The sequence below is a fragment of the Vidua macroura genome, chromosome 4 (genome assembly GCF_024509145.1).
Source record: "Vidua macroura isolate BioBank_ID:100142 chromosome 4, ASM2450914v1, whole genome shotgun sequence".
NCBI lineage: Eukaryota > Metazoa > Chordata > Aves > Passeriformes > Viduidae > Vidua > Vidua macroura.
The window spans coordinates 41795813-41939991 of NC_071574.1; the positions used below are offsets into that span (position 1 = coordinate 41795813).

General features: G+C 40.8%; 5 protein-coding genes across 11 annotated transcripts; 2 read left to right on the forward strand and 3 right to left on the reverse strand.

The window, feature by feature from the left end:
- Positions 1–9761: 9761 nt before the first annotated feature.
- CASP3 (caspase 3) lies at positions 9762–21669 on the reverse strand. Of its 2 annotated transcripts, XM_053976382.1 has the most exons (8): positions 21562–21669; positions 17300–17436; positions 16127–16219; positions 15124–15248; positions 14497–14625; positions 12783–12958; positions 12170–12287; positions 9762–11159 (listed from the first exon to the last, which is right to left on the reverse strand). In XM_053976382.1, exons 3-8 carry the CDS (start codon positions 16198–16200, stop codon positions 10933–10935), a joined length of 849 nt encoding a protein of 282 aa, XP_053832357.1. In that variant the 5' UTR covers positions 16201–16219; positions 17300–17436; positions 21562–21669; the 3' UTR covers positions 9762–10932. The 2 variants fall into 2 exon arrangements, with proteins under 2 accessions (XP_053832357.1, XP_053832358.1); XM_053976383.1 differs by lacking the exon at positions 15124–15248.
- A 64-nt stretch (positions 21670–21733) lies between these two features.
- On the forward strand, positions 21734–37280 carry PRIMPOL (primase and DNA directed polymerase). Of its 4 annotated transcripts, none has more exons than XM_053975338.1 (14): positions 21734–22055; positions 24120–24190; positions 25373–25557; positions 26593–26684; positions 27623–27764; positions 29222–29369; positions 30629–30913; positions 32122–32284; positions 33467–33561; positions 33974–34060; positions 34147–34255; positions 35423–35505; positions 35584–35630; positions 36602–37280. In XM_053975338.1, exons 2-14 carry the CDS (start codon positions 24172–24174, stop codon positions 36905–36907), a joined length of 1761 nt encoding a protein of 586 aa, XP_053831313.1. In that variant the 5' UTR covers positions 21734–22055; positions 24120–24171; the 3' UTR covers positions 36908–37280. The 4 variants fall into 4 exon arrangements, with proteins under 4 accessions (XP_053831313.1, XP_053831314.1, XP_053831312.1 ...); XM_053975339.1 differs by having other exon boundaries at positions 21734–22002; XM_053975337.1 differs by having other exon boundaries at positions 21734–21947.
- A 78-nt stretch (positions 37281–37358) lies between these two features.
- On the reverse strand, positions 37359–48626 carry CENPU (centromere protein U). Of its 2 annotated transcripts, none has more exons than XM_053975343.1 (12): positions 48548–48626; positions 48353–48421; positions 46864–46981; positions 45343–45472; positions 44948–45038; positions 43784–43856; positions 42647–42764; positions 42187–42265; positions 41099–41146; positions 39723–39784; positions 38368–38524; positions 37359–37699 (listed from the first exon to the last, which is right to left on the reverse strand). In XM_053975343.1, the coding sequence occupies exons 2-12, from the start codon at positions 48401–48403 to the stop codon at positions 37562–37564; spliced, it is 1065 nt and encodes a 354-aa protein (XP_053831318.1). In that variant the 5' UTR covers positions 48404–48421; positions 48548–48626; the 3' UTR covers positions 37359–37561. The 2 variants fall into 2 exon arrangements, with proteins under 2 accessions (XP_053831318.1, XP_053831317.1); XM_053975342.1 differs by having other exon boundaries at positions 48353–48424.
- A 1413-nt stretch (positions 48627–50039) lies between these two features.
- On the reverse strand, positions 50040–87856 carry ACSL1 (acyl-CoA synthetase long chain family member 1). The gene is made up of 21 exons (XM_053976087.1): positions 87818–87856; positions 78714–78941; positions 72677–72791; positions 72248–72312; positions 70917–71018; positions 67255–67354; positions 66909–67087; positions 64108–64140; positions 63879–63930; positions 63015–63088; positions 62172–62249; positions 59707–59841; positions 57967–58101; positions 57133–57228; positions 56044–56116; positions 55303–55391; positions 52834–52950; positions 52331–52474; positions 52016–52117; positions 51843–51914; positions 50040–51643 (listed from the first exon to the last, which is right to left on the reverse strand). Exons 2-21 carry the CDS (start codon positions 78906–78908, stop codon positions 51503–51505), a joined length of 2097 nt encoding a protein of 698 aa, XP_053832062.1. The 5' UTR covers positions 78909–78941; positions 87818–87856; the 3' UTR covers positions 50040–51502.
- A 52142-nt stretch (positions 87857–139998) lies between these two features.
- HELT (helt bHLH transcription factor) lies at positions 139999–141553 on the forward strand. Of its 2 annotated transcripts, none has more exons than XM_053976378.1 (4): positions 139999–140025; positions 140406–140510; positions 140657–140753; positions 140877–141553. In XM_053976378.1, the coding sequence occupies exons 1-4, from the start codon at positions 139999–140001 to the stop codon at positions 141371–141373; spliced, it is 726 nt and encodes a 241-aa protein (XP_053832353.1). In that variant the 3' UTR covers positions 141374–141553. The 2 variants fall into 2 exon arrangements, with proteins under 2 accessions (XP_053832353.1, XP_053832354.1); XM_053976379.1 differs by having other exon boundaries at positions 140880–141553.
- The last annotated feature ends 2626 nt before the right edge of the window (positions 141554–144179 follow it).

Sequence of the window (144179 nt, forward strand, 5' to 3'; positions counted from 1 at the left end):
TCCGAGACATGGAGCAAAATCAGCCTGGAAATGGGCGGTACCTGCAATGCTGTTGACTTTTGCCTGCAATCAGTGTTTGGAGTGTTTTGCAATATTTTTCAAGATGGCAAAACAAATGACCCTCTGTTTTAGAAAGGAGGTAAATGGTGAACTCCACTACAGATGCCTTATCTCTTGCAGTTATGGAGGGGTCAGGACACAGTTGAAAAAGGAAGCCTGAAGTAGAGGAAGCTTGCCTCTGTGTTTTTACACTTTTTCACCTCTTATCTTTGGATTGGTTGCATTTTGCTCCAGTCTTTTGCAGGGCCCTTGCCCAGAAACATCTCGTTGCTCAGTGCCACATCTGCACATACATCCATGCTGGAATCTCGTTTCCCAGCTTAAGTGTGATACCACCATGGATTTTTTTCCTCTTGCTATCATGATTCAACTGCAGGTGTGAGTCCAAGGGACACAGCTTAGAGCTCAAATCCAGAGTAAGGCCAATGAGTGGACTGGCTCCCAGTGAATCTCCCCAAAGCTTCATACTTGTAACCTAAATGCAAGACAGTGGCAAGTTTAGTGGGGTAATTATCAGTCCTGTGAAATGTAGATTCTTTTTAAATCACCTCCCTCGTTAAAATGAAGGAATAGTGGAAGGTCACAATATCTTTGCACTGCTTTCATTCTGCTCAGCTGCACACAGGTTTCAACACCCTGTTAATCTCAGGCACCATAAACGCCTGTGATCCGTGCAAGAACAAACCACTCTCAGCAGCTGTCTCTCACCTTCTCCCCGGTGAAGAAACATGCACAGGAGTCCTTTGCCACAGCCACAGGCACCCAAAAAACCCTGATAAGACCTCACCCCTTCATATGTGTGGCATGAAAGGAACATAAACAGGAAGCAAAAGCCACAGGAAATTTGACAACTGAAGTTTCTCTGTTCATAGTGTTTGGGTTTTTTCCTAGTTCTATTGCTATGTCTTATGTCAGTAAAGAGTGTTTGCTTTCTTACTCTGTTCAGACTTTGGGTAAGAAACATATCCAAGGTAATACCCCTTTAGATTATGGATTGCTCTTTTTTCTGCCTCCTGTGGTGTTACAACCTGGTAATACCAAGCTCTGAAGATTCACACCAGGGGTTGCTGAAACTGAGCCATAGGGACACAGCTTCAGCCAGAACTTGGAGAGACTGTATCAATGGGAATACTGTATTGATTTAAATGGGTTTTAGAGCTTGGCACCTGTGAATGTTGCTGCTGTCACTTGTGCATGCACTCAGTGTCGGTAATCAGAGAGCCTTCAGTTGCAGTACTTGCTTCAGTCACTAGAACAAGGCTGAGAACTACTACTTTGTTTTAATGGAGGAAAAAGGCATGTGCTTTGTAGCATCTCTCAGAGCACTCCTTTTAATCCTTCACAACACCTCTTTTTCTGCTTCTCTCAGCAAAATTCTCCATTCTGTGAATTTAATAGATGAGTTGTTTTACTCCCAAATACTCCCAACTTTCAGCAGTGAATGAAGAACACTCCATGCTTTTCTCCTCCTTTTATCTTGACTTGCTTCTCCTCAAGGATTTCTTTTCACGGACACAAACTTCATCCCATCCCGTGTGCTGCTGATCCATTATCCTGTCAAACTGAAACCCAGGCTGTACTTAGAGGCAGGACAGAGTGAAATCTGAAGCTTCCAGGTCAGTCCGTCCTAAATAATCTCCTTCTCTATTGGTCTGCCTGCACTGTGAGCTGGCAGGGAAACAGCACAGGGAGACCTCAACACCTTTCCGAAGGTGGAAGCAGCGTGTGATGGACACCAGCAGAACTCACCTTCCCTATACACTTGCCTGCAGAGGATCCATGACCCGGCGTTTGCAGGGCATCCTCACAGCTACAGCTCTTGCTCAAGAGCTCCACATCTTGGCTGCCGCCGGTGCTTTGCTGGACCTCCCGCAGATGGTTTTCCCACGGACAGCTCCCTGGAGGTGGCTGCAGTGGTGGTTTTCCCAGCCCACCACTGGTCATTGCTCTATTCCTCTTGCATCTCTCTGCTGTTTCATTGTTCTCTTCCAAACATGGCTTTTTGACACAGCTTGCTTGTCTGTTTTCAAGGCCTTTCCTGGACCCCATGCCCACCAACGCCATCCTTGCCCCACTCCTCCACTTTCTTCCCAGCTGCCACTCCCATTTGGATGATGCTCTAGAGCAGAATCCTGCAAATCTCCTGGCATCTCTCCAGTTTCCTTAAAATTCCTCTATACTAACTTTAGAAAAACCCACAGCAGGTCTCTTTCTACACTGCCTGGCATCATTTCCTTGCCTCCTTTTCTGCCCTGCTGGTCCTGCCTACTGTTTCCTTTGCTTTGTGAAGTCACAGAATCACAGAATCATTTAGGGTGGAACAGACTTTTAAGATAATCAAGTCCAATTCTTGACTGATTACCATATTGTAGATCAACTAGATCACAGCACTAAACACCATGTTCAATCTTATCTCAAACATCTCCAGTGATGATGACTCCAAAGTTGAGGAGTTTGAGTTGGATGACTCCAAAGTTTGAGGTTGCAAAGTTTGGGCCTTTCCAGGGATCTTTCCTGGAGCATTCCTCAACTCTTTGAAACAGTACAGGTTTAGCAGCCACTGCTGCTCAAACTCATGGCTGATAGAATCAGCTGCTCCTGGGTACATTTTGTGCCCATCTCACAGGGCTGGGCATGACTCTCAGCTAGAGCAGGTGCCTCAAGCTGCTGGTCACTCACAGCTTGCACTTCTCCTTCCCTACCTCCTTTCCCCTCTCTTTCTGCCAAGTGCCATTAAATGCTTCCATCTGAACACAATTAGCATTGATGGTTTACCTGGAGGTTTTTACTTCCAATATTTAGGATATTCCCTTACTTTTGGGTTATGCTGGTTTAGTCTTTTTTATTGCAGGTTATTGTGTTTTAACTCTGAAGTAAGCCTGTCTCATGCCTGGACTGGGATACATCTCAGTGACTGTCCTCCCTCCTTCTTAATTTTCTCTGCTCCCTGGCCTGTTCCCCCTTGTCCCTCACCCCCAGTTTTGTAAGCCAGGCTGCTTCCTCTTTCCCCTCTCCCTGGGACCATTCTTTGAGTATTTTTTTAGCACTTCCCTTTTCCAGACTTGCTGTGCAGCCATAGATGACAGAGGTACAGCATCTTTAGCAGACACTGGTGTAACCCTCTGCTTCCAACTGCCTGTGGCAGCACATTTTAATCTCAGCAGCAACTGCACAAACTATAATCAGCTCTCTGATTACATTCCTGAGATCAACATCCAAGTTAAAAGTCTCCTCCCTCCCAGAGGTTTCCAGAGCTGCTGGTCAGTAGTTCAAGGCTGCAGTCAGAGGTGCCACCTTCTGACCTCCTGATCAGGTCTCCCACCTCACTGCTGCCCTTCTTGCTTCCCCTGCCTTCCCCCTGCCTCTCACAGTGGTACCTTTGGGAAAAGCTGATGAAAATATGCCTGTGTTGACGTGGCCCAGAGGGTAAAGCCTGCATTCCATATTCCCCGGCTCATCCAGCCTGGGTCTGGCCCTGAGGGGACACAGCCCTTGCAGCACCCAGCTGGTGACACGGATTCCATTGCTTGCCCTGCTGCTGTCCCTCCCTGCTGCTCAGGCTGCTGTTCTGTCATCACCACAGAGCCAGGTCACTTTGAGCAGCTAAGGCACCTGCTGTTCTTGAACTGATTTCAGCATGACCCAAACTCTCACTCTTCTTTTGTGACTTACTTAGAAAAGTCAGTGCCACCCTTTGGGCTTCCCTAGAGAAATCTAGGGTCACCGAGCCCTGTGCACCACTGGCCCTTAGAAGTGTGTGGCAAGCACATTTCTCTCTGTGCACCTCAATAAAAAATCCTGAGAGAGAGAGAAATGTGCTTGCCACAGAGGTGGTCTACAGGGAAGCCCCATTAGAGCAGGGTGCTGGCCAGGGAGGCTTATACATCACATGCAGGCATAAAATATGGGAACTAGTGAAAGGGGTGGAAGAATCTGGTTTTCATTTTGCCTTTGGATGTGGATTGGTCACCCCAGTGGAGGGAAGGCTCTGGGATGACCTTACTACAGCCATTTAATATCTGAGGGGTTCTAAAAAAGTTGAAGAGGGACTTTTTGCAAGGGCATGTAGTGACAGGACAAGGGAAAATGGCTTCAAACAGAAAGAGGATAAATTTAGATTAGATAATAGGAAGAAATTCCCTATTGTCCAGAGAAATTGTGGATGTGCCATCCCTGGAAGTGTTCAAGGCCAGGTTGGATGGGCTTTGAGCAATGTAGTCTGGTGGAAGCTGTCCAGGCCTGTGGCAGGGAGTGTTGAAACTAGATGGTCTCTAAGGTCCCTTCCTACCCAAAACATTCCGTCAGTCTGCGCTTTCACCCAGCAGCATTTCAGCAAGCAGAAACTACCAAACATAAGGCCGAGCTCCTGTTGTGCTGCTGGAGACTCAGTAAAGCTGGATCCTTCTTCTGATGCTTCTCCCATCTTCCATAGATCTCAGGAGACAATTTTATCACAATAGTATGTGCATTCTTATATAGAACCCATCCTGGGAAAGGTTAACCAAGAATTATGGACTCCTGCCTTTAAATGTCAAGCCTGAAGAGCAGAGAGATCAAAGCCCACTTGGGGTTTTTTATTGGCTTCCTGAGGTCTTAATAACAGGCAGGCTGAATGAAGAAAGCAACACCTGTGGGGTCACCAGTCTTACCAGCAGTCTGGGCAATGGGACCACATGTCAGGTGGGGAAGCCACAGTCTCCTGAGTGCATGTCCAGGCTCAGGATCTTCTGCAGCCACAGCATCCCCATCACCTGAAGGTCATCCCTCATCCAGAAAGCTCATAGCCTCAGCCCAGGTGAGGTGGCAGTGTGCTGGGCACAGGGAGCCAGCTGAGGATGAGGAGGCAAAGAAGAGTGAAGAGGCTCATCAGGAAAAGCACTCTATGCAGAGAAGGTTCCTCCTGCCTTCAACCAGCCTTTTTGCATTGCATCATGCAGGAGAGGTATGGGCTGTGCATTTGAGGAAGTGGCTTTTAGCTGAATGGAATAAAAGGGAACACAAAATGTTCTGTGTTCAGAAATAGAAAGAGGAAATGCTTGTGTCTGTTAAGAAGGATCTTGCAAATTTAAATCACCCTGTTAGTGTTTACTATTAATCATGTTTTTATGCAGATGTTGGTAAATTGCACAGTGATGGCTCTTTCCACTACTCTTTGTAAAGGTCTTGTGGTTAAATAAATAGAACCAATATTTTTTAATGGTCATGAAGTACTGTGGTTGGTACATCTTTGCATCAGATACTCTCAAACCACTCAGACACTATTACTACTGCTTTATGCATATTCTGGAAAACCTGTTACTGGTCATCCTTCAGAGGTAATGAAATGGATTTGCATGGTACCTTTTTGTATACAATTTGAAACCAGGAGAACCTATTAGATCATCTAGGTTGGTCTTTTAACACTCCATCCTATGGAATTTCATCAGGTAAGTCTGTGTAAAGCTCACCATGTTCAACTAGACAGAAATATTCTGGTCTTGTGCTCAGCAGCAAAGGCAGAGCATCATTGCCGGTCCTTTGACAGTGGGGGCAGCACTGTGAGCTATGTAACCTGGTGCCAAATCTTGCCTGCAAACACTAAGCAAAATCACTTTTGGAAAATGACTACTGAGCATCTTGTTTTCTTTTGAGAAACTTTAATTGCGCAACTGTCTTCGTGACAGAACATCTCGGTCTCTAGGAAGAAAAGAACATTGCTTCATTTGTTAGGAGAAGACAGGTCCTAATTTTTTGGTTTGTGATTATGCAGGAAAATCTGAACTTCAGAATTTGATTTGAAGACATAAAATTAAAATTAAGAGCTTACAAGGTTTTGTTCTCTCTGTTTCCACTAATTGACTGTCATGATGCAGGCAAAGCAAGCTATTGCACCAGTTTTGTTTGAAGACCATCACCACAGAAATAGCAGAAACCTGTTTTGGGGGAGTGCTGTGGATTTTTGAATTAAATGCAACAGGACTATCAGTGGTATGACAGGTATCTGCAGGGAGACATGCTCCATAGTTGGAAGTATTCTCTGTGTAAGACTAGGGCAGCAAAGACAACCCTTTTTGCCTCAAAATCAGCCAATTCTTGTTTACTCTGATATGCAATAAGACAGTGTGGCTTTCTTGGGAAGCAGCAATACGATGGTCTCCCATGCTTTGGGATGCAAGTCCCAGGATGTAATAAACACACGAGCTGACAGCAAACAACCAGTGACAGCTGTGAAAGCATTGCTTCATTCAGTAGGCCTTTGGATTTCATTTTGCATGACTCATTAATGTGAGCTTTGGAGATTATTGTGCTATCTGCAGTGACACCCGGTGGTGATGAAGCAGTAGTTTACCTCTGATCCTGGTCCCTCAGAAAGCCAGAGTTCTGTGATTGTTCTGCTGTCTGCAATTAAGAGCAGGAGGAAATATACAGCTAAAAGGTTGTTTTTCCTGGTAATGAGTACCATTACCAGTATAGAATATGAGGTGACAAGTCTTAATTTAGCTGGTATTATTCATACTGCTAGTATTTCTAATCACTAGATGTGATTTCATATGCATACTGCCTGGCTTTAACAAAAACTAACTAATACTATAGTTAGAAATATGAATTGCATATGATTGTATATAATCCAGTCAATGTACAGTAAAACAGTTTAAAATTTAAGGAGAAACCATATAATCTTCCAAGAGCAATGCATCATGCATAAAAGGAAACCCAGTACATGTTAATAACCATATCATCATAGAAGCAAAGAATGATTTGTGTGGGAAGGGACCTTTAAAGGCCATCTAGTCCACCCCTCCTGCAGTAAGCAGGGATACCTTCCACTAGACCAGGTTGCTCAGATCCTGTCCAACCCGATCTTCAGCATTTCCAGGGATGGGGCATTTACTGGGCAACCTGTTCCTGTGTTTCACCACCCTTATAATAAAAGAACTTCTTCCTCAAATGTGGTTTGAATCTACCCTCTTTTAGTTTAAAACCATAATCCCTTGTTCTATTGTAACAGGCCCTGCTAAAAACTGTCCCTAGCCCTCTTTAGTACAGAAAACTGTCCCCTAGCCCTGATATGCTGCCCCCTAAGGTCTCCCTGGAGCCATCTCTTCCCTAGACTGAGCAACCCCAAATTTGTATTTTGAGTAAGTTTCATAGGTTTTCTTATGGAGCAGAGTACTAAAAGCGTGGATTTTGTTCTCAAGGAAAGACTGTTTCCATGGGGCTTACCATCATTAGTGTCTGACTTGCCTTTTTTTCTTTTAACAAACTCTTTTAATATTTGAAATGGGTACTCTCAGAGACTGTTATAGGAAGAAGGCAAAATAAGGATTTGCTTAGCCAAAAGGGAATATTTGACCTGCTGTAAACCAGATAGCATGACTTGACTCCCCAGTTTCAGCCTGAGTCTTTATTTTCTTCCTCCTTCCATTGCTTAACATTTAAAGTGTTTATTCAAAAAAGAAATTGGTGCTGGTTTTGTTGGTTTGGTTTTTTGTTTGTTTTGTTTTACTAGAAAACAGTAAAAATTCTTAGGTATCTCATATGCCATCTTTTTTAACTTCCTAATTGATTTTTGAAAAGTTTGTGGTTCTGTTGGCTTTTCAAGTCAGCAAAATGCATCAGACTTCTTAAAAGCCTTCTGGACATGATTTAAATGGACTTAATGATCCAGGTAGTCACAGACCTTCAGGTGAAAACAGTTGTTTGCTTTCCAGCTCAGCTTGGAAACTGCAGCCACACTTGGCATGAAAAATCTCCCTCCTGGAAGTGATGAACTGTTCCCACCTGGGTAGTATATCCACTTTCATGGAGGTGTTTTCACCCAGCCTTTCGCCTGACTTGGCTTGGCAAGGAGGTAGTGAGCTAATGAGCTCACAGATAATTAGGAAAATGTGATCCAGTAAAAAGGTTGAATTTGAGTAGGAGGCAGTGAGAGGAAAGATTATTACAAACAGAGTATTTAGGAAAGACATGAGAAAAATAGGAGAGACAAGTAAGACTTGACAAAAAAGGATGTTATCACCTTTCCCTCTGCCTTCTTCAACAGGATCTGTCTCTGTGAGCAAGTCCTACAGACTGGAACACCATCCCTCAGTTAGAAGTATCTACATGCCTCCTTGGCATTGTGAAGGAATCTACTGACTTGGAGTAAAATGTGGCTCCAAGTGGCTGAAGGGACTTGATGGGAATACCTCATTTCCTAAGTCCTACCTCTAATAAATGATTGGTACTTTGAGTATAGAAATTCAACAGAAAATAAACTCCCTTGCTTTCCAACCAGTCCTCAGAGATCAGAGGAGCTGGATGGGGCTAGGTTTAATTTCTGATTATAACGAATTCAGCACTCTAAGTCTGGCTGTGTTCAGTAAGATCTCAGATGTACAATGTGGGCTACACTCTAAGCCTGGTCTCATTCACGACCACATGTTAACAAATAGTGCAGTTCACTGGAGCAACAGGCAATCTAACAGATTCTTGTTAGATTGCCAGTGATAAATTCACTAGACCTACATAATCTGAGAGTATAGCACTATGCACAAGTTTCCAGGCATACTCTGGTGCAGGTGTAAATCTTACCAGAGATGTCACTGCTTTAGGGAGGAGACAGGAACAAGCCCATCACCTTGTTTCCATAGTGGTCACATTCTCATCCTCTGCCATGGAAGATTTCAAATACTTTTTGGAGAAGTGAAAGTGAGACTGTAGTCAAGTATCCTGTTACTATCATCATGAACAGTGGGGTGGTGCAGCCACTTTATATATAAAAGAGGGATATGGAGAGAGTTACAGAAACTCCAAAGACTGTGGGTCATGCCCAGGGTAGAACATGTAGTATCACACCCTCTTCCATCTGGCCAGTTGCAGAGCTAAGGTAAGATTAATGAGAACCCCTCACCCCCCATCACCAGGCCATCATGCCCACTGTAATCCCTCCAGGATCTATTTCATGGCATACCTCAGGAAATCCCTTCACCACATATGCCACAGTGTATCTCAAGGCTGCAGGCCTCATTTCTCCAACTGGCTACTCATTGTAGCCTAGCTTTGGTTTTGTTTTGCTCTATTTTAAGGACCATTGGAAAAGCTGTACAGTAATTTTCCTTTAAAGGACCAAGAGGAATTAAGACCAGAACTTATTAAATCTAAGGGAAGAGCAAACTCTGTGACAGGAGTTTTTCATAGCAAAATAACTAAAAACTCAAGGAACATCCCAATGCCCCATTACTCTGAAGCAGATAAAGAGAAGTCCTGTCAGTCATTTACAACATATAACCTTGCAAATGCTTGTTGTAATTCACAACCTACAAGAAGAAGAGGCCTATTTAATTTTTCAACAGGAGCATGGACAAGAATCTGCCCAGAAGTGAAATTTCAAGGAGTTAAAATAGACCTACCCTCTCTCACAGAACATTTCTAAGAGAGAGAGACAGGATTGCTCCTATCCAGCAGGCAGTCATCAGGGAACTCATCTACAATGTTTGAAATTGCCTCCTTTGCATCCCTTTTGAACCTGCATTTCCCATGTCTCAGTCACTACTCTACTACCTGGCTATACAATGGCATACAATATTTTAAAGTGGATTCTTTTCAATTGCAGGTGGTAAGGCTGATGGGGGAGGAAAAATGGCAATAGTAATTTGAGGTAAAAAGGAGAGAATTAAAGTTAAAATTAATCTGCAAAAGCTATCAGATCCTAAACAAATAACACACATAGAAAAGCATGATACAATCCAGGAAACAGTATTTAATTTAAAAAAACAAGTACAAAATGCCTCTGGAAGTGAACATCAATTTGCCAAAATTGTTTTTGCTACACAATTTTAAGAGTTGCAAGTCTTGTTTTGCAAGCACCTATAATAATTTCATATTCTGTCTTCCACCAATCTTAAAAAGACTGCTACAAGTTGAAATATCAGCAAAAATGTTTTGCAATTTTGTAGAAGTCTGACTCAGAAAATTCAGAGTCAAGAGATATAAATTTACTATTTGGTAACACATGGAATTAGCATTATGAAGTGAAATTTCTCCAGTACCACAAACCTAAGTTTTCACAGAGATTTCATGTGGCATGCACAGAGCCAACCCATTCTTATTTACGGCTGAAAAGAGGAAAGCAGACTGTTAAGAATGCAGACTTCCTTTTGCACTGGGTTTTATAGCCTCAAATATGCCCCAACAGCTCCACCCTTAGGGAGTTGCAGAAAAAGACATTTTGGAAGACTGGTCCCTTGGGCACTCAGCTTCAAGGTCAGAATACAAAATTTATTTTGAAACAGCTACCTTGTTGATATGATTGTTTTATCAAATATTCCATACACAAAGTTAGTAAATTATCACGAATTATCAGGAAAAAATGACTGTACTCAAAACATGCTTCGTAACTGTATGCAAAAATATGAAATGGCTATTTTCCACAGTTTATGCCCAAAAGTGTAAAAAGAGTTTAGGTTAATTTATAACCTAAACTTTAAGAACTTGAGTTAAGAAGAAATGTGAGACAACACTACTATCATATTACCATCAATGACATTCTGAATTTTCTTTGTAAGATATGAAACCAAAGATATTTACAAGAACTGTTTCTTTTCTCTACCCCTTCAGCAAAGTGAAATGTAGCACCAAATAGCTCCAATAAACAATCTGATCTTTCTTCAGTCTCCCCTTCCTAATTTTTTGCAATACTTAGAGCACTGCTTTCAAATCTGCTTCAGCTACTCAGCTTTGCATTTCTACACAGCCATACTATGTTTTACCTCTAACAACAGACACATATCTAACTTTGAGACACTTCATTGTGCCACACACAGTAGTGAACAGTTATTCAGATTTAAAAGTGGTATTTTGAACTAATATTGCATATAAAATGCAGATAAAAACATGAACTGAAAAATTATTTTAGGAAGGGAAATAAAATTCTTTGGTGAGCATAGAGACAATACATGGAATCTGTTTCTTTGCATTAAAATCCTGTCGAGTTGAGTAGGACTCATACTCTGCCACTCTGCGATTGACACGCGTTAAAATCTGCATGAGTTCAAGTTTCCTTGCGTGCTCCTTCAGCATTTTACACAGTGACTGAATAAACCATGAGCCTTCAGCTGAATTCCTCCAAGAGTAATAGCCTGTGGAAGACAGCAATGTCAAAGTGATCAGATGGAGCAGCCTTTGATACAGGACAGGTTAGCAATTAGGAGAACAGTGCATTGTTTCCAATAGCAATCAATGTTTTAAAATAACAACTCAAAAGCACCAACCAACAACATGTACATTATATAATCTCCACAAATGCCAATTCAAAATTTTTCATCTTTTATAATCTAAGAAAACCTTAAGAGGAAGAAAATCAAATGTCAGGAACATGATTTTCTGCTGCAGGAATCTTAGTCATTAATCACTTACTAATTTTCATGGGGTACACAAATACAAAGAAATGGTGACAGTATAGATGGAAAATGGGTTTATGTGTTTCACAAATATGTGCAGAATTAAAGACTGAACCCACTTCTCCTAAGTGGAAATATGACTAATCAAGGGCTCTGCCGCTATCAATTTTGCTTAAGGATGCAATGCAATATAGTCAATAGACAAATAATATGCTGGTACTTATCATCCACTTCTGCGTATCTGATTGTTTTGTTCTCTCAGAATAGTATCTTTTCCTCTTGCTGTAAATTATTTGCACAACTCAAATTAACTGAATTTCCAGCAGATGAACATTTGAGGGTTTGCTAGTGAGAAGGATATATTCAGGGTTTGGTAGGGGTTTCATAGGAACTGAGAATACCAACTACTTCCACAAGAAATCAAGTCAAATTTTAAAAAAGTGATTGAGGGAAGTAAATATTTATTTCCACAAAAGAGTGTATTGGGTCTGGCTGAGCAGAAAGACTGTATTTGGTCTGGCTGAGCAGGAGTTCATAACACCCCAGCGCTTTGGCTACTGCTGAGCAGTGCTGCCTCCCTAACAAGGGACTGGGACAGGGCAAGATCCTGTGAGGGGACACAACTATGACAGCTGGTGCAAACTGACCAAAGGGACATTCCATACAAGTGACAGCACCCACTGACTGGGTCCAACTCCAAGTTGTAATTTATAGCATGAGTACAGGCTGACATGGATACAGTTCCTCACCTGGAGCTGTAGAATAGGCATACAGGAAGTCTGCCTCTACAGGTATTTTCTGACACATTGTTTCTTCTGATCCACTGTCTGTCTCAATACCAGAATCTAATTCTGTCCCTCTACAAGCCTATTTGGTAGAAAGAAGAATGGAAAATAATATTAAAATAGAAAAGTAAAGGCAGTGATCATTAAAAAAAAATTGATATTTTGTGTTTTAAAAATTATAACATCAGGATTAAAAAACTGCAAAAATCACAAGAATTTATGTGTCACATTTCCATTCAACAGACTCAGAAAAAAAGTAGTAACATTTGTTTAAATCAACTACACAGTTTGGGTAAGATAGATATTCATTCAAAAGTGCACTCAGAAACTCATTAAAATATTACCTAAGATTTTATTTAATACATGGAATTAATGCAACATCAGTTGTTATAAATAAAGCCTACCTAAAAGGGAAAATTGTGCCACTTTAGATCTGAAGAGAATCTTACTCTGAAAGCAATTACATTCAAATCTATTTTAGATTATCTATTTGGATTAACTTTTTGCACTAATAATTAGTGGGCAATGGTATTTCTTTTTAAAACTATCTGATGATCATTGTTCAGCTGTACATTACCTGAATGAAAAAGAGCTTGGGTTTTCCTGCTAAACTTCTGCACCTGTCACCTCTGAAAAGGCTTGTTAGTACTTTCAGTTCAAGAGGCCCATCTGTACCATAGATCAATCCTTCGTCGCCATGGCTTAGCAACACGCAAACAAAGCTGCTTCTCTTGCTGTGATCTTCTTCAGAAACTTGAAAGAAAAACGAGCATTATCTTAACTTCCTGTACTCTCTAAAAATTTGGAACATTTGATCCTTCCTAGGTCACAGAAGTCTTTAAGAACTAATTTGAATGTTTAGAAGCCTCCAAAGTTTTCACTTCTGAACACAAGAAGCCTGCCCACTTTACTTCAGGAGGTAGGGCACAGGAAACCCCAAATTAAGGGCCAACCCTACCCATTGCAAGACACAGCCACAGAGCTAGGCCAGGAATACTGTAAGGGGACAAAAAGGGTATTCCCACAGTGTCTCAAAGTTGGAATGATACACCTCATTCATGCAATAATGGTCAGTCTCGTGATCTGGGATTGGACTGATGGAATACCCTGGGTTTTGTGAAAGAATGGATGACTTGTTCAAATTTATGAAAAAAATACAAACAAGGTTAAAAGAAAGGATCCAAAAGAAATTACGAGTGGTAACTCAAAAAGATGCAAGAGTTTGTAGATGAAAAATAATAACAGTCCCTAAATCTGAAGTCTTACTGTTTCGTGCTTAACAAAATACTAAATTTCTGTTCTGGAAGAAATTAATTGTTTCAACTTTACTCAAGTGATGTACACTCAGGCATTTCTACAATTTATGGACAAGCATTGCATTTAGAAGAGTCACATTTTCAGCTATTGTCAATAGACCAGCTGCAACAATACTAATGAATTAACCATGTCTGGGAACATTTTCTGGCATAAATATTAACTGGCACTAAAGAGCTACATCTATGTTAGCAAACACTTTCATTAAAACAAACAAACAAACAAATCCCAAACAAAACCAAACACAAAAACCAAGACCAGGATTGCTGCAGGCTAACCGCTGTTGGGAATAACCACTTTCACTGTTTAAGTATGACCTGGAACAGTCTGGGAGAGCACTACTGGGCATGAGGCCCAGTCACAGCAGAGAACCTTCCAACAGTTAACTAGAATGGCCTGTGTTCCAGGGCTACTGATACCTCCAGGCACCATTTAATGTACAGGTCAAGATGTAGCCAAGTCCAAAGAAAACAGGACTGACCCGGTAGTATAAAGTTCTCACTTGAAAGCAGGGTGTTTTGTTTCACAAGTTAAACAAAACTTGAGTTGATTATCCAAAAGAAAATTCAGTCCACACACCTGCACTTCTGGTTCTTCAGTCAGAACCTCTCTTTGGGCCACACCACTAAGCACAAAACCCCTCTACCCAATCTAGCAGTTTTCTTTCCAACTCACAGAGCTTCAGTGATCCCAGGGTCAGAATATAAATCAGTCTGCATTTAAGTTTCAGCCTTTTTTCCATCCTTCTTTAGAAGATGAGAAAGGATATGGAGACAACAGTCATGGCACAAAAGATGGAGAGACAGCTAAGATGAATAAACATAGAAACTATGATGTACATGTCATCCTTAGCAATAAATCACCACAAAGTGTGAAACATCATCTAAAAGAACCCAGAAAGAAGAGATGTGAGGGCTAGAGATGTATTTGGAAACAGTGGTTGACTTAATGCACACATGCAACATATAATAACTTACCATTTTTCAATAGTTTAAAAATGCCCTCACATGAAAGATCATTGTTGATCTTTATTTTATATCCCAACTTCATAAAAACTTCTCTGACACTTGCAGCATCTGCATCTGTACCTGAACGGGGCGACATCCCTATACACAAGAGAAATGTGTTATTGTTTTATATTATATAGATGGCATGGTCTGATTGAACCAAATTATTTTTCTTGTTTATAGCTGTACCAGTCTGAAATACTCCAGTATTCCAGATCCACTGTTGCAGAGATAACACTGCATTGTTACATGGGCACACCATCTCCACCCTCTGTACCTGTATTGTAGATTTATCTGCATCTTATTTTTATATCTACTTATCTATTTAAGGACATAAGAAGAATTTCATTTGAAAATAGAAATCATGACTAAAAGGTAAGACAGACTTAGACTGCTGATCAGTTTTCCTCCTCATTACTGCTACACCCTAATGTATTCCCTCTATGCATATTTGGAAGAATGGACTGAAATGAATCACACTCATGACTTAATTTTAGAGTGCAATCAAAACTGGTCTGCATATTTAATTTTGAAGAGTAACACACAGCATGAATTTATCTAAATTAAGGAAAAAGGTCAAAAACTTGTGAGTGGTACCGGTACATCTATGGAAATTCTTATTGTTTATTATTACACATTCCCCCATCTCTGGATAATCCATTCTGTAAATGTAGTCTGGCAGAATTCCAGAGTCCATAGACTTGCTAGCAGGTAGGTTCTTTCTGTATAGAAACCAGACAAAATTTAGGCGTTAATTTCTGATCTCTTTTTACAAAATAATGACAACAATAGACCATTTTAGCAAGCCAAATGAAAATGGTAAGGTTGCATTTGTAGTAATCTTCAATGAAACTTGCAAAAAAATTGAAATTAAAAGAATCAAGGAAGAACTGTGTTTAAAACTGTAATGCCTCTGCACAGAAGAACATGAAAACTATGAAAACTTAGTTTAAGGATGCCAATTACTCTAGCAACAAGAAATCAGTTTGACTCTTTTACTATAATCTTTTGAAATCTATGTACCTGGAGGAAAGGTTAGCTCTGAGAAAGCAAATCTGTTCTGAATTCTAAACAGAAGTTATTATAATTGAATTTCCACAAGAAAACATTCAAAACCTAAAAAGATATGGCAGATGTGTGCTCCTTTTCTGCTTAAGCAATAGCCACCAGCATAGTGGCTACATCTGGATGAAGACATCTGGGGAGACAGCCAACACAATAGCTAAGAGCTGTAAGTCTTTTTCAACATCTAAGGGCTAGCTGAGCATGCACCATCCCAAACTATGGCTCATATGCAAGTATGACTGTAAGTCACTTGTCTTACTCCACATACAGCAGGTTGCACAGCAGGATCTCCCCTTGAGCAGGGATGCCTCTCTCAGTTACTCCTTGAGGCTGAGAGATCTTTTGCCACAACAGCTTCTTGCAAGGTAATTGATAGCATGCTAAACTTTAAAATATTAGCTCAGTGATATTAAGGGCTAAACTTTAAAATCTTAGCTCAGTGATATTAAGGATTGATTGTGCACATATAATCTCTTAGACATAAACTGCTGACTAGACTTAAATTGAAGACTTAAACCTAAAGTACCTCACTTACCCTTTAAAACCTGGAATAGATTTTGCATCTGCCAGATCTTTCCCCAGATGTGGTCCATCTCCTATGTCTGTCATTATTGCTTTCAATTATCAGCTTGAAAATGCAAGAAAATAGAAGTATTATGACAGTTCACAGAACTACTTTAGCCTAGGATATTAGTAGGCAAAAAAAGCTTTCTGAGTAATCTCTACACATATTTTATATTTGAAAGAAGAACATTAATTATTACTTTCTAAAAGGACTCTGGGAAAAAGTCTGCAGATCCCTATGACCAAATCATTCAAAAAACCTACAAAAATCAAGGTAAGAGAGAAACAAATTAAAAAATAATCTTTCAAATATTGCAATGTCCCCACACGCACAAGAAATGAAGAACCAAAATCAATACAAGTTATTAAATATGTGCAAAGACTAACATAGATTAGAAATCAGGTCATAGTAGTTTGAGAAATGAGTAATTTCTCTGCATTCAATTTCAAATGAATCATCACTGCATCCCATTCTAACTGGTGTATATGAAGGCAACTACAATAGCAGTGAAATAAAACCACAACAATACAACTTAAATCAGTTGATGAAATTAACCCTATGCTGTGGGCTATTTACTTTTATGAGAACACAAACCAATAAATTATAATGGCTACCAAATCAGAAATAGATTTAAAAGCATTAAGCCTCCTCCTTGGTTACTTTGTGTATACTCATGTAACATTCTACCAAAAGTTACCTTAAACTTAAGTTTCTGAAAACTATTCAGAAAATTATGCACCATAAATTTAAACCACCAGGTAGAACAAAGTAATAAATGCTTAGAAGTGCCAAGACTTCAAGAAGGTCAAACAAGTCACTACAAGGCAAGAATTTTGCAAAAACTTACTTTAGCAGATATATTTATGGTAAATAAGAAAGTATAAGTAACCAGACCAAGTAGCAAGATTTGCTGGCCAGACATGATGAAGATTCTTATTTAAGGCTTAAGTTCTTTGGGGCAAACTTATATTTGCCATCTTACATCATGATATTATTATCATATTAAGTCTCAGCTTTGTATCTGTACTCTTGTTAGTACAACACAAACACCCATTTTTGTGGCAACAATTACTGATACATCAGAAGCACTAATTTGGTTACATATAACCTTCTTAACTTATTTCTAGGAAGACATTTACTTACAGTTTTAGTGGCTTCAAAAGATCTTCAGTTTTACTCTGAATATTATTTCAGAGCACTGATGTAATTAAATCTTATTCTTCACCAAATTATTCCAAACTTGACAACTGTATTATGTAAGGCAGCAAACAGGAAATTTTCTGAAAATCAAATCACCAAAGTATTAAATAAGCTTAGTATTTTAGAAATAAAATGTCTAAAATACATTTTATCATTTTACTTTAGAAATTTACTTTAAAGACAGTATCATAAGGTAGGAACTAAATCTACAATGCTGAATTTGACTGCCTAGCATCTTGATCTGGATTCATTCATCCAAACTTCAAAGTCTAATTCATTAAAACTACTCTGTGGGAAGAAAAAGGCAAGCAACTCCAAAGCGCAATTCAAATACCTATGACCTGTGGCATGACAGTGATCCAAACCTATGCCCTAGGGAGCAGGGAACATTAGCACTGCTAGCAAAGTCTAGTCTACAGTGACAGCTAGTGTGTGCACCCAGCTCTAACTGAAGAGCAGAGCTTCTGATCCCCAGCAATTGGAAAGAACAGCTTTCATTGACAAGGATGCACTAAGTTCTGCTCCAGCACAGCCCAGCTTCAAGAGTTTCTATGACTTTTTCAACCATCCCTACTACAATATGTTGTGATGCACTAAATAGTAATTTAGTCCTTGGGTTTGGTTCTCAGCTTTCCTGAGCTCTCAGCCTGAGCAAAATTTGTAGGAAAACATCCAAGCAGACTGACTGACCATTCTGATGCCACTCATACTCTTCCTTCTCCTGGAGAAGAACTAGGTGCACAAGCACAACCCAAACCCTTCAGTGTGGCTGGGATTAATAAGAGAGACAGGGAAATGGTTAACTTCCTTCATCTGCTCTTTGTCTCTCAACAGTAATAAACAGCCACACCAGATAAAAAAGCACAACATCATGTGCCAAGTCTATTTAATCAAAACCAACTAGCAGGTGCACTGACAGCAGTGTAGCCATGTCAGCACAGAAATCAACTTCTGCTAAACCCCAGGTGCTCATCCCAGCTGCTTGGCACTGTGAAGTTCTGCAGTGCCTGTGCTGCAAGTCCATGACGGGGAGAGTGTAAACTAGTAAATATGTGCCTCCATAAGCTGTGGCCAGCTCCTGTTTATCAGATGAGCCACCTTTCTCTTCAAGAGCTACTTGAAGAAAGACTCAGCCAAAGTACAGGGAAAGCTAATACTCTCTGGCCAACAGATGAACCCTTGGAATCTCGAGGGAGGGTAAGTGGCTTATTAGGCTCTCCCGGGCTCACATCAGGTGTGCTCCAACCAAACTGCTGAACAGCAGCAACCTTAACTAAGCAAACTGCAGACCCTGCAAGCACTGAATGCTTCTTACAATGTAAATGTTAAGGCAGGATGCAAACACTAAGAGAGATCTTCAACATTTCAGTGACCTTAAAATAAGACTTATCTCCTTGACCCTTTAGCAATCTTAAATTTTAAAGCTGTAAAACTGCTGTTCTTGATCCAGCACCAAAGAAACAATGAAATTGGAAGAAGTAGCTAGCAAAACCTACAATTCCAACAAACTATATTAGTTTCTTTCTGAAAAATTTAAAACACAACTTGCAATACTGTATCATAAAAATACTTCTTACTAAGGTCTCTGCAAGCCTAGTTCACAGCCTACAGTTACAATTGTTCAATGAAGTGTTAGAGCTTCCTGCACTCTACTTCATCATAACTGGAGCTTGTCTGAGAGACTTTACAGAAGCTATAGGGATTATCTAGAAAAACTGGTTATAACACGTTAAGTATTTGAAATGCGTGTGGTTTGTCTTCAGAACAGAATCTGTCACTCACTTTTAATATCCATCAATTCCTGAGCACCCTCAGGCACCAGGTCACCTGCACTTCTTTAAAGAACAAAAGACACCCACAAAGAGATATCTCTTTTGTTGCTAGGCACTCAAATGCTGTTTGAACCAGCAGGGTATTTTGTGCTCTAAAGCAGGGTCACAGCAATGCTCTCTGGAGGATGCTGCTGATTCTAACAGGCCACTAAGAATTGCCTCATCTTGCTTTAGGTAATGTAGTGATGCCATGCATTTCCCTGTGGAGGATGATCTCATCCTGGTGGGGGGAGGTGTGGGGGGAAGAAATCATAGCAATGCTTTAAAAATTTATTACAAATTTTTATTCTGCTCTATGCTATTATTTTCTCTGAAAGCTTAGGTAAAATGAGGTTTCCACTGTAAGGAAATATAAACAACAAGTTCTTAAAAAAAGCAACAGCATTTTTATAATCTAGCAAAATATATTCTGTAGATTTTAGGAAGCTTATTTTATAATAGTGTGTCTGAAAAAAAATACAATTAAAAAAAAAAAAACATGAGACAGAGACAGCAAATACAAAGGTGATGCTACAACGATCTTTACTAAGTAGTAAGAAAAAGTGGCTCAAAAAGGTTCAAAGCTGTGCTCTGCAATCTACCAAAAAATGACCAATGTGTCTGTACAGCAATAAGAGCAAAAATATTTTTTCTCTACATAAATGCAGTTATTCCAATGCTTTTCTTTTGATAGGAAAACAATAAATAAAACAACTTTTTACTCCATTCCAGCCTGGATTTCCTTATTCTACCTGGACCTAATGAAAATAAATTCACATCATCGTGTGTCACCACTGCCATAAGAACCACCAGGTTTTTCTTATTAAAGCAATATTTATTTGAAATGAGAACCAACAACAGAAATGAATGGTATAGTGATAAAAATAATACCAAAGTTTCTGAGATGGGAGAAAGCAAATAACTAAACTGTCTTTAGTTACCAACTAGATCCTAAAATATGCAAACCACAGGAGACAACACATGTTCAGTATATATCTGTTGCTACAAAGCAACTAAAACACATGTTCAAAACAGACATCAGCAATGTAAAACATCTTCTTAAGGACAGGAAAAGGGCAGTTTTCCACATCACATGACTGCAAGAGAAAGTGTCAAGCATTCAGAGACGGGTGTTTTTTGTACATGAACATATACAAGACATATCATGATTCTAATGCAGATATGCAAATTAAAAATTTTCCCCTCTACAACGTATAATGCTAAACAATAATTATCTGACTAATAAGAGAAGGAAGATATAGAAGCAGACTATATGAAAAAACGAAAGACATTTGAAATATAGCATTACATTTTCTGTGACACCCTACTAAATACTGCTACCACAGACAGAAGCAGGCCCATACTGAGACAGCTCTTCCCATTGCTTCTGGTCTGGATGTAGTTGCTGGAAAGCCCTAACACCGGGCCAGCATTCTGATCTTCCAAACCAAACAGACTTTTAGGTACTCAGCATGAAACTGTAAAATCAGCTGAAATTACTCCAAATGTAGAAGGGGCCTTGGAGTTATTAATTCACCTGTAGCTATTAATCACATCACCACTGCTATAAGCAACAGCCATATCAGGCTCCTTAACATGAAGGGCACGGTGTGTTAGTTAGAAACCTACCACCTGGCAAGCAGATACCTGAAGGAGACGGTAAACCCGAGTCACAGGGTAAAAGACGATAGATGGCCAGCCCTATCCTTCAGCCCAGCAGGGAACAGACAGCACACAACACACGTCGAGCAGGGCGTGTTGCACGCTATCAAAAGTTAGCCACAGTGCCTGCCAGGACCCCAAGCATGCTTTTTGTCAGTACAGACGAGGTTTAACACGCTTTGTTTCGGAAGATCCAAATACAGCTTCTGACCCCGTGTTTCCGGTTAATGGTCTACAGAGGGGTCACCAGAGAACAGCCCAGAATTACACCGCCTTTTTTTTCCCCCTTCTCTTTGCCTTCTGTTTTGACAGCTTCTCCACAAAGACAGGCTGAAAGGGAACAAACTAGCTACCTTAAGCTTCTGGAAAGCTGATACCCGAGGCCCCGCGCTCTGCCTCGGGGCAGGGGGAAGCGGCAGGAGCCGGGATGGCACCGCGGGCGCTCTCTGCCGCCTGGCCCGCGGCCAAGGCCGGGGCTGATCCGCCCCCACCACCGAGCGACCGCCGGGCCTGTGGGGCCGGGAGCCCCGCGGGCAGCCGGGGGAGCGGCGCTCTCAGCCAGGCCCGCCCCGGGCGAAACGCAGCTCCCCGCAGCCGACTTCCTCCGGGAGAAATGCTGGCGGCCACGCGGACCTGGAGAGCCACAGCCTGGTCCACCCCCCCCACTTTGTTCAGCTCCGCCGCCGCACGCGCATCCCGGCGCCGCCGCATCCCGGCACCACTGCCACTCACCGGCTTCACCGCCTGCTCGCTGCGCTCCGACCTGCGTTTTCCCCGAGCCTGGCTTAGCTGCGCGCTGCTCAGCGCGGAGAAAGCCGTGCCGGCGCCCGGCCCGCCTGGCGCCCCGCCGGCCCCGCCCCGCGCAGGGCGGGCAGCGCGCACCAATGGCGGCGGGGAGCGGGCGCCGGCGGTGAGTCGGTGCCGGCGGGAGCGGCGCGGGCGAGGCGGGCTCGGCCGTGCGGGTCCTCCCGGCGCGGAGGGAGACGTGCGAGGCCGGGCTGAGGAGGCACGGGGTGGCTGCTCTGCTCTCTTCTCCTCTCCTGGCAGAGCTCGCTGGGCCGGGCCCTATGGCGGAACACTGAGCCACCGCGCCCTGCGGGCTCTGAACGCTGAGCCGGGTACGGCTGTCCTTGCTGCTCTTGGGTGTGGATGATGTAACCCAGACCTTGTCAGGTTTGCTCTGTTGCTTCAGTTCCTCTGCCTGCTGAAACAAATGTGCCGTTCTGGTACGTTTACACTATGTTGGTGCGGCCTCATATTAAATGCTATGTGCAGTTTTGGGCGCCCTGAGGATGATGAAGGGCTTTGAGGGGAAGCCGTACGAGGGGCAGCTGAGGTCTCTTGGTCTGTTCAGCCTGGAGAAGGGGAGGCTGAGGGGAGACCTCATTGTGGTCAACGTCCTTGTGAGGGGAAGGGGAGGGGCAGGCACTGATCCTTCTCTGTGGTGATCACTGACAGGACCCGAGGGAATGGCCTTAAGCTGTGTTATGGGAGGTTGAGGTTGGGTATTAGGAAAAGGTTCTTCACCCACAGGGTGATTGGGCACTGGAACAGGCTCCCAGGGAAGTGGTCACAGCACCAAGCCTGACAGAGTTCAAGGAGCATTTGGACAACATTCTTAGGTACATGATGTGACTCTTGGAGGTGCTCATGTGCAGGGCCGGGAGTTGGATTAGAGATGATCCTTCCAACTCAAAATATCCTGTGATATGTGGTTTGTAAAGGAAATGGCAATCTAGAGTAATCTGTGGGGACAATTACTAAATGAGCAGCCCCCCTCTTGACCTCAGTGAGCGAGATGCCCATGGGTGAGCTGGCCTGTACCATGGCAGGACCCTCCCTTGGCCGGGGTTTTCACCCATCTGCATGGTGACTGTCCCTGGCTGCCCACAGACCTGCCTTGCATAACAGCACTCAGACGCTGAGAACTGATTTTTGGCTTCATCGTCAACTTTCAGGTCAGTTAGTTTCATATTTGTACATCGACCTTCAGTAGCAGAAGTCAGATAACATTGGAAGCTATGTATTCCAGCTTCTCATAACAGGTACTAACCTACTTTTTCAGGTCTTATCACTCAGGTCTGACGTACTGAGTTTTGCACTTGCAATCTTAATTTGAGGAACAGGTTGTCCAGAGGAGTTGTGGCGTCTCCCCCACTGGAGATACTCAGGAACTGACTGGACACAATCCTGTGCCATGTGCTCTAGGATGACCCTGCTTGAGCAGGGAGGTTGGACCAGGTGACCCACTGTGGTCCCTTCCAACCTGAGCCATCCTGTGATTCCATAATTGTAGAGGCCACATCCTCTATTAGGAGGGCAAGATGAACATTTGTTATTGGGAAGATGAGTAGTGTTTGTTAATATGCCACTCATCAGCTGAATGTAAGGATACCTAAGCTAATTTTCACTAACATTAAGGAATTTAATATGTTCTTCTAATTGGTAGCTAGGAGAAAATCTCATGGATTTATTTGTGTCAAGGACCATGAATTCTGCCATAGAACTATGTTGCATGGTACACACCAGCCAGGAAGTAGCAGTTGATTTGCATGTCTCAGCTTCAGTTGTCAGCAGGTGTGGGTAATTTGTTTTGTTGTTACCATGAGAAGTAAAGGGAGAAGTAGTCTTCCATAAAATAGAGAAAATGAAATAGCAAGTTCTTTAAGTTATTGCTCAGGAGACATTTTTCCAGGCTCTCCATGCAGTCATCCTGCTGAGTCAATAACACTGAAGTCCAAACATGTTGGTGACAAGATTTCTTTCAGTCAAGTCAAACAAAAATAAGTACTGCCCTTACTTCTGGTGGGATATAAGAGAGGAAGATGAAGTGAGAATTTCCCATTGAACTCAGAAGGCTGGTCTGTAGGTGTTAATTGTATGTGCTGTAAATAGATGTGTTGTGTTATAGTTCACACAGGAATTGAAATTGCATTGAAAAGACTTGACATGTTGGATGCTTGAGAGACTGAGTGTTTGGACTGCAAAAATCATGATAGTTTCAGTTTAAAGTAAGGGTCATCACCCTTCTCTCAGGTTCAGGTATCCTCCCAGCTGTGTTTCTGCAAAAATACTGCCTGATATAACTAGAAAGTTTAAAATTAATAAAGAATTATGGGGCTTCTCCTTTGCTTTCCTTTTTTAATGGTCACCTTTGGGAAAATGCTGATGTAGGGATGTCTTCTGCACCCAGTTAATTTACAGCCAGCAGCACCAAAATGAAACTGAAAGTTTTGTTAGCACTTCTGAGAAATGCTGATTGCTATCTATAATCTAACTTTCCATTCCAGAGAAGAAACTAAGAGCATAAAAAAGGAGTGAAGAAAATGCACAGGTCAGAAGATGGACAAGGGGGATAGAGGTAATATGTTTGACCCCTGTTAGAGAAAAAACATTCTGTTACTTAGACTTGATGCAGGCACTGACTATCAAGACATTGGCAAGCTTAGAACAGTGGGCAGAAATTTAACTGTCCAGGAAGTTTTGCTTTGTGGAAAACTTGGAGGGGGAAATAAGAGGATCTAAAATTTGGGCTTCAGGGTTCCACAAGAATATTTAAATATTTACATTTGCCTTGTGGATCCAGCTTGTTAAAGGTTTGAATACTTTTGAGTACACTCAGTTTCATTTTTATCTTTCACTGCACCCCAGGAGCTGCTAGGAGAACCAAGTGGTTATGCTGGGCAGAACAAGATTCCCCTTTATGTTTGTTACGTCTTGCCTCTCTTCCTCTGTTTCACAGTTTCCTGGCAGTGCTTTTTACTGATTTGCAGGTGTTCCACTTACAGATAATTGTACATATGTGTGTTTATGCTTTACTACATTACTCTGCAGCTTTTGGATTACTTTATGGGACTAGAAGCTTAAAGGTTGCAAGATAGCAAGAGTTACTACATGGTTCTATTTCTTGAAAAGAGATAAGATTGCTGTTTTAAGGTTGTGAAAAATACATGAGCTTTTAAAGCAGGTGAAAGTATGAGTAATCAATAGCAAAGGTCAGCATGGAGAATGGAGCTCTCATTTTGGATTTCAGTTCTTTTACTTCAAGATACAGAACTCAGAGCTAAAGTCACTGAAGTCTTCTCTGAACTCAAATACTGTACTACCCTTACAAATTAATTATTTCATTTGTCTCCCCAACCATAAAGGAAAAATATTTTTTTACTCTTAGTATTTTTTACTCCTTACTAACATTATGTGCCTAGTCAACAGTTTGTATACTTTCTAAAGTGTGTAATACCATTCTGTAGACAAAAATGAGAATTCCTAGGCCTTCTTTCACTGTCTTTATTCTGTTGTGTTTATCTTTGATAGTGTTAATATGAAGCTCTTGTACTTCCAAAACAGTGTGGAGACATTTAATATTAAAATGAGTATCATAGCAAGGTTAGGTGTTGATTTGGAACATTGGCTACTCCCAGTTAATTAATAAATTACATTCAACAAAACCAGAATCAAAAGCAGCAAGGAGTACAGGATGTATTAAATTAAAATTGCCTTGCAAATGGATTGATACTGATTTGACTATCTGTAATTGCTTTAGGAGAAATGAAGAGAAAATGGCAAGAAAGACTGAAGAAGGTGGAAGAACTAGCATCTCACTATGAAAGAAATCCTCTTCCTACAGTTTATAGACCAAGACTGTCCAAACCCTCTATGCCACCCTCTGTTTGGAAAATATTTTCTCGACAGGCTGAAGCTTTTTCTTATGTAAAAACCTGCAAAGAGGTATATTACGTGTTAAGCGAATGTCTCTACTCTTTATATACTTTCAAGATTGAACATAATTTAAAAGTGCTGTTGGGAAGTGAAGTCTTTATCAGTTTACAAGATCTTTTTCTTCCAATCCTGAAAGAGCAAGTTGTTTTTTTTTTTGTCTTTGTAGATCATGTTGCACTGGAGGTATCTCTAAGAAGTACTAGTTCTGTTCTAACATACAAGTTGATAGGTGGTGATAACTTTGAACAGTAAAAGTGCTTTTTGGGAACATTGTAGTGATAAATTTGTTCCTTTTCAAGATGAACAAGCTGTCAGGGTGGGCAGGAGAATGGGAAGGTAGTGAGAACTGAGTAGGAAGAAAGAGGAGGAAAAAAATGAGAAAGAAAAAGAGATAAAGAAGAGGCAGAGACTAAACAAAAACAATACAACTTTCCAGTAGCATCTGAGTAGCAAGTTCAGATGATTAGAAGTGATTAGCCAAATAACTATTGTGTGAAAGGTATCCTCTGTTTTCAGTTTAACACTTTTCAAAATGAATGCTATTTTTAAAGAAAGTATTGTGTTTTTCTCCGTACCTGTTTCAGGTAAATACCTGACAGCCTGTTTTCCAAAATGGGTTCTCACTGGCTTGGCAGTAGTTTTTTTCTATTTTAATCTCAGATTTCGATTTTTGGATCTAAACAACATAATGTCTGAATAGTATTTGCCTATAAAGCTTATACTGCCATCATGTCCATGAGGCTGCTCCTTTCAGGACATTGTTCTCCCTTTAGATGCACTTGATATTGATCAGAAAAAACCAAGAGTTTAAAGACAAAACACTTTACATTACTGCACAGCAAAGAAGAGCTTCAAAGTTTTACCTGTGTAACTGAAATCAGAATGATGTTCTAAATTAAAACTAGATGCTATTGAGTGTGGAAAAGGATCTGTTTATAGTTCTCTAGTATTTACTAACTAGATGTCAAATAGGAACTTAGGAAGATCTAAACTGGTTTTTTGAATAAAACTAACATAAAGCATTCAATGTTTTTATTTAAAAAGGATGTTCATGTGTTTGCTTTGGAAAAGAACACACAGACTGGACAGAGGTTTTACCTTGTGACAACATATGAACAGCTTTGGTTTTATTACACGTGAGTATTTGAGAAGGTGCCCTGTACGTTAGTAAAAGGTAGTGGTATACTGGATATCCTACCTAGTAAGAGCTATCACTGGATAGGTATTCCCAGAAGCCATCTGCTGCTCTGAGTAGCACAGAGCTGTAATGGGTTACCTGAGGTTTCATCTTGGCAATGGGAAACATCTTCACGAGGACAAAACAATATATTCTATAGTGGGTTTCAACTTTCTTTTGAGTAGCAGTTTGCTACTATTTCCTGTGAATTAAGTACTCTGTCTATTGAACTGAAATTTATTAACAGAAGATTTGCTTTTGCTGTCAGCTTTCCTCAGGGGATCATACCAACACATGACAAAAAAATACTTCTCTGACTAGTCATACACCAGTTTCAGTGGGCGTTAATGCAGATGTCTGGAAACTGATTTATGGGTTTGCATTTGCATGATGTAGTTCCAAGTATTGACAATTCAGTCACGTACTGAACTTTTTCTCCCATTTGTTTCTTTTACAATAAAACATTTGGCTATGAAGTGAAAGAAACCTGAGTCAATTTTTATACTTAAAGCCTGATCTTTTCCTGAAACTGACATTGAGATTATTTTTCGATTTAGTTAGAAAAAACTCCATATAATCTCTTTGTTTTGCTAAAGACATATGAGTGATAACTGAAGTTTTTTACTGTAGTTTTCATAGTTCCTTGAATTCTCAACATTTCTATATGTATTGTAAGACTGGGGGTGGTGTGGAGAGGAGAGTACTCTACAAAATTAAAGTCTAGGCCAGACAATCTTTGCTAATACTTGATGCTGATGTTAGTTACAAATTTTTCCAAGCATTATAGGGCTACTACATTTTTTAAATATGGATAGTTGATTGCAGAAGAAAATATGTGGGATCCTTGTTTGCAACTGATAAGCATGTTTATCGTGATTTGTTTTTGTTTCTCCTTAGCCAAGGTTGCAAAACAAGTCTTATGCATTGCTATGAAGTAATTCCTGAAAAAGATGCTTGCAAACTTTATTTTGATTTGGAGTTTTACAAACCAGCAAATCCTGATGCAGATGGCAAGACTATGGTCATGAAGTTAATTGAGGTAAACTGGAGCAAAGTCATGCTGTGGATGAATATGAATTTGTTGTTAATTTAATATGAAACCAAAGTATTTACCACCTTATATAGATTATCCTATAGTAAAATTAAAAGAATTGCAGACCCAGTGATTATTTTTAATTAAGTAAAAGTGCTATTTTAATTAAAGCAAGGGTTTAGTCTAAGCGAGACAAAAAACTTAATTCAAAGACAAAAAGAATGATGGCTGTTGGACTGTTTTTATTCATGGCAGGTTTACTGACATGGTAGGTTTACTTTTGAAGGTTGTGTTATGTGCTCTGCCACTTCAAAGCTGTAAAACTGAAGGAATGTTCAGGTACTCTTTAAAGTAGCATCAATAAAAGTTCTATTCATATATTCCTCAGTTCATTCCCTTTGCCCAGTGGTGCGGTTGTGTATCAAAGCTTAGCTGAATCTCTCCTGAAAGTTTCTTTAGATGACAGTTCATTATAATTTAGTTAAATGATGATGTAGAGAGCATCATGTGACTGCATTTACCAATTTGGCACCTACAATTAAATACCTTTACTAATTATCCATTTTATTAAATAGTGCAGTTTCCATTTTATTGCATTTTTTTTGTAAATGAGCTCTCTGCAAGTTCAATATGGCATTCATACATTTTTAGAAGAATATCTTCTGTTTTAATAAGATCTCATAGTGAGTGGATGTCTGTTTGTGAGACTTCTGTCACCTACATGTCTCTAGCTAGAAGTGAACAAAAGTAAAAGATTATTGAGGTAATTCCTTCATAAAGAACCCTTAATTGATACAGAATCTGGAGGGGTTTATCCATTGTGGATCAACTCTGAAATGTAGAGATTCCTCAGGTTAAGAAGAGGATTTTGGTTTTGCTGGGTGGGGGATCTGAGCTGCTAAAACCCAAAGCTTCCAGATCATTAGGTTCTGAGTCCCAGTCCTAAACATGAGTAATCACTAGCTTGGTTTATGAAAGGTTTTTTTTAGAGCTAATTTAGAGTGAAATCTGTTTTCTGCTTAGTTATTGTTCATTGGGCTGTACCAATGAATTAGCTAAATCATAACAGTGGATTTGCTCACCAGTCCTTTATATCATGACAGCCTCCATCTTCCACTCCTGGTGAATCTGCATTGCAAACATTGTCATTGTGAGTGGGAACTGCTTTGTGGTGGAAAAAAACCTGCAGGGTAAAGCCTCCTAACCAGACTTTGACCTGAGAAACTGAAGTCTTCTCAGTTTATCACTGTTAGTTAAGTGTTTAGTGACTTGCATATTTAAGGAAATAAAGTCTAAGTCAAACTTGGTTAAAATGTTATATGGGTTAGTTTGAATTAAATTGTTTTTTTCCTCATTTTGAGCATACAAATAATCTTGAGAAAAATTTAGAATCTGAATTTGTGTTAGGTTTTATAGATAAAACTACTAGAGTAAAACAACATAATTAATGTGCATAATTTCAGCTTGTCAGCCAAAAATTAAAAGAATTTTATGATGTAAATTGTTCATCAGAAGATGTCTTGAACTTGGATTCTAGTACTGATGAAAAATTTAGTCGGCACTTAATATTTCTACCCCAAAAGACTGTATTTAAGGATAACACTCATATTGGTAAGTGTGTTCTTTTCTCTTACACCTAGAAATAAAAGGTGAGGTTTTGACTTTATACAGTGCCATCTCTCATATGAGTATTTATTTTAATGGAATTATATGTGAAAACAAATATGTATTCCCAGCATACACATAATTACTATTTCATTAAGCCTCATTTTTTCTCATCTTCTACTTTCTTTTCCTATAATTAGCATGTGTGTTTGCAAAAATGTAATTTTTCATGCCTGTATGTTTTATTTACAAAAATTGTGATTTCTATGAAACTGGCAAGTCTATGACTTCTTAATTTTCAGATTCATGTCACTCTTAACAATTAAAGCTGCTGGTTTTTGCTTGAAATGCAGTTAATTTCTGCTCCAGCACATTGTCAGAAAGGCAGGACAAAGATGATTTCAAGCCACCTGTGCATAAACATGCTTAAAAGAAAGCTGAAAGCAATTTAAATTGCAACTCCAACACAGAGAATTGCCAGTTTAGGGTTGTCTTGACTCATTTGTGTGCCCCAGTAGTCCTGTAATGAATTATGAAGATGATGATTTTGATGCTTGATATGCTGAGTCATTCCACTGATATGTAGCATGGGAGGAACAGTATTTCATATTCATTCATGTTCCCTGTGGAAGCTTCATCCAACAAGTGCAGAATCATCCTTGCCAGTATTCCTTCCACTTCATAGTTTTTTCCCCACAATACAATGTGCTGGATTTATTCTCTTCTTTTGCTTTATCCCTAGAACTAATTTGGCCATGGTTTTTATTTGTCTGTCTTTGGTTACTATCTAGCAGAGCCTGGAGGTAAAATGGGAGTTGAATTACAATACTGGGAGTTTGAGAAGTCATTACAAAATACTTTTGTAAAAGTAATTTGTTGTTTGAGTAAGCTTTGGTCAAGCTCTTACATCAGTAAATACACCATGAAGCTGCAAGTAAACATTTCAAGTAGTGAGGGGGACAATCACAACCTTTTTAGAATCCTAAATCTGAGCTTGTTAGTATTTGGGGTTGTTTTTTCTTTTAAAGACATCTAGTACAAATTCTTGCAAGGCATTAGTTTCTCAGTCACTGGCCAGAACCATTTTATACACTGGGCTGGTTAAAATATTTCTTTTTAAAAATCCAGAAGGGCTAAAAAGACCCTGAACTTCAACCACTTCCATCTTGGCTGTTTTGAAAAATATTTGCACAGAAACTCTGTACGTTCTTTCTTGACTCATAAATGACGTCACCTGCTTCTGGCCTTTTTTGGTTGTTTTTAAGGTAACTTTGTGAGAACCATTTTGCAGCCTGCCATAAGATTAATGGAGAGTAGGGCTGTTGTGATTCCAACAGAAGAAGCAGGGAATGTTTTCCAGTGTTCTGCAGGAGCTGGATTAGATGGTTCTCTTACAAACCTCACAGCTGTTGAAGATGATTCTAAAGATGGGCCAGCCATTGCTCATGAAACAAAGACTATGGAAATGCCACACCAGGGAGAAAATCTGGATTTTTCCTTCCTAATAGTAAAGGATAAAGAAGGCAACAAGCAGCTTTTTGTGGATCTAGGTAAGTATAAGTGTTTTTAAATCCCTTTAGGATGCAACAAAGGTTAACAATGAAATGTTCCTTAATCTTCATTTGCTGTTGTCCCTATGGTCAGACATTAAATACATGCTGGAACTGTCATCATGAGTGCTATACTTTAAAGAACCTTAGCTTCATGGTCTATGGAACTTCTTATATTACCACATTTAATTATTTTGTTCTGAAGTTTAAGATAATTCTTTCCACACAAGACTATTTTTTTTCTGCCCTTAAGGCTTTAGTGCTCCCATTTGGATTGAAAGAGGATAGCATATATTGTATTTTTGTTATTTCAGTTGAATTAGAAGCTACTTAATAAAGGAACAAGTCTTACAGGCATGGCTTTCTGTATTCTTCTACATGTATGAATTGAGCCTTCTTTCCCTGTTTAGAATGGCTGCTGTTAGCTTTCAGTGATGGAATAATAGAAATTTTGGGTTGGGCACTTCATGGCCCAGCTGGGCATAGCCTGCTCATGGTATTAAAATGTTATAAATCTCCAGGAGCACAACACCCACTGTCGAACTAGAGTTTGAAAGTTCCACCCTTCTTTGACTCCGTATCTGTGTTTTTTTTTTTTTAAATGAGGCTGCAGTGACAGAAAGCTTTGTGTTCTTCTTGTATGAGCTCCTTAAGTGCTTTTCTCTTCATGAAAGTCAAATGCAACCTGCAAATAAAACTCACTTTCTCAATCAATTATTAGATAGATTTTGCAATGTTAAGATACCTGATCATTGTTTTGTTGTTTTGAGATTGGAATTAAGCTTTCCTGATACATACCTCAGAAAAGTTATGAAGCAATCCACAGAAAACAGAAAGTTTGATAAAGTTCTTTCTGGTTAAAATAATTGTGCAGCTTTTTGGGCTCAGTTGTATTTCACAAAGTTATTGTGAAAGAACCAATTTCTTGTCCTGAAGGGAAACCTCCAACAATTATGTCAGAATGATTAAAAAGCCTTTGTAGAGGTGTTGAGCATTTGTCTTAATTATTCTGTAACATAAAAGTGTACACGTGTGCATGATCTTGCTTTGTTGCATTTCTTCTGTGGGCTGTGAGCCAGTTAGTAACAGTTTTTGTCCATTCATTATACTCTTAGCTGGGCCTAAGGAAAATTGTTTAATTTACAAGTGCTCAGTATCTTAACTCCTAGCCAGCATTGCCCTGTTAAGAAATACCTGTTTTCCTCTAGGAGTTTATACAAAGAATAGAAATTTCCGGATGTATAAGTCATCAAAAGCAGGAAAAAATGTGATTCTGAAGATAGCAGAGGATAATAAGTTTGTCCCCAACTGTGAAAAGGATGTTTCCTTGGAAGAAGCATATTTTCTTTCCTCTTTAATCTGCAACGTTGGGTAATTACTTAATTCCGGTCAAAAGTACAGTATTTTTAAATATCTATTTTAATGATATTTCTCCTGTAGCAGTTCATAACTATTCTGAATAAGCAATTATTCATTCAACATTGTCACAGTGTAATTTAGGAGTTCCTAGTAGAATTTCTTTTGAAGAAAAAAATTTCTTGGTAGTCTTGTTCTTTTGTTAAACCTGCCTTCAAATGTGTTACAGCCTCTGAATTGTGCCTCATTTCTCTATACGAACTCAAAATGCCAAAACATAACCATTATTAAGTTTGGTCAGATTCTGTGTAGTTCTGGATTTCTAGTCAGTTAAATACAAGAAGTCTGAATATTTTTCAAAGTAGGATAAGAAATACAAAGAGTTTCTGTCCATGTTTTCTTGCATACCAGATTTCCCATTTGATACAGACCCCTCTGTAGGCTGGGTACTTGTACAGACAATAATCATGTTTTCGATATCTAATCTAAACCTCTGATATTACATACCTTATCTTAAGAAGATCCTAATCATTGCTGTAGCAAAAAGGTTAAAATAGTATTAATATGTTTATTGAAAACATATTTTTGTTCTGACTTCAGGTTTTATATCCTGAAATGTTCATTATCCTGAACTGATACCAGTAAACCACACAGTGTATTCAGATCATAGGCATCAGCTGAATCCACCATAAATATGGATGAAAAATTCTGCTGTGTTGAATTTAGACTTCTTTTATCATCTGGCTTCCAGTTAGCAATATGGCAAGGAAAAGCAGATCATTGTAGAGAGAAAAAAAGAAAATGAAACCTTCCAAAGGGTATATTTGCAGAAATACTACATCTAGAGCACATCCTGCTGTAGGAGTGTGGAGGACCAGCAGTTGTTAAATGGGTGGGTCCTGTGACTTTGGCCAGGAACCAAATGTTGCTGTTGGGGAGGAGGAACCCCTGTCCTGTGGTGGGAATCAGGGAAACTGCCAAAGCCAGAAGGGAAAGTGCTCCAGGAACAGGGAAAGGTGCACAGCGAATCACAGGCTGGTCAAGGTTGGCAGGGACTCCTGGAGGTCTCCTGGCCCACCCCTGGGCCCAGGGCTGTGTCATGTTGTGCCACCCTGTGGGATGTTACAGGGAGTTATATTGTACTGTGTTATGCTGTAAGAATCATGTTCTTTTCTTTGTATTCTCCCCTTTCTTTAGAGCGAATGATGACATAAAAGTTCTGTCATCTGGCTTTTCAGAGGAGAGAAAAATGTCTGCTTTTTTAAACAGTAAAACTACCAGAAGCATCAGAGGTACCTCAAACCTTTTCTACTGCATAGGAAAAAAAATATTCTTAATTTAGATGTTCTGTGACTTGTACACCTGGTAATTTCTAGGAGGGCCCTTCGTCAGCTGCCTTTCTGCAGGAGGCAGAGTACATCTGCACTGAAGGATGCTCTGCAGCACCTGAATGCCACTGACCCTCCCCTCCTGTATCCACAGCTGTCTCGCTTTATCCCAGCTCCCTCTGCACCTTGGGGGTGGGGTGGCACTGTAAAGATCTACAAGAAAGTAAGAGTGGCTTTATCCCTGATTTTATTTAAGAGTGTGATGTGATTCCTGTCCATTTTCTGCCTATGGTCTATATAAAGTGTAAGTGTTACAGTGGCATATTACAGTGGCAAACCCTCTAACAGTGTGTGCTTGTGGCCTTTGGTTTAACAGATCCCATGGAAGGTTACCAGGGTTCGCCATACCCAGAAATTGATAATTTTGTTCATTCTTTGGTTAATAAAGATGGACTACAAGGAGGTAAAGAGACCACCTTACTATTTACAAATGAGTCTTCTGCAGCACTATTTCAAAAGAATTTAAATAATTAATTATTTTTTCCTCAGGGATACGACAATGGAGTTACTTCTCTCTCAAAGAACTACTTATTTATGATATTTCTGGTTACCGTTGGTGTGAAAACATCGGAAGAGCTCACAAAAGTAACAATATAATGTATGTTCTTTAACTATTCAGTTTGAAACAGCTTTAGTTATTTTCCTGTTCAACTGTTATTCTCTAGAAATGCTGAAAAAGCTCTTATGAATACAATCAGCAACTGTTACAATTTTTTGCTGCCTTGCTGTGTGGGGATACAATGTTTTAATTACAAAAGACTGCCTACAAAACCAAAGAAACTATTTATCCCCTCCTCAAGTTTACTTTGTGATAACTGGACTTTTATGTCTAATAATTGTATGAAGTAATCTTCATGGTATTTAAAATATGGGCCCAAAGATGCTAACATAGAAGTCAGAGTATGTTAAAGCTATTAAACAATACTATGTTTTGATACCTCCCAGTAGGAAGCTGAAAAATAAGAAAGCAAGCAGACTGCTTTTAAATTAATTTACAGTGCTTCCTAAATTACATTCTTATGTTATTAAAATGACTCTGTCATTTTAATAATTGAGAATTGCTAGTTTAGAATGGTAATTCCTGCCACATGAATCAAGATGAGTTTTGCTAGTGACTCTACAAGGACTCAAACTTCCTATAGTTTTAGCAAAATAAATGATGGAAAGTCAATTTTTTAGATTATATTAGAATTACAGTATATAATTAGTATAAATATTTTAACTTTAAAATAATTTTATATAACATTCAAAAATCACTGAAACATAGGAATATGTTTCTGTGAAACAAGGATATTCACAAAACCCCACAGCTGGATGAACTTGTTGTTTCTCAAGTGAATTGCTTGAAGTTTGGTGCTTCTAAAGCACAGTTGAAAAAGCTGGGTGGCCTAATCAGTTGACAGAAAATAGTGATTTTATGTGGCTTTTATAATGAAATTATCTGTAACAGCAGCAGCAACAAAATCTTATCTTAAAGTCCCGTATGATAATCTTAATTTGATTACTTTCTCTTCCAAGCTTAATGTAATAAAATTGACTAAATTTCACTTTCAGATGTTAGTCTTAAAAATTTATTTCTTTAAACTTAAGAAGCCTGAAGTTTACTCAAAATTGTACAAAAAAAGTATGTAGTAAGTATGCCAAGAGTATGAAAGCAATGTCCATAGCTGAGGACAAACAAAACCTGTTCATTTAGAGTTTCCTACCATATGAATTCACTTCATTTATGTACTGTTACTAAAAAACTAAATAATTTCATTCTTAGGATTCTTGTAGATCTAAAGAATGAAGTCTGGTATCAAAAGTGTCATGATCCTGTCTGCAGAGAACAAAACTTCAAATCACAAAGTATGTAGCCTGTGATCTCAGATATACTTAATAGGTTTTGGAATGTTAACTTTAATTAATGTCTTATATTTGATTTAGGTTTTCCACTGCCACCTGGGATATGCCTCCTATCTCTTTTCAAAGAGGTACGTTTTTGTCCTATTGAGATGCTCAAATTCTTGTGAGGCCCTGGAAGTCCATGGATATTCCCACTAACATCCCAGTCTGCTGGGAGAATGCCACACACTGTTACATTGCTATAGACGTCCTCAGGGCAGCTGTGCTGGTGTGGTAGTTCCATATATTAATTTTTAAGTTCTCCAGCAATGCTAAATTACTGGAATTGTCTAACTTCACCTGGAACTAAAGACTTTCTGTTTTGATGTGAACAGCAGTTCCCAATGTCTAAGCCACAAGGCCGCTCCAGGTGCAGAACAGAAAAACTGCCCTAGTTTAGCTCTGCTGTCTATGCAAAGTAAAACAGAACTGGTTCTGGAACTCTTGAGTCAGTCAGAGTCAAATCTAAGTCAGTGACCCTCATTTCTGAATTTCATTTATCTCCATTTTACTGTGCTAAAGCAGCATGCTTCCCCAAACAGGCAGAATATTTAAACTGACCTGATACTGCACCTAGACTCTACGCCGTGAACATACAAGTTTTTCCAGTGCTTAGGCAATAAGAATTGGTATTTTTTCAACTTTTAAATTTAACTGTACAGCTTTAAATATCATACAGCAGAACGGCACGTTAAGCTCTACTCAAGCAGCTCATCAATAGCTGTTAGTTTTCAGAAAGTGTAATTTAACTGTATTTTCAGGTTCTGACAGTATATTTGAACAGACACTTAAGTTAGTCTTAACCTTGTATTATTTTATGAAGCTGTATTCAACAGGCTACTTGTAGGGTGCTAGAAAAACAGTGGATTTTTACTCCTATTAAAACAGGCTTCTAGAGGTTAATGTGACTATATATGAATATGCTGGAAAATCTTGTAGTGTTTGGCCAGCTTTCTGCAGTGTCCATTCTGTGTGACAGCACAAACTTCAAACTTGCAGAACAGCTGAAGGTGTCAAGAGTATTTGCATATGGAGTAAGTGGTGTTCTTGTTTCTCAAAGGAAGAAGAGTCCACACTAATGGATGACAGGGGGCACACTGAAGGAAAAGTAAATCCACATTCTGATGTGTCAGACTTGTCAAAAAGCTCAGTATCTCCAGAGAACAGCTGGTCTCAAAATTTCCTGTTGTCAGACAGTGAGTGGGAAAACACAAGTGACGATGCCTGTTTCCTAGAAGCTGCTGAAGATGTGGAACTAGCTGAAGCTGCAGATGACAGTCTGAATTATGCCATGGAAGAAATCACAGATGAAGTTCTTTTGGAAGCTCTAAGGAAAGAAGACCCCTACACTAAAGAAAGCAGCTAAGCACAGGCCTGGCTAGCAGTGAATGACACTTGTGTGTCGCATGCTGATGTGAAAGTTCCTGCAGGGTGGTTCACAAGCACCACCACAAACTGTAAGACAAAGAATGGAGTGCCTGGATGAACCTCAACAGGCATGAGGAAATCATGGAAGATTACATGGGGGCTGAAGAGAACTGGACTAAAAATCTCCTTATGAATGCTGCTCCAAGCTTAGCACTTTTAATGCTCTTTGCGGTACAGTTTCTATTTTATTAGTTGTATGTCCAAGTTTTATTGAGAAGCTAACAATTTATGGACTTCTTATTTCCATAAATGAGATGAAATAATTTATTTCAAATAGAAATTTAATAAAAATATTTCTTTATTCATTTTTGTTCAACCAGAGTCTGTGTTCTCTTTATGAATATATTCCTCTCAAGATTACATTAATAGGAAAAGATTAACACCCAGCATTGTTCAGAGTAAGGAAAAGTTTTATTAACTGTGATCACTATTTCCTTTCATTGATATTGGACTGTAAAAAGATACAATATCTAAGTTGCTGACTTCTTTTAAACACTGAAACAAAATAGAGTAACAATGATTAAACAAGCTTTAAGCACTGACAATTCTAATAACTGTCCCTACTGAATGTCTGAAAGTCTTAAAAAGACACTTAATTTTTCTTTGATTCCTGTTCTTTTTGTACAGCCAGAGCCTCTTCCAGTTTCATATTGATACTCTCAAAGTGCCTTTCTGCTCCTAGAATTCTCCGAGACTCCACCAGAAGAGCAGGGAGGCTTGAAGTTCCATACTGTTGATAAGGAAATAAAATTACAAGGCAACATTTTTAACTTTTGGAAATATAACTTACATATCAGTATTTATTTTTCCTCTGAAGTGGAGCAACATGACCTTTAAAAGTGAACAACAGCCAAAATTAGAGTGTCTTCTGAAATGTGAGGATTTCCCTTACACAAGGCAGGTGTGTAAGCCTTGTCCACAGAAAATACCATGGCAGGTCCTGGGTATAACAGGAACAGGTTCTAAAGCTACATGAGAAGTTACTCTGGTCATGACATACCAGCACTGTTCTCAGCATTAAATATCTTACACGGAAGTGCCAGAGCTTCTCCTGCTTTTGAACAATAACAACGCAAACAATTAATTACTTCTGTCCCACTGTTAGTATTCAATTTCTATAAAAAAGTTACAACTAAGGACAACTGTTTCATTTCTCTGTCTTTTGAATCCCTGGATACTGAGATCAAGGCAGCAGAATCTTCTCTGAAATACTCCACTTCTAATATGCAACCAAAAGAACAAGAGAGATACTACAGTAAAGTTCAGCAGTGATTCTCAAGCTGCTTCCACAAAGACAATTAACAAAATACTGCTACTTAAGAGATGTTAATAAATAAATTCCAAAAATTAAAATAAAAACACTTAGAAAACCAAAACACATGCAGAATATGTACTTACTACTACTTTTTCTTTTGGGTTTTCTTCTCTATAATCCAAACAGTCTTGCTGTAGCTCCTTTAAATCAGTAATTAATTCAATTGTTTGCCTCAAGGAAGATTTCCTTTCCTGTAACTCAGCATATTCTCTTTGTAATTGTGTCAGTTGTGGTTCAGCTCTGAAAAAGATCAAGACTTTGATGCTTACATCTGCATATTTATTGCATGAATAACTATGACCCTATTTCCTCTGAAAGAATTCTTAAAAGGTTGGTCAGAAATACAAATCATAGGTTACTATGGAATAGTGCTTAGGTAGAACAAGCACAGTACTTAAACAGGGGCATGAGTCCAAATCCACCAAAAAGACCCAAACCTCTCTTTTGCATCTGACAATGTAGCCACTCTTTCTTAAGCATTTAGGTTTTTGAAGTGTAGTTTCTTAAATACAAAGTATTCTGCTTCTGCGCACCCCTGCCTGCAAAGCTCAGTTGTTCATGATCTACAAACTACCTACACCTCTGCTAAATAAACTGGAGTGCTTGATCCATTAAAGTAGCACTCTAAAACTGAGTAACAGTGATTTTCATAAACAGGGTTGCAGGAAAAAAATTATCAAAGGATTAAAACACAACACATAAAAATGTGAAGACAGTTTTCAGGGTCTTCAAATAGTTCTCTGAGAAAAGTTTGTCCATAGTAGTACAAAGAAAAACACCTCTCATGGCCATAGAGAAAAGGTTTTTACCCTGTTTTTGTGGACCCAAGCCCATGGTTCCCTACAATGTTACCTTACAGGGTAAGTTACAGGGTATGTTAAATGCAGCTTCAGTATAAAGCTTGTCACTACCAACCCAAGGGATCTGGGGAAGTCTAATGGTTCTTCCAACCACATAATTCCTGTGTTGGGTATCTAAATGACACTTAAGATTAATGCCAAGTTAGAGAAGGGGAATTGTGTGGCCACACGAGAAGGAAATAAACCACATACTAAGAGCAACCCCTGGCCACATGCAGAGGTGAAATACGATCTCCCACCTCAAAACCAAAGAAGTCCTCTGAATTACCTTTGTAATTTATGATCTAGCACCTTTGCAAATTCAAATCCTAACACTGGTGTTCTTCCTATGAACATATGTTGTGAAACACCCTCCCAGTATCTAGTTAGCTAAGAGAACTTGCAAGAATCACTGTCTAGACAACTGAAATATGTAAAGCAGAGGTTATCACGAGCTTTTGTAAAAACAAAAAGCAGGACAGTGGTAATTTCATCAAAATAAAAGGAGAAAACAAAAAAAGTTACTTTCCCTTCTGAGTTATAAAATACCAGACTCTTTAACTTCTTCAGGCTATTACTGTGCATCGTTAGAAACACACCCAATTAGCTCTTCTCTGACTTGCACCAGTTGCTGCCTTTTCTTTCTGATGTTTGTTATTGCCTGAAACAAACAGTGAGCAAAGTCTGTAAAGCAGTTTCTAAAACTTCAAAGGCAAACAACTCAAATTTCACTGCCTTTTATTTCTCTGAGGTTTTACACTGGTTGTCATTGTGCAAGATTCTAAGATACCAGACCTGATAAACTGCCATATGTTACATCTATATTTGAAACAATTTAAAGCTGTTTAAAATGTCAAACTCTAATCTCCATCCAAAATTTTTCTTAAGAAACACTGGATTTACAAGCATACAAAAGGAGTTTGTGACTTTTTAATTTCAAACATTATGAACTCTAGGAGATTTTAGGTTTAAAAATGAAAAATAACATGAATGTATGTTCAGGATGACTGCCATAACCAAGTAAGCTTTCTTTAATATAACATACAATTAAAAAAAAACCAACACTCGAAATTCATCACAAATTTAAATTTAGCAACTAAAAATTTAATTTTAAACAAATGTCTAAGAAGCCAACTAAGGATAAATCTGAGTGGATGTCAATGCTAGGTGTGTATTAAGACTTTCATTTTACATGCAGAGCAGTTTACCATATCACCCCAAGTCAACAAGACTTTAGCATATTAATTGCTACTTCCCAGGATAAGCTTTATGTTGACTATTTGTTAAAGCTATTTTGACATTGAAAATTTTGCAGATGTTAATTTGGGCAGAAATCCAGAGAGTGCCTAAGCTGCTCTTAAATCTCTCTTCTGTAGGGCATTCACCTCTCCCTGTTAAAACCACTGCAATGTTTTTGTGCCCTTACACTAGTGCCTCCTTCTGTCAACATTCCCATTGCATAGTCAGCAAATTCCTACTTGCTATAAATGAAGAGAGGAACTGTCTTCCTCTGAACAAAAACTCTGCATCTATTTAGGGAATGCAGCTGCCTGAGTCTTCCCTTCTTTAAATTAAGCAATCCCATTTCTATCCTCACAGGTTGCTATCTTTGCTGCTCTCCTAGATTTTATATTCATTTATGTTTCTTTAAGGTTAGTTCATTATTTAACTGGCTCTCCAGAGGCCTCACTCATTAAAAAAAAAATATACCAAAAAGTCAAAAGAGTAACTGATATGCATAGATCTTACCATCCTAATGTGCACTCCTTTTTACACAATATAGCAGTTTGCAATCCACAACATTTACTCAGATCTTTTCCAAACAACTTTGTGTGGTTCCCTAACCTCTGTTTGTGCAGTTGAGTCTGAGTACAGTACACCTTTCTGTAAATTATTTTGTCTCTTCCAGTCAAGTTCTCGCCATTTCAATGCCACAACGGTATGCTCTACAATCTAGTGATAGGTATGTATTTACCTTAGCATTTTTTTTCTTCATATTCTTTAATTCCTGGACTCCTGCTATCTACAGAAAAGAAGAATTACAGGTTGACAGGTTGAGCTCATCACTAGCCTCCTAAAACATGGTTGCAAGAATTACTTTGGAATAACATAAAAAGTTGGGGTTTTATTTTTTTAAAAAAACAACCCTGGTTCAAAGGGACATCACTGGTTGTGTACTGATTCTTTCCTCTCTCCTCATGCCAGAGGAAAACTATTGCACAAAAGGAGTTAGTGCAAATAATACTCCTTGTACCAATTCCTATACCTACCTTAATTTTTCTATATCTTTATACAGATGTATAAATCTGGTAATTCCAACACTTATTACTTCTAATGAACCACTCATAACTGTAGCTTTAGTACTTAGCCATTGTACTTGGCACAACTCCTGCAAAGTTCTGAGTTCATTTTACTCATTATAATCACCTTAATCTTTCCAGCCAATAAATCACAGGATGGCTCAGGTTGGAAGGGACCACAGTGGGTCTTCTGGTCCAACCTCCCTGCTCAAGCAGGGTTATCCTAGAGCACATGGCACAGGATTGTGTCCAGATGGTTCTTGAATATCTTACACTTACAGTTATGTTCAAAATGTTAATTAAAAAAGGATGATTTCCCCTGGAATATGTTAGAGGCCTTCCTAAGAAGTCACTGAGACAGCAGAAAAATTAAATCCACCTTTTAAAACTCTAGTCAATGAGCTTTGAAAACAGTGTTTGACATAGCTGTATGCTCATTTAAATTATGCAGCTCACCAGTTTTACTACATAATGATTTAAATATGACCAACATTTCAGGATTATTGGATGCTTCCCTATTCTCAAAAGGTGACAATTTGGCAAAGTACTTGCATGACCCCAGTGCTGCGTCTAGAGGCAATTCTTGTGAAAGCCTGCACAGAGGCAGCCAATCATAACCTGCACACAACAAATTGTATTTTCACATTACTTATACTAACAAAAGACTGGAAACTTTTGCAGCTTGTAAAATGAACGTGTAAAGGGCAATATAAAACCATAGGTATTTTGACCACAAAACTGATTTTATCTCTGGTGTACTTACAAGATCAGTGATTTGATCCTTGAAAGCAGAAGAAAAGTCACTGATAGCCTTTCTGCAAATGTTTGATTCTATGCTTTGTCTGGAGAAGTCAGAGGGACAAAACATATTTGGTTTAATAAAGGGGAAATCTCATCCAAAACCCCTCCTTTGAGTAACAAATAAAGCCCAGAGTTAAGCAGCTAGACAAATGCAGTTCTTTCATATACTAGCAATAGCTTAATTTCTAGCTTGAAAAATACCAGCTGAGATGTGCTGTTGTTGTTTGGAAAAATATCAAATCCCTGGAGACCATGTCAAGTTCACATGTTAAGGAACATTTGTATCACAGATACTTAATAATCATTAACATCAGAATGTAACTATGAAATACTGATTCCCTAAAGGAGAGACCATTAGCAAAAGCACAGATATTTCTTTTTAAAACTTTGAATATCCAGTCATGGAAAAGCAGAATATTTACCTGTAATTTTCTGCTATCTTCTCAACTTCGGCCAGAACAATATCCAGTTCTGTAATATCTCTAAGAGATCTCTTCAGCTCTTTGGGACACCAAACCTGTACAGAATGTGGGCTATCCACTGGAAGAACAGAATGAACATAAGCATTGCACAATTCTGGTACATGTTGTAAAACAATAGAAAAACTCTTGTGCCCATCATCAAAACAACCATCTAAAAGTTATGAGTATTTTAATGTGAAATTTGAGAAGAGGAATATTCTAATTATTTCATCTGTCTTTGCCTGAGTAACTTTGATAGATTTGCCTGGGAACAGCTTAGAACTGGGATGATCAATTATATGTAACTTAATTCTTATTCTTTACTGATTCAGGCAAGCCAAGGAACACATCAGTAAACTAAGTAATAAACTACATAGTGTAATGTAGACTTGCTTTTTTTGTGTTAAAAAACTATTAGCCTGAATTTTTGCCTTGCATTACTCAAAGAATCATGAGCTTTTATATTTATATACATTTTTTTATTAATATAATATATGTTTCAAAAACCCACTATACACAAATACATTTCTTTAAACTTTGCAATAGCATTATAAACCAATTCCACGGAAAGTTAAACCATGTTTCTTCACAAACTCCCCAGTGTAAATCCAATACTAAAACATCATGGGGTTCTGTTCAAAGGAAGCAAGATGACACAAGGGACAGTTTCTTCCTACTGAAAAATGCCACTGTCTTGGAGCTCCCTGTCTCAAGGGTCTTTACACCGACAGCTGCGCCTGTGCTGCAGTCACGGGCACTCCAAGTTCAGCCCCACAGCTGCTGCTCCAGGCTTCCAGACCAAGGGATGTACTGACACCTCCTACAGCTTCATAGCCATAGCTCCAGGCTTCCCTCCAAAGGAAACCAGGCTGACTTAGAGGTGTAATGCACATCTATGCTTTACCCCTTCAGGAGAGGAATAGGCAAGTCTAGGGATGCAAACCATGAGGATCAAACAGGGGTCTATACCAAAACTGAAATTAAAACTTCCCATTTCTAGAAGCACTCTGTTGCTACATTCCAGAAATGAAAACTATTGAAAAATTTCGATCTTTAATGAAGAAAAGCTATATGGGAGTTCTGAAAAGTGTACTTTACCAGAAGGATCTGATGTGCTCTCATCTGAAGGCTGCTCCTTTTCTGCCTGGAATTGAGTAGTATTCGGAGTTTTCTGTAAGATGAAAAGCACATTAATTTCCAGAATAAACCCTAGGTTTACTCATCTAAACTCCTGAGAGATGACAATTAGGCAGAATTCAGAAAGCATTTCCTGACTGAATCATCAGCAACATTTCCTTTGGCCTGTTCCATCAGTCCCAGCCCAGTGGTCACCCTGCTGTGGGACAGTGGGTACCTGACTGCGCTGGCCACCGATCTGTCAGCCACTGGCCAGGCAGCAGGGCTGCAGACATCCTAAGAAGCTTAAGGACCTTTGGTTCAGCACAGTCATTGACCAGGATTAACAATTCTCTGACCAACAGTGCCTGCTCACCCTCCTTTTCACCCACATTCTGACCCAATCCTTTCTCTACTTCGACTACTTTGTGACACCACAACAGCACTTGTACAAAAGTGCTGCATGCATTCAGCCTACTGATGAAAGACTAACACTCTGTACTGAGTGTACAATTTCAATAAATTTCAATACATAAAAAACTCTTGTTCCAACTACTGCACAGCTTCTTTTATCATAGGTTACTTTCTTGAGCCTGCAGACAGTTGATTCCTGCTGTATGTCTGGCAGCTAAGTGGGCCAAAAGCATTTTACACTAATTGTGGCATAAGTGTTCAAAAACACTCATTCAAGACTGAATGGCTTTTAATTCTAACACATATTCAAAATTAATTTTATCAATATTCTTTTTCCCATAAACTCATTTTGCTTCAATATCAAACAAGTACAAAGGATTCATGTTCCATCTAGTATGCCATTCCTTGAGAACATATATTCCAGGAACAAGGAAGATAACTGAAAAAAGGAAAGAATATACTCCCAAATGAGCCAGAGACTCCTGTAGCAAGAGGCTACAGGATCCAGGAACACCTGGTTGTTATATTCCTTGTTGACGTGATGATTTGTAGCTTTAAGAATTTCACTTGGCCACCTCACTGGAATACTCTGAGGACTGATTATTTTGGATACAATTAAGTACTGAGAAACAAATGGAAGGTCTTTCTCTCCCCCCATCCTCTAATGCAGGCATGGTATGAAGTGAATTAAAATTAAATTGACTGATAATAATCATGAAACTTTTTCGATACCACAGTCTCCTCAAGGGGTTCCTCTCCAGCACCAGCTGTGTTGAATTTCTGAACATCACCATTGGAGGGCTTTGAGTAACGTGTTTTTTTACTGGGAAAAGAAAAACATACACTAGTACCCTCTGAGGAAGGATGATCTTCAACCATATATACAAAACCTTGTGTTTTGGGAAACATTTTGTACAGCTATGTCTCATACGAGTACTATTAAAGCTCTTGCTTGAATTAAATAGCAAGACAATTTCGGATTTAAACAAAATTTGAGTTAACATATGTGAAATATACCAAAATTTTAATTAAAATATTTTAAAACTATTTTTCTTTGTTACATACAATTTAAGTAGAACACCTTCCCCTTTAAATCTAAAAATCTAAAGATTAAGTTGAATGCTCACAATTTTTTTTTTTTCCCACCAGACCGTCTGTCTGTATTTTGCCTTTGTGGTGCTGAAACACGACTGAGTGCCTCGTTTTGTGAATGTTCCTCTCCATAAGCATCCACAGCAGTACTGTGCAAAGGGTGATCTATAAAGAACAAAAAATAAACTGTATGAACACTGCTCCCATCTTTTAACACAAAGAGCACTGCCACCCATTGAGCATTTAGTTAGAATATTTGTGGTTTGCTAACTAATAAAATGCAAGCTCTTGTTACAAGTATTATTTGAGGATTATGAAAAAATATATAGTGAAAGGTTTTATAGTTTCTGTAGCCATCTGCCTGCTATTTCTTTACAAACCCAAACCACAGGTAGCTCGGCATGTACACATGGCATAGAGCAAGCAAAATACTTGGTACAGTTTATTTCAAGTCTCTCTTTGCTATGGCACATGTAAACATTTTACACATTCAAACAACTACTTTCTTTTTTTTTAATATAGATTTCAAGCTACTTTAGTGAATGTTATGAGAAGGCAATCACTGCTTCTACAGAATATTTGTAAACGTAGAATTCTTGAAGGTAGCTACCAAAACAGGTTAGAACTCTGAAAAATTTAGGTTTTAGCATGCCTTCCACAGTATAAATTTCTTTTTCAAGCACACTGAAACAAAACTTTTGTGTTAGTTTACATTTGTGTCAGTGGGCATCCTTTTTACAGTCTAAACACACACCACAGAAATAAGGAAAAAGTTTTTCATTTTGCAGCCTAGCTGTACAAACAACTTTTTGCTAAATTGTTTTTATACCTCATTGTCAATGCTGTTGCTAAGCCACATTTATATTTCCATAGTTTTCTCAGAGTAATAACTACTACAGTTGAGAAATAGCTCTTAACATTTTCTCTACAGCTTCTAATTATACACTGGTTTTCAAAACTAAAAAAAACCAGATAGATACAACAGAGGACTCCACACAGAGAAGCATTTATGCCATCTAAATTGATTCTCTTCCTGGGTATTGAGGCCTCATTACACAATTCCAATATAAAGCATGGAAGTAATTTTAATCCTTCACCAAAAAATGTATGGTTATACGTTATTTTTAAAAGTAACATCTGAAAGTGGCAGAAAAACACCCCTGCAAATGTCCAAGTCTGCTACCATGAATACTCTTACAATAGCAAAAATGTCACTCCATAATTTGTTCAATTTAAGAAGTTAAGATACTGAACTTTGGTTTTTAACTGTAAGTTCTTACACACTGCAATATTATGATGTATGAAATTCTACCATTCAGACCATAAAGGTGGCATAGCCAGTATTTTCCACTGACTTTTATTTGCACATACTACAGCATTATTCCTGTTACTTCCTAAATTACAGAAAATAACACGAAATCCCATCTGTCTCTCCTCTCCATTACTTTCTCTTGCAAAGAACCAAAACCTTTTCCTAAGTAAGCACCTCAAGTATTTTGTCCATGTGGTTGGTTTGTGAAAATCATACATTAAATGACATTCAAGATAATACTAACCAAAGGAATCATCAAGTTCCTCAAGTTGATTTGTTTCTGCTACCTTCAATATCCTTGAAACATCTGGTTCCTCAAGCGGAAGTGATTTCCACCGAAGACTGGAGTCAGCTTTGTGCTCCTGGATGGGTATGAAATTAACAGCCAGTTTACCCAGCTCTTTGAATGTACAACAGGTTAAATGTGACAATAAATGTCAAGAATATTTGGCTGGGACCATATTGACTCCTAAGCTATGACATCAGGATTTGAAGTATATTTTTGTCTCAGGCTATGAGATTTTTTCCCCTAAAAGACGTGATGGTATAAAATGTTTCTGTTCTGCTATTTGATATGGTATTCTACTGCAAGCTTTGTCTTATTTCATAAAAGTGTACAAGCTTACAAATCTTAAAACACTCTAATACCTAGTTTCTATGATCTGTAGTCTTTTCCTTTTCAGGCATTAAAATATTTGTTCTTTCATCTCTATATCACACAAATTTCTACCCTTGTCCAATTTAATTACTTTCATCTTAAGAAACTGAAAAGCTATAGAGTAACTTCTTATAAAAAAAATGGAATTTATAAATCAAGGATTACAGAGACAATTCTGTAAAGCAGAAGGGTAAAGGAGAATGACACTAGTTTATGAAACAGTTGTGAGCCATTCACAAAATGCACAAGTGACTTTCCTCTCTAATTTCTGTGTATACCTGTAGGGTAAATTATAACCAGAAAAGACTGACCTCTGGAGCTTTTTTTATTTTACCAGTGCTTAGCAGTGCCCCAGCATTTCTATTATAGTATCAAATACCAACTATTTCCCCTATAAATCTTCTTTTATGAGATTGCTTTTAAACTTTTGCCCGTTTGAAAGTCAATGGTCCATTTTGTGCTACTCCTAAAAGGAAAAAAGAAAACTCCACATCAGTACCTCAAGCCTGCCCAGCAGGGACTGCACAGCAGTTCACAGTGCACAGCAAACTCTGCATTAACCCCTGTGCATCCACCTCCAGAGACAATGCCCTGACTGCACAGTAACACAACACAGAACCACAGAATATCCTGCACTGGAAGGGACCCACAAGACCTTGCACAGGATACCCCAAGAGTCACACTCTTACTCTTGTGCTTGAGAGTACTGTCCAAACAGTCCTTGAATTCTGTCAGGCTTGGTGCTGTGACCACTTCCCTGGGGAGCCTGGTCCAGTGCCCAACTACCCGCTGCGTGAAGAACTTCTAATATCCAACCTCAACCTTTGAGGCCACCCCATGTGGTCCCCTCACTGGTCACCAGAGAGAAGAGATCAATGTCTGCCCCTGCAATCCCCTCGGTGAGGAAGGTGAGACCACGATGAGGTCTCCCCTCAGGCTCCAGCTGAACAGACCAAGTGACCTCAGCCACTCCTCACACGGCTTCCCCTCAAGGCCCTTCACCTTGCCCTCCTTTAACACTCTACAAAACCAAAACACTGACTGTTTGAATTCTGCCCTACGTAGCGAAACTTACCTCTAGCTTATAGCTGGTATTATTCTTCTTTATTTTCTTCTTTGAGGACATTTCACTATTCAGTATATGCTGCTGAATACAAAACCGAGGATGAAGTTAGTGACAAATTGTCCCCGATACAACTCCGCTTTCTCCGTGTCGGTACTTGGAGAGAACGGGAAATCTTTGTTATTCAAGCTGTTATGCTCAGCTCACCTCAAAAGCGGTAAAGCGCCGCTCCCGCCGGCCCGGCCGCTCAGGCCAGCCGCCCGCCGCCTTTGGAACCGCGCGCGCCGCCGGCGGGAGGAAGGGGAGGCGCGGGGAGAAGCGGCCAGGCCGGAAGGGGAAGCGGGACAGCGCCGCCACAACACCGCTACCGGGAGCCCTTTCACTGTTCCCAGGAGTTCACCTAACCACCACGCTCCTCCGTAGTTTTCTGTTAATGACTCTGATTAAATACAAAAAACAAACCACAAGAACTTCCCTGTTTTTTCCCCTCTCCCTTTCCCTAAACTGACGCTGCGCATCTGGAAAAGCAAGCGAAAGAGATCGCTTCTGCAAAGATAAAAGCGAAAGCTACGGTCACAAACAGTTAAGAAATTAATTTACACAGCATAAAAGAAAAAAACAAAGTAGGCTTTAGCTTGAAAACTTAAAATTCCATCTGTGGCAATTAAATTGTTAAGAGGAGATACAGCAATTTGTCAAGCCCTGTCATTTGGAAGGACTGCCACACTGGCGGTGGTGACACTGACACCTACACGCACCCTTGTGGTTTTAGCCAGACAAATAAGCTAAAACAGTGAAATAGACACTTCAGGCTTAAGAGGTGGTAAACTCTCTTTAGCCTTCTATTTTGCTGGCTATAGCACCTAGCCCCATAAGCCACAAATAATACAGTACAAATTTGGTTCTGTAGTGATAGATGGCTTTCCAGAAAGGTTTCTTCAATAGAATGCTGTTAAGAACATAAACCTTGGATCCAGTTCTCATCCATCTCTCAGCTATCTCCAGTTGGAGATGTGTGGTGACACTTCCCTGCCTTTCCAAGCAGCATGCACACAGATTTGAGTATGTTACTGAGTAAGTGACAAATTTGGTTTAGGTTTCCTTCACTATGGAAGAAATGTGTAAAGGAACATACAAAATTACTTAAGAGGAGAAACTCTACAGTGAATAGGATCAGAAGTTTGCTTAGCATCTTGCACTGACATCTATATTCACATGGAGCTTTAAATAGTGTCCAGGTGGTGGTGCTTCCTCTCCCCTGGTCTGGTAACTCCATACCTGAAAACTCTCAAACCATACCCCTGATTTAAGCTAAATGCATGGTGTGAGGGCAGGAATAAGGAAACCCACTACAACCCAGGCACAGTTTCAGAAAACTCCACTTTTCACTGAAGTCATTTGAGGTGATGGTAAGAACACAACTGCCAAGAAAAAGACAAAAATAGAAGTAAAGATTTGCTTGTTTAGTAATGTACTGAAGGAGAAAATTACATACAACAGCATCCTTTTCTTACAAATATTGGCCAACACCTTAAACATAAAAAGTCACTTTCCAAAAGCAAAAGTGTAAACAACCAGCCTTTATACTGTATTTAGTATGTCTGTAGCAGTGGAGTTTTACAGCTTGTCAGTTAGAATATTACACCTGGGCTTGCTAGTCAGCAGCATTTTTCCTTGATAAACAAACACATCACAGCACTGAAATGCAGAAATATTTATTTTGGTTTCCTTCATTGGTTTTGAAAATTGTTTTGGTTTTATAAAACATAGAAATAGCCAACACTAAGCAAACATTTGAATTTCAATGTAAAACTACTGCTCTAACAGTTGACTTTGATTTGTGTACCTGAATTGTATACACATATGAAATTATGCTACAGAGTAGTGCATTACAATCACACAAATCTTAGTGCAAACCTTGTTGTGCTTGTATTTTACATATATCCATGTTTTCAAAAAACAGCAATGAATGTTAATGCAAAACCAACTCTGTTAAGGATAACAAAAAAACTTATGCTGTAATAAGGCTTATTTCTGCTGATTTTTCAAACAAAAGATAACTAGTTATTATTTTGCAATTTATCTGGGAATTAGGTTCTTATCCCTGAACAAATATCTATCCTGGGCCAACACACAGTTCTGTTGGCATGTATAAATCATTCCAATTGCTGCAAAGCATCAGGCAAAAACATTCTACCTGACCTATTTTGCTATTCAGTGAGGAGCACTCAGTGGCTCATACATACAGCACAAAAAACAGGTTATGTCAGAAGCTCTTCCACTTACAGAGGGCCTGGCACATTTTTATAAAACACATTTTAAATACAAGTTCATTACAGGGAAACAAGTGTCTGGTACAGGTGCAATGTTTACCCTGACTGTTAGCATAGCCCATCCTTCTGATTTGGTTTTTAGGTCTCTAGTGTTCTTGCCAGAGTTGGGATCTGCTCATTTGCAGGGCTGGCACCACTCCAGGATCATGCTAATGTAGCAGAGGCTACACTTGCTGAATGAACTGCATCCACACAGTGCAGAACCACCATATGCAGACTCTGAGGAACTTCTACTCAGTCTTCTTTGTATGGAGTTATAAAAGTACATCCCATAATTGGCTGCAGATGTAGAGGGGAGATACAGCTCAGATGCCTTGTCTCAGTTAATACTAGGACCAACAAAAGATGTGATACCAGCCATGCAAACTGTAAGGGTTTGGGTTTTTTGGTAGCTGGGTTTTTTTGAACAGCTTAAGTAATTTTTCTGAGGATGCAAGATACTTAGAGGCATTTTCAAAGCTGCCAAATCCTTTGTGGAATTGACAACTGCAAAACACACTGCAGACAGCAAACATGCTGGCAATAAAACCTTAGCTCCTTGGTGAAGGTGAGTCCCATTTTTGACCAAGGAAATATTAAATAACTTACATATAGTTACCATTTATAGTTAAGGCTCTTTTTGGAAATTGTAGGTCACCATAAAAACAGTATGCAACACAACTTGACAGTAAGGCAGTGTTCCATTTCTTCAATGTTCCTATGGCAAGTACCCATTTTTGTACAAGTTAATGATTGCACAGTTTCCTTCCCTATTTTTGCTGTAGTCAAAATACAGATATGAAGGCTAACAGTAGACAGACGTGTGCTACTCTCCTCATTCCATTCGCAGTTACATTTTGGCATTAGCATAGAGTTCATCTATCTGTGACTGGAAGTATTTTCGCAGCTCTGGTCTCTTTGCCTTCAGTGTGGGTGTCAACAGGCCATTTTCAATAGAAAACATTTCCGTGTGCAGGACAATGTCCTTCACCTGGAAAATAAAAAGTTACTAGCCAAGCTGTATTCCTTGAAATACACAAGACTATTAAAAACTTGCCCAGACATCTTAAAAAAGCCTGTCACTTGAAAAGTTTTCTAGACACAAATTAAAAGCAGTTTTTGGAGAATCAGATCATATTGGTGTTGAGAAGTTTAAAGAACTAGGTATTTGGTTCTCATAAGCATCATACCTGTTCAAATGACTTCAAACCAGATTCTTTCCCAATTCTCACCATGTCCTCCAGAATGTATTTTTTTACATCCTGTGGATACAGAAATATGTTGTATAGCTTCATGCTTCCATAAGCAGCAACTTGTAAAAGTAGATGCAGAACAGCTAACTGTTCAGTTAGATATGGCTTACCTTGTTTCTGCATAGCTCTTGATAGGAGCCTTCAAATCCTTTTTTCTTGGCCCAGCTGAGCAGAGTTTCAGGATCAGGTACCACAACACCTACTAAGAAAGCCTAAAAAAAAAAAAGAGAAAAGCTTGACAAAAATTCCTAAGTCAACTATGTAACTGCTGGAATCCAATCAGAACCGAAATGCATAATGATAATAATTTACAATAAAAATTTAAATTTCAGTCCCAAAGTTTGGGGTGAGGGGAAGGAAGAAAGGAAGACTTTTCTGCAGTTGCCTCTTGCACTAATTTTTAAAATTACCTGAAAAATGCTTACCTGCAAGCTCTCTCCATGGACAAACACCTGTGCAACAGCTTCACATCTCAGATACACATTCTCTATTTTCTCTGGTGCTATGTACTCTCCCTGAGCTAGTTTAAATATGTGTTTTTTCCGGTCAATGATCTTCAATGTACCATTCTGTTGACAAAAATAACTTTCACTCAGAGGCAGCACTTCAAGTGAAAAACCAATCTACACACCTTAGGCATGCCACACTGGCACAGTAAAACTGTGCTAGAGCCAGAGAACTGTCAAACTAGATTAGATGGATACATAACCTATTTTCTTCTAACACTAAACTGGGAAAAGCCTCAGCACTGGCACTGTCAATAACTTTTTAGGCCCAGGCACACAGATTCAGTTACAACAATGATTATCCACAAATTCTTGTCTTTCACCAAACTAATTCTGTTCAATACCAAATGTTTTCTAATCTATTTATTAAATTTCTGCCAGTAACTATAAAAGTATCATTCCAGCTATGTAAGTTAACTTACTGGTAGCCATTTCCCAATATCTCCTGTGTGAAGCCAGCCATCTTTGTCCAGAGCCTCCGCTGTTTTTTCTGGATCTTTCAAATAGCCACGAAACACATTTACTCCTTTAATACAAACCTGAAAAGAGCCATTTGTTAATATATGCTACAATGAAGGAAAGTTAGCAATCACTACTATCAACAAATGCTTTCTCCAATGGTTCTTAATGCCCATTAAAAAGGCAAGAGAAAGTTTGTGTTTGTACAGGAACTTCTGCTCATGGGTTTTGGAGACCTAACTTTTTCCATTGGCATGAAATAGAATAAGAAGCAATTGGAAGGATTTAATATCTTCCAGTCTAGCAGTAGTGCTCCTACCCACTATTTGAATAACTGGAACCTATCAGAAGAAATTTGGTTTTATTTGTTTATGTGAAAAAATTCTGCTAGATCCAGTAATCTATCTCTCAGCCTGGCAACATGTTCATTTCAGCTTTGGTAAACAGGAGGGGCACTGTGCTAGAACTAGTGGAGGAAAAAAAAAACAGTTGTGTATCAAGCAAATGGTACATTTGTTGTCCAAAAATTAGGTTAGAATGAATTACTAATGTAGTTCAGCAATCAATTCTTGAAAAGCTTTCAGTGCCTACCCAGCATGCTGGTGAACTACAATACAATGAACATAAGATGTTGTCAATAGGAGGGAGATCAGAGTGTTAGTGAGGGTTCTGATGATGTCATGGAGACAGTACCAAACTAAAGTCATATTTCATAAAGCAAGTCATTTCTGTTCTAAAATAGACTTTACCTGGAAGGATACAAATAAAAGAGAACTCTACATGTTCCAGTCAAGTCAAAGACTGACCCATCAAATATTTATTTTTCACAGCTCCTAAGATCACAGGAAGGCAGTAGGTCACAGCTTTTCCCAGTAGAGACAGCCAACCATTTATCTGTATCCTGCTAGCTGGCACTGAGACCTCATCTGCATATGCTCATATATAATTCTATTGACAGATTTATTCTTCTTGACTGGCAGAAGTGAAAATCAAGGCTGACAGAGCAGAGAATATTGCAAACTTACTCTCAGAGAAGGGGACTAGAAATATTTAACCCAGATGAAAAGCAGAAAATAAGGAAGAATATTTATTTTAGGCAAATGGATAAGAAGAGCCAATTCAATAGCCATGGGCTTTGAGTTCTGTGAAGGAAGTTACAATACTTTTTTGTGTATTTAGAATAGTTTATACTGAGGAAGTTAGGCCTGAAAGACAAAGATGGCACCCGATATATTAAGGGGCTACCGTTTTTATTCAAGTCCAAAGTAACTCCTAATGCAGCAAACTCACATTAAATGAAAGCAAAACACTTTCAGGAGATTGTTTTTTAACTATTTAACTATTTCTCATTAGAAAATATGAGGTTAGCTCCTCTAGCAAACCAAGCTCTAAGATCATACTGAAAGTGAAGCAAAACTTGCTGATGAAGACTAAATATGGAGTCATATGCAAGACAGAAGAATTTTGACACTGTTCTTCACTTGCAAGCAGTTTCCCACCACCAAGACCAACTAAATCTTTAAGTACTTCTGGGAGTTAAAGCTCAATGATTTGTTTCCAGTCTCATACAAATCACAACCAAAACAGATAAATACTATAAATCCTTTACAGCCTTTACAAATCAGTTACTTGCTTAAGCTACTTTTAATTTCTCATTCCCCCAGCTGCCCCCACAGCCTCTTGAAAGCATATAAAAGACACCACAGTTAATCTGCTTTCAAGGCTTGGGGAAAATAAATTACTACATGAACATCTGTTCAAAGTATACACAAAGTTAAATCTGTATACACTTTGAAAAATTATTTTAAAAGACAGCATATAGCATCACATATAAAGCTGAGTCCTCAAAATGCAATTTGTAAAACATACATGTTCAATTTGTGCGGACTGCATAAAAAACGTTCAGAAAAATGTGCAGGCAGGCACCACAAATCATCAGCAACCTTCATGGCACTTGATCTCCATTTCTCAGAAGTTCCTAGCCACTTTAAATTACCTCATCTCACACATCACAAGCTGGGTAACTGGTTATATGCATCAGCTGTTCTCTGGCCCTTGGCAGTAGGGAGGGAGGGAAGCCCTCTGCCAGCATTCTGCTGAAGGGCAGCAGCAGTATGAGGTGGCCACACTTCCCAGCTGTTCCACAGCTGGAAGATGTTGCCTTGGTCATACAGCCTTATGTATGGTCATAAAACCATCTGTTAACCTGTGGGATAACATTACTATGCAAGCTTTCTACTCCCCTCCCATATATTATTTCCTGATTTGCTTCTGTGAATCATTAACTGGTATGGCATGCAGGCATCTTAGATTTTAGGAAGCAGGCCATGTTTAGCACTTTTACTGAACTCAGTTATTTCAGAAACAAAAAAAAAAAAAAAAAATTCCAGAATTTCCCAAGAGGCTCTTATTGCCTTTCTGAACTTACTTACCTCACCCTCTCCTTTGGAAGCCAAGTAATTCATTTCTTGTACATCAACAAGCTTGATGGCATTGCATGGCATTGGTGCTCCAACATGACCTATTAAATAGAGTAACACTTCAATAGCCTGATGCTTTTTAGTCAGATTCTGAAAAAAATTAGCTGCTTACATACTGAAGAAAGATGGAAAACTGATTTCTGGTAGCTTAAATATGCCAGGACTGAAACATTAAATTCTCAAATATCCCTAAGAATGTTACAAGCTGAACTATGTATTGAAGCTTGACTTTTCTTACAATCAGGATCCTCACTCTTCAGACATATTTAAGTAGCAGAAGTCCCACTATAGTTTCCATTAGTAATATTATTTCAGTTGGGGAGCTAGAGATGTAACAGCTCAGGGAAGTGCAAACTCTTAATTCCAAACACCAAAAAATGCCATTTGCATTTCCAGTACTGCCTTTATACACAGAAGATGTGTTTGATAGAAACTACAAGGGTTAATACTATGACCTTCCTTCTCCTAAAGCTACTTCAACTTACAAGAACAAATCCTATTAGAAGTTTGAATTACTGAACATTCATAGCTATTTAGGGGTAGAAATGTCAAGGGATCTCTTCAAAACTTTATTTCACTTGACCAATATTATCCTTCGTGATAGGTGTTACTGAAGATTAAATAAATTGGTCAGGGACCTCTAAAAGTTTCAGTAATTGTAAAATTTAACAGACAGATAGCTGAGCATCATACCTGCAGTCCAGTCACCAGGCAATGACAGAGAACATCCAGCTGTGCATTCAGTCTGTCCATAACCTTCATAGAACTAGAAGTGAAATCAAAATATCATCTAAGACCATTACTTTTCAACACCAAGTTTCTTCATTAAAATGCAATTAATATTTTGCTTCTTTTCTTCTAATTGTCTAAATTTGAGTGCACCAAAACCCTCAGCACCATCTAGAAAACCCCTGAAATATTAATGCACAATTTCAAGTGCTAATATTCCACCTTCAGTTCCAATATTTACTCAAAAGTTTTGCTCAGTTTCACCTGACACCTGTTTAGATTAAAACAGAAAACAGCCGAGGAAGTAAGAAAGAAATTACAAACCATAACACTTGCAGTGACTTCATTCACATAATTTAAAAATAGGTTTGTCTGAGACAGCCAGAAATGTAATCCCTATATCTCATGACAGCTCTGTGATTGCTATACACATGACAGGCTTCCCTTTTCTATGCAAAATGCATTGTTACACCAGTACACCACTGAAAAACTTCAGGAAATTATGGGAGTTTGATATTTTAGATTATTTTTGCTTTCTATCCTTGAAATTTATTTAATTTCAACACATTTGTTGTATTCTATACCATTGCTGTTCAAATTTTACCTCCAAAAGCATATACTTTGAAGAGGCTCTGAAGATAAATGCAATGTGTGCAATTTGATTCACCCCAGCCTCATCTTCAAAACAGCAATAGTACAATAATACCACATTGATTATCAGATTTTCTACAGTAGTTACAAATACTTCTGTAAGCAAGGCAAACTCCAGAAAATTAAATAAAGTAGGTAATTTATTGCTTACTGCAGCCCATGGGAAAAAAAAAAAATCTTTCCTCTAAGACAGGTCAGTTGGTTACTTCAGTTAAAAAACTTGGGATGAATACAGAAATTTCAGGGGACTGAGAGAAACTCAGGAACAGAGCATGCACTTGTATAGTCTCCAAGAATACTTGAAAGAGCTATCCATATCATCAGACTGCTAGAAAAGCTCTAACAAAGCTGGAGCCAGGTGTTAAAATATTTAGGGTTTAGGACTAAGGCCAGGCAACTCACCTGACAGCCAAGAGCTGTTCTCAAGAATGTCAGTACACTTGCAGACACAGGTGCTGCTCCTGTAATCATCAGCTTTACTCTTCCTCCCAGACTTGCCTACAACAAACACAAGATACTGTGGACACCAAAAGCATTTTAGAAATGTTTCCAGAGTCATCTTCTCGACACCCTTAGCCACTCTTCACCTACAGTGCCACCCACAAGTGTAAGAGAGTAAAAGTTTAGTCTCCTATTGCAAGCTGTTTTTCTTGCAGTGTTTCTAGTCTCATTAATGGCTGGAAGATATGGAATCTCAAACATACAGTATCTGTACATGGTGTCACTGCAATGCAGACTCTGCAAAAAAGAGCTTAAACCATGGCCTTACAGTGATGGCTTTATATTTAACTGCCTTGTATCAGTTTCTCATACATCCTGAATGATATAAAAAGCAGCAACATAGGCATGTTGTACAGCCAAGGTTAAGGCCACAACAAGTGAGTGCCAGATATAACAGCAGGCATGACCTACTAGTAACCAACAGGGAGAAGACAGTGGGGGCTACAGGTGGCACTGTGTCATACTTAGCATTCGTCCTTCAGAAGGACAATGTTTGCTTTCAAAGTGGTAAGAGAGAAGCACCAGACTGTTTCAGAGTGACTTCTGTAATACAGTTAGCTGATACTATGACAACTAAGGGAATTGAAAAAATGAGGTTGAAAATAAAAAGACAGCTCTGATTTTTACTCTGAGTAGCCAGGTAGTCTTAACTCAGTGAAGAAGCCATAGCAGATTATAACTATTTGTATGAAATCCAACAATTGCAAAGTTTAACTTAGAGGCTTTCAAGCATACCTGTATTTTACGGAAGATAACTTTATCCCAGAAACTGTTATTTCTAACTATACCACTTCTGAGTTCTGCTTCTTTCCTCTTGGAAGCAAAGTCCAGCAGCCACCTCTTTAAAGAAGTATCTGCCTGCCCAAAAATCTATTAAGAAAGATGAACTAGGGTTAGAATCCTCATACACTACCATTCCCTTTTTCTTACATATCCATGCACAGAGACTCAAAGTGAAAACCAAATAAATGAAAACAACTTTTATTGATAGGCATCTTAATTCTAATAAAAAATATTTGCGCATTTTTATTTTGACCTCAGTTCAAGAGTTGAAATCAGCACTTAACAAATTCTTAATATCCATTAAACTGTGTGATATTGTTTCAATGCATAATTTCTTAATTAAAATATATGAATGAAAATGGATGGTTTACTTCTCTATTTTAGTATCATCAAAATTCAAATTGAGCATAATCCTCAGCATTTTCTGAAAAAAACCCTATCATAATACATAATGTAACACAGGGTGTTGTGAGGAGATGCAGGTCACTTCAGAAACACCAAATAGAGATCTATCTTGCACATACAAATTTGTACTTTCGACCGCTTTTCAAAGGCTCCTTCTAGTTGTTCTTAGGAAGCCAGAGAGCAGACTCAACAGTAACCCACACATTAGTATATTCATTTGGAAAGAGGAAGACTCAGCATTATGACTGAAAGCATGCAGACTGCAGCATTATGCCCCCCTGCCACACCAATTCCCCAGCTTGCTGGCTTCACATGTTAGATTACTGCAAGGGTGGGTGAGGCTGAAACGGTGGAAGCCCCAAGGCAACAGACTAAAGCAGCAAGAGGAAATTATGAGAACAAAGTCCCAAGCTTTTTGATTCTCAAATTCCAGTAGAGAATGTGTGAGCAGAATAAGGAGCAACATTCTAAGTACTAAAAGCTGGTCTCGGGTTTTCCTCCCCTCCAAATGGATTCCAGTTGCACTATTTATTCCTGAGCCAAACAGAACCTTGTGTTACTTGGTGTTTCTCTAGCCTCATGATCAGAGAAATTTCCTGGCTAAGACAGCATAGACAGCTCTGCCATTTCTTTAGCAGTCATAGGATTTATTATATCCTTTAGCTCCCCTGGCTGTATCCTAAAAGGAGTCAGTCACCCATATACAAAAAGCCAATTAAAATCTGAAGCTCAGGAAAGAATCTACTTTCAAATTCCCATCTCAGTTAACTGTGAGCAGGCAAGCAGCATACACAGGAGAGTGGGGCTACAGACATATTCTCTCCAGCACTCCCAACTGGCTGGTTGACAGTTCTCCCAGCTAGAACACACTCTGGCTGCCATGTAGGAAATTTGTGTGTCCATGCAAACATAGGCAAACACCTGACCTTGCTTTGCAAATTCCACTCCATGAGTCAGATGCTAAAAGTGTGGCATGTGGATGCCAAGGCTCATTTTCGTGTTGTAGGCTAGACTTAAATAACTTGCTCAGAGCAAAACACTAAGTCACTAATCAAGATAGAGAGAATCAAGTCCCCTAGTCAGACTTTTCAACACTAGTATTTGTTGCCTGAAAGTGTTTTAATGCAACCAGTACTATTCCCTGCACTTTCAGCTCTCTTCTAGAAAGAGATGCACACATTTGTTAGCATGCCAATTTAATATCCCAGGCAGAGTAGTTATTCCTACTCTGGCAGCACAAACTTTACGGAGTCTCTTAAAAACCAGTACTCGTGCCTGTAGACTTACCTTGTCAAACATTCTGTTCAACAGTCTTGGTACTACAGGAAATACTGTTGGCTGCAATGTTTTTAGGTCATCCATGAGTAGTCTGATATCCCCTTGAAAGAATCCTATCCGGGCTCCATGGCACAGAACCACACACTGTTAGAAGAAAGTAAACACTCTGAAAACACAGGAGGTACAATGTGTTCCAGCTCTGTATGTATGACAGTCCTGTGCAGCAGAGATCAACCTTAAATCCTCTCAACTTCTGGACTAGTTTTGCAGCATTCTCACACTCTAAGATGGCACTAGAAAGACCAAGTAGCAAGACACATCTGGTGTACACAAATCACACTTTCAAGCTTAGCACAAAACTCTATCCAAAAAGGGTAGTTGGTCAAATAAAGTAATGTCAGTGACTCAAGAGTTAGGAAACAACTGAAAAAGAGAACTTCTCTATTTGAAATACTTAGCAAGCTTATTTAAAAATATTAGACTTGTTTGTCCCCTGCTTTATGCCTAGAAACTCTGCATTTATAGTCAGCAGATGCTATTTACTAGGCCAGTGAGGATTTCTGCCTACTTGCTACTTCATTTCCAGTCCTTGCACTCTGGTTTTCCTTCTCATTTCACAGGATTGATGTGAGCAGAGGACTTGGTTCTTAGGTGATCAAGATGCTCTTCAGAAGATTCTAGCAGAGCCAGAGCTTATTTCTGCATCACTTCAGACCTAGACAAAGGTAGGCAGACTTAATCCTGTTGTGTTCTATATTTTCTGACTAGAAGCTAGACGACTATAAGCTTCACCACCTACCTTACACCCCTTACTCTCTTTTCCTTTTTTTTTTACTGTTTAACATCTCTCCTCTCCCTTGTGTTTATACCTACCTGATTTTATTTCTTCTGCTTCCTCTGTAACATCTGCTCATTGATTCCCTACTAGCTATCCTCTTATTTACTGCATGAGACATGCTAAAGAGTCACTTTGCCCCTCCACCTATATTTTGCCACCATCTGCTAAAAGCAGTAAATATATCAGTCCATATGGACTGAGCAGTAACTGCCTTTACTAAGTGGGAACATATTTGTCAAGTCAAATTCATTGACCCTCTAACTTCCATATGATGTCAAAACCAAGGAAACATCAACTTTAAAACAGAACTGTGAAGACTGGTTCTCACAGAGCCTGTGTTCATATCTATCCCAAATAGCAAGGAATCTTTTCTCTTTTTTACCAATAATGTCTTGGTTAATTTCCTTATGCAGCTATACCACCTATTTTGTACAGGCCTCAACCAGCAGAGGAATACTGCAATCCAAACACTCTTTCCATTTTTTCATTTTAAATGAAAGTTCCTATCCTGTTCCTACTGCATAATCAAGAGCAGAGCTGTTAGCTACAGAACTTGTATGTTCTGGTGCAAGACAGGAATAAAACAGACACTGAGGTATAACTGATATCAAGGTGACCAGGAAGAAAAAGTGTTGAATGTCCAGAGGCACCTGTAGACCTCAGTTATGTACTATTCCAAATCTCTGTAACATATATATATATATAGGCACACAGAGACTTCTATACACACACAAAAAACCACACATCTGAATATATACATTTTTGCATATATACACACACACAGACTTTCAGTAGAAAACTTAGGATTCCTAATGGAAGTCACACAACAATTTCTGGCTTCATATGCATCTTCATGCTTGCATGGATACTCCCTCTCTAAACCTTTAACATATGTACTTGCAGTCTTACCTGAGGAAGAGGTGTTAATTCACCTTCAGTAACTGCAGTAATTAATACATGAACTTCTTACATACTGTAGAGCACAATGGAATTGCATCCATTCAATAATGCATAGCACCCAAAATGGGCCCAGAGGTCTTCAAGATTGCCAGCATTAAGACAACTGCAGCTCTTTCATTCTCAAAAATTAAGCCTCAGATTTTGCTATATGGTAAAACAAGTGATCCAAGAGAACTTCAAAGTTTTGTCATTGAAATGGCTTTAAAAGCCACTTCCACTTCCTGGAAGAAAATTCCCTGGAAACAAAGTTCCTGCCTCTTTATTGAAATTTCCTGGGAGCAATGGTGAGTTTAACTTAAATTTAGTTTTGTGTAAACAAACAGGATGCCTCCTTATAAAATAAATTTTTGAAGTTTGCAGACTAAAGAATGGCATGGATTTTTAATAATGCACTAATTATACTGGAGGGAATTTCTAGGCAGTAGTACATGTTCTAAGGGATTGCCTCATGTTCTAGAAAACCAGAGCTAGCTCTAAGGTTAATGTTTATATTTTGGCATGAAAACCAATTGTCTAGTGCTCACTACATACTGTTTATAGGACACTGCTTTCCTGAACCTTACTTCAAGCTTTCAGACACATTTACAAGAGTCAAGAAGGAAAAGCATATTTCACCAAATGCATTCTGTAAGAAATTAAGCTTCTCAATAATTTAGTACAACAAACAGATGCTTACCTCAACAATTCTCTCAAACATATGAGCCAGGGGCAGGAATGATATCAGAACATCATCAGAAGAAGGCATAAATGATTTCTGGAAGTGTTAGCAAAAAGTTTAATTCTCATTGAGTCTCTATTTTGCCTAAGTTAAACACAACAGTAAAATCTAGCATCTAAACTCTAGAGCACAGCTCCTGCTTTAGTTTTGTTTGTAATGGAGCTGCATTGTCTTTTTTTCATTGAAAAGACTACAGCAATGACTTTCTAGCATGAGTAAAGACAAACAGCAGAAACAATCTTTTAGAGTTGAGTACAGTGACCAGATTATTACAATTTATTCCTCTTTAGAATCTTACGAGTGATAAATTCTGATAGAAACCACAGAGTTCCATTACATATATTTGGAGGGTAGGAGGACAATAGAGGTTAAAATACTATTGGTTTGAAAAAATCTTTCATCTTAGATTAGGAAGTTTGTTTATCCAATTTACCCTAAGGTTAATATCAAAAGTACTTTACATGAGCTAATTGTGAGACCAATGCTTAATCTAGAAACAGTACTCCTTGCACTAATGAGAAACACTATAAGCCCATGGCACAATGTAATGTACATTCACATCAGGATCATTATGTCACTTTGGCTACATCAGAACAGATTGGTAATCTGCCAGGTTTTTGACCCTGACAGAATAACCAGTAAACACTGATTTCTGAGTAGTAGGCACAGAGTGCTGTCAAGTTACATTTTCACTTGGATCTTACTAAAGCTTAAGACCAAAGTTAGAGATTTAAGTGTTTGTTTTACTCATGAGATAATTTCCCTTCAAGAAAGTCCACAATGTTTATCTTTTCAGTTTACCTCTGTAGTTTTCACAAAAGCTGAAGTATTGCTGACTATGTTTTGATGAGTGATCATAGCTCCTTTAGGGTTTCCTGAGGAAGAAGGACATCAGGATTCAACAGTGAAATTCAGATCCTTAAAGTTAAGGTAGCAGTGGCAAAACTAATGTGATAGTATTCTTTGATATTAATACATTTCTTTGTGTATCAATTAAACAAAACACTGTCAAGAACAGCTGGTAACAGTTTAGTAATCAGTTTATGATGAAGTCTTATAACTTTTTAAGGAGCCTAAAGTTTTAAGAAATCATCATGTTTTTGGATATGTTTCTCATTCAAAGTTCAACTCTTCTGTGAAGATGCAGCAACCAAACCCAGATTAATTTCTGTTCTCACATGTGTTTTAAAAATATAGCTGGTTGCTTTATTCTTTCCTTATGCTCCATGCCAGTGGGTATGAACTTCACAAATGTCAAGTGAGTGACATCTAGACAGTCTGTTTTGGTCTTACAGCAAGGTTGCTTAGACCTATGGAACAATTCTGCTGATAAAGTACAAAAAAAAAAAACAACTATGGAAGAATTGATAGTCTGAAGTTTGATGCAGAGCCCTTATTATTATGCAAATACAAATTCATTATTTATTTCCAAGCCCAAAAACATAACACTTCCACCCTCCAATACTGCAACTCCGTATTAATAAAAGGGAAAAAAAAATTTAAATTCCAAGGGAACTTTACTGTAACACTACCCCAGCTACTACTTGCCAAAAAGGTGCAGCAGCAGGGGGAAATCTTGGGGGGGGGGGGGGAACAATAGGAGGGCTTCTGAATTAACTTTGCACGTACAGAATAATAAATTCTACATAATGTAATGAGGTGTACCTGTTGTTCCACTGGTGAAACAGATGACTGCTAGATCTTCTGGCTTTGGAGGCTATGAGAGTTAAGAAAGTATTAGTATGGTTAAGACAGCAAGGGAAAATATTTTCCTGGACAAAACATCAGGGTACTAGTGTTATTTCTGAGCTATGGGAGATAGGGAGATTTGCTAGTTTGATCTAAAGAATGCTAACCAGCTTCACATTGTCATTTGAACCAATTTCACACTTACCATAGGTTTTTGCCTGTGTGCTCTTCCTAGCTCCTACAGAAAGAAGAGAGAAAAAGTGTAGACGTAAGCATGTAGCTTTCTTGTTTTAAATTTATCAAACATTACTAAATACCATAATAGTTCATTATTTAGACTCTGTTAAGGCATTTTAACTTGTTTAAATGCCCAGTGCAGCAATCCCTGCCCATGGCTGGAGGGTGGATGGAAACCAGATGATCTTTAAGGGTCCTTCCAACCCAAAGCATTCTGTGATTCTCTGGCTAATGTAAGAGTAACAAAAGCCTTAAAACACATTTAAAAAATACATAGAATAACTACCATGCTCTACAAATACAAAAGTGATAATTTTTCTTGAACTCACAGGGATTTTCTCCAGTTAATAAACTAGAAGTCACTCCCTAGGGAAGCTCTAGGTTATGATAAGACAACAGACAATCCTATACCTCATGCAGAAGATGTGCCACCAACAATTATGGGTTAAATGAAGGAAGATTCATCTCAGCAAGCACCTCCAAGGAAAACTGAGTTTCACTGCTGGTTTGAATTCCTATACAGGAGAAACTCTCATCCGTCTTCCTCCTTAGTTACTCAGACCTGACCACTAATGTTAGCGTTCTTTAGGCAGAAGGGAAAGGATACAAAAACAATCCTTTAACCACCAAGAATATTGTGAGTAAGAGGAAATACTTGCAAGCCAATGTTCAGTATCTATAACTTTAAAGTTTCAAATCAAGACTTACTATTGCAATGCCTACTTAAAACTAGAAACAATACTAGCTTAAGGGCTTATGCAAGTTAAAGAGGACCTTCTGTTAAGTGTATCTTTGGAAGAACCCTTTGAGGACAGACATCAACTTCACCACTGCCTTTACATTCCAAGTACACAATAATAGCATATGCATTCCTTTGAGCCCTAGACTTCTTTAGTATTATGTACCTCTTAGATTTACCCAAGAAGGTTTAGGACAAAGGGAATGTCTGGAAATACAGTTAGCATTCCCATACCTGTAGGCTTGCCTTTTTGAAAGGGTGCATTATGCAAAGATTCACCACTATGGCAACACAGCTCTCTGCTCAAAACAGCACCTCCACTTCATGTACCACTACAAGCTCAGTACCTCCCTACAACCTGCTTTGAGTAAAATCTGGGATTTACTGAATATACAGCTGAAGTCTCCAGACACTTGTTTTGGTCTCTTAAAACAAAACTCCACCATCTCTTCCTGTTAAAGAGCCATTTATTCACAGTTACTCAGCTACAAGTAACCACATGGTAGATATAGATATTGGGCATCAGAAACTAAGCTGATGGCTTCTAGGGCATACACAGAGGAACAGTTCATGTAACCCATGCACAGCTAAGCGGTAAGCTCAAGCCAGAACTCCAGAAAACAACTACTCAATGCTAGAAGCAGTAATTCTAGTCTAATCTAAACTCCTAAACAGCTCATAGTTACCTTTCAGGACCCACTATAAATCTATATCCCCTTAAAAAAAACAAGTGACAAAACTTTCCTGTTCACTGAAGAACTACTACAATTATTTAAGTTGGCCTCTAACTTCTTGTCAGCGATTGAAACAAAAGGCTCTTGGAACACCTATTACTTAACACTTGATGTTTGCATTAATGAAATAAAAGCTATATAGTACTACTGAACATCACTTCTTAAGCATACAAACATCTTTTGTAAAACAGCAACATTTACCCTCAGTTTTGTTTTTCCATAGCTAGAAGATCCAGTGGAAAGCATCTTCCTCTGTCAAAAACTGCACTTCAACTCAAGGAAAGAATCTCATTTTAGTCTAACAACTTACAGTTGGGCCACTCTTTTTCCAAGCTTAACCCAACCCTTTGGCCAGTGAACTGTAAGCCATTTAACTCTAGCCCTACTTCATATTTTTAGCCCCATTTTAAGCCCTGGCACTCTTACTGAGGCCAGCTTGCCAGTCCATCTTCTTGTGAAAGAAGGTGTGCTGACATTTTTGTATCTTTACCAGAAGGTGGCCCTGTTAACATAGCTGTCGTAACTGCTATGAAAACAAGTTCAGTGAAATGAGGCATTTCACACCAGTTACTGACATCTGCACAAGACAAGCACATTTATCTGGAGAGACTCAAAGTCTAGCAAGCCAAGCCTTCATCAGAACTACAGCTGGAACCAGACTAAACCTTATTTCATAATCTCAGAGCAAAGATGCACTTTCATGCAATTTGATCCTGGAAGAGGGTTCTCCAAATGAGTGAAGTTATGAAATAAACTTGCATAAGAGATCTATGCAGACAAAAACTACAAGCAAAACCAAGACTTGACATCAGGTGGTTAATTAAAATGATTTCTACTTCCAAAGCCTGAAAGCTCATTCCCCTGTATCACCATAATTCTTATCCTCTAAGAAGCTGACTGACATTTTCCTTCTCCACCAGAAAGCATCTTGTAGTGTACAGGGAAAAGTGCCATTCTTTGCAAGACCAAAACCTACACAGGCTCCTCTTGAAATAAGAATTTCTGAAATATTAGTCACAGTATATAATTATCACATTATGCTTCACATGGGCAAGCCTTAACACTCAGATCTAGTGTTCAGTCCTGAACTATGTCAATAAGCTTTCATTCTGTCATCTTGGCATAGCCACTTTTAAACTTTGAGCATTGTGAAATCCCATTAGCAAGTTGTTTTCCTCCCATTTTTGTTTTTGTATTTTTGTGTAAACTTCAATCCAAGAGATAGTTAAGGATTTTGAAACTAATCCATGGCGAGTAAACGCGATTAAAGCAGTTAAGCAGGTTAAGCATTCTTACCTCTATTTCTCTCATGCTGAAGATTTCTACACCACACTTTTTACCACGTTCCACAAGATCCGTACCAAAAGAATCCATGATAACAATGGTGTTGAGTATTGGAGTTTCTCCCTTTTCCACACTGGTTAGCAGAAGTTTGGCCTTGTCAGGTTTGTCACAGAAAACCAATGACAAGTCAGCTGATGAAAAAGAACTGTATTATCAACATGACAAGTTGAGTTTAGACTAGATCCATATATACTTCAGTATGTTGCAATGGAAGGCTTTTCTGAAGAAGGCTACAGTTCTGCCCTCACTCAGCTCTATCACCATATATTCAATTGCTGAGCTACTGAAAGTGTCCTACCTTTGTTCACAATGTATGTAATAGCTTCAGCTCCCAGTGTATCATACAGTGGCACCACCACCATGGAGAATGCATAGCATGCCTGTTCAATGATTACCCACTGCACAAAGAGAAGAGATAAAAATCACTACGTTTTGCTTATTGCAACAGACCTCCAAGAAAGATTCATTTTTAAGATCTAACAAGGAAACTAATAGGACACAGCTCACATGGACAAGTCTTTCTAAAAACTGGCAGCTTGTATTGTTTTTGCACTTTGAAGACCTACTTGATTTTTATCTGTGGAAGGAAGAAAAAAATCCCCAAATAATAAAGAGCTATAGGAAAGACTCCAATATAAATCAACCCAATCCCTATAAGTAGTATTAAGTACTTTTGAAAAAAGCAGTTAACATTAACTGTCGCCTTAGTTTACCTACTAACAGAAAGGCTTTGAGCAAGAGTACATTATTTTTTATTAGTTTTATGTTATTGAGGTAAGCAAAGGTTTCAACTTTCCTTATTACCATGAATCAGTGAAGGACTCACTTATGTCTTGACCACATGTTACATTTATATACACATACTATTTTTACCCCTACATTATGTGCATCTCATTTGATGGTCAGACATGCAACACATGCAATTAAAGTAAAAGTCCTGTGGAGAGTCAGCCCCAGAAAGTTTCTCAGCATTTCTCAACACTAACCATTCTTCTTTATAGGAATCAAATATGAACACTTCTATTAAAAAATGCAATTACATCCCTGCAAGCTGCAGTAAGAAGGATATACCCTCTAACAAGTATAGTACTCAATAAACACAATGAATGTCGCAGCCTTACGATGTGTTGAGTTATGCTTTACAGCCAGCCTATTTTCATCCCAAGTACCATCAAGGTAAGACAGTAATACAATTCTTTTTTTTCTGATAGTAACTCCTGGGTGCAGTTTGTAACCAACCAGCTACACCAAAATACAGAATAACATGCAACTTCTCAAATAGGAACCTCCAGACATACGAAGAGGCGAGTGGAACTAGAACATTTCTAATTTTCCCATCAAAGACTGACAAAAATTCTCAGTACCTTTAGTCAGTCCCAATGACAGGAACAAAACAGCATGCATCTTTAAAACTTACCAGAACTTACAATTCAACAAGACTTGCACTAACAGGGGTGTTTCTTTCCCCTCCCTCAAACTGTTACACTTTCCAGGGCTTTTCAGGACTAGCAGTTACCTCATCCCCACATGATGACAAGTTTAAACATGACTCAGCTGATTATTCCATAAAATATCTAATAGAGACTAAGTTGCCAAAGCTCAGTTTCACAAACTGTTTATTAGGGGCCAGTTTCCCAAAGTATTCTATTGATTCAGACAGCCTTAAACAGGAAATTCTTCTGACAGCATTCATGCAATGGGCAAGTTGTACACCTCTTGTCCAAAAAGACTTCTTCTAAAACTAGTACAAAGCCAGCTAACAGGTAACTAGACTTTCATGAAGGCATTACACATATTGGTAAGTCTAAGCAGGCACATTTATAATAGCCATGAAAGGGTCCACTTGCTAAACAGCATTCTCCAGGAATGTAACAAGGGTGCAGCTGTGCTGCTGTTCAGCACCCAGAAGTTTAGAAGTTATTTTAATAGGGTGGGGGGGGGTCTACTACAAAGACTTCAGAAGCTGCACCCAGCAATAAAAGCTTCCTGTTCCAGCCTCCCCAACAACTCTTGCACATCATTTTCAATGGTACAACCAGCCATCTTTATTTTCTGGGCTACCAAGACACTTTTTTCCATTCTGCGTCTAAAATTATGAGTAAATGTAAATATCAAACCATGACACTCGAATCCTCTCAAAGCACAAGCAAGCAACTAGTACTAAATATAGACAGTCAGACTTTTCAGCTTCTTTTCTGACACAGTTCTGATCTTCTATTAGGGAAAGCCATACTTAATTGTTGTATTTTCTCTCAATCCAAAACAAAAACCTTCCAATTTCCAGAAGAGATGACTGTTTTCCAGGAACTCAAAGAAAGTAATGCTTTTATTTACAAATCCAAGTTTTGGTTTTGCTAGGATTTTCCCCATCAGGGGATTTCCCCAGCAGTTGTTCCCTGAAATAACAAATGTGAATAATTTCACACAAAAAAAAATTTCACATATTCTTCTGTCTGGATTAGTAATTATGACTGGGATGTCACAACATCCATCCAGTAGTTTTGAGCAGGGAAAACCCCAGATTCAAAATTGCTGGTTTAAACAAATCTTTTCAGCTCATTCCTGACCCAGCTCCAAGCAATACAACTTAAGCATTTTATCTGTGTGATCCAAGAGCAAAACTCCATGCTCTCCTTCCAAAATTCACTAACCCAGCAGAGACCTTGCACATATAGATCTATAAAGAAACAATTCAAATTGGCACAACAGAAAAATCTCTCTCCCTTTTTTACTTCCAGTTCATCATGTTGTATGCACAGGAAGCTAAACTGTAGAATCTGTAGCTCCATGTCATTTAACAGCTTCCTAACTGAATATATTCCAGCCTTCTTTATTACAGAAATAAATCTACAGCTATTAGAAATAGAAATTCATCAGGAAAACCCAAAAGCTTGGGAGTTTCTTAGTGTGTAGGCTGAGAGAGAAATAAGGAAGCCAGTCACTGGTCATACAGCTTGCATTTTAGTGACAACAAGAGACCAAGACACTGATAGACCTTCTAACCCTGTCAGAACTGTGAATGTCCTATGATAATGGTAAGCACAAATGGGAGTGTTTAATCAAGAGGAACAGCATCCTTTTGATAAAGGGTAACAAGCAGTCCCCTGTCTTAATATAGGTTTACACTGAACTAGCTCAAACTACTAAACACAAACCTAGGTTAGAGAAATTCAGTCCTATTAAACAGATTTAATAACAAGTCTAGACAATATATACTTACTGATTATTTCATAATGTTTTTAGAAAGGGCAATCTAGAACCACTTTACGGGTTAAAATGGATAGGCACTATCAACCTGAATATCCCCATAGTTGTCTCCGGTGATTTTTAATTGTGCCCCTTTCAGTCTTTCTTTCTACCCATTTTTATTAAATTTCCAATTTTTGCCTTCAGCAGCACTTTTCCCCTCCCAGAATCTTTCTGCCCAGGGCCTCTGGAAGAAACAGAATTATCACCTTAACACATTTTTGTCTAAATATTTAATCACTAAGTGTTCCTTGGTGTTTTAAAAGTTTAAACACCTCCTTGTGACTTCCTGAGACTTTCAACTATCTAGGTTCTCCAGTGTTACTTTTTAAGAGAAACCAATAGTGTTTACATTCACTAAGAACTATATTCACTTCCTATTAAACAAGCCACCTCTATAACATGGAAACAAGATAATTAGTTAAGTTCTTCTGAACTCCCTGATTTTTTTTTCTGCTCTCAAGCCTTCTGCATTTAGCTCTAAGAAAAAAAAAAAAAACAACCAAAACACAACAATATATGACATTAACCATTGTGTCAACTACCAGTTTTGGTTCTTAGCTAAAAGGTGCCATGTCTATGGGTCTGTCCGTCCTTAGGCTTTTTCTGACACCAGATGGGCTCTCAGTAGGGAAGTACACTGCCAAGAGATAAAGGAGTAGGCCATTTTAGTAATGGCCAGACCACAAACACACAAAATGTTAGTTTAATTACCTCAGGTCTGTTTTGTGAAAAGATTCCTATATACTGAACATGGGACGGTTTGAAGCCTCGGTGGAGTAATGCAGAACCCACATACTCAGCTCTGTCTGAAACCTGGAGGGACAAAAAAGAGGGAGAACAAAAAAAATAAGAGCAAGCTCATAATTGCTAACTCTCCTCAACAAGTATTAATTGGTATAAATGTGAGAGAAGTTTTTTAGGCTATTTTGGATGCCCTCTGTGACTCTGATAACCTAAACACTGCAGTGCCATTACATGGCACTGATTGTAATTATTACACTCGCACTCAATATGCAGCAGAAGAAACACTTGATCCAGTCAGACATGAAAGTATTAAGTATAAGTTTAGAAGTTCAGCACACAAACACAGAAAATGCTGTTTTTCTGTATCTGTGTTAAACCCAAGAAGTGACCCTGGAACGATTAAACATAATATTTCTGTTTAATCACAGGCATTACATACACCCTCCTTTTACTTCATTCAGTGCCTTTGGGCATAGCATTTCTCCCTTCAAAAAGCAAGAGAACAAGGAGGCAAAACCTGCTTAGTTCTATTAACCAAGCTTGGGAAGGCAATTTTCTAAATTCTTTCTATATAGCACATGACTCGAAACCATGTTAGTCACATGACCCCAAAAGCAAAGCTTTAATAAAAGAGGTTGCACCTAACAAACTTGCAGCAAAGTCACCTTGGGAAAAAAAGTGAGGTCTGTTACACACAGAAGGTGTTTAATGACCTTAACAGTATGCAATAGGCAAGGTTTATGCAAATTTGAAGACCAACTGATTAAATCAGGAACAACCTAAGTGTGCACAGCTGTTAATGGAGATCTGAATACAGATATTTTCAGGGATCAAGAAGCAGCATGCTGCTAGTTAGAAGCAGATCTGCTAGCACCCTATACAACCATCATTCAGACTATGGAGAAAAGGTGTCAGGATGCCCAAACAACACTCAGACAGAACTTCTCCTAGTGTAAAGATGTGCCTCTTGGAAGCAAGCACAGTCTGAGCCCCTGAACATTACTTCAAAGCTGCTGCACCTAAGTTCTAAACAATTCAGCATTGAGATGCCAAGATAACAATTTTGTTTCAGATTTTTTTGGGGTTCACGAAACAAGTGTGGGAGGTGCTCTTTTTTCTCTCCCTTGCACATATTTAAGGCTGTTCCTTTAAAACACTGTAATAGGAACTAGAACCTTTCTGCAATATTCTGCCACTACTTTAAAACAAATAATTAAAATTTGTTATATCACATTACTGTATGTTGTATCAATGGCCTCAGCAAGCAAAAGCAAGTCTAGCACTAAGAGACTACTTACCTCTTTATAGGAGATCCATTCATATGGCTGGTTTGGTTTTCTAACACCAAGACATGGACCATTATCTAGAAAAAAAAAAGTTACTCAAAATTCACCCCAAACTCCTCTGTCCTGACACCACTCTTGGTATTAAGCCTCTAGATTTACAGCAGACACTTTCAGATGACAAATGGGGTTTTTTCAGAGGTGCAGGGAAGGAAGCTGAGAAAGGACAGAGGCAATAAAGTAGGTTTAGGCCAAGGAATACAGCACTGAATTTATTCACAGAACTGTTTCACAAAATAACAGTTTAATTTGTCCTCAAGAAAATTCACATCCAATACATTCAGCATATTGCCAGACAGCTCCCTATGCCCAGCTGCATTTCAAAAGAGTTCAAATATGTAGTTCTTGACATAATTAAAATATTATCTTTAATTTCAGACTTACTTGATACTTGTAAACCCCTTTGGAAAATATCATAAACTGTTCTCACATCATCATAGTAGTATGACAACAGTTCATCGCTGCTGAGAAGAGAGGACCTTCGAGCATGCTCACTGCCCTAAGAAAAGCAATTGGAAAGGTTAGACACCCTTGTTGGCTGTAAATGAATGGGAATTGCTTGAAGGAATATTCTTCTTTAAAGAACTTGAGAACTATGCAAGGTTTTCTGGGATATTGTTTCAAGAATCAAACTGCTCCCTACATTACCAAAAATCTGCCAGGCAAAATCTTATTCCTCAGCTACCTATGATAGCACATAACAAATGAGAATAGTAAAGACTAGCAAGGGGCATTTTGTCAAAAACACTTTCTTAAGAAATATTTTACTCTATTGGTGCAATATAGACCATAATTAATTTCATCAAGCTTTCTAAATACAACCTCAGAGCTGTCTAGACAGAATACTAATATATCCCAATATATTTTTCTAATTAAGATTACAGAACACAATCACACTTCAGTATGTGGTTTCAAACCCTAAATGATTTTAAGCATGGTCACCAACAGCCTGAACAAGTGTTCTCATTAGCAAAATATTCTGTTCCAGATAGAGTCCTTTAATCCAATTAAAAGCTACATCTTACAAAAAAGGGTTTCTTCCTGATTTATTTAAATGCAGTCAAGACAATACTATCTTGAAAGTTAAAATCACCATTTTTTAGCTGTTGAGCACTTAGATAAGCTAAAATTGGAAGTCAATACAAGAATTTAGTAGTCCAGACTTAACACTGCCTTCTTCAGAGTGACCAATTAAATAATCTCATTTTATAGAGAGCAATCAAGTTTCACAAACTACAATTATGCAATTACTATTAGGCCACAGTTGTTAATTAGTCCTGTTATGATGATAGACACCTACAAGCAAGTTCTTATCAGGAACAGCCCAGCTGGTTAAACAGAGTCTTGACTAAACACTGTGTAAGATTTTCTCTATCAGCATAATCAATTTCTGGCTCTTTCAGAAACTCAAGCCCTAGACAATTCAGGCACAGATTTAGTTAGTCTATCATCCACAACTAAAATATGTTCATATATAGTTATAGGTTCTTCTCCTATTGTCTAAGTATCCTGGAAGACCAGACATCCCCTGTTCATGTATAAGCTACATAAATACAGGTTTATGTACAGGTGTCATATTACACATGTCTATAGAAATCAGCTAGCACATAAAAGGCACAGAGAGGAAAATATATTTTTACACTAAAACAAGCCTAACTTGTTTTAGCAAAACAGTATGAGTAATGCAGTGCTTGCCACTCCTTTGACAGTAAGCAGAAACGTACACTGTGAACATGACCCAGAACAAGTTAATGAGTGGCTTACCTCTAAAACTTCATAACATCAGAAATTCAGGAGTATACTTGCTCTCAGACCAACATCTACTCTACAGGAAATTAACAGATCACTAGTACATGTCTCTGCCTGGAAAGAACAGCAAGACTGCTTGCTTTATTTCACTGGGTTCTCAGATCTTGGGTAATCAAGGTAATCTTACAGATTTTCCCAGTGTTGCCACTCTGGAGCTAATCTAAGAAAGATCACACAATGTAGTTTGTTACCATGGCCACAGGTAACATCAACAAGTGCAATGTATCACATGTACCATATCTGATGTGCTATAATTCCTACATCAGGTGAAATACAATAGCCTAAGCCATTCCTCATCAAGAGTCAAGAAGTATTTGTTTCTCCTCATGTGGACTACTACTGTTTTGTTTACATGCCCTATTACACAGCACCACAAAAGCAATTTTTTCAGGGCCTGAGGCACTAACCAAATTTGAAGATGAGTTACCAGACAGTACACTGCTTAGATACAAGACTGACAGCACTGTCCTTCTGAAAAAAAAGAGAAACTGTAACAGACTGCTGTTGAAAATTTCCCATTGGTTCTTATAGGTTTTTGGTAAGGGGAAACAAACAACTTTCAGTTTTGCTTACTTTGTTCTTTTTCCTATAGTAAAGTAGAATTAACTGGATTTTCAACAGTCTTAGAATAAAAGTTTCTCTGAAAAACACCCAGCTCCTTGTGTGAAGGCCATAAGGACTTCAACATTATTGATGCAGTGAAATACTCCCAGACATGTTGAAGGTCAAACCAGGAGCATAATGCAAGGTCTAAACTTACTCATCTACTATCATCTACATTTTGCTTGAAAGCAGCAAGAACTGCTATTTTAAGACCTAGTCCAAATGGTCCTTTATCCAGAATGTTTGTGCAATATGAGGGAAAGTTCTGTTTGCAGCAAGCTTGTTTAAAAATCATTGGTCATTACCACCAGGTATCTGAATCCCAGGACTGGAATGTTTGACTGACTTCACACCAGGTTAGTTGAATGGCATCTAATAGATCTGTCCAGTAAAAGGACAAGCAGTCAAAAAGGTTGTCAGTTTTTAATAAGTGTTCTTATTAAAAGCAGCCAGGCAATAAAATCTGATTAATTCGAGAACAAATTCTAGTTTCTTGTGTAAAGCAGCTCTTGCGGCAGCTCAGGGACTTGCAGGAAATTAACCTACTGCACATCAAGTGCTAGTCATTAAGTAAAACCTTGGCACTGGTTAAAAATAGCAGCCTCTGAAGGAAACAGATTTATTCCACAACAGAGCATATATTACTCTATCAAGGCCTACTCAGGTTATATAAAGTAACTGCTTTTGTCCAAGCCATGAGTTTGGTTCTTGTTGACACAGGTTTCTTAGGATTAGCAGTAATGTCAAAACATACTGTAGACTCCACCATGCCTCAGAGACAAGAGAAATTTCCCTTTACCTGAGGGGGAGATTATACTAGCAAGTGGTGCTTAGGTCACCAACATACTTATTCTGAGCAGCAAGTAGTATAAACCAGGGTTTTCAAACCAGCCATATAAGTTTAAGCACGCTACTCCCTAAGTAAGCATACAGCACCTAGAACTGATCATTCATAGGGAGATAAGCACATGTGTAATCAAGTGATTCTTGAAAGACAAGGCTCAATAGAATTCTGGTAATCTATCAGAAGAATGTAAGAAGACTTTAAAAGTTGTCATGAGCTGAATACTTCTCTCCATATTCAAATATCTTTTCTTAAGGGAACAAAAAAGCCAGTCAAATCCAGTCTTACTTCTAGAAAATACTGACATTTTAATATTTATATCTATCCTATTCTTCTGTATAGTGTAAGCTGGGGCAAATAGAAGTTTTTAAAGCAAGATTTAATATATTTGACTGCCATACACCTGCACACAAAATCAGCAGCCAAAGTCATTCAGCTGTTAGTCATCAGTGGAAAGAATGCAATCTACAGGCAGACAGATCCAGATGTGGATGACATCCCTGGAAGTGTTCAAAGCCAGGCTGACAGGGGCTCTGGGCAACCTTTTTGCTCATCCAGGGATTGTTAAAATGGGTCATGGGATGCTGGCCTCAAAACTTTTTAGAGATGGGAAGTGACCTGGAACAACAATAAATGGATCTTCTTTCTCCCACATGAAGTTATAAAGATATGGTATCAGAACATGTAGAAACCCTACTCCAGTCAATGACCTCACTCATTCCCTTGGCATCTAACAAAGTTAAGTCACAAATAAGAATTATGTAGAAGCTTATTTCTAGTTCAAATTTCTTTCTGTAAATGAACAGGTAGACTAGATAGTAAAATAGTAGCAAAGAGGCATTGCTTTCTGCCATTTCTCTTTTGGAGCAGCCACTCAGGCCTTTTAAAATTGTTCAGGAAGAAAAAAATGTTTAGACATAATTTCAGATCAGTATTTGATTTTTTTCCCTGTAGAAGTGACAACCCATCTTAACATATATATATAAGAAAATGGATGATATGAAGTTAAATTTTAAGCAAAATGTAGTGAGAACCTGAATCCTGAGCACTGTAATAAAGTCACTGTTATAGGAGTAGCAATTCCAACAGCACTTAACTTGATTCAAAACATACATTCTCATTTGATTACCATTTTAAACATTATTAATAGTTCAGATACAACCCTTAATGAAAACAAAACTGGACAGATCTTACACATTTCAAGATGTTCTCTAAGTTTGAGCTCTTATCACTAAAACATGCTAACACACTCCGGTGTTTTTCATTTAAGTCTTAGTAGTATTTAGTCCATTAAAACATTTTCTAAAGAGGCAGTGAAAAATAATACTGTTATACCTATCTTGCTCTGATCAGAGAGCCAATTAGTGTAATTGGATCAATGATGCATTAAGTAGCTTAGTGAAGTCTCATACCACCAAACAATGATTTCAATCTCAGAATCCAGCAATGACAAGTAATTTAACTTGAAGTAGAGGCAGTGAACTGAGACTGCTGTCAAGAGTCTCAAGCAAACAAGCATTTGTCATGGGATTATGGACAGCTAAAAGCTACTGTTTTACCATCTTAAAATGCAATGTCCCCCAAAAATCTGCTGAAGTTTACAATGCCTAATGAGGCACTCCACAGCTGGAAAACTAGCACTGCTAGCTCATTCCAGCAGCCAAGATGTGCTGGTTTACAAGACTATTCTACCTGTTGTCTACACATCTGCTGAAAGACTTGGAAAAGCTCACCAAGAAGTGACATCTAACTTCTAGACCGTTACTCTACATGTTGCTTGAACATAGGCTTTTTTTAGCAATTATCACATTGCGACTGCATTTTTTGTTTCCCTTTTGCATACTTCTAGAAGCAGGCCACTATTTGCTACAGTAACACGATGTGTCCATAAACTTGCTGTATGCTCCACTGAAATTATTAGGAAATAAACTGTGAATGGAGGGGCCAACTAATATGTCATTCTTCAATCTCAACAGTATGAAACATTGAAAAAAGTGCCCAATTTGAAGTAATGACAGGAGTTTGCTGGAGTTCATGAAGCTGACCTACTGTAAGTTTCAAACTCTGCCACGTTAGATTTACATCAGTTTGTAGTCACATCTGCTCTTAAGCACAAGAGTCATGTTAATTCATTTGATACAGGACAACTAGATGCAGTCTGTCAATGCAAAAGAATGTAGTGTAAAGGGAGACTTCAGTTCCAAGTGTATGTGTATATATATATATATATATATATAAACCTACAGTAGTAGTCTCTGACTATCATCAGTAAGGCAAGAAGCTGTCAGCTTTACAATTCTACACTTTGTATCTCCCTTAAAGATCACAACCTTCCAGAATTCCCCTTACTTCAAAAGAAGAAAACACCTTGTCTATCCTGAAGAAAGAGAACACTCTTGAAAGAATAAGTATTTGATGCTGTAGTGAGCAAGAGAATCAATAAAACCACAACCCCCAAAAAACACCAGCCTTGCAATCTGTTGTCTATATTTGCTCACAAAGCAACAGTTTCTCCCACTCAGACTCTTTTTCTATTTGACTTCACTTTTTAAAAGCCATCACCTAAAAGTAACTCTGCTTCTAAAAAGTGTAAGACAAAAGCTAAGCTAACATCCAGAGTTTAGCAGGTGGCTGGTTTAATTTCAACTTACTCTATGGCTGGGATCTCTTGGCAGACTAATATCTCTTTCCACAGATCATCTGAGGACAATTAGTACCCTCCTCATGCTTGTAACACAATATAAAGTCTCATGTGTCAGCTATTATACACTAAAAATAAAAGAAGAGTTATTAGCCTAATCAGTATATACACCAGTATACATACTCTGACCCCAAGACCTAATTTAATAGGTCATCATGTGCCCAGGAATTGAAAACTACACTGTGCCAATTCTAATATGAACAAGTTTTGTCACTAGTGAGATCAGAAGCTCAGTAGTCTCAGAAGAGTCGTCTTCTCCTGTGATAGTTATCTCCTCAGGCCTCAAGTTGATTTTCAAATTCAGAAAGCCGAAATAATGACTTCAAGCCACATTTCAGAAATGTATTCTCCCCACACTACAGGTTTAGAAACACCCTAATGTAAATCAAGTGTTTGGTCTCTCTCAACACTTCATTCAGGGTTCAAATTTCAGTGAACTACAGCATCCATCAAGTGGCACTTACCTCTATTTCCACAGACTGCATTGCTAAATCACATGGTGGTTTTATTGCTTTTGGTCTTGTTGCATACCAGTAGGTAGTGAGAGCTGCAAAAGCACCGAAGCCCATCAGCGTATTTGTCGGAAGGGTGCGCACATACTGTCTGACATCCCCAAGTTCTGGCATTCGTAGGTATCTGAACAACTCATGTGCTTGCATTGCAGTTCAGTGCAGTTGTTCTAATGCTGGAATCTGTTGGTATGAAAAAAAGTTGCACAAAAAAATCTGAAATCCGCTTTTGATTCACTGTTGCTGCAGGGCAGCGATGTATGCTTTGTCCTACTGTCAAAATAACTCCATCTGCCACTAGACAGGCAATATCTTTAGATATCTGTGCTGCAATTAAGTAAGCAAGCAATTATTAGTTCATACTCTAGAAAAATAGGTGGAGCTGAGAAGAGGGAATTTCTTCAGGGTTTTAGTATTGCTTTCAACAGAGACTGCACTCAAATTTTTTTTAAAAAAAGACTTTTTGTTAAAGGAGAGAATTTCACAAAAGTAAAATAGGTATTTGTAGAGTAGGTGTACTGTAAGATTGTTTAAACAGTTAGTCATCAAGGAGGGAAGTCTGGGAATGAAGGGCAGGGACATACGTTATCTCGCCTGCATGTAACAGAGTGTATTCCAATCCTATAGGAGTACAGCAGGAGCACATTTTTTCCTTTCCTAAGTCCAGTAAAATAAACTCTTTTCTACTCTCCCTTCAGACACGCACAGAAAGGTCAGTACAGCAAGCTGCTTTCAAAGCCAATATCCTCCCATAGCTCCTCCATGGTACTTAGCAAATTTCCTATTTCTCCCAGCACCAGGCCAGTAATTTCTCTCTGGTCATGAGGCAGACTAAAGCAGTGGCAAATGAGGCCCACGGCAGCAGCACGCAGCAATATAATCAAGCACAGGAAGCACATTTGATTTGTCACGTTCGCACAGAAGAAGAGCTGGAAGAGGCTGCTCCCTGCCAGCACTCACTGACACGGATATTCCACAGCAAGAACCAGCTGCAGAAAAAAAAAAAAAAAGGGATTGCAGTCAGCTCAGCTGGTGCTCTCCTCTACAGCCAAGGTCTCCCGGGACGTCTGTCACATGCCAAACCCCCGGCCGATGCCCACTGGGGGAGAGGTGAGCGGGAGCAGCCGGCCCGCGCGGGGCCAATGGCAGCCGGCAGCGCTCACCCCACCGCGCTCAAGGGCGCCCGCGGGCCCCGACACCGGCACGGCCGCCCGACACCCAGCGACGGCTGGCAACGCCGTCCCGCTTGCTTGAAGAACAAAGATGTATTCAGTTAGGTAATTTAGGTCCTAGCCATTTCCTACAGACAATAGAATTAAACAAAGGTCCTAGAGAATGTCAAAGGAGGTAGCTAACAGCTACAATCATACTGTACATCATGCTACCGCTGCAGGATGGCAACATATGAGACTCAAACCCAAACGTGCAGAATTACATTTGTAAGTTTTAAGATCAACTATACCCAGTTAACATTTCATATTTCTACAGGAAAATCTTAGTTTACAGTCTGACCTTGAAACCCTTACTGCTGCAATCAGTTATTCAACCAAACAACAGAAACGTGGTCTAGTTCACAAAACATCTAACCAGTATTTGGACAAGACTTGCTAGAGACAGCAAAATAGTAATAAAATTAGTTCAAAGGGCCCATGCTTTCACAATGCTAACAGGACATGGTGAAGCAAGGTCATGAATGGGGGCAGTCAGGATGGAGTCAAGTTCCATCTCTGGAACAGTCCTAGACCATAGAGTAATCCCAAGCCAGCAGGCACTGCTCTCTCTCCCCCACACTTTTCTGCCATAGCCTTAGGGCACAGGGCTGCATCAGCCGGACAGGCAGTGCAGGGCCACTACAGAAATGCCTTTTTGTTATTTGCACAGTGATATACAGCAAACTATAATCAAAATCCACAACACATCAGGCTGTAGCAATAGAAGGTAGAGATGAACTGAATATATAAACAAGCTCTTCATCTTCCTTTTTGGAAAAAGGAATCAGTCATTGACTTAACAGTTACAATCACCATGTGGTTGCTTTTTATGTACCTAATCATGTTCATTAGCATTGCAGGTGTGAAAACTACTTCTTAAGTATTACTATACACAGCTGAACAGTAAGAATAAAAAAACTTCATACACCAACAAGGAAGTCTGGACTTAAAAGTTAATTTCACATTTATCATAGACACCATCTTATGAAACTAGACACGAGGGTCTATGATGCAGCTAATGGCCAAGAGCAAGCATAGCTCTTTCCTCAAGCTCCACAAGGAGCACCTTTGACTTTTGAAATTGCTTTCCTGTCTGCATTAGTCATGAAGTGTCCTGCACACACACCATGATTTAGGAATGCAATGTAATTTAAGTTACTCAAAAGGCTGTGATGACTTTACAGGTAACAAGAACTGAAGTAAACATCATTTAATTCACACAAGAGTCCCATTATAGTCAAGGATCGGCTATGATTTCAGCCTAGGCGAAGAGAAGAAATGAACACCTCTGCTTTTAATTTCCTTGACCAGTTGTTTCTAGGGAAGCCTGCAATATAAAACTTTTCTTGAGCAGTTATACCACAAGTTATCAGGTACACAATGATAAAACTTTTTGCTGCTTATGTTTATATTGAGATAATATCTTATTATACCTTCTGCCTCATCCACAAAAAGACTAAGCAATTCCAAACTTTAACACTATCTGTTAAGTCATATGAGCTCTTGTCTTCTGCATTTAGGGCAAAGCCAAGTGTAACCAAGACAATAAATTCGCATTCTTAACATATGCATCCAAATACACCCCATCAAGAAAAGAGACTTCAATGCCTTCCAGCCTTCAAGTCATCTCAGTATTTAGTTGGCTCATGTTCCAATATCAGACATCCTGGGTTTTTATCATGACCAAGAAGAATGGTTTAGAGCCTTCACACTGAGATAAAGATCTTCACAGTGGAGCTTACATCTAGCTTTCAGTTGTTTTCCTCAAGGAAGGGCCCAGCTAAGTTTGCTCACTCAAGACAAGTAAAAAAAAGCCATGCTCTCTTCACAAATTCTAGTCCTGCAATTCCTTCTTACCAAGCAGGATCTGGAACACAAGGGACAGACTCAAACAGTGTGAGACACAGCTGAAGACCAAAAGGAAGGATATGCCAAATGAAAAGTACCAGTCTGTAATACTCAGATTGCTACATGTAGGGGGGGAAAGAGCAGAATTGACATTTGAGGTCAAAAGCACTTTTTTCCTCAATGCAATCAGTAGACCTTGGTCTTTTTTTCTAAAAGACCGGAGGGAAAGCAGTTTGGGTAACGAGGTAAAACTGATTCAGAGACAACTATCTGTCTTGACCACCTCCAGAGAAACAGTTCCCCCAGTGCAGCCCAAAAAGGTATCCCTCTGAACTCATCGTATCAATTTAGCTAAGGAGTTCCGTAAGTTTCAGACAAAGCCAGCTCTCTCTGCTCACACACACACCCACCCACCCTGCAGCACCCAAGACTCATTCTTTACAGCACAGCCAGTATCTCAAGGCAATGACCCAAGTTGGCAGGGCTCTGCCGTTCTTTGCTGCTCCTACTCTGGGCGTACAATGGTCTATTTACAGAGGGCAGCAGCCTGCCTATTGTCTATCCATAGCCAGACATCGTTCGAGTGCAACGGAAGAGAACAGGAGAGCAGCCACCAGCTTCTGTTTTGCAAAGAAAACAACCCCAAGAACCAATGGCCTTTCTTTCTCTCTGTTCTAGTATTTAGATAAACAACACACTAGCACTGCCATAAAAGCAGGTCCATCACATGGTGTAAAAGAACCGACTGTATTATTTCTACAGCCTCTTGCAAGGAGAAGAAATCTACAGGAGAAGTCGCCTCTTATAATGAACAATATAGCACTAAGATGTTTTCACTATGATATGCTGAAACGGGGAACCAGCCACCCACATACCTTGGAGTTGTCCTGACAGCTACCTGCCACTGCAGTCTGTTTTTTTCTTACTCTTACGGGTTACACTGCACAGCTCCCACGGATCTAATTTTTTCCTTAAGCCTTTCTCCACTCAGCCTTTGAAAGAGCAAGTGCAGAATCATGTCCTAGGCCCTTTATTATGTATAAAAAACAGGTAGAACAAATAGGTTTGGCTATTAACCTGAGAAATCCTTTTGTCTGAATAGGATATATAATCCTAATCTCACAGTGCATTGACAGTCACCTTAAATTTGAGTCAGTCCAACCTGTCCTAGGTAGCATGCTTGCACAACCCTTTCCACACCAGTCAGACAGTCACAAGGGAGGTGATCTGGCAAACACCATCTTTCTATATTATTCGTGATGCTAGTTCTCAACTAGATCAACTCTCATCTCAATGACCAGATTGCCATTAACTCCCAGAAGGAAACACAACAGCACAGCTGGGGAAGAGGGTGGACTAATGTAATACTACACAATAATCACAAAACTGTAAACACTGCTTACAAGTCCTCACAGGATTTTCTGCCTGTCCTGCAGTCAGAGGGGAATCTGACTGAGGTCTTGCAAACACCTGTAACATAGCCAAACTAACCAGCAAACAAACCATAACCACCTTCAAGACACAGCAAAGGAGCTTTGGTATTTGAGACCTAAAGGAGAAATCCCAGTTTAAGCTCTGTAAAACAAATAGGACAGCAAGATGCCTACTGTGGTGCAACCTGTCAGGTCATATATGAGAAGTCATATATGACTCCTCCGCCAGAGAAGATTTGTCTGAACAAACTAAATACATTGAACTGTCTAATCCACTACTATGACCTCCTCACCACCACCTCTGCCTCACCCCTTGACCCCGCCCCAACTTAAAAAAAGAAAAAACAAGAACAAAATCTTACCCAAAAATCAGCTAGCTCACCAGCCAACCATGAGAGCTATAAACCTTCCTTTTAAAGCAGTAAATATTTACCTTCCTGCAAGAGTGAAGAGGAAAGAACTAGAGAACTGTTAATAAGGGACACATCCCAGGCAGGAGGAACCACCAGGTCCTTAATATTCACACCTCACATCCAATTCCTCTCCAGCTCCCTAAGTCAGGCTCTCAGCAGGGCATCATGCACTGGGGTATAAGTTGCCTCTACTGGTTCAGCTTCTGTTCCTGTGTTTGGGACAAGGCAGAACTGGAGGGAAACAACCTACAAGCTGGATTCAGACCCATAAGTTAGGACACAGTCACTCCATAAAGTGCAACCAAAGTTAAAGCTTCTGCCACAACCTTTAAGGAGCACTAGATCTGAAACTGGTGTGTCATGGTTTTGTTCACATCAAGGAAAGTCACAGGCCTGTCCTCCGACATTTGGCATTAGTCCCCTTGCAAGCAAGTAGAACTCCACCTGGATTCTTGCCTCTCAGTGATGTCCAGTAAGTAATTTCAGTGCACACTGGTGAGGTCACTGGAGTTTATTCAAGTTCAGGAGTTGAAACACGTGACAAGAATCTGCTCAATGCCTTTTGTGCAATTATAGTCCTCCAACAACATTTGGTAACCCTGTATAAAGGAAAACCAACACTTACTGATAAAACCTTTCAGAGAATGATTGAGAATGATTCAGAGTTCAGAATCATTCAGAGAATGATTTAAGTTATCTTTAATCCATGCCTACACATACACAACATGGCACTAAGCAGTCTTACTGGTTTCTCATCTCCAAAAACCACACAAGATGCCTGCAAATATTTCTTTTTCAGCTTACACTGCTATCCATTAGAATTGCATCCCTGCAACTCTGATTTGCAAATACATCATGGCACTACTCTGTCAATCTAGTGTCATTCCAAACGCCATTTAGATGAAAACCACGCTACAGAACCAAACTGCTTTTTTGCGGTATCATCTACTCAGCTTGAGTAGATCATACTAACTTATTCATTCTACTCCTCCCAGGAAAAGGCTACTATTCACAAAGCCCAGTATGCAATATCAAGCTAACACATGGTTTAAGTGTTCACTTGAGACTCTGTGAGAAGGAGTTTCTCGCTCATACTTCTGATACCTGAACTCTTGCAGAAAGCAACCTGGGTCAGGCACACTAAGCCCCATTGCACTGCACTAGATAGGGTTTACATCCAGTAGGCTGTTACAGAAAAAATAACCCTTAACACACTGAGACTGGAAGATCAGTAAGTACTTATGAGAAGCAACAGGTTCACTGAGTGACCTCCCAACACCAGCAGCCCAAAAAATAGTATGGCTAACAGAACAATCTTCTGACCACAGGCATTAAAGTATGCCTGCATCTACTCCGAGTCAGTGATAGTAAGCATTTTCTTCTTCTTGCTTTCCTAGGAAACAAATTCAATCTTACCAAGCTATTATTTCAGTCTGACTGCAGAAGTCAAATTTCCAAAACATGGCACATGCAGTATCAAACTAAAAAGCTTGAGTTCTGGGTTCAAGAACAGTAATTCATAAAACAAGGGAGAAATCCTCTTCTGGAAATAGGACATTGTGCACTTCTGCTATAGCACTTAAATGGCTAAATTACAAAAGCAAAATCCATTTTTCCTCTACATCTCTATAAAATCATGCAAGCTGTTTTCAATCAGTTTTGAGCAAACTACCAGTATTACTAAGATTCAAATCCTAACCAAAAAAAGTATTTTACTATCATAGAATGGTTTGGTTTGAAAAAGACCTTAAAGATTATCTAGCTTCAAACTCCCTGCCAGGGGTAGGGAATCATATTTTACCCTGCGTAGATGAGTAACTCTCAACATGAAAGGCAGCAAGAGAGCAGAAGCCTTATGCTATCAAGTATCCTTGTTTCAGGAGTCAGGTGGGATCTGCGGAAATGCAAGCCCCACATCCGCAGGCAGGGTTCAGCCTACAGGCTGTAAAGGTCAACACTGTACAGCGGAGCTTCCCTGAGCCACGCAGCATTGTAAACTCCTCCACAAAACCATTCACCAATGAATAAACCATCACCCCTCTTACTTGTAAAGATTTCTAGGGAGTTACCACTGGTTATATTTACCATAGTGAAATATTTAACGTATCTGAACTTTTAATTTAGCATAGCAGGAAAGCAGGATATGGCAGGCAGTCTCTTCAAAAGACTGACAGAAGCCAAATTTATCAAGCAATGTATCCCTTGGGCCAGAACACCTCTTGTCTCTGCTGCACATTCAAAAAATTTCATGCCATTAGTTTTCTTCAGTCTACCTCATTATATCAACCATATTATCAAGAAAAGCAAAACACAAAAATCTATTATTACCTTCTGTTGTTCACATTAGTAAAAGTGGTGTTTTCTTGGAAGAATAAGAAAGAGAAAAGGAACCTTTTACTCTGCCCCACTGGAGAGCAACACACACAAAACAGGTAAGGTACAACCCACCTCTGCCTCCTCCCAAAAACCTCATGAAGTATTCCTTTCTAGTGAAGCAAGGAGATCGGAGAACCAGCCACACAGACTTTGCTCAAAAAACAGGCAAGTCACTTAACCACAAAAATACTTCAAAGTTGTCTTACCATCCACTATAAATTGCTGGTTTTGTTTGTTCTACCAATATAAACCTTGTACTCATCCTTGAAGCAAAAGGCTACTTAGGGGTTTCCTTCTCTAAACCTGAAGACTTGCTTGCAACCTCACATCAGCCAAGTTGTAGAAAACAACACCTACCAAATTTAGAAGCTACCTTTGCAAATTCATCGTACTCATGTAATCCTCAGACTAGGCTAAGGCTGTTTGCTTAAGACCTTGAATTGATAACACTACACACAACAACTACTTATAATGACAAGCTTTAGATTTTTTCCATCAGCCATCTTTCAAATGTTTCCCCATCCCAATACAAGCAAGCTACATACCCTTAAACTTTAAAAAGGCAGTAACAGCAAGAGTCCATGAGGAACTCTATGTATCAGTTTTTGCATTATTAATACTGCTATTGTTGCAAGAGGAAGAGAAAGGTATTTTTCAGTAAACTCAATGCCCTCTTATATTCAATTTCTTGATGCAAGAAATCTGATCCAAATCCTGGGGCTGTGAAATCTCAGCTTGTGAGTTTGAGAGCATGTTCCAAAGCAAAAAGGCAATAATAAACTTTCCTGACCAGGCTCAGGAGAGTGCATGATTCCCTGTAAAGCAATGCAGATGGAAAAGGAAATCTATTAACACCACATGGATGAGGTCTGTTCTTTCCTATCACAGAACCTCACCATCATATCTCAGATGCTAACCCAAGTGAGGCATATGTTTAGATTACATAGCCCAAGAGGGTGTCCCTAATACTCCAGACAGCTAACAGCCATGCCGTTTAGAAATTCAGAAGGCTTCAAGTGTTGTAATTCCTGTTCAACAGGAACAAGAAATGTATGCATCCTAGAACAAAAGTGTCGGGTAACCAGGTTAAATCTCTGTGCTGTAGCACTGCAAGTCCTACCTAGCAGCAGAGGAGGCCTGCAAAGTCAAAGCCACTCAACCTTCCATTTTAGGCCAGTTTGGCTCACGCTGCATTTCCATACGCACTCTAAGCTGCTTCAAAGGAAGGAAAAAAAAAGCTGCATCAAGTACATGCTGCATTCACGCCTGAAAGAACAACCTACTTGAAGGCAAAGTCCGGCAGCGAAACGAACGTGAAGCCCCGGGCTCAGCAGGCAGCACCGCGCTGCCCAGCCCGCTACCTGCTGCTCGGCCCGGCCGAGCCGCTCGCCCGCGCCAGGCCGAGCCGAGCCGGGCTGGAGGGCAGCGCCGGCGCCGAACAATGCCCGGCCAGCCCGAGCTGCCGCAGCGCCGGGGGGAGGCCGGACACAGACAGCCACGCTTTCCTGAAGGCTTTTGTGCGAGGGGAAGCCGAGCCGGCTCCGGGGGACGCTGATCCCACTGCGGGCCGGGAAGGAAAGCCCCGCGGCCCCGCGAGAACAGCCTACAGGGACCGGCGGCAGGATGGGACGGGTCCGGCCGGCCCCGCGGTGACAGCGGCCGCGCAGACCACCCCAGCCCCGCGGCGGCCGCTCCGGCAGGCCCAGCCAGCTCCCTCGGTGGCGAGTTCCTGACGGTCCCCGGCCCCGACGGCAGCAGTACCCCCGAACCCCGCTCACCTCCCGGCAGCAGCAGCGACCACGGCTGTGCGCGTCTCCTCGGCGCCGCCCTATTTAAGCCGAGCACGGCGGGAGCGGCGTGTGCCGAGCCCGCCTCCGCCGCCTCCGCCGCCTCCGCCTCCTCCTCCGCCCGCCCGCGCCGCCCGGCGGGGGCTGCGGCTCGGCCTTCTCCGTGTCCGTCTCCCGTCCTTCCCCCTTCCCTTGCCCCTGCCCACAGTAACTCACACAAACCCGCGGGGAAATGTTGTACTGCGCGGGCACAAATGACAGGGATGCACAGGGAGCTGCGAGGAGCACTGGCACTACTGCCACTTAACACCTTAAAGGTCTGAGGTGCCAGCTTGCAAAGCAAGGGCTTTCCTACGGCTTCCGAAAGGACATCTGCAGCCGGTATAAATATGCTAAAAGGACATATGTTGGCGACCTTGTTGCAATTCCTTGCTTACCTCTGCCAAACTTTTTTTTGTGAGGTGCTGTGAATTTGAGGGGCATATTGAGGCAGCTGGGGCTTTATCAGGACCCTGATAGTTATCACAGAATCAAAGAGTGGTTTGGTTTGGAAGGAACCTTAACAATCGTCTAGTTCCAATGCTTCTGCCATGGGCAGGGCCACCTTTCACTAAACCAGGCTGCACAAAGCCTCATCCACCTTGGCCTTGAACATTTCCAGAGACATAGAATCTACAGCTTTGCCAGGCAACATGTTCTCATGTCTCATAACTCTCATAGCAAAGAATTTCTTGTTCAGATCTAATCTAAACCCACCCTCTTTCATTTTAAAAGCCATAACCTCTTTTCCTATCACTAAATGCTCGAGTAAAAATTCCCTCTCCAGCTGTCCTGCAGACCCCTTCAGATCTTGGAAGGCTGCTGTACTGTTTCTCCAGAGACTTCTCTAGGCTAAACAACCCCAGCTCCTTCAGCCTGTCTTCACAGGAGAGGTGCTCCTGATCATCATGGCCCTCCTCTGGACCTGCTTGAGGATGTTCATGTCCATCATGTGCTTGGGACCCCAGAGCTGGATGTAGTATTCCACATGGTCTCTCATGAGAGCAGTGCAGCGACAGAATCCTGTCCCATGCCCTGCTGGCCACACTCCTTTTGATGCAGCCCAGGACACCTTTGGTTTTCTAGGCTGCAAGTGTGCATTTGCTGGCCCATGTCCAGCCTCTCATCCACCAACACCCCCAAGTCCATCTCCCCAGGGCTACACCTCTGTTCTCTGCCCAGCCTGTATTCATGCTTGGGATCACCCCAACCCAGGTGTAGGACTTTATACTTGGCCTCGTTGAGCTCTATGAGGTTTATGGCTCCACCTCTCAAGTCTGTCCAGGCCCCTCTGGATGGCAATTAAGTTACCTCAACTGGTTTTGGTTTGGCTATGTGCTGCATCAGTCCATTAGACATGTAAATCATCAACTCACATGTCAAAGTCCCACTATGTTGCACATTCTGTATTGCCATAATTTCCCAATGTTTCCTGGGTATTATTTATTTTAAGTGTGTGTAGGGGTGTTAAGGCTGTACACTTTCATATATATATACACACACACACACATATAAAGTACTCTATAAATTACTGGAGGTACTTTTATTTTACATAAAGGCAAGTACTGTCTCCTAATGCTTCAGTTTATACCAGAGTATACCAGGAAAAGGACTTCCCGCAGAAGAGCATTTTAAGAAAGGAAGGAGCCTATATTCACTTCTTAGCACGAAGGAGGAGGGCAATTGTGAAGCTGCCGATAGTCCCCACGTAACTGCACTTGGTTCATGCTATGGAGTGACTCAGAAATTCAAAATAAATTCCTTTCTCAGGAAAGGAAGTGAAAGCACATAATCCAGGAGTGCATCTCTCACTGACTGCTGCTGCTAATGGGCACAGAGTCTCTAGCATCACACTAAAGCTACTTGAGTAAAGCCCTAGAGCAGAAGCAGCATGGACATCAGCTGCTCTGCCATGGGTAGGCTGTCCTGCTTCCCTCCTATTGCACCACACTTCATGTTCATTTATGTTGTGGCCTGAATAGCTGCTAGTGAAGTCTAGGGTAAGGAATTCAAAAGGGCCTTTGCATGGTATCTACAGATGTTTTATTTAGCTGCCCGGTAAGATGTTCAGGTCTAAGGCACACACACACACACACACGGAGGGTCCAAGTTTCTCTCTTGAGGGACCCTGGGGGTGACCCTGGTCTCGGGTAGTACAAGGATAAGAGCCAATCAAGGAACAGGGAGGGAGTGGCCCAGGGACATGGGAACAGACATAGGAACAGGGGAAGGAGCCAATGGGGTCTTAACAGCTTTTTGAGGGAAGCTTCTTGTGTCTCTCTAAACCAGGGGATGCCCCCCAGGGTCTCCACAACTCCCCCTTTCCATATTATTAAGAAAGCTTCTCTGAAGCATCAACTGAATCAACACAAAATGACAAAAACAATTAAAAGTGCTCATAAGACAATTTTACATCAGATATACCAAATAAGTGACATCCATAAGGAGATTCTGGCTTTCTTGTTTAAAGGGAGTTCTCTGTATTCTAGTCTGTGTCTATAGCCTCTTATCCTTTCATCAAGAAGGGTTTGCCTCCATCTTTCCCTGCAAAATAGGTATTTACGCACTACCAAGGTCCTCCCCTAGCCCCAAGTTTTCCCTTCTTGAGGCTTAGCATCACCTCATATGAGAAAAACTCCAGTCCCTTTACCATATCCATGGCCATTCCCTGGACTCTTTCCAGTATGTCCATGTTTATTTTGTATGGAGGAGACCAGAGTGGACACAGTGCTCCAGCTGTGGCCTCTCCAGGGCTGAGTAGAGGGGGATGATCATCTCTGCTTCACTGCACGTGGGGATGGACCACTCTTGAGCTTGGAGAGAGTGATCCTAAGAAAATCAATCAATTTTATTGGACCCCTCCTCTCTCCAGGATCATGATGTTGACACAATGTTAACAGACATTAATAATTATCCCATAAAGAGATTAACCAAAAAAAGGATTTCCATTTCAGCATGTGAACATTATAGAATTTTCAGCTTGGTATTTTCTTTTCCCTGTAATATTGTTATCAGAGTAATGTTCTTATATATATGTACTGGTTGTCACTGATGTTTTATTTTTATTTAATTATGGTCTTTTTATTTTTCTTTACAGGGTATGCACATCACTCTACTGAATGGGCTAATCCTAAGTGTATCATTTCAGAACCATCCCAAGTGTATCAGTTTTACACAAAACAGACTGTTTAGCTTTCTACCATACTGTATCTGCATCTGCTATTCACTTGTGTGCAATCTCAAGAGAAGAAAACCAAAGAATGTTATATAAATAAGCACTTCAAATTGTCTAACATATATAGCAATTAAAACCCATGAGCTACTGGGTCCATGGAGTGGGAATAGTTACTTATGTCTTGACAATCCTCTTCCTAGTGAGAAATGGAATAATGTTAATTTTACATTTGTAAATTTCATACACTTGAGAAATGGAATGTCAGTACTGGCAGGAAACGCCAGGGAGCAGGAAAGGGGGGTGGGGTCCCTCTAGAGTCAGGAACCAGCAGGACCTGAGGACAACTCCAGCAGAAGCGATGCTTTTCCGCGGGAGCTCTGCTGTCCCCCAGGGCACCCAGACAGGTGATACCAAGCAGTTTAACCAACAGCCTTGGGCAATTTGAGGGGACAAGTCATGTCTGGGGTCTATGTGGAGGCCCAGTGGGGAACAGCAGGAGCCAGCACTAGAACCAAGGGCAAGGCTTGGACATGTCCCCTCCCTTGACCTGCTGGCCACTCTTCTTTTGATGCAGCCCAGGATGTGGTCAGCTTTCTGGGCTGCAAGTGCACATGTTCCTGCCACATATCGAAAGACAATGGTGACGTCGGGACCTAAGTTTGAGGTTGTATGACAGTTACATAAGGGTTGGATTTAACCTCAGAGGTCTTTCCCAAGTTAAATGATTCCATGATTCTATGACAACTAGAGCTGGGATAAAAAGGTAGTGTGTGAAGAAGATACTAGAATAACATACTGTAGGCTTGCAACAGATGAACTGGTTTGTTGAGGACAACTGAATTTGGTTATCTCTATGCCCTTTTTTTCCCCTGATCTATGTCATCATCATACAAGTGCATTTTCATCTAAGAAACAATATATCATATTGGGCACTATTGGGTAAGAGAGGCCCAGAAGTAAGAGACTATGTCCTAGGTCAGAGATGAAAAATATATGTAAGAGAATTCCCACAGACTGCAGTCATCTGCCTTCCTTTCACATGGATGAAAACAAACTCAGACAAACTGAGTTAATGAATGAGCTGTACTGGCAGGCAGATAAAGGTCTGCGCAGAGCCAGCCTAAAGCCTGCTTCAGTATGTTGCCTTAAATAGTTCCTCAACTTAGAAAGACAGAAGTAAGGAAGTCATGAGTGCATTGAGTCTTCTGAACAATGAGATACCTAACGGAAAATAAAATGTTTAAAAATCCTCTGTATAAAGGCACAGACAAAAAAATTGTGATATTTTTATGGCCACCAGAAAGGAGACCTGATATAGATATATATACCCACAGATACATACACACAAAAGATATCTAGAGAGATTTTTCAGGAAAAAAAAAGCAAAGAAATTAGAAAGCAAATTTAAATAGCAATTCTGTGGTTTTAAGCACATAATGACTTTGTTGTGTTTTGAGGATTTTGTGGGGTTTTTTTAAATACAGGAAGGATTTTTCAGCTATGTTTACTACTCCTTCCACTTTCTATTACCATCTCTGTTTATCAAATACTTCTCCATCTCTTGCTCCCTACCCTCTACAAGATAAATGTGTATCTTATGGTTTGGAATCTGAGGAACTTCTGAATGAACTGGAAAATGTCTTTGTTTAGTTCACACTCAGCACACAGGAACTGCCCTTTGCACAGCATTAAGGTGTCAGTTTGAATCCCAGAAGATATGAAGGAGACAGAGGAGTCCTATGGAAACAGTATTCTGTCCAGTATAAACAAGACAATCTGGTCATAACTGATTCAGCTTGCTTATGTCAGGCTAAAAAAAATGTTATTTCCTCAAATGACAAGGTATCTATGTAATGACACCGGACTGGAAAAGCTTAAAACAGCAACAGACTAAATTGTGCCAGTTCATTTACCTCCAGTGCTACTTCCTTCTCTGAGCTTTGGTTCACAGGCTACATTTACACCCCTTTCCTCCTCTAAGCTGTATATGGGTGCAAGTTTACTAGCAAGTTTACTACTTACTTCATCAAAATGATCAACATAAAGCTTTTCAGATTTGAAAGTTATTTAAGTGAAATGACAAACATAACAAGAATGTTCTGCTGGTTGTTTATGCCAATGCAATATGAACGAGCCAACCTGTTCATGTTTTCTGTTGTAAAAATTTTCCCCAGTCACTATTCCTCTCTATATCAATCTTTTTGAGGGTTAAAAGTACCACACAAAAGAGATAAAGTTTATGTTCTTTACTTCTAACAACTACTTGAGAACAGACATTGAAATGTATAAAGCTATACTGCTGAAATAGATGAACCAACAATAATGTTTCATCTGCTTAACTGAAGATCAAGTAAAATATTACACAGAAATAATCAGAGCAAGAAAGCTCAGAAGTTAAATATTTATTATGTTTAGACTCCAACAAAGTGTATGAAAAAATAAAATACCATCTATTCTACTGAAATATGTCCTGATCACAGTCTTTTCTGGCTGACAAAGGGAGTAAGTTGTTCTATTCAGTAGAATTTATAGTTCATTGGTACATGTTTTACACAAAACCAAACAGGAGAACCCCAGATATTGCCAGACTACAGTATATTGAATATCCCTCACCAGCAATGACCTCTAAATGCACAGCATGCTCTCACATTCTTCACATATCCAAACCTCCTTGCAACTATTTCTAATGAGAATTGATGCAAAAGCCAAGTTCAGCCCCAAGAGCAGGCCAGATGTCATGGTAAGGAACATCTTTTCAAGGAGATGTCTCAATCTGAGTATGCTCACCTCCCCAAAGCTCTCAGCTAAAAAGCATGCTCCACCTTTGCAAGGATTCATTTGGGCTCCTCCAACTCAATGCTAGTGCCTACAGGAATCAGAAAGGGAAAACAGAAAGAATTAATGAGCACCAACTTTCTCCCAAAGCCAAAGAGCTTGTACATAGTGATTTTGAGGCTCTGATTTTAAATTGGTGCCTAGCATTTTAAAAAGCCTCTTATTTCTTACAAAACACATCTGCAGACTGGAACTTGTACATTAATCCTGTCGCTTGCATTTTCATGTAACACTTATGTCACAAAATACTTGAACCATGTGTGTAAACAGAGCTCTGCTTTTGAAAGGTTGGCCCCACATCTCATCTGTCCCAGGCCATCAAATGACAAACAAATCAAGCTTGCAGATGCCAGACCAAAACAATGGCCAAGCAGGCGTTGGAAGTTATCAGCTGCCTGCCTTAAATGAATGGAGAGCATCCACAGGAGCCACCCCTGTAAGCACAGATGCCAAAGCACAGGCTTCTGGAAAAAACTTACAGTTCCCATGTGTGGCAAGCCACATTCCAGTGCTTAGCTTCTGTGGGAACAAGGAACTAAGTGCAGGGAGCTCAGGTTGCCAGTTGGAGTAGCTCAGGTATTAGTTAATGCTCCTTCTTACCTACAAAACTGAGGTTGCGCTCTCCTTCCTGCTTCAGTGCAAAGCAGTGTTTAGACGGGGAGAAAGACAGAGCCAACTCACAAGTTAATGTTGTGGTAAAGAAAAGTCCCAGGAATGCTTTCAATAAAAGGCTTGAAGTATATGGATAAGATCATCATACAGCCCATGAAAGTATTCCACAGCAAGGTACGTCAGTAAACTACATCTTCATTTGGGATAAAAGCCAATCCAGGGATTAACTGAACAACCTGTCAAGGCCCTTCATCATCAATCACCTGCATTGTCTTTAAAAATGTGTGGAAACAATTCCACCCTCCTTCCTTCACTGCAATGGGGTGATTCACAGAGTTGCTGCAGGGAAAAAAAAATAGGTCTGGCTTGTGAATAGCAAACTTGCCTATACAAACTTGCATTTATGTGAAATAAACATGAAAAACAGGTTAAATATGCCTCTCCTTGATTAAACATTGATTACAAGAAGAAAATAAGCATTTTTTTGGCCATGTCTATGTTATAAGGAACCAGAATTAATCAAGTTATCTGTAGCGCATGTATCCAGTTGTCTACACAAAACAGGTACCAGGTATTGGCACTGTTCCCCTGCAGGTGAGTGCTGGCTAGCATAAACTCTGCCATCATGCATGGACCCAAGAAACTTCTAGAGCTGGGCCACCAAGTAGTTCTTGGAAATGAAGCTTCCCTATTCCATTCCTGAACAGCATGAGCTGTTCAGACCATCACTTTTGCTTCCCCAGCACATCCCACTTACAACACTTACCACTCCAATTACCTGTTGGAGAGATCTCACTTTATCATATCCCTGATCTTTCCTTGTTCCAGCCATGGCCATCCATCCATGCTACCCTCCATTGCCTCATGTAACACCACAGCCCAGCTGGAGCAGAGTTCTTTCTCTATTTTTTCTTATATTTTAAGACTCAAAACTCCTAGAGTGATGACAAGGCATTTATTTCTCTTTGGAAATAAATCTTTTATTATGCATCCTGGTAATGAAATTCCCATTTCTTTATATATAGATATGGGCCTGTAGGAATATTTGACTACTACTTCTTGTAACAAACCACCTAATGGTACTAAAAATTATTATTTGAAGTGCTTTTCTTTATTTGTATGTAACATTCATGGACACCTACATATTGGTATTTTAGAAAACTGATTTTTCAAAGTGTCTGTCTAGAAATATCTAGCAGCAACAAAAATTTACTAGACAGAAAATCCCCAAACTTTATTTGACTCAAAAATAATACATTAAGTTTCTTCCTTATATTTTCTTCTATGAAGCAGTGACAGATCCTACTGCAAGGTTGTTTAACTTCTGTGTGATAATAAAAATTTTATCTGACTAGATCTCGTATGTATTTCTCAGCCTTGAATCACTACCAGCCTGAATGCTGATATATAGGCAGAAAACCCAGCAGTTGGGTCACTATTTAGATAATGACTCTTTTTCTCCACAAGGCAAAGGCATATGCACGAGAGCTGTAAACAGTTAGAAGCTAAGAAAGTAATAGGTGAATATGACAGATGAAGAGAGCAAAGACTTTTTCAGACTTAAAGTTTAATTTTAAATAAAAATTATTTAAGTTGATCTAGCCAAACTTTAGATTAGCTAAACTAAAGTCAATTATTTTACTTCCAGTTATATAAACATTTTATGGGTTCTTTTCCTATTTGATCCTCCATTCATTATTTGTTTTTTTTGAAATTAATTAATATTATAAAGACGCTTAAAGAGAAATCATGCACTCAATCATTTTGAAAGAGCAGTTTTAACCCGGGCTCCCTGCAGCAGCAGCCAGCAGTGCCTGGTGTATCTGGCCATGGTAGTGGCAGTACCAGGTGCAGGTGCTGGCAGTGCCAGCAGGGAGGAGCAGTGCTGGCAGCATGTGAGGCCTGGGGCTCTTGTCCCGCTCACAAGCATTTCACGTGCTCCAAACCAGACTGTTCTGCCAAGCTGCTTCACTGCCCTCCTGAGCTCTTCTTGCTTCTCCTCAGGGAGGTCAGTGCATGCTCTTGCTGGCTGGCACAGGCTACTTTTGGATAAAAAGGGCAACAGGTGGCAAGGCTCACCCCAAGGTCATGGAGAAGCCTGTGCCTTCCAGCTGCCCAGCAAGGAAAACTGCCTTCACATTTCCAGTTCACCTGCATGGCAGCAGGTACTGCTGTAGTTACACATGCAGTTTCCATTACATAAACATTTGCTGACAGAACTTTAAAACCCCCACACCTTTAGGGCAGCTCTTTTTTTTTTTTTTTTTTTAATTTCCTGATGTGACTATGGAGAATGATGACCCAGGGATATTAGCTTTGAGCACTGAGTACATTAAAAAAAAAAAAAAAACAACAAAAAGTAAGATTAAAACACACTCCTAGATGAAATTACTAAGGGTTGAAACATATGATTTGGCACAAATTATTGAAGATATCAGTTTGGCTTGACAGAGTTAATGACAAGCTGAAAAGTATTTGATAAGCCCATACAAAGAAGCCTTTGCTTACTTGCTTTTGTTCTTAGGTTGTTAAGTGGATGCCTACAAGGTTAAATACAGCCCAGGGTGTCCTAGAGTGAAACCACAAACTCCAGAATTCATTAGCAAATCTCAAATATGGTAAAAAGTTCCATATCCCATTATTCCCCTTTGGGTTTTGACATTAAAAGAGTTGCAAATCTGCAACTTATATAGGGTCTTTCCCATTCCAAGAGAGCAAATGCAAACTTCCCTCTTCTCTCTTTGGCTAACACACCTGAACTGGCAACACAAAGCAGAGATAACTTTTCAATAACAATTTAGAGATTAGCTGGTAACAAATTAGAGAAATTAGAAATTTAAAATTAATTGTTAACAAAAACAAAACAAAAATATTTCCAATAGCTAATAACCTTTCCAGAAAGTGGGATAGTATTTTCACCTCCATGGCAAGTGCTTTATGGTCCATAATGGCAGTGCTCTGCCTGCAGCTGGCCTGTGGCCTCCTCGGACAAGGCTGCAGCGTGCATGATCCCCATATTCTGTACCCCCTTCAGAAAGAAAGCAAAGAAAACAAAATTACACCAGGTGTGTCCAGTAGCATGTCCTTCTTAATAAGCACAGACTAATCTTGGATCGTTGATGGTAAGTGATGAAGCTGAAAGTAGCTTTTAGCTTTGTAAAAAGACAGGTTCATTCCGTTTCCTTCAATACACTCAATATTCTCTTTTTGCCTTCAAACACTTTTGAATGCAACTTCCACTCAACTGTTATCTACCCCACTAAGCACAGAAAAAGAACTTTCAAAGCTCACATTATAAACCCGAGAGCAGCCACAGTCCCAAACTATGCTGTGTTATCAGAGATCTTCCTTTCACAGGGATGAAAGGACCTTCATCATATTCCCAGAAAGCAGTGGAGGGCATGGCTTTGCCCCATGCACAAGGAGTTATCCTCCCCATGAGAAGGTGGTTTGAGCTTGCCTGGAATGCCATGATGGTATGTTGGTGTCCAGCTGGGTGGTGCAATCCCTCAGCACGCAGAGTGAAAGCTGTGTAATTCTCAACTTCAGGAGAAGCTACCCAACTGAAGCACATCAACAGATGTTTCCTGACATATGTTATCACCTAATGTAGCATAGGGTGGTGAACCACAGGGATATTTCTGACAGGTTAATTCAGTAAGAATTGTGAAATAGAAATACAAAGGGAGCAGGAGGAATGCAGAGATCATTTTCAACCATTTTTCAACTAGCCCAAATAGGCCATATTCAGTAATGGTTGCTTCTTTATCACTATAGTAACTAATGAGGCAGCACTGACTTTTTTAAAGTCCTTTAGCATGATTATATGTGCACATGAACACTGTGATCAGCTAATAATCTTATTTAACTTTTTCTGGAATTGATGAAAATCTTTTCCCTAGTTTCAGCAGAATCTAGATTAGGATATTAATTATACACAGAGTACTGCCTACAAGATCTATTGCTGCTTAGCAAGCTTTTATCTATAGTAAAACGGCACTGGTTTTCCACAGTTTAATTTACCCTTGGTACAGTCAGATTTCAAATGCACATATAATTTAGAGAATTTGTATGTCTTGCATTGCAAGTTCTCCAGCAAGTAGAAAATTCACTTGAGCATCCACAAAGGATTCCCAAAGAGTATTACAGTCCCAATGCAAATGGCTTTGACCAAAGTGTCTCTGAAAATTTTAAAACTTTAAGTATCTAAACTCTTCATGGTATCAAAAGTATTTCTGAAGAAAGAACCTTTACTGAGCTTTTCACAGATAGGACAAGTGGCATGTTGACAGAGCAGCAGCACCCTCCCACAAAGCACGGTCTTTTCTGCAGGATGTGAAAATAAGGCTGGGCCTCCTCACCAAACTGCAGTTGTGTAGGTGCACAACCACAGATCCTGGTTTGAAAAAGAGCGGTCTAAATTGCAGAAGCAGGTATACTCAAGGTATCTTTTTTTGGAGGCAATGTCTTTGTTTCTAGTCTTTTGAGACGACAACTGTAAAAGTAATTCATTCATTACCCTTAAGAAATAAAAACATGAAATAAATTCAAACTACTGTTCTCATTAATAAGAAGCTACTAGTGTCTTTCAGATAATACTACAGTTTAAAGATTTATGTGATTATTTTTGTGCATCAAAATTCTTGCAAATAACTCCCAGTCCAACAGAAACAAGTTACCATTGATGCTGAGGGACTCTCTCAGCCCTACTTCCACTGAAATCTAGGATAAGATTCCCCTGGCTTTTCACATGGTATGGTCTGGTAAAAAGAAGGTCATCACCAATTTGCCTTATGTTTCCTCTTTAAATCAGCAACTCCAAATTCAGACCTAAATCCCTAATAAAAGAAACGTAAAAGGAGTTTGTTCTTCCTCAGACATTCTTGCTCAGCTCAGTGTACACTTGCTTATTCAGTAACCTCCTGGCATAAAAGTGTTTCAGCTTCTCAGTTAGGGAAAGTGTGAGGCTCTTTTAAAAAACTTGCATTAGGACCTGGGGTTTTTTTGCTTGCTAAGCAGGAAGAGGATCAAGAGTGAGAATATGTGATCAGTGGGAAGAACCAAAGGGATTTCACCTCTGATATATTCCCCTTTCTTCCCCAGGAGCCACATTTCTGTCCTGCTTCCTTCCATGCAGAAAAATTTATTCTTTTCCAAAGCAAGCAAAAAAAAAAAAATTATTTCAGTCCTTTAGGTCATAGAAAATCACTTGCCTGGGGACATTAGTCAGGATTAGTTCTTCTCTTTCCTGTTTGCAAGTATCAGATAAAGTCCAGAACTCATACACTTTTTTTCAGGATGATTATGAAACATTCATTTTCAACATGATATGATCTTGTAGACTTTCCGTTTCCTTTATCTGTTTTATTCATACACAGTTGTGTGCCTACAGTTGAAGTAGACTTATTCAGAAAACTACATGTATATAGTGATATTAGACTTGCTACAAATTCCATAAGCTACAAGAACACTTGGGTTAAGTGGAAAGCAAAAGAATTGTTCAGCCAATACCTATGTTTGTCAAAGGACCAACAAAGTGGAAGATATTCTCATTTATATGTACAGCATCTGAAAATACCTAGGGCAAGTGAAATTCAAAAATATTATGGAGACATGACTAATCAAAAGATCTCTGCCCAATGGAGAAGCATGCAATTGGCATCTTGCCTTGAGTGAAAGGGCTTGCAAATAAGTACAGGATGTAGTAAGTATTCACTAACTAAAGCCCCAGGCATAGAATGGTATATCCATCTTAAATTTCAGCAGGCTAATTGTCCTGATAATACTGACAGTGCTCTCCAGACAAAATCAAAAGCAACAGCAAAATCTTTGGATTGTGGTTAGGAAGAAGAACTCATCAGGGTAAGCCTGTTACTTGAGGAAAATTTGTTTAAATACCTTAATCATTACTTCCAAACTTTTTTGTTCAGTTGCAAATCTCTGGATTGACAGTCTGCATGCTGTTATCACACCATGATCTCATTTTTCCTTTCCTCCACTACACTGCTACCCCAGCACAGTTATTCCACAAGTCCCACACCAGGACAACAGGTCACTCTAGGTATCAAAATTTATTTTAAAGGATTAGAAATGAACAGTTTTACACAGGCTGTGTATCACATTGGCAGATTGTGGACCAGGTTGAAAGATGCAGTGTTTAAAACAGCATTTATCTGAGGTTCCTGTCGGGGACCCTGGTATGTAACCAGTAACAGGGTTGAGCTGACACATACACTGTTAGGTAGCCCAAATGCCAGGCTGCATAAAAAGAGCAAGCCAGCAAGGACTTCTGAAACTAATATCACTGGGTTACTTAGCAGCATCCATACACTCTGCTTCTCTCTCTGCAGAAAGCTACTATCACATCTAGGTTGGGAATCAGCCCCAATTTGGATTTCAGGAGCATGACTGTGAGACAGATAAATCAGGAATTAAAACCTTCACAAGCAGCTGATGGGTTAAGCATGGTTACAAGGAAAGAAAACCAAGAAGCTTTTCTCAAGCTAGGGGAAAATCATTATTCTCATGATGAAGCCTCCACCCCACACCTTGGGTGCAAAACCCCAGTGCATTGAAGGCTCCCAGAACCTTTCCCTCCAGTTCACCCAGGCCCTGCAGGCAGGTCATGTGTATCTTCAAACAGTACAGCAAAAAATTGAAGCATAAGTATAAACTGAGTAAACACCATGCAAATGATTAAGTGCTCCAGAGACATCTCCACACTTGTGCTCTCAGGGGTACAAGATGATTAAATAATTCACAAGATTAGCCTGGAGCTGACATGCTACTTAGACAAATGAGTCCAAATGGCTTTGAATAGCTCATTATCCATCATGGTTGCATAGAGCAAGCAGAACCTGAGAAGTGCAACAAATACAGCTCCCTCTCTGCAGTCACTAGGAGTTAAGCTGTCAGTGGACATTAATCTCATTGTTACAGCAGAACACAGCACAGTGCAGCTCTTCATCCTGTGCCCCAGTCTGTGCTTTAGCTTTATTCCCCTCCATTACAGAAGATCCAAGACTCCTCGTAGCAGGCTTCACAGAACTCAGTGTGGATCATTTTCAAGGGAACAACAGCAGCAACAAAAGCAACACTTTGAGTTCCAAGCCAGTGCCACTGCACAGCCATAGAGGGCTGTTCAATATCTTTCGTGGCCATTAGAAGATGAGAAGTAGGTTACCCTACTGCCCTGCAGGAAGGGAAAAGCAGAAATGCTTTTAATTCCAGGGAATTCTTCCAACTCTGTCTGCCCTCTGCAGCATCCCACATCTTGCAGTGACTTCAGGAGTAGTCAATGCATTTGACTCCTCTATAATTCCTTCAAGAATGCACACCATTTTCTCCTTAAAAAGCTTGCAAGCTTCATTTATGTGAAGACAGACTAAACTTCTCCTTTAACCTTTAAGTTCTAGAAGAAATTAAGACCAATAATTGTTCTTCCTAGCAATCCTCTCTTCTGTGTAATGAGCTGAGCCCAAAGCAAAGCTTAATCACCTCCAGGCTTCCAAAGACATGAAATCACATTGAGCCTTTGCTATAACAGGCTACTCTTCTCCAGCCCCCTACCCAGCTTCACTTACACAGCAACTTGATTTTGAAACCTCAGACATGCACAAGTGCACTGTGCTGCTTCCATCCATTACATGTTGAAAGACCAAGCATCTGAGTGTTATTTTGGTGGAAGTGCTGTAATAGTAGTTTACCTGAATATTTTTATTTTGCTACCTTGTATTCCTCACATCTCCAGTGAAATGTCATGTTCTTTTTTGCACATCCAAACCCAGCATCAGTTTCTATTACACAGTATAAGGCTCAACAACCCTGGGCTCACAAGGATTGCTGGCAAATTTCCTTATTTCTTTTCAAGTCCCCTACCATTTTCCAGGAGTTGCACTTCCATTTTCATTAGGAGATAAATAGCTCTTTTACCATCAGAGCTATTTACAAGCATCAGTAATAAACCCTCAATGAGACAGGAGTGGGTAATACAGTGCCAGGCTGGACCTAAACACAAATGGTCATAGAAACTTCTGACTCATAAGAAGGGCTGATCTGGAAGTGTTATATTTAAGCAAACCATTAACAATCTTAACAGTTATTTAAGACCTCGTTTCCATGGTAGGTAAAAATGCAAGCCTGGATTTTGTTATGAAGGCTTTATCACTTTAAATAAAGCAAGCCAAAAATCTCCAGCGCACAGGAAAAAAGGGACTTGAGGCTTGGGTGAGACGGATAAAATAAAAAGCAAGACTGATTTTTCAGCCAGTTGTGGCACAACAGTGGCAGAGTGCTTGATCATTACCCCTTGAGGCACACAGCACTGCAAACACATAAAAACGGAGAGAATACCCACAAAGAGATGGAAAGAACTGTAGCCCACTACACACTATTGGTCAGGCCACAACAGGAAAGGAGAACAACAGTGAAGACAGTCATAACTACATCTCTAAGCAAGCCATTGTTCTCCACAGATAGTATCTGACTTACCTTCTCACATAGTACACAGTTATCTGTCTCTTTCCTTCTGACTAGCTCAGCTAGGAGCAAAAACTCCCTGACTACCCAAAAAAATGTTAGCTACAGTAGTATTTTGAAAGAAGGCATTAAAATAGCTGCTGCTCCCCTGGATTAACTTCATCCTCTTATTCAGTGTGGATTGCTAATTCTTCTTTAGTGTGGTTACCCACTCGCATCCACACTGCACAGGTGTGGTGTCTACAGACAGCAGAGTTGGGAACTTGCAAAGCTTACAAAGTAATTTAAAGATGATGAATGGGCAGGAAATTATTTTCTAACTGCAAACTCTCTGATAGGTACATACTTCTTGCTTCCTTTCTTCTTAACACAGATGGTTGGAACACCTGTGGTTGGAGACACATGGTGTTTGGAACTCCACCAGCCCATGACTCCATACCATTATATGCAAAACCAGCTCTCTCCAATTTCTGCACTACAGCTCGCTGCCATCAAAACTAGATCATTTTCCACATTAATCTAACAATAGTGGTAAAAGTCCACTAATCCTTTGGTACCTGCCCTCACTTCTGGGTTAAAATCTACCCTAGGATTCAAGGATTTTATATATTAATAAGTTGGGAAGGGAAATATTCTTAGGGTTAATTTCTTTCCAGGTGGGTTATTCTCTGCTTCTCCTGTCTGGAGAGAGGAATTTAGCATTGAAAGGTTCACTTATAGAGCTGACACCTCTTCAGAAAGGACGGAGCAGCTGAGTTATGAACTCTCCACCTCTCTGCAGTGATGTTTTATAGCTTTGCTACTTTATGGCCATGCTGCTGGGAAGCACTTTATGCCAGAACAGTCTGATACAGTGAGTGCTTGAGCTACATATTCATCCATGCTCCCTATGAAACTCCAAGAAAAATAGTATTTATTCAGGTTTATGCATGCACTGGCATATTTGTTCAAGGATGTGTTAAAGAAACAAGAAGTCCTGAGCTGTCCTCTGTGACACAAAGATATCCTAATATTGCAGCTGCCTTTAAGGAGGAACTCCTGTTGCTTCAGAGAGCTCTTGTGGTGCAATGTGGGGAGAATCAGAGGTCTGACTGGGTTAAGCAGTGCTACTGCAATCCTGAGCCCAAACTACCCTGTCTATGCTTCAAGCACTCTGATAAGCACAGCTAATTTATGAGGGGAGGGGAGAAAGGGAGAAAGATTCCAATATCATCAGAGAAGGATGAACTGAGTGAGAAGCAAAAGACACCTATGTGCTACAGTAAGGTCAGAAAAGTTTGGACACATCTGAAAAACAATTGCACTGTCTTTCTTAAAGTATTGATCATAGTTTGGAAACAGGGACAGAAATAACACCTGACACAGAAATCAGGAATCTGGGAGATAGGGTAGTACTTGACCCTTGCATAAATCTAGGCTATAAAACTTGGTGCTGACTTAAATATTATTAGTTCTAAATATGTAGTTTGGCCAATGGTCAGATAGCAGCAGAGAAATAATCTGGCCTTCCCCTGAGCCCCACCATGCCTGTGAGCACAAACCACCTGACTGTGGAGCCTGCACACATTTTTCCAATCTGGCTCTTTGTCTACAAAGAGCTTTTTGCTCCTTTACTCCAATGTGCTATGATTGATCAGTGATCACATATATTGTTTCTACACCAAAGGCTCCCTGCTCCAGTCTCCTTCTTGGCAAGTATTCCCTCTTCCTTGTCATTTATCTCAAGGCATACTCTTCCTCTCTCCTGGCAGTAGTTTTTTGCTTGCTCTCCCTCAGAAATGGCAGTCAGCTCACGCCAGCACATACCCCAGCCCTCCTTCCCGTACCCAACTCTTACAGGCACAGCATCAGCATGGCCAACACTCCTCAGCTTCAAGAAGACAACCCACAAACTTGGCATCACAGTTTTTCTGCTGCTCAAGGCAGAAGTCCAAACAGAGAGAGTAACACCCAAAAAAAGACCCCTAGTTCCCTTCCCACTCCAGATCAGCACAGAGATGCAACACAGGAGATTCTCTGGGACTAACTTCCAGAGACACATCTGCAAGAGCCACTTCCAGGAAAGCCACCTGCTTCCACTGCATGGTGCAACGCATCATCAGGCTCATACGCATGTGATGCAGTCAGAGAGAAGAGGAAGTCCTGACCCGTTTTGTGTCAGCACAAGTTTCTGGTATGTTAAGAAATTTCCTGGGGGCTGAGCAGCCAGACAACTGTGATTAATGGGATCCTGCAAATCCTAATGGCGTCAAAGTGAAAGGTGACCGTTTTCCACTACGATTTTACTCTTTGTATGCATCAGTTCTCTGATGACTCCTACCTACCCCAAACACCACTCTGAGAGAAATAAGAGTATACGAGCTACATCAGCTAGCAGCAATGCAGCAAAAGCTCTGGCACAGAGAGTCATTGCAGGGCCTGCATGGGGAATGGAGAGCCAGAAACAAGGACTTGTGAAGACACCAGTCTCTTGTCACTCCGATCAGTGTTCTCTGGGATTTTAGTTTTCAGGTAACATGTCAAATTAGACAAGAGCCCTACAGTACATTAAATCTCCTCTGTAGAGATTTTGGGTGATCTCTTTTTGCTGTTAAGGTAGTTTTGAAAAAAACCCAACCAAACAACAAAATACAATTGGCATTATAACCTGAAGTGGAGTAATTTTGTTTCCTTCAAAGCAGAGAGGAACAAGAGCAATAGTACAAGGGCTTAAGAGACCCCAGTGTGGCAGAAAGACAATTTCCCACGGTGCAGGTACTGTCTAATATTTTTCCTCTGAGCATATCTTCGAAGCCTTAAATAGGAGGTGGTGAGACTCCAGAACAAACCATGGACACTTCACAGGGCTGCCCAGAGGGCAAGCTGGAGTGTGACTGAGGAGAGATTGCTATAACTAATAGAGCCAGCCTTTCAAGAAGTCTCTTTGGAATAGAACATATCTTATTTCCAATGATAAAGGAAAATAGTCAATTCCTGTTATCTAATAGGAGAGAGGGTAATTGTCTCCTAGTGCTCTGGTCAACTTAGCTTTTTCTTTCACAACCACATTTCCTAATTTCCTTCCAGACCTACAGCTACCACAGAAGCAACTACAAGACATTTACATACGTGAATGTATCAAAAGCACGTCTCCTTCAACAGTGCAGATCTTTCCTTGCATTTCACAGCATTATCATCACTAGTAGAAAAGTCACAATTTCAGTCTTACCCTCCTGAGGCCAATTTTTCTGCTGACACATACCTCGACCAAACCAGGACTGTTCCCAACTAAGTCACAGTGATGCTGATTCTTTCAGGTTTCTGAAATTGCTCTGGGATTTAGACCACAATGGCACTGCCCAACCATCTCAAATCTCAGAGCAGAAGTATCTCTGTTTCACAGATTGAGAAAGAAGGGCAAAGAGAAATGCACTGATTTGCCCACACAGCAAAATGAATATCAAGAATAAGATATTCTTAACTTCCAAATGTTTCTCCCTCTATGCCTACTACTAAGACTTCAATGAAAAGTGGCAAAATAAAAGTATGTTTGTTCACTGTTACTCTATTGTGTACTCATTAGAGAATAAACCTGAAAAAACAGAGATCTTTACTTCTATTTTGAATTAAACAGGTCAGATATAAGTTGCAAAATTTCTCTGATGTAATTCAGGGAAAGGTGGCAAAAGATAAAATCCCATATCAACACAGTTTGGTAAGGGCCCCTGGTGACAACACAATGACTCAAAAGAATTGGCATGGTTTATTTCATCCAGAAAAATAGGGAGTCTTGCCATGTCTGCCCTGGTTATTAAGTGCCCTGACAACACACTCCTTCACCAGATTTGGCTGTGCTGCTCCACTCAGGATGGAACTGCTGCAGCTGAAGTTTTTGTGACTCCCTTTAGCGCTAAAGTCACTTCTTGAGTAGTAGCTGAAAAAAACCAGAGAAAACCCCACCCATTCTATGTATCTTCTCATTTACACATTTCTCAATATCAAGTATTTTTCTTAAAGAACATAAAAAGTGATAAAATATTTTTCAAAGCAGAATGTCAATACTCTAGTTTACTTTGTAATTGTCAGTTTTGAGCTTTTAAATTGTATAGGATATATTTGGTATCTAAGATTATTGCAATAGGAGTCAATAAAAACTAGTTCTTCCTGTTCCAACCATAGCACTCACTTTTTTTAGGCTCTTCTTGCTCACAGCTTGGTAAATTCCTGAATTTCTCCTCTTGCAGACATCCTCAGAAATTATGCAGGAACACCACAACTTGAATCACACTGTTGACAACATTAAAGCTAGCAGATCTCAGTGCACAGCAATGTCATAAACTTAACCCTTAATGCTTAGATCAGCATTGAGACTGAATTATTTCCATCTTATTTCTAAAATTATTTTTGGTACTTTGTGCCCTCTGTAACCTTCCAGGATTCCCACAGGATATCTGGAGTCAGAAAACAAATCATGCTCATTCACTTCTGTATGATGATCATAACAAAAGGAAACAAAATGAGATACATTCTTTGAACTTTCAAGAAAAAGGTCTACAATATCCCTGCTCAGACAAAAGCTGTGGTAGGACAGAAATTTATGCTCTGGGTATTTTTACTTTATTATTACTTTATTATTACTTTAAGGATAATTATGTGTTGAAGCTGATGTTTTATCATATCTTTCTCCATTAAAAAACCTTCCATAACAATAAAACATCTGAAGAAATGAGGCTGAATGTAGAGTGGCTAATGTCATCAGTGCTGAGCTAATAAGTGACCAAGCTTTGACTTACATTCGACTGTCAAGCAAAGCTCTTCTGTGTCCTCTTCCTCTTGAAGCTCCCCAGCAGCTTTTGGCAGCACTTGCCCTTCCCAAGATTAGCCCAAATTGGGTCAGAGTTTGTCTGAGGAGGGGGGAAACTCTCTTTTCTGCTTTCTGAATGCACACTGCTGGGGAACTGGTGAAAATAAGAGCTAGTGTTAGGATCTGTCAGATGCACTGGCATAAATACAGAAAAACTCTCCAGAAGTAATGAAAATTGACTGATGAGATGCACATTTTGAAGTGCATTCTCAGATTACCCCTGGTGACGTAAACCTCCTGTATAATAGCACTAAACTCCAAGAAATACTATTTATTCAAACTAATGAACAGAAATCTGGACTTTCAGAAGTGGCATGTACTTTTGTCCTTCCATACACTACTTTTATGATAAATGCAGAGACGTCACTTGTGCTGATTTGTTTTTTAAAGAATTTAAGATCATTTGAATACCTTGAGATATATTGGAAACTTGTTCAAATTAGTGTCTTTTCAGTGTAAAGCCTCCATCCTACATTGATCCTCTATGCACAAACTCCTTTCTGCAATTTGAGGGAGAGTAAATTATAGAAGGAGTCAGACTTAAATCAGCAGCGTGATTTTCATTTAGTGATCCACTAAAGGCAACAGAGTGCTGCAAGAAGATGTAGTGGACACCATATAAAGCCAAGATGAAAACAGTAGTAAAAGGACTCACAGATGCAAGATTTGGGTAAAAACTCAGGTATCACTGGAATAAGAGGTTCTCCTTAAGAATGATAAGAGATCTTACATGGCATTCCCTGAACATTTGTTCAACTGCTTTGTTGAGGATTCCTTAACAGCTGGAACAGGCCTGAGACTTTACTGGGCTGCACACTGTAGGAACAGCAGAGATTATCAGAGGAACAACAGGATCCTGGGAAAAATGTGTCAGATTTCAGATTTACCTGAAAAACACAGGGGGAGGATGGGCAAGAAAATAGGAAGGAAGCTAAACACAGCCCATAGGATGTGAAGTAAAAGTAAATAAAAGTAAACATTTATACACGCAGTGATGATTCCTGAGCCAGTTTTCTCACTAGCAGAATAGGAGTCATGTTCACTTTGAACAGAAGTATTATTTTTCTAAAAACATATAAACTTTCTAATGAATTAAAATATCATGATCTGAAAATCTCTATTCTTTTGAGGTGGTAAAAATTCCCCCAAATTACTACAATGCTGCTGTCGGCATTGTACTTGATACTCACTGTTTACAAAAATCTGCAAAGTAACAACACTGCTAAAAAGTAAGCACAGTGTTAAGTGTGCACAGTGGGAACTTTGCTGTTCTTAGAAAGCCAGCAGCAGTCCTCTTTTGAATGTGACACAGTTATGGCTAGATGAGGAAAAAACTAAAAAGGAAAAAAAAAAAAAAAAAGCTGTACCTTCCAAATGTCCAAATGCCATTTATAAGGCCATTTTGGTACAATCCATCAGGAAACATCAGTGCAAGCACACAATTATCCTAGGACTGTAAAAAAGATAGCCCAAAGGAATTTTGGACATGAACATAATTCAATTTTACTGCTTTGCAAAAAAATGTAGCCACCCTATTGAAGGCAATGTAGTCTCCCCATAGCCAGTCATTGAAAAGGACAGAAACTATGTAGGGACTTAAACAATAAAGTAGTTGTTAAAATGTTGATGCCTGTAATAAAGATCACTACAACTGCTCAATTATTGTTGCTTTCTGCAACATGCATTGACAACCAAAGCCCAAGGCCTTGCAAAATAACCAGTGAGCAAAACAGACACAAAAGCTCACTGAGATTCTGAGCAGTGTGGTTAGAGTAGGGGTAAAAATCCACACCCAGACTAAGGCATGCATCAAGTGATTTCAAATCCTTTTATACTATTGTTTGTTTTAGTGACATGAGCTCCCCTCCCAGCATCACCCATCCAAAAAGAAAAAAAAAAATAAAGAAAAAGATTGGAAATTTTCTCTTTTCTCTGCAAGCATCTAATATTTGCCCAGCACTGTCAGGGTGGTCCAAGCTTGTGCAGTCCATAGGCACAGCCCCCAGCACCCTGCCCTGCCAGGCTGTGCTCACCATGCTGTCTCCTCCCTGGCTTTTAATGATGAAGAACAAGGGAACTGAGTTTAATTGATCAAAAAACAAATTAAGAAGACTGCATAACTTAAAATTTTACTCTCCAATACATTACCGTCCAACTAATCAGCGGTAATTTCAGGATATGTGGATCATGCCCTTGCAGGTAATCTAGCTTATGAGGAGCAATCCTATTGCCTGCAACCAGGTTACTTTTTATGAATAAAGGCTTCAGGATCTTACCCTTAAACAGAAAGAATTCAAGATTCATGCAGTCTGAATTAAAAAGTTAAGTAGTGACAGTACAATTTGCAACTTCACATAATTTGTCATCAGAAGACTTTTCTTTCCACAAATCTGCATTAGCATTGCTTACAATGAAGGTGTATAATAATGATTTAAAAACAAGACTTTTTAAAAATACAAGGAAGAGTCTCCCTACCCACTGCCTACAGAAATTTATGTAAATAACAGTCACCCACTATTTTAGGCAGAACTTATTATCAATTTATTACACTCCTATTAAGAGTCATACATAGATATAGTTGAAATATATCAAAAAATCAGAATTGTGTTTTTGTAATATCTCAGATTCACCAAACACTACTTTTCCTACAACACTGCTTCCTAAGTAGTAAGCAATTTCAGATGGTAAAGCTGAACTGGGGATTATCTTTATACAGCAAGATCTTGGCAGCATGACAGAAAAAATTAAAGGAGCCTGCTGATCAGTTAAAATACTACAGCTCCAAGTATGTTGGATGACCGCCAAAGTCTTGGAATTGTTTTGCCATGAAATCTGCTTTAAGACAGGAAGAACAGGAAAGTTTTCAGTCTGGAAGAGGCTTCATGATGAAAAGCCTGGAAATCAAGCCCATTATTCACATCCAATCAAGCCTACCCCTCCCTGCTCCTTGCTGTCCTCTCCATCCCCAGCACAGGAATGTCCATGCATACAAGTGCACTCCACACACCACTTGCACTCCACACCTCTTACATGCTCTTGGACTTTATTTTTTATAAAATTACTCAATATTGAATTCAAAATTATACTTTGCCATTTGAGTGAGCTATGCTTCTTTCACAAACTACAGGTCACAGAGATGACTGCCATTTAAAATAAGTTATTTGCCAGTATTAGATGTAATTTAAACCTCCTGGCTCCTAAAGACAAAGTTCAGGTGTAACAAAGAGGCTCTACCTGCTTTTTCCTCTGCCTGCCTGCACTGCAGCCTTTCAATCATCACATACTCTTATCTGAGATATAGGTTTCTATACAGTCAGTGCAGCACAGATACTTATTTAAAATCCAGGTGACATGTAGAACTCTACTACTCTTGTGGCTGTAGCACAGGGAGCTCTCCAGGGCTGCTGCTCTTGGTGAATTACTGTGGTCATGCTCTCACTGAAGTCAGCAAGAACACAGTCCAGGGTCTAATCCTGAAAATCACAGGCAATTAAAAAGCAGAGCCTGCACAGCTGTAAAACACTCCCTGAAAAATATTTAGCCATCTTGGTTCCTGGGACACACAAGGAGACCCCTCCATTCCTACCCAGGCCTGCACGTAGCTGGGCATCTGCCCTTTGTGCCCACCAAGACTGGAGAAGCAGCCCCAGCAGCTGCACAAACACTTGCTCTGCACTGATCCCATATTTGTTTCCATACAGAGTATTCAAAAGGTTTTCGTAAGACCAGCTTGTCACCACCCTAGATATTAGACTGTATAGATATTGTAGTGGTTTCACAACAATAAACTAAGTTTCACAACTCCTGCTATTCAATAAAAAATTATCTCCTATCAGATGGCAGAAGCCTCAAGTTTGTTAACTCAAATTTCTCTGAGAAATTGTGAGAAGTTAACACTGTGCTGGCAGGTTTTGGGCTAGCTCACATCACCTCTGTCACACTGGCATCAGAGCATGGATGTCATAGACTTATTGTCAACTGTTCCAGCGCACTGGATGAAAATGCAGCTGTCTGTCTTCAGCTGATCTGTGCTCTGCTGCTCCTGGCACAGCAGCTTTAGTCTGCTTGAACCACGCTGAACCGGTGTGCATGCCTTCCCCACAGCCTGTGGAAAGCATGATCACTGACACAGGGCGCTGCCACCAGGGCTGTTATCTGATTTGAATACAAATCTGATCAAGCCTGTCTCACACACACCCTTTCCCTTTCTGCCTCCCACAGAACCACCAGCAATGTGAACTGAATCTTAAGTCTGAATTTCAAGTAAGCCACTCTTTCCTCAACTCCTCACAAGTGTTCTAATACCCATTTGTTCTAGAAAATGTACATAATTGAAAGATTTCTTAGTGTAACTTACATGGCCAAAATACAGCTTTTAGAGCAACAGATGTAAAGCAAATAATTTCAAATTAACATGGAGAGACCATTTGCCTTTAAGCTCTCTTGTTCCAAGCTTGGAGGCTCTGAAAATTGGTAGGGAACATGGCAGTTTTACTCACCAAAGCTTAAACACGACTGAGAGGTATTTATGCATTGCACTGAAGCCTTTTGTCTGTGCCAGTCTGTACTTAGCAACTCATGGGCAATTTCATAATTACAGTTTTACCCAGATGTCTCTTGGATCACTTGCAGCTACTACAGAAATACTGAAGTGATCATGCAGACCCTCATGGCTTTTGAGTACTGAAGAGAGTCCATTACAACCCCAAATGTAGTTACTTAACAGCAACTGAGCATCTGCTTGTCAAACCATGGCAGTCAAAGTCTGACAACCTTGGTTCTCAGAAGCTGTTTACAGCTGTCAACTCTTGGATCTCACCTTGTCCCCTCAGCCATCAGTAAGACGAGAGTCTGCAGGAAGGATAAGACAGAGCTGGATGAGGAACAAGTTATGCCTCCAAGACCTGAAGCCCCTCAGTGATCTTTCTTCTGCTACCCAGGCAGGGTACTCTTACCTACAGCTAGCCCTGATCTCAGAGAACAATCTTACAGGCTTTGGAACCTTCCAGCATACTTCCTATTTGGCTATGTGTTTTATCTATAAAACATATATTTGTTACAGATTCATCAGAATCCATGGATCTTATGCATATATATCCTATACTCCATCCAGGTAATGAAATCCATTGTGTAGATTTTTCAAATTCTTCTGCCTTCAGTTCCAGATAAGGAGTGAAATGGGTGGGGTGGCCACACAACTCTGTAGTCTAGCAGAGCTCAGCTACCTTGGGATGCCTGACTCTCCTGATTCTCTCTGCATTAGGGTGACACAGGTTTATCAATGGATGGCAGGGATCAACTAATGATAGATAAAATGAAGAATGGACTGCTTCCAAAGACATTAACTTTCTCATCCTGGGCACACTGTTATAACATTCTCAGAGGAGTAGATGAAATTGCCTCTATTCTTGATCTATTGCTGTCATGAAATTTCTTTACATTGTCCTGAAATCTGTTTGTGTTGAGAGGGATTCTTTTTGTTGCAAAAAGAATGCTAAATTTCTGAAGATGGTAAGTCATTGAAAACCTGTATGTTACACAGGGTGATATGTTTTTATATTGCGTTGCCTACCTCCTAGGAATATTTTATTTATGAAGATATTTTACTGCTTCAAGACTTCTTTTTGATCCTGAATATCTTCAGAAAACAAATATTTCATTTAAATGCTTTGACTGTCTTTTGAAACATGCAAAATAAGGCATTGCAAACATTCTCAAATGCAATACCTCTCAAAGCATGGTTTATTTCCTCTGCTAACTAAAGTTGTAATGGATTTTCTGCCAGCTTAGGTCTGTAGTCTATTACACCAAAGTAACAGTGCTGAAGTCCACTGTTGCAAGTCCAAAGGTTTCTGTTTCCTACTTCTATGTAGCCAGAGATTTGACTTTGCTCTGGCAGCCCCGTTGTACCAATCTCGCGGGGTTGGATCTGCACGCTCAGCACTTCTCAGCAGTCTAGGCAAAGTTGAACCATGCTTGCTCTGAGGATGAAGCAGAATGACACAGTTTGCTCTTGCCTTTGGAGAAGTCAAAATTGAACTGAAAAGTGGTGGCAAAAGGGTTCTGACAGGACTGCCTCAGACAAGTTCATGGTACTGGGGCTAAGTAAGCTCCCTGATCACAGAACTGGAGGCCACAGTCTAGTTCAGCTCTTTGCAGACATTAATGCCTGCAGTATTCAGCTTTTTTTTTTTTTTGTTCCACACCCCATCACATTCAAAATACATATATATGGTACTGCTGACCTGAGGGGAAGTGGAAAACTACTTGGTGTGTTATTTCCACCCCAACTCCTTTGTCAGGACATCATTTTTCCACTCATGTCTGTCTACTCTTGGGCAGCTGTCAACTTTACTTGCATCTAATGCCAGGTTTAGATGCTACTAAGTAGTTTAACATACTATGAAGACAGAGAAATTCAGGAATGATCTTGAGAACCAGGGTTATCTCAGAACTCCTGACTGAGACAGTCAGGTTTTCCCTACTCTAGATTCAAGTAACAAGCAAGTTTTCCTTTGCAGGCTACTGTGCTCATACTACCTAACAATGATGAGGTAGTCCCTTGAACTGATATCACAGTGCACAGAAGTACCCTGTATTTTGTGTGACCTTCAAAAGGGGTCACGTTCCCTGATTCACTGATTAGCATTGTAGTTGGTTGGGTGTGACATCAATGTTATGCTTACATGTATTTGTACTCACCACTCAGAGCATTTTGACAGAGTATGGTGCAGACATGTCACTGCATGAAAACTGAGAGTTTGTCTGCAGTAAGAATTCAAATTAATTCGACTACAGTAGTTTTCAAATTGGTTTCATTTGACAAATCAGTACAACCCTCCTGTGAGAATATTACTAAAAGTTTAAGAACACTTAGGCTGGCACCACATACACTGACAGCAGAGTATTTGCTCAGAGGAAGAGCTGTTGTTGAGCTGTTATGTATTTGCAGATACTATTTTATTAAATCAGATTTCAAGAGAAATTGAGTAAGAGAAGGGCAAGGGAGCGCTGGCTATTATCATTCTCTGCATCTTTCTTGCATAGATAAGTTGGTTTATGGAATGGTTATATGGGTATTCTTGCAAAAGTAATTCTAATTCACTGCATGATCCTATTTGTTTAGTTTAGCTGAGTGTAACATACCAGTGTATGTGTTCTCAACACTAGGGCTCTCTCACATGTCACCATAGATAAGCTTTTCCTCACAGCTAGCATCTAGATTCTTATTTTATTCCCCAAACAATCACAAGAGAATGGTTTCAGAGAGACAAAGAGAAAATATCTGTTCTGTTTATGATTCGAAAGTGCACAGGAAAAACTTAAGAGTAAGTAAAACTATCATATGAATTGTGAGGTCAATGGAAGTCAGCCATTGTTTTGTTTGCAGTTAAAGTTCAAAGTGATCCCAAATTACACCAAAACCCCACCCACTTTGGCTGAAAGACAATCACTGTATTTGAAAATAAGTCAAGAAAGGGATGCTTAATCAAACTCAAGGCTTCTGCCTTCAAGCACTACAGATAGACTTACAAAGACAAACACAGCCTGACCTGGCAATCCAGTACAGTATCTACATTTTCTCATCCTTCTCATCTTTGATCAAACCCAAGAAAGGGAGAAGAACAGACTTAAGGAGGTGGGTAGTTCCTGCTGTATTGCTGCTGCTTGCAATTTCCACTATCTCTGTCATTCTCATGCAACCCTGTAGAGTCTCTTCTCTGTCATGTTATTACCTGAACTTCATCTAGCTATTTTCCATCAGCCTTCTATTCAAGACTTTTCTTGCTCTGTTTTCTCAATTTGTCACATTCATCCAGAGTAATTCCATTTTCTTCTCAAGGAACCATTCCATCCCTCAGTTTATGTTTTATGATCATCACAACTTCATGCAATTCACAGCCCTTTTTACTTCCATTTAAAAGAAGGGTCTTGAATTAAGATGTTTTTTGCAAACAGTTCACCTCCATTTCCTCATTTAATGTTCAGCTGTTCTTTGGTCACCAGCCCCCTAAGCTTTTCCCCAAGACACTCCATCCTGTGAGATGTGGTTTGCAAGGAATTGTTATACTTTGGCCCTTCCTTCTTGGTTTCACCTTCTCTTATCTATTAGCACAGTATTATTTCTCACCATTCCATATCCTCTTCTATGTTTTATTCCCATTTTCATCCATTACAACTTCTCCTACTAGTTCATCAACACCTGTCACCTGGATTGATACTATAGCTCATCTCTGAGAGAAATCCTGTAGGAAGGATGGTCTTTCTTATCACAACAGTGTTCTGTCCTCTTCCAGTAGCACCATCCCCTCGTTACAGTTTGGCTCCTTCCTCTAACATTACGCCCTCCCACCAGTTCTCTTTGCACAAGTTGTTTTGATTTAATCTATGGAAAGATGGACCATATTCATTTTCCCACAACTCCTTTTATCCTTTCATATCACCAGCTTAGAATTTTTCATGTTCACAGGGGCTGATCTTGCTTCCAGCCTAGGACAACAAATGCCACTGCTACTACAACAGAACAAAACAAACAAAAAACTCCAACATTACCACCACAACCACCACCCCCCCCCCAAAAAAAAAAAACCAAACCAAACCAAAAAATAACCACAAAGAAACCAAGCAGACAAAATCTGTCAGCCAGAGCTTATTTCATAAGCAGGAGTGTATAAAGAGCATTCAGTTCCTGAACAAAATACCTCAGCATCCTTTCCGAGTAAGCATCAGTGCTTCCCTCAAAATAATCCAGAGGTGAACCATTAGCTACAAATGCAATTCTTCTCCAGAGTTCTTCGTTGGGCAAGTGAGCAGTTCTAAGAAGAGCCTCAAACCCTACCTGCTCCTCTTGTACCAGGGCCCAATATATCAACTGGGGATCATATTCCTGGGCTTACTGCCAACACCTGTTTGGCACAGGACCAGCTGCTCCCCTACATCCTTAAAAGCATTTTCTCCCTATTACACTGCTCTTTAACTCCTCGGTGCACTGGTAATCCCATCTGAAAGACGGATGTAGCTCACACCTGTGTCCATCCCCTTGCCTCTCCCTGGACCTATCCTGCCATTCTTCCCTCCAGTGCAAAGCTAAAAGCCTCTCCCAGCTATTGAGATCCACCCTTAGTCACTGCCTTCCTGAGGTGCTTCCATGCTTTCCTTCCATCTTAATGCTTTTTTAAAGCCCTACTTCACTAGGAAGGCCTTCAGGAAGACCATTAGAAGAGATCTGCTGGCATCATTGTCTATCAGGCTGTACTGCAGCTTCTCCTCCTATCCTGCCAAAATGCCTTTAGCCTTTGACCCAGACTAAGCTCCTCAGGGTGGGCTTTGACACAGACTCAGCTCCTCAGAGTGGAATATTTGTTTGCTCAGAATCTATTAGCACTCAGTCCAAAAGCAATCTTCTATGCTCTGGCAATTAATAACAACAATTCAGACACCTATGGCAGAACATTTCCATGCTTGACAACTTTATTTAAGGAGCTTACTCCCTTGTATTTTGTTTTCAAGTATCTGTTTTACTCAACTGTCTTACTGGTCTTCAGGCAAAGTGGGGAAAAAGGAGGACACTGCACAGAAATCTCAAGATGAATAAGCAGAATGGCAGTGTTCCTTGAAGACAACTGCCTTCATGCTGAAAATAATTGTGTCTGAACAATTATTGGTTTAATCCCTGGCCTAGTACACAGAGATTTCAAACCCATGATCTGTAGGTCACTGTGTTTTTCCCTGCAGCTCAAAACTAGTTATAAATTTATATCAATATCAACAGTTTCAGGCTTCCATCTCACCATTTACTCACCACTACATTTTATTTTTTCCTTTTGACATTTTCAGTACAAAAGTTCAGCCTGTCATTTCGAATTGCTCTTTCAACCCAAATTTAATTTTAAAATAAATAGAAAACAAAAAGGAACATTTGTTTGGGTTTGTTTTTTTTTTTTTTTTTTTCTGAACTGGTGGAGATCTGTGGGATGTTTCAGGGAAAAAAAAAAAAAAAAGAAGAAGAGGGGGAAAACATACTTCTATGTCTCCACTTTTTTTTCCCATTTTTACCAACCCAAATATTTTTATTAGTAAAATTGTAATTTGCAAGCAACTGACTTAGTCTGGATAGTACATTATCTTCTCCTGGTTTCCAGTGTTGAAAAAAAGGTCAGATTTTAATGTTATTTTCCACAAACATTCCTGATGCCATCGCCATAAGAAAACCACTGCAGACAACTGAATGGCCCTCTACCTCTTCAGCACACGTTGGTGGCAGAGTGCTCCCTCAAAGCACAGCCTTGGGCTTTTTGCCCAAGAACTGTTTCTGCACAGAGCTGTGCAGGCAGATTTCTTGGGGAATGTCCCTGCAAACCCTATGGCCACATCTCTATGATCTGTGTGTGCTGCAGCCAAGATATTGCAGATGCCCTTCCCATGACCATCCATCAACCCCTGTAGAGTTTCTGTGAGCCAACAAGGTCAGGTCCATGAACCTTGGCATGGATGCAAGCTGTATTTTCAACACACCAAACAGCAAAGGACATCTAAGGTGCATCCTGACCTTGTAGATCACATTACATCTGCACAGCTAGGCTGAGCTGGGTTCCTTCCCGAGGGTCATCAGCACCATGGTGACCCTTGGGCAAGAGGCAGCTTCCCACACTGGAGGCTGACAGTATGACCTCTGCACCTTCTGAGGCTTCAGCAGACTGGGTTTCCTGGACTCTGGACTCTCCACACTCCCAGCCCCCATGCCTGTTGCTTACCTCTGCCTGACTTGCAACACTGCTTTTTCCACAGCATTTCATGAGCCTGTTGTAGCAATTTGGGCCCATGCTTGCTTTCAGGCTGTCTTTGCCAACCCTGTTGTGACACTGCATGTTGGAGAAACATGCACAATTCCAACTGCAAAACTATTTACAATGGTCATCCCTGCAGTTCCTTCAGCAGCAAAGACTGGACAATAACAAGGAGGAGAATGTTAGTACTTTGCAAGTTACAAGCATATGTGTTTGCATATATTACGTATGATGTGTTATCTATTTGCTGTGAATACCTGAGGCTTTTGCTGGGCATGCAAGGTAGGTAGAGCAGAGGGAACGATAGTTGTTAGGGAAAAGTTAAGTAGGTAAAAGGTTAAAATAATGTCACTGGCTTGGGCTTCCCGAAAGAATGCAACCAGTTATCTGAGATCAGAGTTAACCATTCACATATGCTGAGGTACCCTGAGGGGACAAAATAGGATCAAACTGCTCCCATTGGTACAGAGAATTAGAATTCATTAGGGAGAAGATCACTGAGACAAGAGATAACCTAATAAAGAAGGGAGGAGGTTACAAAAGGCTGACTCATTTTCACAGTGATTCAGTACAACCTGCACAGTATGCCCATCAAGTGATTCTACATTAAAAAAACAAACAAACAAACAAACAAAAAAAACCAAACAAAAACCCTTCAGTCTCCCAAAATACAGTGTGCACAGTTTTTAATGAGATAAACTCAAACAAAAATATTAATGATCTTGCATATTAATATTCACATCTGTGCATTTCAATATGCTAATTCACCTATGCTCCTCGCTGTTGGCCCAGAGCCCACATAAACATGATTATCTATGCTGTATTTTATAGGTGGACCCGTATACCTTAAGACTAACCAGATTAGACTGGATTTGCACAACCTGGCCAAAGATTGAAGGAGCCCCTGCGCAACTGTTTGGCAGTCAAAGTGACTCTTTGGTCCCACTCAGATACTTCTAAGAGCCTTTTTCCCAAGTCACAAAATGTTCTCAATGTATTGCTGATGAAAGCTGTGCAGGTTGCATCGCTTTATACAATTTTAGATCAATTATATTTGTAAAATTCATCATACATGTCTACTGCTTGTAAAGATTATTTGTCTTCTATTATTTGTAAAAGCTCTGTAAACAATGCTGCCATTCCATATAAAACAGAGATTCACACTTTTGCAGGAGAGTATGCAAGCAGAGGTGCTCCAAAGCTGTTTTAACACCATATCATAATGGCATTTTTAAAAAAAAACCTTTTTTCTTACACCCATTTAAGGTTTACAAATACTCATTTGTTTTTAAAATACTTTATTACATTTAAAGACTTATTAGCAAAAATTTCACCTTAAAATGTTTCTATTTCATCTGAAATACAAAGTGCAGACAGCCTCAATCATGGCAATGATTCAGCTGAAACTCCTGGTCTCGGTGACAGTTTCTTGAGTAACAGAAGATGATTAAGTACCTAGTTTAAAAGTTACTTTAAAATGAAGTAAACAAACTGATCTGAGGTTCACCACACCTTTCTGACCAAGGAGTCTCTAGATGAAAGGCATAATGCAAAAGAAACACCTGTCAGAAACACCTCTATTCAGTGGCAATACTTGTAGGCATCCCACCTCAAGTAGTTCCTAAGATGTTACAGTTACACTACATTTTAGGTTAGTACTCTTTCCTATCACACCCATGTTGCCCTGATTGTTAAAAGTGTTAAGTTTGTTTTATAGTTATTTTGAAAGTTTTAAAGTTCTCATAAAACTTCTTTAACTTTCTGATAATGTTTGCATATTTGAGAGTCAGAGTTCCCACACAATTTCATGTATAAATAGAATAGTTTACATATTTCTCTGTGAGTGGAGAGAAATTATTAACTGATCTTTAGACCAGTGTGGTTGGAGAAGTAGTAATTCCATCCTCCAATCCATGGTCACCTTTAGAATTCTATAAATACCAGATGTGTGAATAAAACTAGAGTGTTTTCTCTTTTAAACTTACCAAACTTCTGTGTACTCATTTCGTGTCCAATAACAACACACCCACAAAAGGGAAAAAACTATCTGAAGCATAAGAGAAATAGAATAAGGAGGTATGATTGCTAGGTGGACCAATATTATTTTTAAATGCTCACTTGTCAAAACAATCCAGCTTTGCTCCTTGGGGTTCTCCTGAATAAAATATGCTGTCCCACTACAAACATCTACCATTCCATCAAGATCTTCCAGGGGCTGGTCAGGTCACCTTGTTACCAAACAAAATACATCAGTCCAGCCACACCCCCACCATAGCTCAATTCCTCTTAAGCCATCACACATCTTGTCTTTTCTCCAGTCCTCACTGAGCTGTCCATCATATCCATGTGCAGAGTGGGAGGGTAACAGCAAGTCACGCTTGCAGGGAAATAGAGCTTTATAAAACTGCTGTGAAATTAGTCCTAGTGCTGCACAGGTAGAGCTCAGACACCAAAAGACAGATCTCCATCAGAGTCACAACTCTTAGTGTATAGTGAACCAGGAAAAGAAACCAGGAGAATCACGTTGGAGAAGACAACCCATGTTTTAGCCACAAGCCCTGAGTCAACAAAAAGGAAAACAATCAGAAATCAGCCTAATTTCTAGTCACAGGCAGCTGAGAACTACTTTGTAGGAGCTTCCAGCTAACCAAAGAAAACAGAGTCAACTGTGAAACATTGTAAAAGAGAATGAAGAGTAAGGTGCCTCATAAAGGCATTCCATGAGACATGTAAGCAGTATAAAGTACAAAAAGAAAGGGGAAACAGCAAGCAGATCTGTGACTAAAAGGTTTGGTGAACTTCTAACAAGAGACATAATTCATACTTGGGACAAGAAATGTTTAGCAAACTAGTACATGGAGATTCAGAATTAACTTGGGACAAAGCAAAGAAAATTTGCTGGCCAAAGAAAGGCACAGCCATCACACTGACCTGTGGCAGTGCTCTGATACTTTGAGTATAGATGAGAATCTGAAGCAGCGGATGAAAGCATGTGAATCAGAGCCATGAAGGACAGCAGTGCCAAAGTCCACATGAAATCAAAGAATACTCTGGAAAGGTGTTCAGCGCTGAAGTTTTTTCTATACTTCATCATAGAATCACACAATGGTTGAGGTTAGGAGGGATCTGTGGAGAATATTTAGTCCAACCTCTTTGCCAGTGCAGGTTCACTCAGAGTAGGCTGCACAGGATCACATCCATGTGGACTTTAAATATGTCTAGAGGAGATATATGTCAGCCTTGTCTGCTCTTATCATGCCAAGCTGTTGCTGAATGTGTCTCGCTCTACCCCTGCTCCTTTGAAAAATGTTGACTTTTTTAATCCCCAAATGGATGATTTGTAATTTAGACTACAAAACTGTAAAACATGCAGAATGAAAGACTGGTGAAGGGTAAAATCTGGAGCTGAGCTGACATGTCAGTCCAAGTCAAATATACATTGTTTGGTCTCTCATGGACTGTGAACTGCAGCTGTGTCACAGACCAAATCTTGAAGAAAACTATCAAATGTCCTAGCATGGGATAGCCAGACCAGCATTTTTGTGACCTTATTATGGATCTAAAGAAGAACTCTCAGATTTAACCCAGGTTCCATTTGAAGGAGCCAGGAAGATAATTCCTTGCATTAGAAAATGATGAATGACAACTGTGAAGAACTTACAAAACCTCAATTAAATGTCTCATCTGGAAAATGACATTAATGGTGCTGCAGAAGCAAACATATCCAACAGAGAAAACAAAAGAAAACTGTGGAAAAACCTCCCAAGGGAAAGCAGGTGTGGTTGCATTGGTGGCAGAAGGAAGGTAGCCATTGTCTCCTATGTGCCTGGCAAGAGTAACCACCAGGCTACAGCGCAGAAGTACCTCAACTCTGGGTGCTGTTTGAGGGATGTGTGATATCTCAAGCATTGCACAGGACATCCCTGTGATTAACTGAAGGGTCAGGTCTCCATTTCTCCAGTGGGATACCTGGGGTGAGGCTCAAGGCTCATTTCCAAATGCAGCTCGCAAATGCCAAAAAGGTCAGATAGAGAAAACACTCTACCAAAATGACAAAAATTAGGTCAAATAGTAGAAAATATCAAACCCACTGTTTAATCTAAACCTAGTATTGCTGCAACAAATCTTTATCTGTTGGAAGAGCTTTCCTCAGTCTGTGGGAGATGCCCTGGATTGTTTACCAATCTTCACAGCATGTTTAGAGGTCAAATTGTATCACCTTTCATGCATGTTGTTTTCCCAGAAGCAGAGGAAAACAACACCCCTTTAGCAAGAGCTTATTTAGGTATTTGACTGTTTGCTTATCGGGTTAAGCCTTCCATTGACAAACCTTTCACACTGATTGAAGAGTACAAATTCCACTGGAAAAGAAGCAGTCTTAAATACAATCTTATTTAGCAAAATACTTGAAGTACCTGAGCTTATCTGGCCCTTTAAATTTCTAAAAATCTTAAACTTCTTGACAATGTGTCCCATTGATACTGAATACCAGCAATTTGCCTTCAGAAAGTTTATTACAAAATCTGCTTCTGTGCTTCTGGAAACTAAAATTTACACTGCCAAATAAAGTCCCCAAAATCCCAAAATAGCACTGGAAAATGAAGTTCTCAGAAAAAGAGGGAAAACTGTCTGATCTGAAATGTACGACTTCTGCTATCACAGCCGCTGCTGTTAATGCTCAGTGATTAGGGTGAAATGTAATAAGGATTACAAATGGAAAATAGCTTATTAAGCAATTTATTTCTCCCTTTTACCAGGGTTGGAAAATTCCCTACAGTGCTCCCCTGAGCTTTCTGCCCAGGATGTTTAAAGATTACTGCTAATGCAACATTGAAAGATTATGCTTTATTATAATCAAGAAAATTAGCCTGGTTTTCTTTCTAAACTTTCTTCTAATGTCGTCCTCCTTCTCCCTTTAACTGTTTTCTTGAGACCACAATTTATCACTTTGGTAACACAACAGTGGCACATTAAAAAGTGCTTTGAATGAAAAAGAATTTGTGCCCCAACTTCCAATAAGGAGAGTCTGTACGAAAACTATGAATGAACTAGTTTTTTTTCTATAGGTTTTGCTAGTGCTAGTTGTGGGCTCCCTGCACCATGTCCTGCTGCATGGGATACATTCTGGGGGCTTTTCATTTCCTTAGAGATCTTTCTTCTCCTGGCATCCATCTGGTAATTGCTTGTGCTTGAACATCAGCATTACAAGACATTTTGCATCTCAAGTGCTCTTTTATGTATTCCATATTTGGGAATAAAGAAGAAATACCTCTCTCTCTTAACAAAACAGATCTCCAAAACCTATTTAAGAGGTTTTTTTTAACAGTGAGGTTAAAGACTAGAGCAGATTGACAGCTGCCTGGAAAGGTTTGCTCAAATTTAACACTAAAGTAAATTCACTGAGTTCAGAAGCAATACAGCAGAGGTGAATTAAATCTTTTGATTCCACATGTATCTGAAAAGACATTACCTGCCTTAAAAAATGTCTTCTTCAGACATTACCTGCCTTAAAAAAGAAATTGTATTTTTCATGGAAATAAATTTTCAGTGTAAAAATCAGTAGTATCATTACACAGAAAGTACGTACTGACACTTCAGTGTTTTAACTCCATGTTTAGAAAATTAACAAGATGAACATGCAAGTTTAAATAAAAACATTAAGTATGCTGAAACTGTTAATAAATGAAAATAGAGGTTTCCAGTGCCATCAGAGACATAATTTAATGCCCTCTGGTGTTAATAGAATTACTCCAATAGTTTCACATGGACTGTTTTGTAGTTAAAACAAAACTTTGGTCTGAAAGAGAACACCCAAGACCAAAAGTGACAGTAGCCATAGCCCCTTTCCTCCTTCTGCTCATTGCCCTGCACTGTGCAGTCAGTGCCTGCAGTACCAGCTGCTGAGCCTCAGCACTCCTCTGCAGAGAGCTGAGAGGCACCCAGGCAACACCGCCAAGTGGAGAAGGTCGAAAATAATAATAATATAACAAACACTTACATTGCCATGACTAGGGTGATTTCCAAGACCTCCTCCACAACAGAATGGGAGTGGTTTGAGATGCAAGCAGTAGTAAGGCCAGCTCACATGGAAAGAAGAAGAAATAAGTAAAGAAAGACCAGAAAATGTGCCTAAAGGCTCCAGTGCTGACATCAGTAGCAGAATGACTTGGTCAGTGTTAGTCTACACATATGGTATAATTTACCATATAGAAAGGAAATATCTATAAGCCAAGGTTAGGTGAGGATCCAAGTCACAGGATGGGATCCAGGTAACAGCAATGCAGAGACTTACAAAACTGTTGATAAAAATCATTGCTTAATAAAAATAACATCCTTGTACTTTAGAATTAAACAATCCTGTTCCAGATGCCATCAGGCACAGTTGTGTCCATCCAGTGTCTCATATACATTCTTGACCAACTTCTCCTGTCCCCCATTACTGTCACAATGGTCAAGCGGAGAGCTCAGACTTCTTACCTTGGTGGGAATCTAAAATTAATATTAAAACAGCCCCTTAGTGTTCAAACAGCCTCTTAGTGTTCATCAGTCTATTAGTTCATCAACGTATTTCTTGACAGTCTCCTTCCCATCCTTAGAGCAATCTCATCTGGCTAATATGACACTTTAAATAAAGATACTTCTTTAAAATATGGAGGTACAAAAAAAAAAAAAAAAAAAAAACCAACCTGTACTCTCCTAATTTCACTTCCAGATTCATTAGTGCTTTTAGCTTTCAAGCCAGTTTGAAGGTTTATGAAAACAATTCGCTGATGCATGCCACAGATACGTCTCAAAAAGTTAGACCATATCAACATCACTTCACATGCCCCTTCTGATTTTAGGTAAATCTGTTTAGTTTAGCAGTATGAAGAACAGGATTAAAGCCACAAGTGGTGCTTGTGTTTTATACAACAAATGCACTGAAATGCATCTCTTGCAGTGCTGTGTGTGCTGCTTGCCAGTGCTCTTCACTGCACATTTGGTCTTGAGTACCATCATAGCAAGACAGCCACTTTTTTCCCTGTAATTATTTCAAACCAAATTCTTTCAGACAAATACAGCATAACATACCCTACGTAAAAACAACCTGCATAGGTGCTGAATTAGTAACTTTTTTCTATGAGCTTATCTTTGGACAATCTTTATCTCAAAATCTCAAGCAAATACATGTTTCCTATAGTTTTTTGATCACAGGTCCAACACAAATAGGGGAGGCTGTGGCTTTCACCTCCACAAAAACACTAGTAAGAGGAAATAGCAATATGCAGAAGACTGACTGTGTATACCCTGGCCACACGTAAGCGAATGGAGAGCGGAGGAAGGGATTCCAAAGCACAAAAGAGAGAAAAAAAAAGTAATGAAAGATGACAGGAAAAGTCTGGGAAAATAATCTTTATGAGAAACTTGATGATCTCTCCTCCCAGTCTAACTCCTATCCTTATCCAACTGCCACTGAGTATCCTATGTACATGTCAGTGGTGCTAAACATTATTCATTCCATTAATATAAAATGGTTGTCAAAATTCTCCTGGATGCCTCATTAATAAAAGGCTGTATTTCCTTCCTGCTGATCTGCAGTGTTTTGGTAGTTTCCTCAGACTGGGGCTTTGTACTAAGAGAATCTGAGCAGCAGTTAGCATGGGCAAGTCCACCATTTGCATACAAACAGCTTTATGCAGGCCTGAGCAACAGACACCAGAGAAAAACTTCCAATGTTTAAATACCAGCTTTAATTTTTATCTTTCATCATCCTCCTCCCTTGTTATTCAGTTAGCTGAGCAGAGCAGTGGGGTAGGCTGCTGGCAGTGGGCCTCCCTTGTGCAACCCAGCCCAGCCCCGTGTCAGATCTGCTGTGACAGGACTCTGTCCCCACATGAGTTTTTTCACATGGGATTGTCAGCTGTCAAACTAGACAGATAGAATAACTTGTGACAATTCAGGTGCAGGGATTAAAGTCAATTATTATTACTTGCTAATATGTATAGAGTTCTCTCTTCCCAGGAGGTGCATGTTGGCAATCAGGAGCAGGTTAGAGAGAGCAGATCTGAGGACAGCCTGAAGAAAGATAGGACTAGGACTCTGCAGACCACCATCTCTAAAGGGAGGATGCCAGTTATAACACTGGTGAAAGCTAGTGAGATGCTGTTCCCTGGGATGAATTATTTTTCTTCTTCCACTATGTGGTTTTAGGTGACAGCACATATTCTGGCTGGTGACCAGTCACTAGTGGGGTTCCACAGGGCTCCATTTTAGGCCCCATTCTCTTCGCTATCTTCATAAACAACTTGAATACAAGATTGAAAGGTCATCTAAATTTGCTGATAATACTAAACTGGGGAGTTGTTGACTCCCTCAAAGGCAGAGAGGCCCTGCAGAGAGACCTCAACCAATTAGAGAGCTGGGAAATCACCAAGTGCATGAAGTTCAACAAGGAAAAGTGCTGGATTCTGCACCTGGGACAGGGAAACCCTGAACATACAGACTAGGGAATGAGAATGCTGGGAAGCAGTGCCATGGAAAGGGACCTGGGGGTGCTGGTTGATGACAAGTTGAACATGAATCAGCAGTGCCCTGGCAGCCATGAGGGCCAGCCCTGTCCTGGGGTGCATCAGGCACAGCATCACCAGGCGGGCAAGGGAGGGGATTGTCCCGCTCTGCTCTGCACTGGAGTGACCTCACCCCAAGTGCTGGGGGCAGTTCTGGGCACCACAACATAAGAATGATATAAAGCTGTTAGAGAGCATCCAAGGGAGGGCAAGGAAGATGATGAAGGACCTTGAGGGGAGGCTGTATGAGAAGCAGCTGAGGTCACTTGGTCTGTTCATCCTGGAGAAGAAGAGACTGAGGGGACACCTCATTGTGGTCTCAACTTCCTCATGAGGGGAAGAAGAGGGTCAGGCAGTGATGTCTTCTCTATGGTGACCAATGAGAGAACCCGAGGGAATGTCCTGAAGTTGTGTCAAGGGAGGTTTAGGTTGGATATGAGGAAAACGGTCTTCACCCAGAGGGTGTTTGGGCACTAGAACAGGCTTCCCAGGACCTGGTCATAGCACCAAACCTGACAGAGTTCAAGAAGTGCTTGGACCAGCACTCTCAGTGCCTCTCAAGAGGCACCTGATGTGACTCCTGCAGTGTCCTGTGCAGTATCGGGAGCTGGACTTGATGATCCTTGTGGGTCCCTTCAAACTCAGGATATTCTGCGCTTCTATGGTGTAATATGTTAGTCATGTAAGTTTGACTTGTATGCCAAACATCTGCAAGTGCCTCCACAGAAACAACAGTGTGGGATGTGCTCAAGCAGCAGCAGAGTCTATTGCTTCATTGAGCTGCTGTTTATTAAGTTTTCAAAGATTTGGGACCATCCTCCTCTGGACTTTCTGGTTGTTTTTGGAGCATGCTTACTGCAGGCTGACTGGTGCACCTGGAGCAATGAACCATACAAGATAATCAGGATTTTCACATTTCAAATGCTGAAATCCTAATGATACTTAGATTTCTCTGTATCTAGTATCAAAAGGCAGTGTTGTGGGCTGATTTTAGTGGAAATCAAGTCTTTCCAGATTCCTGGCTTTTGCTGGAATCAGTCTAACTCTGATATGAGTGCAAAACCCCCTAGCAGGTTTCTTCTGCACAGATGTATGCAGCAGCAGGGGAAAGAGGTTTTCAGGAGACCAAGGGGAAAAAAAGCAGCCTGACTCAGGTTTAGCCAGTTTTTAGAGAACCTGAAGCTACCCTAAAAAGTTTCTGCTTTACCTCCCTACCTGGAAAAATCTGCTCTGTTAGCAAAGTACCTGGCGAGATCTTTGTTCATCTTTTTGAATGGCCCAACCTACCAGCTTAGAGGACATGAGACTTTCCTACCTCTGCAGTTTTCAGCCGTAAATGGGGTTATCTTCAGAGGTATCTAGGACACATTGAAAACCATAGGAATTGAGAGGACGCTGTTTTGGAAAGTACTGTATTGCAGCAGACAAACATCATCTTCCCACAGAGGTGAAGATAGAGCATTGTTTCGCATAGCCAATAATTCTGCTGACATTTTAGGGAAATTACTGGAAAAATTGGCATCTCCAGTATCAAGCTATTTTTAGGACCATTCAAGATCATTTCAAGACAAGTGATTGCTGAATTTGGAACAATCATCAAGAAACAGAGTAGCTATCAACATGGTTTATGCAGAGGTGATTCAGGATTTGAAATACATTCTCCTCTAGCTCATAATTTTTTCCACACATTTTTTTTAACCTTCCCCTGCCCTCAGCTGATGGATGAATCATTATCCTCTGACAATCCGATCTTAATTAAAGATCATTTGCTTTCTATTTGCTCCAGAACCTTTCCTTATAAGTAATATAAATCTGGGCTTTGTAAATTATTCTCATGCCTTTGTAAGGTTTCATTTTATAAAGCTTCCTTAAGGACATTTTTCTACAACACACATTTTTTACTGTATAGGAGGCAGTCTGATCAGCAGACAAAGCGAACATTTTATTACCCAAACATATCTCTAAAAATATCAGTAGATTACACAAGAGACTCTCTGCTGATGCAGCTTTCCTCCTACATGATATGGCAGATGCCAAGAACTTTTGTAACCTTTGCCCTACATAAGTCTGAAGGATAAGTGATTAAATGAGAAGATGTGGTACCTACAGATGATGGTAAGCAGTGTTCATGGGCCTAGAAGCAAGAGGCCAAAAGGCATAGCAGAACATATAAGCTGCACTGTACATATGTGCAAAGACTCAAGCCCTGGAGCAATCTGTGTGATGCTGGAGAGGACTTCAGCACATTCATTTCACTAAGTTGTATTGCTGAAAACAAGTCAGAGCTATGAACCACTCAATTACTCTTGGAGGATAAAAGTAAAGGTGACTCCCTTGCCTGGTGTGTTTTATACACAGGCCAATTAGATAAACACACTTGTCACTCTGAGGATCTCATAATTGCAGCTGCTCCACCTGCAGAGCAATCCGGCTGTCCCTAACCCACCGTAGTTGATGTTCATCAGTGAGCGACACAGCTGGGTGCTGGACTTAATGAGACAGGGGGTTTTAAATGACTGTACTGAGTTTAGAGCAAAAATAGCCTTAAGCTGCTTTAAATTAGATCCTAGCCAGACTGATATATTATTTAAAAAAAAAAAAAAAAATCAAATAAACCCTCAAGGCTGCCCTCTAATGCCAGCATCAGAATTCTGCTCAAACAGCCCTTCCATCAGGTAACATTTGATGAGAACTTAATTGGGGAGCTGAGTACTTTGCATCAATAACTACAGCAAAAACCCACACATCCTACTTCTTAACTAGCAGATAGTTGATCATTTTAGCACAGAGGGGAAAAGAAAAAGAAAAAGGGAGAGAGGTGTCTAGTGCTACTCACAAATTCAGCTAAACCATGACTTGAACCATATACTCTGTTTCTCGTTAATTTATATTCTATAAAGCTTCCCATAGTTATAGTTTTGTTATGTTGAGGGTTTTTTTTTTTTTTTGAAAGAAGGGTGACTTGCTTATTATTGAAAGGCTGTATTTAAAATGCAGCAATGTTTTTATTTAGGCAAAAAAATCTATTAATAAGCTTACTCAAACCAAGGAATATCAGTTTCTTAAGAAATGGGAAATATTAACTTAGGTGACAATATAAATGCCTAACAGCATGTTTGGATTGCATTAACTGTATTTTTAGAGCTGTATCAGCTGGTGTCCATGCTAGGAACATTTCATCATCTGGTGTAAATTCTGAGATCTGATGAATCAGGCACTGTTTCATAATACTGAATTTCATGCATCTGATCACACAGAGTTTATTTTTAGCAATTTGATTAGAAAATAACAGGCGAGTTAGAAACCTCAGGCGCTGGTGACGATCACTAGAGGGCAGTAGCCAACCCCTAATGTTCCCACAGTTTCCCACAAAGCTTTGTAGGCTTCCACACGGGGAGAGAGCTGAGTAGCCTCTCCAGGGATGATGCTCGTGATGGAAGAAAAGCCTGCCTGTTTGCCACGAGTGTTAACACTGTTCGATATTAAGCTATTTTTAAAAAGTTCATGGTGACAAGTAATACAGGCAATGTCGTTTCTTTATCTAATGGTGCCTGTCTTCAGTATCACGGATGGGCTGTGGAAGAAGAATTTGAATGTTCCCACCTTGCAAATGCTGGGACCAAACCGTGGGACTTACTCTCCACTCCCTCCTAGCTTGTCAGCCACATGTGCCATGGGGCACAGTGACATTCCAATCAGCATTTTATATGGATCTTCACATATTCATGTAAGATAACAGTGCAGAAGTTAGTGCTTTTCATACCACTGCCATTTGTATATTATTTTCATGTACATACATACATTGGGTGAAACAATGCCAGACCAGTAGAATGGAGTGATTCCAATGCTTGTCACTGAGAAACTCTTCTCAGTTCTCTATTCTAGCACTGACACTTTCATGTTCTATTTTCCCCTATCCCATAACCAAAACAAATTTATAGGAAAAAGTAGTAACTAATGTTCAAAGCACCACAACAGGCTGGGTGCCCAGACACACTCTTATCTGTGCCATCAAGAGGGTGGGATATGAATGTGATGGAAGAATGGGACCTCAGACCATGCACAAGGTGGTTATACATGCTCATGACATGTAAAGTAGCTTTCCATCAAAATGGACATGGCATTAAAGCTAGAGGGGACAAGGGTGCTTCTGTCCTGCCTGCTATAATTAATTTTAAAATGAGCCAGATTAAATGAAAAATGGGTGGCACCATATCTTGCACTGAATACACTTTCTAGTATTCCTAAAACCATTATGCTTTCATTTAGAAAATCTAATTATATTTGGTAGTTTACACTTCTGCTTCAGGATCTAAGGATTTCATAAAAATTACTTTTCTATTCTAATGGTTATGCAGAATGCAGAAATAACCAACCTTCTGACTAACTGGCTTGTTATTATTGCTGACAATTTGAAGTTCCTGACCTTTCACTTATCTTAAGAGTTTGGGGGCTCATGACTTGTGAATGCCAAGATTACAATATGCTCTTAATTTTACCCAGAAAGGGAGAGTAGTTGCAGAAGTATTAAGTCACCATCTGCTATCCCTGTGTCAGATATACACAGTTTTGGCAGAAAAATGTCCCTATAAAGTATGATCAGGGCTCTGTTATTCTCTCTCTGACATTAGATAGATGTGCACTAAGAAAGAGTCAAAGAACAGGGCAAGCAGGGGATGATGCTTACTCAGAACACTTTGACAGCTTTTAAAGAAAATGTTTGCATTTAACAGTCATGTTTTGTTTGTCTAGCAGAAGAGATCTCACTCTGCTATCACCAAAGGTATACTTATGCAAGAAGTGATCATTTAAAAGCCAGGACATGCAAACAAATTTCATACTTATTTTTGAGGAATTTGTGGGATCTTCACATGTTATCATAACCTTTTGGATTGCCTTTTGGATATGAGTTCGGAAACAGGCAAGGGCTATTGGCAGTGTGTAAGACGAAGAACTTGACTTGAAGAAGAGCAACCTAAACTTTCCAGAAGCAGAACACTTTTCAGTGCTCAGTCAGAAGGGTAAGACTTTCACAGAACAAAAAGTCAGACTGCAATGGAAAGCCTTTAAGTCTTGAAACATACCTTTTCCCAGCAGCAGACAGAACAGTGCCTCCAAGCTGCATGTTCCTCCCTTCCTGGTTGTATCCATCTCTCCTCTCTTTGAATAAAAGAGACAAGCAAACTTCTAGATAACTCAAAGCTGCTATGGGATACAGAGAAACAAGTGCTGACTCAGCCTTCAGCAACAGAGATCACTCAGTACCCACCATAGAGAGCCAGCAGGAGGGCTGGCCACCCCACCTGCACATCAATAATGAAGCTGCAAAAGGCAACTGGCTGGGGCTGCAGTCCTTGCCTAGAAGACAGGCAGAGCCTGCAGGAACCCTGAGGCATCAGTCCCTCTCTCTTTTTTTATTTCACAGTATAAACTTTATATTATCTGCCTTCACAAAGTCTCTGAGATTTTAGACTTGCTGCTGCTTGCCATATGCTAACACTAGATTAACCTCACAAAAGCCAGCCACCAGTGTAGTATGCAGGACCATTGATACCATCTCCCTCTTATACAGGGGAACCTTAAACCTAAAAAGCTTGGCACAGCCTGTGCATAGTGCAGCATCCTAACTCTCTGATTTAGCAACAAGGGCACATTTCAGAAATAATTCTCTAGAAACCAATGTAGCAGGGACTAGTGTTTGGTCCACTCAATCTCTGGGAAATCAGAGCAAAGCTGGACTGAATCAAAGAATATTGCTTTGCTGAAAAGTCTTATAAGTCCCCAGTCCACTCAATAAGCTCAGTTCTGAGGATTCATAATACTAAGATGCTTGAACTATGGTATTACTAGATTAATAGGCTTTGCAGAGTCCATAAATCTCTCACAGGGGTCCCCTTTTCCACTTCAGCTAGAAAAAACTAATGGCTAGGAGTTACAAAGGACTCTAGAGGGAATTAAGCTCTGAAGTCCTATTGAATTAGCATTGTTTACAAAGCAGTCATAAGTATCATGGATGTTAATGAGTCTTTAATGGGCCAAGTTGCAATACAACACGTGGTGAAGTACAATTAACAAAAAGACTGTGCTTCCCTCCCATTTATTCTGCCTGACATAGGTGTAGAAACCCTGAATCTCAATGAATTGTCCTATTGAGAACAGAGTAAAAGAGCTCAATCTGCTGTGTAGACTAAGAAAAATACATTTCTTCTGTGGCAAACCAAAGTGGGGCTGAATTACACCAAAACTAATGTTCACACAGGAAGTGCACAGAACTATGATATGCTTGAGGTTGGCAGACATCTCTGGAGGTCATCTGGTCCAACCTCCTTGCTCAAGCATGGCCACCTAGAGCCAGTTGCCCAGGAGTGCCTCCAGATCCCACAACCTCTGTGGGCAACTTGTGTCAATGATTAACCATCCTCACAGCAGAAGAGTTGCTTCCTATTATAGACAGAAACTCCTGTGTTTCTGTTTGTTCACATTGCCTCTGTTCCCATGACTGAGAACCATTGAAAACAGTCCCCCTCCAACTTCTTCACACACTTCCTTCAGGTATTTGAACACAGTGGTAAGCTTTTCCTGAGCCTTTTCTTCTTTATGCTGAGCAGTGTCAGCTCCTTCAGCCTCTCCTCCATGAGGTGCTCCAATCCCCTAATCATCCTCATGGCCCTTTGCTGGAGTCCCTTCAGTGTGGCCATCTCTCTCTTGTACTAAAGAGCCCAGAACTGGATCCAGAACTCCAGATGTGGAGTCCTGCAGTGCTGAGTAGAGGGGCAGGGTCACCTCCCACAACTTGCTGGCAATAATCCTCCTAACGCACCCCAGGACACCATTTGCCTTCTTGAGGCACACTGCTGGCTCATGTTGGACTTGATGTCCACAAGGACCCCCAGGCCTCTCTCCACAGAGCACTTTTCCAGTCAATCAGCCCTCCAGCATGTACTGCTGCAGGGGGTTGTTTCTTCCCAGGTGCGGGACTTTGCATTTCCTTTTGCTGAATTTCCTGTCATTCCTGACAGACTGTTTCATTAGCCTGTTGAGATCCTTCTGCATGGCAGAATGATTCTCTGGTGTATCAGCTGCTCCTCACAATTTTGTATCATCTGTGAACTTGCTGAGGGTATGTTCCAGCTCATTAATGAGGATGTTAAACATGACTAGACCAAATTTTGAACCCCAGGGTACACCAGGAGTTACTAGACACTATTTTTGTGCCACAGATCATCCCTCTCTGAACTGGGCAATTCAGCCAGTTTTAAGTTCTGCTCATCCAGCCTCATCGGCTTCTCTACAAGGATGTTACAGGAGACAATATCAAAAGCCAAGTAGATGGTATCACAGAATCATAGAATAACTTGGGTTGGAAGGGCTCTTAAAAGATCATCTCGTTACAACCCTCCTGCTATGGGCAGGGACACCTTCCACTAGACCAGGTGGCTCAGAGGCTCATCCAATCCAGCTTTCAACACTTCCAGGGATGAGGCATCCACAAATTCTCTGAGCAGCCTGTTCCAGTGCCACCATCACAGTAAAGAATTTCTTTCAAATAACTTATCTAAACCTACTTTATTTCAGTTTAAAGCCACTATCCCTTGTACTGTCACTACATGCCCTTGTAAAAAGTCTCTCTCCATTTTCCTGGTAGGTTCTTTTCAGGTACTGAAAAGCTGTAATAAGGTCACCCTGAAGCCTTCTCTTCTTCAGAGCATCCACTGCTCTTTCCTTATCCACCAAGCCAGTCACTTCATCATAGAAGATTATTGGGTGGATTAAGTGTAACTTCACCTCTGTAAAGCCATGCTGAGCAAAAGTTTTACTTCTGTTTGTTTTTAGTTTTTGCTAAGACTGGAGAGGAGGGGCTGAACATTTTTCAGCATTAGACATGTCATTGCAGAAAAATTCCTTGTATTTTCTGCCTTTATTCGTGCGGTCACTAATCTAGCTATTTAGAACACCTTGGTCACAAGCAATTTAATGTACACCTCCCCACTGATTCATGATTACCTAAATCCCACTGAAATAAATTTTAACACTGTTCTCATTCTGACAGGCTGTCATTTAAAGAGCAACATATTCTGTCTCAATAGTGACGTGGCTGAGAAGATAGCTGTCATTGGGAAAACTGCAAACATCTATCCACTGTCTTGTGGGAACTCACCTTGTACAAACACGCAGTGGACAGTGTTAAGTTTTGCCATGTATAAACATGTGATGGACAAAAGCTGTATCAGGTCTTCTGTCGATGTAAATCAGCCCCTGTAAATGGCTATAACATATATAACTACATCTGATTTTAATCAGTGAAACATTTTAGACTATGTAATTTTGAATACATTAGCTAAACTACATATAAATCTAAACATAAGCTTAAAATCTTGTATCTGGGAAAAAGTCAGCAAAGGAGGTATTACTAATTACAGGAACTTATGAGAATTACTTTCAAGCAATCTGTACTCAAAAAAGTTCATACAAAGAGTAATCTAAAAGTAATCCATATTGGAGTTTACATTCCCGAAAAGCTTTCAATCATGAAGAACAGAGTATGTTATATTGAAATTACACCACAAAACAGACTTACAGTGAACTGTGCCTACATGGAACTTGACAAGCACATAGCAGCACTCAGGAGCACTACTGACCTGGAAGTCCTGTCTTCCACCACAGAGATACTTGACAACTTCTTATGATAAAGATCAAAATTTTAGAGTTTTTAGGATCAAAGTGTAGCTTCTGGACATTACTATTTCTCACAGAATGAGAACATCATCTTCTGAAGCACAAACAGCACCTCTTTGAGCACTCTAGAATTTTGAGGAGAGCACTCTGAATCTACTCAACAATACAAGAGACTCATAGTTGCAAGCATGGCTTCTTCTGCAAAGGACCATATTGGCATGGAGTCCCAAGACCTATCATGTTATCACCTCCCTCATGCTGATGCCACTACTCGTGGCAGGTGGGCAAACAGAGGAGCATGGTCCTTCCATTAGGAAGGAAGACATGGAAGTGGGCTACAGCTGGAACAAACAGTATTGAGGTAAGGAATACCTCTGCACCTGAGGAACAAGACATGGACCAAGCATAAACAGAGGCAGAGTGCATTAGGAGCTATGAAAAGACTGGAAACTTGCTAACCTAGCCTAGCCTCACTGAGAGTGCAAGAGTAAATTAACAGCAAAAGCTGGCACCATGTGATGAACTATACACAGCCGAGGGGGTAAAGCTCCTAAACTAAATGCTTTCTCTTGAGTGAAGAGATCACTGCTTCTTTCCAGATCCAGAACTGCCAAGTAATACAGCTATCACTTCTACAAGTAGGACCTTTTGCACCTTGTGAGTTCTGCCATTCCCTAGCAGCCATGAGATCATCCAGAAGTGTGACTGCCTCTCCACATTACACAGCAGGATCTCCCGTATGGGGCTGAATCATGCTGGCAGGGCCAACCCCAGCCCTAGCCACACAAGGACACTTTACTTTGCACTTAATTCAACAGTTGCATGGACAACTCTTTCCATGGGAGACTGGTTATCTGATTTCTTGCTTGCATACAGCGACAATTATTTTCAAGCCTAATATCCACAGTTTCAATTACTTGGTGAAGTAATTGCATGTAACCTCAACGTTATATAGGAATCAAAAAAGAAAAGAGGGGGTGAAGAAACAGAGGGAAGACGATCTGTTTTCACAAAAAGGCAAACCTAGATGCCAAATCAAAGCAGCTTGACGGCTCCCAGATGATCTCCATCTCCCTGTCAGAGCCCATGTCTGGCAGATGTCGGCAGCGCCAGTGCCCATGGGACAGGGGCCACACGCCGCTAAGACGCGGCACCCGTGCGCACCCCGGCAGCGCACTGGGGGGGCGAGCCGGGCCGCTCCCTCGGGGCGCAGCCCCACCAGGCGGGGACCCCTGGGCTGGCCGTGGGGAGAGGGCTGTAGGGCGAGGGCAGGCAGTACTGTCCCAGCCGCCCCTCGCCCGGCAGCCTCCAGGGCGAGGGCGGGCTCATCCCGCTCCGCGCGTACCGGACAGGGCTTTGCGCCCCGGCCGCCGGCCAGCCCCTTGCCTGGGGAGAAGGCTGCGGCCCGCGGAGCTCCTGGGCGAGAGGCGAAAACCGGTGGAGGGTGATGGGGACGCGGGTGTCAGCCGTGGGTTGCCATAGAGCCCTGCACGCGTGTCCCGCAAGGAGAGCCAACAATCGCTCGAGGGAAACTAAAAACTAAAGAATACCCAAACCTGCCTTCTCCTGTCTTCCTTACAAGGATGACAGTCCGACCGCGGCCGTGTCGGGTGATCTCCCTCTGGCTTCAGCCCCGCCTAAGCCCTCCGAGGACGAGGCTGAGGTACACGCAGGGATGCCACGGCCACCCCGCGCCCCACGCCGCTGACCCGGGCAGCCCGGCCCGCGGGGCAACCAACGAGGGAACAGCCAGCGAGCAAATAAACAACTTCCCTCGTGTAAGAAGTTGCCTCGCAGGTGCCTGCAGCTGGCGGTTAACACAGACAGTAAGAGGATCAACTCCATCTCCGCCAGTGCAGCAAAAAGAGGAGGAAAAAAATAAAAGCCCCCTCATTTGCTATTCAGAATTTAGTTAATTTGGATGATAACGGTTAGTGTTTAATCCCATTGTACGAGAATGAATATACCGAAACCTACAAGGCTCCTGGAAGAATAATACGGCCGGCGGCACAGCACGCAGGGGTGCCCAGGCGGGCAGCAGGCCTTGCCCACTCCGTCCCGCCGACCGGGATAGACGAGCCCCGGGGCCACCGCCGCCTCCTCCCGCGGAGTCGTTCGGCGCTCCCGACCGGCCCAGAGAGGTGGGAACCAGCCCGGGGCAGCGGGGTGAGGGCTGGCACCTCGCCTATCCTCCGGCCGCTTCTGGGGAAACGAACGGGCGAGAGCGGCCGTGCCACCCGCCGTGCTCACCCGGGGACATATGGTGGGGATGGTTTCCCCATTTTAAACCGCAAGGGAAAAGAGTGGAAAAACGCGGAATACAGGAGAGGACATGGGAGTTTCCGAGAGAACAACTGCCCGAGCTCGCATGGCAGGGATATCGCCGTTCACCGCAGCCCTGCCCGGGGCTCGGTGGCGTCGCCCGGGAGGGCAGAGCCAGGCGCCGGGCAGCCCCGCCGCCGGCCCGGTCGCTCTCGGCTTCTCCCTCCCCCTCGGGGGTGGTGGTGCCCCGCGGCAGCGCCGGGGGCGGGGGCGGTGGCGGAGCCGGGGGGGGAAGACAGGAGGGCGGCCCCGCGGTCCGTGCCGGGTTCGGAGGCGCACCGCCGGCCGTGGAGAGGCCCGGGGGGGCCCGCGCCCGCCGCCGCGCTGTCGGGGGGACGGCGGGCGGCAGGGGCGGGCGGCCCCCCCGGCGCGGCGGGGCGGCCCCGGCGGGGGCGGTGCGGGGCGGTGCGGGGCTGTGCGGGGCGGGTCGGGGGCTCGGTGCGCTCGCCAGGCGAGGAGCGCGGCTGCCCGGGCGGAGGGCCGCGGAGAGGAAAGCTAACAATGCTGTGAAAATATGTTTGCAGAAAATAGACAATTGTTGGATTAAACGTATTCAAGTATGAAATAATGCCTTTTTGTGTAAAAAACCTCAGCAATGTGAGCGTACAAAAGTTCCCCTGTGGCAGTTACTTGCTCCCTTTGTGAGCTTTGCGCTCCGGCGTCTCCACTTGGCGCGTTTAACTCGGAGCCCCCCTTTAAACGCGATTGTTTCTTTCTTTTTAATGACATTTACCGGATCAAAACATGCTGTTAATTCGATCAGAAAGCTTTACCCTCCTTAACAATGCCACAATAATTTCTCCTGAAGTTTGTTAAATTGACCAAAATTAGGCAAATGAATAGGGGGTCTGTCGGCGATCCCGCTCGCAGGTGACACCGAATAATGCACTCTCGGACCAGCTGCGATCCCCTCTTTATTTGCCCCTCTTTTCTTTGACCCGCATTATTAAAATTTAGGCCCAATGAAACTATTCATACTTTTCAATGGGACATTTTCCTATAGGATAATAGGCTACAAATTGAGCCTCTCCAAAGGAGAGGGGGAGAGCAAGGGGGGTAAAACAACAACGCACAGACGCGCACACCACACAAAAAAGGAGCGTCGTGTGCCAAAGGCTGGCGAGAGCCTCCCCGGGCCGACGGAAAAAAAAAGGGGGGGGGTGATGGGGGGGGATATCGTGTGCCAGCCCCCCGGTCCCACACCTGCCGGGGTGTCCCCGGCGCATAAAGCGGTGTAAACAAAAAAATCCTCGCTGCCATCTCTTATAAAGATGGACGTGTCACCAAGTCGTGTGAGAAAAGCCTGAGAACAAACGGGGCCACTCCGTCTCCAAGGGTTCTCCCTTGAACTGGGCGGAACAGCCTATTAAGGGCTTACTTAATTACTTTAATGACTCTGGACAGGCTTTAAAATGCAGTCAGCTCCGGGGCTAAGGGGAGGGGTAGGGGGTGCCGGGGATTTGAAGGCTGGCGGCGGGGACGGGGCCGGGGATGCGGCGAGCGGGGCGCAGGACGCGATACCGCGCCCTGCGCCCCGCTCGCCGCATCCCCGGCCCCGTCCCCGCCGCTATTGTGGGACAGTCACGTGTGTCCCCGAGGTCCACGTGGGGCGACACAGCTGGGCCGCCCCCGGCTGCGTGGACGGGGGCGAGGAGGGGGAGAAAGGAAGAAGAGAGAAGAAAAAAAAGCCCCTCATCCCCTCGCCCCCTTCCACCCTGATCTTTAATGCATACACTCCCTCGGCGCCGCTCTCCCGTAATCCTATGGGATCAGCGGGCCCGTGGAGGCCCCCCGGGGTCCCCCCCAAGAAGTGATGGCTTTATAAGGGGGCCAGAGAGAGAGGGGATGCAGAGCCCACCATGGCCTCCAAGCTCAAGGAGCGGAGGGTGAGTCGTCGCCCGCCTTGCGCGCACGGGTCTGCGGGGCCGCCAAGCTGGCTTGGCCCCGAGACCTTCGCCGCCTTTCCCTTCGAACCCCCCCCCCCCCACCCCACCACAAAAAACAACCACACCTCTCTCACAAAAACAAGTCCGCCCTGCCAGGGCCGTCCGCGCAGCTGGGGAGCCACCAGGGCCGCGCGGAAAGGACCCGCCACCGGAGCATCATCCTTTCCGAGGCCGCGTCGCGCCCGGCACCGCTGCTCGGAGCGGGGCTGGGGACTGGCTTCCCTGGAGGGGTCGAGACCGGGGCCGGGGGCGGCTGTCACAGCGAGACTGGATCCATCAGTTTTCTCTTTCCCCACTAACGCGCCCCATATGTTTTGCAGAGGACGCCGGTTTCCCATAAAGTGATTGAGAAGCGGAGGAGGGACCGCATCAACCGCTGCCTCACCGAGCTGGGGAAGACGGTGCCCATGGCTCTGGCCAAGCAGGTAGGCGGGGGGGAGCAGCCCCTACGCCCTTTTCTCCCCGGTGCGCCGCGATATCCCCCCCGATACGGCGGGGCTAGGGGGCGGCCCAATGGAACGCAGAGCAGTCTCACGGGAGAGGTGATGCCCACCTGCCCTGCTCCTTGCAGAGCTCGGGGAAGCTGGAGAAAGCGGAGATCCTGGAGATGACGGTGCAGTACCTGCGGGCCCTGCACTCGGCGGACTTTCCCCGCGGCCGGGAGAAGGGTAGGTGGGCGGGAGCGACCTCCCGCGGCCCCCGCCGGGTCACTCGCGGCGTGGAGGCGTCCTTCCCCGCTCCTCTCCCGGCCAGATCCTGAGGAGCTCGATTACCTTCCCTTTCCTTTCCAGCAGAGCTGCTCTCCGAGTTCGCCAATTACTTCCATTATGGCTACCACGAGTGCATGAAGAACCTGGTCCACTACCTGACGACGGTGGAGAGGATGGAGACCAAAGACACCAAGTACGCCCGCATCCTGGCCTTTCTCCAGTCCAAAGCACGCTTCGTTACTGAGCCTCTCTTCACGTCCCTGGGCTCCCTCCCGGAGCCGGACTTTTCCTACCCGCTGCATCCTGGGCCCGAGTGCCCCGGGCACGTCCACAGTCCCGCCGAGGGCGTGCTCCAGCCTCCCTCGGGGGGGCCATTCCCCTGGCACGGCGCCGCCCGCAACCCCTCCCTGCCCTACCACTTGCCCAGCGCCGCCGTACCCCTCGCCAGCCCCGGCCAGCAGCGCAGCACTTTCCTCTCATCCGTGCAGGGGCTGGACCGCCACTACCTCAACCTCCTCGGCCATTCCCACCCCAACGCGTTCGGGCTGCCCCCGGGCCAGCACCCCTCCATGCTATAGAGACTCGTCCCGCCTGAAAACAAACACCTATTTATGACCGCGAACACTGCGAGTTACACCCGGGCGCACGGGGAGGCTGCCGGGGGCAGGGAGATGAGCAGGGGTCCCGGCTGGCGATGAGTCCCCGGGGCCCAGATCTGCCCCCGCCCTCTCCAGGGGCCTGAAGCTGCCCCCACCCGCTCGTCTTCCCACCTCCGGGTTCAGTGCCTGTACAAGCGATGCCTTGGAATAAAAGTTTATACCCGCCGCTGCTTTTTGTTTCCGTGAGGGAGCTTCCTCGGGTGGCGGTGGGAGTCTCCCCACGCAGCCACCCAGGGCAAAAAAAATCCACGAGCGAGACGTGGTCAGCGAGGGCCAGGGAGCTTGCTGCACGCACCGGCCGTGGCTGGCGCTTCGGGCAGGCGGGGCAGGATGCGACGGGCCAGGTGTCGCTACCGCCCGGCTTCTGCTCCCAGGCTGTCACCGGAGGCTGGGAGGGAGTGTCGGGGTACCCCGGAGGTGGCGGATGTCCCACTCCCCCGCAAACCCTGCGGGTGCTGCCCTCCCACGCGCTCGTGGAGGGGTGCTTCAGGGGCACGTGTCCGAACGGCATCACCCGTGTGCTTTGCCAGCGAATTTCTGTGCAGCGCAGCTTGTTCAGAGGAGGATGAATAATGGTGAAGGCGCAGGACGGGGTGGGGAGGGCAGGCGGTCGCAGAGGAGGTGCGGGGCGCTGAGAGTAAAATCAATGGAAGCTCCGGGAGCGAGTCCTTCCAACCTCGCCGCCGGCGCGGAGCCGCGGCACAGCTCCCTCCCGACGGGGCAACTCCAGCCCCGCCTGAACCAAGCGTCCCGGCTGTCTCCATAGCCCCTGGAAGCAGGGCAGCCCGGTCATGCCCAGCGGGGCCGAAGCCGTCGAGGGGTAAATTAACTTATTCCAGTTGGGTGGGGAGGCTTTGAGGAGATTTGACCTGGGCTGTTTGCCTAGGTCGCGGAATGGGCTGACCCGCAATTTGTAAACCAACCCGACCCTTTATTCAGAGACAGACAAAAAGATCTTCATTACAATGAGTAAAAAGTGGAATGTGTATCTTCCATTTAACCTGTATATACAGGAAAAGCTCCTACCCCAGATTAGTGGGGAAAAGGTCACACGGCGGGATGATGGTGAGGAGTCAGCTAGGGAGGAGAGAAAAACACCCCCATTTCCTCAGGACACCTTTAGGATGGTAAATCCAGAGGGAACCTCTCTTTTGGTCAGTGTACACAGAACAATATGGACATTCAGTGGCAGGAATGGCTGGAGCCTATTATGAAGACACATGTCCAACACTCATTTTTTTCAGCACTGGGTGAAGAATATGGTCAAAATGCTACATGAATTTTATTCTGTGTGCTTTAAGCTCTTGTGATTCCACTTTATCACTGAAGCATTAAACATATGGCATTTTCCTGAAAATATAAATATATTCAGCATTTTGATCTCTGCTAACCAAATTAAACAAAACTTTCCTTTGCTAAGTAGATTTTCTCTGTGGGATTAGCAGAGGGCCACCATGGTCAAAACTGGGGTCATTTGCATATAATTTTGCAAACTCGCACTGGTCCATGACAGTCTTTGTCTCTCCAATGTTGCTATCCTGCATTTTTTTCTTCTTCTTTTTTTTTTTTTTTTTTTTCCTTTTCATTTTCATTTAGCTGTGGAGGATAAACCCCTCTTTGGCTTTACAATGACTTTAGGATAAAAGTCTCCCCTCCCTCCACTCTTTCAGAGCTCTGAGCTCACCCTCCTGCTTTTGGCCCCGAAATTATTTTGGAATTTGCTAAAGTCAGCTGTACCAGGCATGGGAGCTGAGTTGCCTTCCCAACTCAGATCCACACCTGTGCACCATGCTCTGTGCACACAGGTGGGTCAGCATAGGCAGTGGGGTACAGAGCTCCCTTGGGATAGGCATCCGCTGTCCTTTGACAGAGGTTCAGCTCATTTGTCTTGATTTTATTTTACATTTCTGTGCCTATAGGACAGAGACTTTAAGCCTTTTCCCCCCTTAGATTTATTTTAGCTCTGACATGAGCATCATCTTCCAACTTTGCTGGGAGTGGGTAGGAGCTGGATGACACCTGTGCTGGGCCTGTTAAAGGCTGTGGTGCCTGTTTGGGCTGGCAGTGCTCATCGTATGGCACAGGAGTGCCACTTACTGGCATCTGGGAGCAGCTAGCACATGGAATGAATAGAGAGGGGTTGTTCCTGAAAATAAACTACTTTAATTCCCAAAGCCCCCAAAATACTAGATTCGGTGTCATGCACCTGCTTGGCTAAAAATCTTAATGGTGAATGATTTGCTCTATCATGTCCTATTCCTTTCCTTCAGCTAGCATCTTTCTCCTTCTTAGACTTTTCATATCTTTTTTGCCACAGTTTGCCTTGCCTTCCTTTCCCATGCCTTTAATGCCCTCTTTTCCACCTCTTCTCCCTGCTATCAGAATTCCTCTCTTTTCCTCACACATTCCATGTCCTACATGTACTGCAATTCTTCTCGCCCCAGAAAATAGTTGTACAGCATAGTCACACCTCAGTAATTTCTTTATGTTGAGAGCAAATAATCATGCTGGGATCAAAGCACAGCAAAATGTAAGTTTACAGTTCTGCATCTGATTCTGACTCTCTCTTGCTATTTACTCAGACAGTAGAAGAGTTTATGTTGAACTTTGTAATATTGCATTACTGAAAACAACTCCAACTCCCTAATTTATCCCAAGGATTTATTTGCATTATTATTTAAATAAAACATCACCAATTAGAGCAAAGGAACATAAGTAGCCTGTG

What these genes read in the sequence shown, in the direction of transcription:
- CASP3 (XM_053976382.1), bottom strand. Translation starts at nt 16,200, where the DNA reads ATGACAGACATAGGAGATGGACCACATCTGGGGAAAGATCTGGCAGAT. An exon ending in TCTATTCCAGGTTTTAAAGG is followed by an intron (nt 15,249 to 16,126) that starts GTAAGTGAGGTA and finishes GTTTCTATACAG; the next exon opens with AAAGAACCTACCTGCTAGCA. An exon ending in TGCCTATTCTACAGCTCCAG is followed by an intron (nt 11,160 to 12,169) that starts GTGAGGAACTGT and finishes TGTCTTCCACAG; the next exon opens with GCTATTACTCTTGGAGGAAT.
- PRIMPOL (XM_053975338.1), top strand. An exon ending in ATGTAAAAACCTGCAAAGAG is followed by an intron (nt 25,558 to 26,592) that starts GTATATTACGTG and finishes TTATTTAAAAAG; the next exon opens with GATGTTCATGTGTTTGCTTT. An exon ending in ACAAAACTTCAAATCACAAA is followed by an intron (nt 35,506 to 35,583) that starts GTATGTAGCCTG and finishes TATTTGATTTAG; the next exon opens with GTTTTCCACTGCCACCTGGG.
- CENPU (XM_053975343.1), bottom strand. Translation starts at nt 48,403, where the DNA reads ATGTCCTCAAAGAAGAAAATAAAGAAGAATAATACCAGCTATAAGCTA. An exon ending in ATACCAGCTATAAGCTAGAG is followed by an intron (nt 46,982 to 48,352) that starts GTAAGTTTCGCT and finishes ATACCCATCCAG; the next exon opens with GAGCACAAAGCTGACTCCAG. An exon ending in ACCCAAAAGAAAAAGTAGTA is followed by an intron (nt 37,700 to 38,367) that starts GTAAGTACATAT and finishes CCTTATCAACAG; the next exon opens with TATGGAACTTCAAGCCTCCC.
- ACSL1 (XM_053976087.1), bottom strand. Translation starts at nt 78,908, where the DNA reads ATGCAAGCACATGAGTTGTTCAGATACCTACGAATGCCAGAACTTGGG. An exon ending in TTATCTTCCGTAAAATACAG is followed by an intron (nt 57,229 to 57,966) that starts GTATGCTTGAAA and finishes TGTTTGTTGTAG; the next exon opens with GCAAGTCTGGGAGGAAGAGT. An exon ending in GCCTGGTGACTGGACTGCAG is followed by an intron (nt 55,392 to 56,043) that starts GTATGATGCTCA and finishes TCTATTTAATAG; the next exon opens with GTCATGTTGGAGCACCAATG.
- HELT (XM_053976378.1), top strand. Translation starts at nt 139,999, where the DNA reads ATGGCCTCCAAGCTCAAGGAGCGGAGG. An exon ending in CCAAGCTCAAGGAGCGGAGG is followed by an intron (nt 140,026 to 140,405) that starts GTGAGTCGTCGC and finishes TATGTTTTGCAG; the next exon opens with AGGACGCCGGTTTCCCATAA. An exon ending in CCATGGCTCTGGCCAAGCAG is followed by an intron (nt 140,511 to 140,656) that starts GTAGGCGGGGGG and finishes TGCTCCTTGCAG; the next exon opens with AGCTCGGGGAAGCTGGAGAA.